Genomic DNA, 144,179 nt, shown 5'->3' on the forward strand with positions numbered 1-144,179 from the left:
GAATGGTGGAGCAGAATGCCAAATTTCTACTCCCGATGTCTTATGATCTTAATATTTTGGGTTATTAACGTTTTGAGTGCCCTTCCTCAGAACTGGTTTAGATATCTTGGCAATTTCTAATGTAACTATTTAAAGCAGAGTGTAATTATTATGAATCCAGCTTATTTCATTTTTATGTATAATTTAAACTGTAAAAGGATATAAACTGAATTCAAGACTTAATTCTTCAAGCGAATATCTAAATTTTTGGATTCTTAAAATATAATAGAAATGCTGTGGGTTTCTAACAGGGCTCTAATAGCAGGGTGATGAAAACTCAAAGTACCATCTGTGTTATACTTCATCTAGGAATTAGTGAGTGAAAGTGAAAACAGAAATAGAAAATATTACATTCTTCAAATTTTTCAGCAAAATGATCAAAGATTTGCTGAGTAAATACATTCGATGTAAACATTGAGTAATGCCTACATGTGTAGAACAATCTCTTGAGATGGGAGATGAGAAGATTTGGCTGTTTACACTTGAACCAAAATCCAGTTTCTTATCAAATATCAAGAGAAGAGTTAATTTATGGGAAGATTATATATGGAGCTGCATGCTACATTCCAAAACTTGAGTGTGTGAGTTATACAATTCACAATGTTTACTCTTAAATGGTGGCTAGCAACAGCTTAGATTTCTAAAATGATTCATTGCTGTCCACAAAAATCCTCAGATAGCAATCCCAGCACTTTCTCCAGGAGCATCTGCTGCTGACTCAGGCAAAATTCTACTTTGTGCTCATGCTACTAGGATCATAACCAGAGAACCACCCATTGTAAGATTCCAAAGTTCATCTAAAGGCCTCTCACCTACAACAACCTTGTGGAATCTCCAACTGTCCTTTCTATCAAAGACTTAGGTTAAAACAAATTAAGATCCTGGTTTAGTCTCCAATTAAGCCGAACTTGCTTTATTATTGCAACCACGTCTTGTCTCACCAGACACTAAACAGACAAGCATTCAACAGGTCTTAGTCATGAAACTAGGCATGTGGACCTTACCTGACAGAACTCAGATAGGAGAGAAACTAAAGTTAGAGGTAAGCTCCAAGGCTGTGAACCATGAGGGAATGCCTTTTCCTGGTGGGCACACAGACAGTGGTATTCAACAGAGGGAGCTGATTGGATGGCCACAAGTAGTGCCAAAGAAGTCCATGAGTTCCTTACACTTGTTGAAAATGAGAATGAATATAGTGGAGGAGTAGGGGAAGGATCTGAAGAAATGTTTACTAGTGGAAAAAGAAAATAGTTTGCAATCCATGTTTGCATCCTGGGATAATGCACAATTTGGTCAGAGGTCACTTCCACCAAAGATCCAAAATCTTGTCCATTCATTCATATCCTACTCAGCTTTTCATCACAGAAATTCTCCTCTTGGCTCCTAAGCTAGATGCATTTGTTCATTGTATTTGTTTTTTGTACACTTATACCCCATCCCTTTTAAAACTTTTAATCACCACTACCTTCCATATATTAAAAAAAATCCCTCTAATCCTCTGCCCTCCCAACTTCTAAAAGCCCTTTCTGCTCTAATGTATACATTGTATTGCTTGGTCTCAACAAAATCCAGAATATAGTAAATAAATTCAATTTTAATCTTTTTGTTTTAGGAATGCTGTGTTCTGGAGGTAATAGGTGGCCTGTTATGTTTTAATAATATGATAAAGTCCAGGAACAGATGCACAATAGGGGATTTTCATATCCAAAATGGATACAAGGTCAATGATGCAGCCACATCAACTTTCTGCCTTGAACCAGTATCAGGAATCTGAACCATTTTGCAATTCAGTCCTCAGTTAAATGCCACCAGTGAGGTTTGGGATTGACATGGGCACTATGCTGTAAGCCTAGCCTGTAGGAGGGTCAAAAATCAGATGATCTTGAGGGTCAGGTCAAGTTAGAGTATAGGAGCCTAGGAAGTAATACTGAGGGGATAGTGATAGGCTAGTATGTAGGACTATGGTGAGCTGGCAGGTTTTGTAGCTTCAAGATAAACGGTCTTGATGCTTCTGGCCCTTTAAAAACAAAAGGGAAAATTTCTTCAGTTATTTTCTGTCAAATCTCCAACAGCCCATAATGAACATTGGTTGGGTCACTCAAAACTCTTTCCACTTGTGTTAACTGCCAGTGCTCATATTCAAGAATTACTGTCAGATAAGATTTTCATATATAAGAAACCTCTCTTCAGGGCAAGGCAGCAAATGATTTGCCAACTTACAAAAATGCCTAAAATTACATCAGACAATTACTAATCAATATGGAGTTTGAGATTCAAATTAGGCTTCACCTGGCAACTCCTTGTCTGTCTGGTAGGAAACGGAGTGCCACAGTTGAAAATAGACCCCGGATCACATAGCCCAATATTTGGATTTTTTTTAATAATAAGGCAGTCTGATCAAAGCAGTTGAAAAGAAGTGAGATTCCTGAATTTCAGAGGGTGGAGTGGAAAAGAGAGGAAAGCTCCTCCGGATTGGAGTTTGGCTAATGTTGTCCCACTTTTCAAAAAAGGAAGGAGAGAGAAAACAGAAAATTATAGACCAGTTAGCCTGATGTCAGTGGTGGGAAAGATGCTGGAGTCAATTATAAAAGATGAAATTACGACCATTTGGATAGCAATAACAGGATAGATCAGAGTCAGCATGGATTTACAAAGGGGAAATCATGCTTGACTAATCTTCTGGAATTTTTTGAGGATGTAACTGTGAAGATGTACAAGAGAAAGCCAGTGGATGTAGTGTACCTGGACTTTCAGAAAGCCTTTGATAAAGTCCCACATACGAGATTAGTGAGCAAACATAGGGCACATGGTACTGAGGGCAAAATACTGACTTGGATTGAGAATTGGCTGACTGACAGGAAGCAAAGAGTAGTGCTAAATGGCTCCTTTTTGGAATGGCAGACGGTGCCCAGTGGGGTACCACAAGGTTCAGTGCAGGGATTGCAACTGTTTACAATATACATTAATGATATAGATGAAAGCATTAAAAGTAATGTTAGCAAATGTGATGATGACATAAAGTTGGGTGGCAGGGTTAAATATGAGGAGGATGATATGAGAACACGGGGTGACTTGGACAGGCTAGGTGAGTGGACGGACGCATGGCAGATGCAGTTTAATGTGGATAAATGTGTGGTTATCCACTTTGGTGGCAAGAACAGGAAGGCAGATTACTATCTAAATGGAGTCAGGTTAGGTAAAGGGGAAGGACAATGAGGTCTAGGTGTTCTTGTACATCAATCAATGAACACAAGCATGCAGGTACAGCAGGCAGTGAAGAACGCTAATGGCATGCTGGCCTTCATAACAAGAGGAATTGAGTATAGGAGCAGAGATCCTTCTGTAGTTGTACAGGACACTGGTGAGACCGCACCTGGAATATTTTGTGCAGTTTTGGTCTCAAAATTTGAGGAAGGACATCCTCTGCCTATTTGGTGAGTGCAGCATAGGTTCATGAGGTCAATTCCTGGAATGGTGGGACTATCATATGTTGAAAGATTGGAGCGACTGGGCTTGTATACACTTGAGTTTAGAAGGATGAGAGGGCATCTGATTGAGACATATAAGATTATTAAAGGATTGGACACTGTGGAGGCAGGAAGCATGTTTCCGCTGATGGGTGAGTCCAGAACCAGAGGACACAGTTTAAAAATAAGGTGTAGGCCATTTAGAACAGAGTTGAGGAGAAACTTCTTCACCCAGAGAGTGGTGAGTGTATGGAATGCTGTGCCCCAGAAGTCTGCGGAGGCCAAGTCTCTGGATACTTTCAAGAAACAGATGGATAGAGTCCTTAAAGATAGTGGAATCAAGGGTTATGGGGATAAGGCAGGAACAGGATACTGAATGTGGATGATCAGCCTTGATCATAATGAATGGTGGCATTGGCTTGAAGGGCCGAATGGCCTACTCCTGCACCTGTTCTCTATTGTCTCTATTGTCTACTGAAAGCTAGTGGAAATGTATGGTTGAGAAAAACAGAGTTGAATCAGCGACATTGCATCTGTGATTATTTTGATGGTAAATTAAGGTATGGGAGAGGAGTGAATATTGCTTCATGAATTGAGAGATTCAGAAATATGAACAAAGTTAAAAATAAACACAACACCAGGTTATAGTCCTAAGGGTTTATTTGGAAGCACTAGAAGGAGCAAATAAACCTGTGGACTATAACCTGGTGGAGTGTGATTTTTAAATTTGTGCAACCCAGTCTAACACTGGCACCTCCAAATTATGACAGAAATATGTAGCATGTTCAAGATTTTATGAGAACAGTGGGAGAATAGGAAAAATTGTAAAAAGGAGAAGAATTAACAACCAATAATAAACCCTTGGAATAATCTTTACTCAAACAAGTGATCAATAGATTTGTTTGAAGTAAAGTAAATTGTACACGCATTCTGCTATTTCATTGTGCATTTAACTGCTGGAGACAAAAAAAAACGAATTTCCATCTACTTTCAGGATGCATTTTGTACATTAAAAGCAATTTAAAGTAATTATACTTCCATATCACTGGTTAGCGCATTGTTTGTTCCTTGCAGTATTTAGAAAACATAACCATTTAGAATTTTCCAAAAAGTACACTTTGTTTTATGAATCAGCATGTGCAGAGTATAGAATTAAATTGCCCTTGCTTGTTTCTGATCTGTTAATTTTCAGGACTAATATATGTGGGTAATGTGATCTTCACACTGAGCATTGCATATTTATCAACTCCAATTGCCAAAGCCATTCAGATTTTCTTCTAATTACTCCTTTTTTAGTCACCCTATAATGCCATGGTCCGAAATGAATTATAATATATTTAAGATTGCCACGTCCACCTGTCTAAAAAGAAACCCTTGGTTTAATTGAACACCTGAGGCTTACCTGTGTCATCCACGACATTCTAATTATGCTGATAAACAGTGTTACAGGAAAAATCTATCTAAAGGGTGTGAGAAATTAGTTTCATGAACAAATTGTGGTTCTTGTGGCTCCTTGTTAGTATATTATGCAATAAATTTGTTGAATTAGCAAAGGTAATGTTGTGTACAGACAGAGAGTGGAGTTCCTCTTTCACAACAACTGCAATACTGATACATACCTGACACTGGAAAATTGGCCAAATATATCCTAAACACAAAAAGTAGGATAAATCAATCCCAACCAATTAGTGCTTATTAATCCACTCGCTGTCATCTGTACAAGTGTCATTGACAATGCTAACAAGCAGCATTTGCTCAGTGACAACCGACTCACCAGCAGGTCTGGGTTCTGCTTGGGCAATGTAGCTCCTCACCTCATTATATCCTTGATCCTACACCGTAACTGCACTTGCTATTAAGGCAGCATTTGAACTAGTAAGGCTTCAAGGAGCCCAAGCAAAACTAACATCAAACAAAAGTCAAACTCTCTGCCAACATAAATAGAGTTGTTTGTTGTCTTTGGAAGCCAATCATATCAAATCCACAACATCACTTTGGGATTTCTTCAGGGTGTGTATTACTAGGCAATCTGTTGAGAGATGACAAACCTCTAGACCAAATGGAACTTGAACCCATCCTTTTGGCTCAGTGGTCAGAATACTATCACTGCTTTACAAGAGCTCACTTCCACAGAAGCATGAACTAGGCCCAACTGTCTTCAACTTCTTCATCAATCACCTTTCCTCCACCATAAGGTTAGAAGTAGGATGTTCACTAATGATTGCACCATGTTCAGTACTACTTGCAACTTCTCAGACACTAAAATAATCAATGTCCAAATGCAGCAAGATAGGGACAATATACAAGTTTCAGCTGACAAGTGGCAAGTAAAATTCACACCACATAAATGCCAGGCAATTACCATCTCCAACAAGAGATAATCTAACAACCATCCTTTGATATTCAATGGCATTACCATCACTGAATCTCCCATTATCAACATCTTAGGGGTTTCTATTAATCAGAATTTTTCTGTCCAGTTATGTAAATATTGCAGCTACAAGATCAGATTAAAAGCTAAGAAGTATGCATTAAAAAACTCATCCCCTGTCTCCCAAATGTCTGTTCGCCATCTACAAGAGATTAAGAGAAGTGTGGTGTAAACTCCACTGAACTGGATGGAGGCAGCTCCAACAACTCTCATGAAACCTGACAGTATCCAGGACAAAACCCATCCACTACCTTCAACATACACTCCCATCTCTGTTGCATTGTGCCAGTGTGATATACCACATACAAATGCACTGCAGTCAGGCTCCTCCAACAACATCTTCCAAACCTGTGACCACTACCATCTGGAACACCACTAAGTGTAAGTTCTTGTCCAAGTTACACACTATCCCAACTTGGATCTATAATTGCTCTTCTATCACTATCACTATCACTGGGTCAAAATCCCAGAATTCTCTCCCTAACCAGACTGATGAAGGAGCAGCGCTCTGAAATCTAGTGCTTCCAATTAAACCTGTTGGACTATAACCTGGTGTTGTGTGATTTTTTTTCACTTTGTACCCCCTAACCACACTGTATGTATCCCTACAAAGCAACAACTGCAGTGATGTGTTCAAGTAGGCAGCTCATCATCTCCTTCTTCAGGACAATAAATGTTGACCCAGCCAGTGGCATCATATGCTTTAAGCCTAATTTGAAGGCTATAAAATATCTGGTATTTATATGTCAGAAAAGGGAATTGGGACATCATCTGTGGGCTGGCATGCATCACCATAATATCAGCAGTTACAGCAGGTTGCCAGTGCTGAAAATAAAGAGAATAACACTGGATAATCATTTCATGTGCATCTCTCAGATTTCTCTCATCAACTATCAACAGAAGTGCACTATCTCAAGCAATGCCATCCCCATCAGAATGATTTCTTGCACATCCACCACTTTAAGTAGATGAAAATAAGCAAATAAAGATTTTTTTTTGGTGGTTGCTTTGTGCAAATTGTTTTTCACATTTCTTAAAACGATGACCACGCTTGAACGCTTCATTAGCAGACAAGTACTTTGGGACTTCTCATGGTTATAATGCAACCTCATTTTTACATGAAATGCGTCATTGTTTTGGTAATTGTTTGCATGTTAGATACAGTTATCAGAAAGTGAAGATCAGGTAGACTATCCCTTGCCATAGTCTGGGAACCCTAATGTGGATTAACTCTGCACCTCCCTTATCCCTATTGTTGCCCAACCCACTATGCCTCCACCATCTGAAAGCACAAATGTCAGCATAGGCCTGTGTTATGCACAGTTGATGTCATTAATGGATAATTCAGATCAGACTGAAATCTAGCTTGACAAATCATGATTTGTTTTGTTTCTATTTTAATGAGAATATCATCTTTCATTCAAATCAAAGCACACAATATTGCAGATTTTATATGAACAATTAAAGAGTAGTATATTAAGTAAATTAAATTAAGATAAAACAAAATAACCAACCTATTGACCTATAACACAAATCTAAGCAGTTTTAAACACATTGAAAACGTATAATCTTGAAACATTCCTTTACAAGTTTAAAAACAATCCCTTGTATAGTACCCAACAGCAGCCCTTGTACACTATTCATGCCAGAAACCAGTTCTCTTTCATGTTGATAAGTTTAAGGTAATTGCGAATTTAATTCCTAGACTGGAAACACTAATAGCTACTTCCTGGACCTATCATATACCTGAGATGAAATTTACTCAGATTCAAGTAACCTATTCAGAGTTTTATCCCAACAGTTCTGGCTTGTGGCTATCACTAATTCCTTACTCTCAGATACTCTAGTTCACTATGTTCTCCCCTTCTTAGAAGCACTTTTCCATGCACGTTTTTCATTGCAAGGTATTCACAGAGTTGAAATGTGTGCTGCCAGAAAAAACACAACAGGTCAAGCAGCATCAGAGGAGCAAGAGAATTGGAAGGGCTTACGTTTGAAATGTTGATCCTCCTGCTCATCGGATGATTGCCTGACCTTCTGGGTGTTTTCAGCATCACACTTTTTGACACTGATCTCTAGCATCTGCAGTCCTCACTTTCTCCAAGGTCTTCACAGAACTGCCCAAAAGTAAAGTTAAACTGAAATAAAACCTCTCCCCCGAACTACAATTGCTTCCATTAAAAAGAACAAAAATTTCTAACAGAAAACTTAAGGCGCATTGTCTATCTTGGCTTGATTATGAAGTTTGCAAAAGTGAGAACTGCAGATGTTGGAGATCAGAGTCAAGATTAGAGTGGTGCTGGAAAAGCACAGCAGGTCAGGCAGCATCCAAATTTCCTCATTTCCCCTCCCCACCTCACTCCAGTTCCAACCTGCCAGCTCAGCACCATCCTCATGACCTGTCCTACCTGCCAATCTTCCTTCCCACCTATCTGCTCCACCCTCCTCTCCTGCTTATCACCTTCATCCCCACCTCCATCCACCTATTGTACTCTTAGCTCCCTTCTCCACAGCCCCACCTACCTCCCATTTATCTCTCCACCCCGGAGGCTCCCTGCCTCATTTTGATGAAGGGCTTTTGCCCAAAACGTCAATTTTCCTGCTCCTCGGATGTTGCCTGACCTGCTGTGCTTTTCCAGCATGACTCTAATCTTGATTATAAAGTTGCCAAGGAAACAAGAACCTATTTAGCTACTTTGGTAGCTCTGATAAGCTGTTTTTAAAGAAATAACCCTGGCTACAGAAATATTTACAAGCTGATGATTAACTTCAGACACACAGGAAGCCTATATGTTCAATATTCAAAACATAACTTTAAAATGAATGGTATTAAATTACTTATCAATCAGACATCATACCAGAATCAAGCGAGGAAAATTTCTGCACTCTGTGCAGTTACATGCTGAGCTACTGTCTTACTTAAAGAAGTCCAAATGAAATGAAAGCAGTATAAAATACCTGTACTGATATCCTCTAATATTTCAAGTTCTTTCTTCTATCTTTAAGAATTTGAGTTTTTCAAAACTTGACAGGAGAAATGAATGAGAGCTGAGAATGCTAATGTGATCAGATTAGAGATTGTGGGAAAATATTGCCATGAGGGTTCTCCTGATCATCGACTGGAACTTCAGCAAAATATCTGTGAAGATTCCAGAGAATTGCATAAATCTCTTTGGACCAGATCTTTGTCAGTTATCAAGGTAGATTGACAAGCAGCACTGAAATTTAACCTCTATGATAGCAGTGGCATTTAAACGCTAGCTTGTCCATTTAAACTTAAGGCTGATAGAATGCAGCAGCTGCTGTTGTATGAAGTGAAAAATGCTCTTACCAGACGAAGATGAAAAACTATGAAAAGGAATACTAAGCAGATCCCCTCTGTGATATTCAAGTCCACAGTACAACACTTTGAAGCACCACATGGCTGGTGATATTTTTGTAGTAATTCACTGCAAAAAAAATTAAATTTTTAACAAATGATCTGGCTTGTGTCTCTTCAAATCTGTTCACTGGTAGAAACTTGTAAAATGACCTAATACAAAAATAATGCACTTGAACACGGAGATCAAATAACTGCCTAATTTGTTTTGGAGGAACATGTTTAAAGCACATGCAATTAATGTATCCTGACTGGCAGAAGGGCAGGGCATTAGTTAGACATCTGGAATGGCTATGAAGTGACCAATAATTGCTTATATGTTATCTTCAATCTTTCAATCATTACTCTGATAATTAATTTTTCAACGATAAATTCTCTTAGGATTTCAGTAACAATTAATCTTCTTGCCAGTATTGAACAATGTCTTCCCCTGCCATACGGCACTGGAGATATTGCAACTATTTTAAAAACCATAAACAGGAATGAAACCCATACAATGAAGGAGGTTTATTGCATGTTACAGAATAATAATTCGACTATGTTTGACAGAATATAATTATGAGCAAATCAGACCCAGGAAAATGTAATTATCCTGCAAGCAAACACAAATGTTTATTGTCAATTTTTTTATGTGTGCAGATTTGTCCCTTTAAAGGGTAGTAGAATGGGTCCTTTTCAAGTCCAGGGCCCAGTTTAATCCTGAGCTGACAGGTTCAAGGTATAAAACTGGTCCTTAGGTTATAAGTAAATATTCTGCATGAGCTTACAGCCACTCTCCTTTCAGAGTGATTGACTTTTGGGACATCTGCATCTTCAGTAGTGACCTCAGGTAAGTCCCAGGATGGCAGTGAGTAATAAATTAACATAGCTTGCTGTTCTCTGAGCTAAAAGCTGCATTACCGGTGTTTCTCATTTTCCATCAGCAAAAGAAAAGAATTATATATTTTCCAACATGTAAATTGATGATACTTTCAGACTTTAGTGTATTCCCATTCTGGTATCCCAAATCCACATGCATGTCAGGAATAGATAAAGGATGTTGGGAGGACAGAGGACGATTCTAAAGGAAGTAGCCATCTAAAAGGATATCTATAGGAGAGCTGCTCAATTAGGAATGGTTGGCCGAGAGCAATTGACCTGAGTCTTAATGTATAAAAGGAGGACCTTGCTACTAAAGCCCGGCCATTCTACTCTCAGTTAAGATGGTGCAGGAAAGGATCCATTCCGGGTCACTGCCTACCAATCAGGTGAGAGTGGCATAAGGGTTAGGACCATCACAGATAGGAGGAAGTCCCACACATTCATGGAAACTACTACAATTGCAGCTGATCTTCAAAGCAGAGGTTTCCAAACTGATGTTAATCTCCAGCTCTGATGTCTGATATCCAATGCTAGGACATTGCCAGAGTTTTCATGGACAGATTCCTGATTCATGCGACACCTCATATGCCAGATTGAAAGTCCAAGTAGCATCAGGGGACTGTCTGCAATCAAGCTCATCAGTAGCCTTTTTGGTTATGCTGCTGCTACTGGTCAAGTAACCAATACCTCTGTCAATCCAATTCCTCCATAAACCCATAGAGGTAGGAACATGTTGTGCAATTGGCCTGATTGAATTTCTTTCTCATTTTCATGCATGTTCCCCCACCACTTTTCAGGACCCCGGAATCTGGGAAAGACCAACAGACACTCTGAAGCTCACTGCTTTCTGTAAATAAAGCCCATTGCCTACCTGTTCCAATGAAAGAATTGGTCACTACATCTAGTTTGTGGCAGACAAGTTGGCAGATATCAATTTGCAGGCTATAGAATGGAGACATTTATCAGTTCAAAACAACATCCTAATTAATTTAAGCAATTAGTTAGTGTCCACAGTGCCAAGCAATATCTCCACCCTTGGCTGGTTTTGATCATTTGGTGACTAATAATGTTGACAAGTTTCATCACAATCACATATTGGGCTGAATCTATTTTTTGGCTAAGAGCCACTTGCAGTGAGTTTTTTGGAAGGTTTTTGTTATGAGACTTAGTGATACTTCTTGAGGTATCTTATCAAATTATCTACCTACCCTACCCCATGGCATTGCTCTCACCAAATTCTAACCCCATCCTACTACACACCGTTTCTAGAACAACTCATCACTCGACAGAAATCCGCTGAAATAGCAGTATCTCTTGCATTGGCACCATCTTTAAAGAACATCCTTGGCAATTCATCATAGCAGCATAATGGAACTACAATCACATTGCTCACAGCAAATAGTCTGCATGGCTAGCACTCCCACACACATACAACCCCAACTCTCACCCTTGTCGCTTCTTAACTACCACACCACACAGTTTATCTGTTTAAGCACCATCTCTAAGTCACTTGTTAGGTGAGTGGTCAGATGCATGGCAGATGCAGTTTAATGTGGATAAAGGTATGATTATCCACTTTGGTGGCAAGAACAGGAAGGTAGATTACTACCTAAATGGAATCAATTTAGGTAAAGGGGCAGTACAAAGAGATCTGGGTGTTCTTGTACACTAGTCAATGAAGGTAAGCATGCAGGTACAGCAGGTAGTGAAGAAGGCTAATAGCTTGCTGGCCTTCATAACAAGAGGGATTGAGTATAGAAGCAAAGAGGTTCTTCTGCAGTTGTACAGGGCCCTGGTGAGACCACATCTGGAGTACTGTGTGCAGTTCTGGTCTCCAAATTTGAGGAAAGACATTCTGACTATTGAGGGAGTGCAGCGTAGGTTCACGAGGTCAATTCCTGGAATGGTAGGGCTACCTCTTGCTGAAAGCAACTGGGCTTGGGGATCTGATTGAGACATATAAGATTATTAAAGGACTGGACACTCTGGAAGCAGGAAACATGTTTCCGCTGATGGGTGAGTGCCAAACAAGAGGACACAGCTTAAAAATACTGGGTAGACCATTTAGGACAGAGATGAGGAGAAACCTCTTCACCCAGAGAGTGGTGGCTGTGTGGAATGCTCTGCCCCAGAGGGCAGTGGAGGCTGAGTCTCTGGATTCATTTAAGAAAGAGTTGGATAGAATTCAAGGATAGTGGAATCAAGGGTTATGGAGATAAGGCAGGAACAGGATACTGATTAAGGATGATCAGCCATGGTCATATTGAATGGTGGTGCAGGCTCGAAGGGCAGAATGGCCTTCTCCTGCACCTATTGCCTATTGTCTATTGTCACTACTACTCTGTCTCCAGTATCTACTGGAGACACACAAGTTACATACAAAGAAGCAATCGGATAATTCCAGCCACAAATTATTATTTACAGCCAGCAGAAGTGAACACAAATGGAAGCCCCACAATGCAAATCATATACTAGCATGATGACCAATGACTATTCTCCAGCTGTTGATGGTCTTCTGCACCAGGTCTCATTGACTGTTAATCAGGTCCTAACTAGCATGCAGTATCCAATGCAGCTGAGCTCTGTCATGCACGACTACAGCTTCCTCCACCCCAGTGTCCTTAACATCCTCAGGAGACTGCTTCCATTCTTGACATTACCTCATTGCCTGGTCCAGTTGTGTAGAACAATGCACCATAATGATGCTACACCCTCTGTCCAGACTATACTGGAGGGTGCCCAGATAGGGTTCAGGTAGAGGAACTGTACATTCAGCAGCTCTATCATCTCTGCTCCTCCATAGCTCAAGTTCAGAATGTGCCCAAAAGGTACTAAAATCTAGACTTGAGGATCATCAGATCAGCCATGATCTCATTGAATGGTGAAGCAGACTCAATGGGCTAAATGGCCTACTTCTGCTCTTTCATGTTATGGTCTTACGGGATTTGTATTAGGTATTCCTGAAGAAGGGCTCATGCCCGAAACGTCGATTCTCCTGCTCCTTGGATGCTGCCTGACCTGCTGCGCTTTTCCAGCAACACATTTTCAGCTTTGAATTAGGTATGCCTGACCTCACAAAGCATTGTCCACTGTTTGTCTACTGACATTGCCACAACAAAACCAGCTGACCCTGAAGTAAAGCATGCAAATATGTTCTTAATTATTTTATGAAGTGATGATTTTCGTTCTTGTTTAGCTGAGACTTTTGTTATTAATTCATGCATGAGGGCATTGCTGCCTAGGCCAAAGTTAAAAATCACACAACACCAGGTTATAGCCCAACAGGTTTAATTGGAAGCGCACCAGCTTTTGGAGCGCCGCTCCTTCATCAGATGGTAGTGGAGGACATCATTGTAAGGTACAGAATTTATTGCAAAAATTTACAGTGTGATGTAACTGAAATTACACATTGAAAAATACCTTGATTGTCTATTGAGTTTTTCATCTGTTCGAAAACCATGATAGTTTCACTTCTTTCATGTGTAAATCACAAAATCTTTTTTTAAAAGTTGCATTCTCAGGTTAGCTGTAACAATGGGCGTTAGCTAGACAATATGTTGAAGGTGTTAGCCCCCTGTGTTCTTTGTCTATGCCATGATGTTTAGATTGATTCTAATCTAAAAAGTGAGGAAACAGAGTTTTACATGAATTCATGCAGTTTTGAGCTCAGAGTTTTACATGAATTCATGCAGTGTTTGAGCAAAGTACAATGTAACTCTGCAAGTACAAATTCACCCCACAAAATATATGTGTGCATGTGGGTCTTTGTCTGTCTGTGTGTGCGTGTCTGGAGTGGGGGGTTGTGAATGTCTGTGAGAGAGTGTATATGTGTGTGCATGAGTGTAGAGTGGTCTAAGTCTCTGAGAGGATGCCTGTGTGGTTGTGGGAGTGTGTGTGTCTGTAAGGGGGTGTGTGAGTGTCTGTGTGCGTGTCTGTGTATATGTGTGTCTGTATGTATGTGTGTGTATAGGAGTGCGTGTGTGTGTCTGTATAGTGCAATGGGGTCACCTGTAATGTGACATGAACCCGAGGTCCCGGTTGAGGCCCTCCCTATGGGTACCGAACTTGGCTATCAGCCTCTGCTCGGCCACTTTTCGCTGTTGCCTGTCCTGAAGTCCGCCTTGGAGGATGGTCACCCGAAGGTCCGAGGTCAAATGTCCTGGACCACTGAAGTGTTCCCCAACTGGGAGGGAACCCTCCTGTCTGTTGATTGTTGTGCGGTGCCCATTCATCCATTGCCGTAGCCTTTGCTCGGTTTCCCCAATGTACCATGCCTCCGGTCATCCTTGCCTGCAACGTAAAAGATAAACAACGTTGGCTGAGTCACATGAGTACCTGTCACGTACAAGGTGGGAGGTGTCCCCACGTGTAATGGTGTATGTCCACACTCTGACACGTCTTGCAGCGCCTACCGTGACAGGGTTGTATGGAGTTGTCCTGAGAGCCGGGCAGCTTGTTATGAACAATGATTTGTTTGAGGTTTGGTGGTTGTTTAAAGGCAAGCAGTGGAAGAGTGGAAAAGGGTTTGGCGAGGTGCTCATCCTCATTGATAATGTGTTGCAGGTCACGAAGAACATGGTGTAGTTTTTCAGCTCCAGGGAAGTACTGAACAATGAAGGGTACCCTGTCGGTTGCAGCACGTGTCTGTCATTACGGTTCCTTGCTGTGGTTTTGTGATTTACACATGAAAGAAGTGAAGCTATCATGGTATTCAAACAGATGAAAGACTCAACAGACGATCAAGGTATTTTTCAATGTCTCATTTCAGTTACGTCATACTGTAAATTTTTGCTATAAATTCCGTGACTTAGAATTGTGTCCTCCACTATCACCTGATGAAGGAGCAATGCTCCGAAAGCTAGTGTGCTTCCAATCAAACCTGTTGGACTATAACCTGGTGTTGTGTGATTTTTAACTTTGTACACCCCAGTCCAACACCAGCATCTCCAAATCATGACTGCCTAGGCCAGTATTTATTGTCCATCCCTAATTGTGCAGAGGGCAGTTTAGACTCAACCACATTGCAATAGGTTTGGAATGACATGTCGGCCAGACTAGGTGAGGATGGCAGTTTCCGTCTGGAAAGAACATTACGGAGCCAGTTGGGTTTTTCCAACAATTAACAATGGATTCATGGTCATCATTAGATTCTCAATTCTAAATTTTTATTGAATTCAAATTCCACATCTTCAATGGCAGGATTCAAACCTCGGTCCCCAGGATAATAACACTAGACAATCACGTCGCACTGAAGGGTAGTGAAACATTCTTTTTTTATGATATAGTATTGGGATCATAGTACAGTGCAATGTGGTCTTCACTCTGTCCAAGACTTTAATTCCTCAATAGGAGTTATGATGAGCAGAGTTCTTCCCAGTTTAAGCCTATTGAGGCAAGTTGTATTCTCTAAACTGATTGTGATGAACTATGCTCAGTTAGCTTTCTTGTCCCTGAATCAGAAGGTTAGTGATTAGTTGTCTACTTTCAAAACCTAAGTACTGCTCTAGACTTAGAATTTTAGCTTAAGTATAAAAGAATGCCGTACTGTTGGCAGAGCTGATTTTCAGATGAGAAATGAAATGGAGGCATCATCTACTTCCTCAGTTAGATTACCAATTTCAAAGAAAAGCAGAGGAGTTAATTGTGGTACCTTGGCCAATAATTATTGCTCAATCAATATAATTAAACAAACTATCTGATCATTACTGCACTGCTGTTCTGAGAACTTCCTGAGTTCAAATTGGCTACCATGTTTCCTAAAGTGAATTGACAAATCAGGTTAATGGAAAGGTTAATAGAGATGCAGTGGTGGACGTTCAAGGGCTTATTTCAAAATGTATAGAGTAGATACATTCCAAAGAGTAAGAACATTTCTAAGGAACAGTCACACCTCCATGGTTAACCAGAAAGGATAGTATCAAACATAAAGGTAGAGAAGATAATTGTACAGGTGCAGGTCAGAAGATTGGACAAAATATTTTTAAAACTTCAGAAAATGCACAAATAATTAATAACAATGTGAAGATCACTAAGAAAGCTAGTCACAATTAATATTTAAATTAAGAAAAGAGTTAACAATGTGAGTGTTTGTCATGAAGAAATTGAGACTAGAGAACCAGAATTTGGAATGTAAGAAGATGAACTAAACAGATATTTTACATTGGTCGTCACTATACAGGATGCGTGTAACATCACAGATGCAGCTATACATCAGGAAATTGAAGGGAGAAGGCTCTCAGGAGCATTGCAATTTCTAGAGAAGTCATACTCAGTAATTTGTTGAAGTAGTGGTCCATCACTTTCAACAATAAAGAGAACCCATCATTCCACAGAAATTACCTTCTAAACTATTGAATGCAATTACAACTGATAGTTTCCACGTTCAAAGATATGATTACATCCTGGTGACTAATTATTTTACTAAATTCCATTTCTTTAAACAAATCAAGGGCACTGCTAGGCAACAGGTGTTGATACATATCTATGATATTCATATTGATGTTTGGTTTTCCTCAACAAATTGCATCTGACAATGCTCAGCAGAACACTAGCACATCTACCAAGGCACGTGCAGTAAATCTCACTTATCATTCAACATATTAACTCCTCTACTCACTATCCTCAATCTAATGGTCTCACAGAATGTTCTGTGCATGTAGTATAGTCCATGATCATTAAATCTGAACTGACCTTTCAAGCTTTTCAGATAGTCAAATTTAAATCTATGTGCCAATCCTTAAGCCAATGGTTTACTCTTATTTTTCAAAGACAGATCCATTGAATTCTTCCCTCACATACTCTTACCATGTGACGACATGGTCACAATGCATTGCTGGAAAGATTAACAATCAATAACTATGCAGACAGTTATCCCAATAAAAGCCAGAATAAAGCATCAGAGATTGAGATCTTCATACAAAACACAGGTATGTGGAAAGATGGTACAATATTATATCAGTCCAGGTCATACAACATGGTCACAAACAATGGTCAAATCCTACTACAGAACAGATGACACATCGAAGTTGTATATAACCTACTAGCTGAAAGTATCATTTTCGGCAATAACCCATGGCACACGCTCATCTTTTTGGCAGACAGCACATCACAGAGTGAAGCTACAAAGTCAAGTTATAATCCTTGTACATCCACCAAAGGATTATTATAACTTAAGAAGTTGAGGACCAAACGTGTATCCTGGAATATATTTGTCAGAACAGATGTCGTATTTTTCAAAGGGGAATATATATTATCAATATAATTATTATAAATATCTAATAATTATTATAAACATAATAAGTAATTTATATATTATGACATACTATACTGTATGTATTAGTATGACTCCTCCACCGCCAGAACTCCACCAAGGACATGCAGGTCTTTGGACTCCTCCACCGCCAGACCACAACAACACGACGGTTGGAGGAAGAGCGCCTCATCTTCCGCCTGGGAACCCTCCAACCACAAGGGATGAACTCGGATTTCACCAGTTTCCTCATTTCCCCTCCCCCCACCTTGTCTCAGTCAAATCCCTCGAACTCAGCACCGCCCTCCTAACCTACAATCTTCTTCCTGACCTCTCCGCCCCCACCCCACTCTAACCTATCACCCTCACCTTAACCTCTTTCCACCTATCACATTTCCAACACCCCTCCCCCAAGTCCCTCCTCCCTACCTTTTATCATAGCCTGCTGAACACACTTTCCTCATTCCTGATGAAGGGCTTATGCCCGAAACGTCGATTCTCCTGTTCCTTGGATGCTGCCTGACCTGCTGTGCTTTACCAGCAACACATTTTCAGCTCTGATCTCCAGCATCTGCAGACCTCACTTTCTCCTGTATGTATTAGTATTCTGTATAACACAATACAGAACTCAGAAAGGCACTACGCCTTTAAGACAGCTAGATGACAAAATGCCATATGCTGCTTTAGGCCAGGAAGTTTCTATATTGTTCTGATTAATCATACAGTTAGTCTGTTAACAAGCAGCCAGACAGTTTGCTAGTCTGTCTCTTTGTCTGTTAGTCAACTGTATATGAGACCTAATAGTAATCAAAGTAAACACATAATCCATTCTGCATATTGAAGTCTAAGATATAATATCATTCTTTGTTAATGAGCTTCCAGGTATCAGTCTCAATAAGACTCTGACTCTGTGATGTATGATATATAAGTTAATATACAGGAATGTCACATCATATTGATATGTCAGTGGTTTGGAATTGGAATTGTGTAGCCAATAACTTACTTCCTGTCTCCTCAAAACCTGTCCACCATCAACAAAGCATCTGTTCAGAATGTGATGAAATACTCTTCACTGCTTGGATGAGTGGAGCTATGACAACACTGAAGAAGCTTGATATCATCCAGGATAAAGCAGCCTGCTTGTCTCTTACCCAATCCACTGCCTTCAAAATTGTACCACTGATGCACAATGGCTTAAATATTTACGATCTATAGACACATGATAGCAACTCAGTAAGACTTTGTTGACAGAATCTTCCAAACCAATGAACTGTACCATCTTGAAGGACAAGAGCAGCAGATGCACTGGAACACCATCACTTGCATGTTGCTCATCAAGTCATATGCCACCCTGCCTTGGAATTATATCATTGTTTCTTCATTGTCATTGTTTCAAAATCCAGAAATTCCCTTAATTTTAATGTGGGTGTTCTAGATCTGATTCAGGGAGGCAGTTCACCATCATTTCTTAAGGGAATTTAGAAGTAGGCAATAAATACTAGTCTAGCCAGTGACATCCATGTCCCATTGCAGAATAATTAAAAAAGAAAAAAGTCTTGAAACATTCAGAAAGCACAAGCACACCAATAAAATCACAATTCAGAGCAAAAATTGAAAACAATTAATTTAGGTATTTTAAGACATATCAAAAGATGATTTCTCTGATTTTGGAAGAAATTCTTTCTATGTGAAAGGGTAAAAGGGTAAAATTCTACAATCTTAAGGTCAACAGTGGAGTGTGGATTGGAGAATGAGAACTCAGTGTTCTGGCCTTCTCACTAAAATGCGTTCCTTTCAAGTGTGACACCCTTGAAGATGTCTTGGATTGGTAAATTTACCCTCAAGCTCTTTGTGCTGCTTGTAAAATCAAAAACACTCTAGTTAAAATAAAAATAATTAATTCCGCATAAGTGAAGTATGCAGTCTTTTATTTAAGGGATGAAAGGTTTTGCTAATGGAAATTGAAATGAAAACTTACATATGCATGTATTTCAGTTCCTGAAATAACTTTTTTTCTTTCCTGTGTGATAATATAACATTTCTAAATTCAGATTTCCATATTTTACTCAAACAATAACTGGCATTTATGTTGTACTTTTGACAGAATGAAACTTTTCGGAATGTTATCCAATCACATAATTAGACAAAGATTGACACCAAACCTAGAAGGAAAAATTAAGACGTGACCAAGTTTGGCCAGAGGTACATTTTTAGGTGTGTGTTATAGCAGGCAAAAGTCATTTTTGGAAATTCAAAATGGAATTTTCAGAGCTTGGAGCATATCTGGCTGAAGACATGGCTGCTCCAGAGGATAAAATTAAAGAAACGTAAGATTTGAAGAGGTTTATAAGGTTAGAAGAAGCTAGAGAGGTAAAAAGTGGCAAAGCCATGGCTAGTTTGAACATGAGGATAGGAGTTTTAACATCATGGAAATCATTATAGAAAACTAAGTACAGTTCTAATGTATGAATTTATCTTGGTGACAGTGAAGAAACATACCAGCAGAGATTGGGTGAACTGCTATAGAAAGGACGTTGTGAAACTTGAAAGGGTTCAGAGAAGATTTACAAGGCTGTTGCCCAGATTGAGAGTTTGAGCTATAGGGAGAGGCTGAAATAGGCTGAGATTGTTTTCCCTGGAGCATCAGAAGCTGAGGGAAGACCTTATAAGGTTTATGAATTCATGAGGGGCATGGATAGGTGAATAGACAGGTTCTTTTCCCTGCAGTGGGGATGCCCAAAACTACAGGGCATAGGTTTAAGGTGCGAGGGGAAAGATTTAAAAGGCACCTAATGGGACAACTATTTCATGTAGAGGGTGGTGTGTATGGAATGAGTTGCCAAAGAAACTGGTGGAGGCTGGTACAATTACAACATTTAAAAGGTGTCCGGAAGGGTTTAGAAGCTTATGAGCCAATTACTAGCAAATGGGACCAAATTAATTTGGGATATCTGGTTGGCATGGATGATTTGGACTGAAGTGTCTGTTTCCGTGCTGAACAACTGTCTGATTCTATGACTCTATGAGTTCATGAACACTAGAAGTTGGGAAACCAGGAGAGAATTGGTATAGTAAAATCTGGAAGAAATAAATGCATGGATAAGGCTTCAGCAGCAGATGGGCTGAGACAGAGTGGAAGTGATAAATTAACACAAAGATGAAGCTGACAGTTTAGCTGACAGTTTTGGTGATGCAGTGGATATGAGATCAGAAACTTGGTCAAGGTCAAATAGGATGCTAAAGTTCCAAACAGGATAATATAACTCATAATATTCATTTCTTTTCCTATTGAAGAAGGTAACACAAGAAAAAAACATGGTAAGGACCTCAGGGTAGAATATATCCCAAGGATGGAACTTCATGGAAGTCTTTGTGGTTTTTACAAATTCACATCTTAAAACTGTGTTTAATGAGTATGATCAGGAAAGAAAATAATAAATGAAGCCTTGGAAAATAGTTGAAGAATATAAACTCCTACACATGTCACTGGAGATCTTCAATATTCAGAGCCTTATTTAACTTGTGTTCGATGTTAGTAACTGCAAATTTAAAACATACATTTCTCTGCTCTATAAATAATAAATCCTGGAATTCAAAGCATATGATCTGATATTACCATATAGCATATTAGATATCAAGTATCAGTTGATCCTTGCTAAGAAAATATGGTACTTCCTTTATTTTCTTTCACCTAATCCTCCAGTCAACACACTGCTGATAAAAGTCCGCAGTGGTAATTATACAGTGTATAATATAGCATTGCTCCAGTGGGCAGCCATACACAAATCACTTCATGGATTAAATTTCATGAAATGTGGGCAGTTATTTCCTTCCTTTACTTAACTATCAACATTCTTAAAGGTACCAGAACTGCTATGATCCCAGAACAAAGAGACTATTTTGTGCTTTGCAGATTATAGGAGAGGACATGTTAAAGATACTAATGAGCACTTCTGGCCTAACATATTCTCTTCCAATTGCAACTACATTGCAGTCCACAGAATAACATAGAAGGCACAATTCAGTGTAGTACTGAGTTATCATCACAGGTGCTGTCTTTAGTAAAAGATGCTAAACTGAGGTCCTTTCTGCCCTCTCAAGTGGATTGAAAATACCCAATGGTACTACTTCAGGAGAAAAGGGTGTTATCCCACAATGTTAAACCTCAAATAATATCTCTAAAACAACAGAATTTCTGGTTATTGCCGAGTTACTGTTGTGGGTTACACTACATAAATTGTTTGCTTGGTTTCTTGCTTTGAAGACTGCTCTTCAGAAGTACTTCCTTGAATCTAAATTGTTTTAGGATGCACTAAGGTTCTGAAATGTATCATATAAAGTCACATTTTTCTGTTTTTCTCTCTGTACAATGTAAAAACAGCTTATGTTTAAGCCAAAACTGCTATGTACCATTGTTTATATATCACATAAGCATTCTTTTTCTTGAATCCTTTATTCCCATCATACTCTCCCTCCCACTATTCCCTTCACCTTCATGTATATGTCAAGACTCCCTTTGAATGCATAAAATATATTTACTTTAATTACATTACTAAAGATGTTGATAATATAGAATTCATAAATCCTTCTATGTTCCTCATTTCATCATTTAATGACTATTCTATATGTCCTTCCTTTTGCCTTAGAGTCATCCACAATTGGAAATATTGTAGGAGCAGGAGATATACTGATTGAACAATCGATTTACAAATGGAAGACTCCAAAAAAGATAGATATTTCTGTTCTGATATTTTTACTTTTAGTTACAATGAACATGCTATCTTGGGAGCTTTTAAATTATGCAATTGGATATCAGTTGGATGTCTTTCTGCAATCTTACAATGCCTAAGCAGCATAACACCCAGTAGTACCCAATAGACCATCAGGCACATCATTAAATACATCATTGATATCTTGAATAAATAATAAATAATACAGAAAAGGCTGGTCATATTCAACAGGTCTGCCATCATCTGCGGAGAGACGGACAGAGAGAATGTTTCAAGACTGTGACCTTTATTAACTTTATTACTTGATCAGTCGCAGGTAAAGGGGTGTTCCCTTCAAAAAATAAGTCACCGTATAGTAACATTCAGCATTCGACACATCATGGCTCAAGGTTTGCATAAGGATTTGTAGCTCAGGTACTGGTTGACAACTAATGAAAGGGCAGCCAGAGAGTTTCCAGAAGCATGGCACCCATCCACGGACTCCATCAACAAACACATAGACTGAGATGCAATATACTGGCCATGATACGAAACAACCGGAACCGGTAACTGGAAGCAGCAGGAATGGAACCAAATAAATTCCAGAAGACCAGAAGACACAGTACAGCAGCCCTTCTTAGGAGGCTCCAAAGCACTGAAGATGTCACCTAAATAGGGGACAAAACTCAGCTCAGCAAACATTCCCACAAGTACAACAACGTGGCTATGGAGCAGGTATTGATTTTAGAGGTGGCACACCAACAGTAGGAGGTACAACTGACAAAGAACTGTTGGGTGAAGGTAAGGCAAACAAAGAGGAGGAAGAACATTTGGAAACCAATGACTTCCAATGACTTGCTTAACACTTTTGACTGAAAACTGGCAAGATGCCCCATTGCATTATTTCCTTCACTCTGCATGAAAGAATAGTTGAACCATTTAGACAATCATTCTATCAGTGACATACTGGCAATGTAGACAAACTGACTGCAGTGAAAAGAGAAAGTGAAATGAAAAAAATGATCAATTAATTCACATATAAAAGACTGGTTGAAATATTTTGATGTCATAAATCTTTAATTAACATAAGCTAGATGCTATGTCACTTGATATTTTTACTCAGGTTTACATATGGGATATTTGGATTTGAATTTCTAATTCTTTTTACTGCTGGCAGAATCATAAGGTTAATTTACATTCATGCATTTTCTTGCAATGACAGCAACATTGGCCTTTCAAATGTTCTATTGTAGTCTAAGAATGTTGAATAGAATCATGAAGTTTGATTCCCAAAACATTTACAAGTATGGAAAAATTGTAATGTAACAATATCATGCAATTTTCACACATCTAGTGCCTCATTTCCTTGAGTAAATTTGAACAATGTGTGATGAAATCTGTTGTTTGTAAGTTGGGAAATGCATTGACTGGAGTTCCAAAGCCTGTATTCATACTGTCCCTAACTGAAGCAGAAAATCCAAAACTAGGTTTCTGTGAGGGGATTATTAATGGGATTTCCTGTTGTGACATCAATCTTCTGATTGCTAAAAAAATTAGTTTTATTTTTTAAAAAACACAGTAGACTATATCATATACCAGGATGTTGTTGAGTGATCAGAGGAAGGTGACTGTGGGAAAGCTGCACCATCAGAATCATCATGACCAGAATGAAGAAAATTCGGTAGAAGTATGCCTTCTTGGTGATAACTGTATCTATGGGGTGGTTAAAGTCTACCAGAGGAAGGTAAGGCTAAGATGGACTTTGGAACTCCATATGCTGCCACATTTGTGCTAAAAGGTTTAACGGAGAAATCCATCAGTTTTGATTTTGTGACATTAGTTATCCCAAAGTCTAATTTACAGTTTCTACCAAATTCAATTTTTTTGCTACTTTATACTTACTTTTCCTTGTCCTTTTTTGTAATGAAATTAGATCCATCGGTTTCTTCTGTTGGGTTATTTAGGAGGTTCAGTTACTTCATGTTAACGGTCTCCACAGAGATTGTAATAAGATATCCTATTTAACAACTAATATGGTAATGTTTTTGTGAATTTTGTCCTCAACATGGTGAACATTACTAAAATAATGAAAGGAAGAGGCACAGAATGGAAATAACTAAACAACATTTGGTAGGTCTGTTGAGGTCAGGTCTGAATGATATTATTCAATTTCGTAAGAAACTGGAATTTACTTTGCATCCATATTAAATATTAAAAGAGATTTTTATTGAAGTTAGTCACCACAAACCACTGGATCTAATTTTACATGGAATCAGAAAAGTAATGCTTAAAATGCTGATCAAAATTCCTGAGTCTTTAGTGATAAAAAACAGAATTTTATTTATCCAACTGCCAGAAAATAATGGTTTGGTAAGGTGTATTTTTCAATCTTTTCTCAATAGAAGTTTAAAGTCAGGATAAGTTCCAGTGGCTGCATGGTATTACAATCTATCGAAGAAGTGGAGGAAGAGCCATCTTTGCCTCATTTACTTGACACCAAGGCTAAATTCCATAGGAACCAGGACTTAAGTTTGGTAAGTGCTTTGCTAAAATAAAGTTTTTATCTTCGTAATTTGAAAACATTTCATTATTTGTGAAGTAGTTTAGGAAGACCTTTGGTAAGTACTTTGGTGTTACATAATGCAGCTGCCTTTCTGTTTTAATAGTTCTTTCCAAAATACTTGTAACCTTTCAAGGAGAGATATTAAAATAAAATAAAATTACAAAGTTTAGCATTAATATCAAATGTAATTGTCTGCAATATACTGGATATAATTGACACTCATCTCCATTGTTTAGATTCCATTGTTGCTGCCTTACTATATATTGCTGATTAAATAAATGGCATCTTAACTTGAACATTTGGAAAAAAATACAGAATGGTTTAACTCAATCTGTCAACATAATTAGCTTAATGAGAACACGTAATTAGTTCAATTAACATTCTTTGCTTACATATGGGAAAACACAAAAGTACTTACTTAATTCTATGATGTTTCCTTGACTAATTAACTTATTTTAATTACTTCTTTATTTCATGATTTTCATTTATATCTCTGCCTTAAATTGAGTTGCTATGCATAGAGTTACACATCACAATACATCATGTTCTTCAAAAAATTATAAACCTTTACAATGCATGCCTTTCAAGTCTGTAAAACTTCTGGGCCATGTTTTTATTAGCATATTCATGTTAGTGTGGGTTTCTATTATCCATGATCAAAACAATACATTTAACTTCCATACAAAAATGTTACAAATGCCAGCCATTCCTTGGCTCGATTGAAAACAGTTTTGAAGTAGAATAGAAATCAATATAGCATTACTCAGAAGAACAGGCATCATCTGTGGAGTGTGAGACAATGTTAATGGTCAGAACTTTGACTTCAGGACTAATTTGCAACAGCAGGGGAGTGGGCAATGGGTTGGGAGTTAATGGAGGTAAAAACGGTGACTGCAGATGCTAGAAACCAGATTTTAGATTAGAGTGGTGCTGGAAAAGCACAGCAATTCAGGCAGCATCCGAAGAGCAGGAAAATTGGGAGTTAATGGAGTTACGTTTATAGTCACCTTTCAATTCAGCCACAAAATTAGCATCCCACTGCTAGACGTTCCAACTAATCAGGGTGACCAGGCATATCATAACCTATATCTATTGGGCAAGTCTCATTTCTTAAAGGAACTCCAATAGGAGACAGAATGGAAACATTTTACAATTGTCAGATGGAGATCGCAATGCACTGATGAAGGATTGATGTGAGGATATCATCCCTTGGTTCTCTAAAGCATGCTTGGAAGTAATGCTGATGGGAGGGAACAGCCAGCCTCTGACAGCAAGCAAGGTCATATCAGATGACTCTGAATTCGCAGAGTAATCACCATTTTTGTTCCTCCACTGCTCTAGTCCTCTCTACTGAGCTATATTTTACAGAGTTAAGCACACTATCACGAAGAGGATTCAGAACACCTTTGCTGAGAGCAAACTGAATACATCCCCAGATATATTCAAGCATCTGAATTGCACCTTCAATGATCCAACAGCTTGTTCAATGTAACTCCAGTTGTCCCTTTCCTGGACATCAGCAGTAAGGCTCCCTAGATATATTGTATGGAAAGTATATTTGCAGAGGTAAGCCTTTGTCTCCACAAAACACTACTGAATTTGTTTGGGAATGCAAAGATCTGAGGAAGACTTGACTGGTACAGAATGAAGGCAGTGATGCGGCTTCCTGGATATGTTACAAAGATAGGCTTTTTGAAAAATTGTTCATGGAATGTGGCCATCACTTTTTAGGTCGGCATTGATTACCAGTACCTAATTAGCATGAAGAAGAGGGTGGTAAGTTGTCTTCTTGAAACACTGCAGTCCTTAGAGTGTATTGCTATTATGAAGGGAGTTCCAGGACCTTCAGACAGGAATTGTGAAGGAATGGTGATACCATCCAAAGTCAGAATGCGTGTGGCTTGGAGGGGAACTCGCAGGTGCTGGTGTTCACCTGAATCTACTGCTGTTGTCCTTCTAGGTGTTGGACCTTACAAATATATAAGGTGCTGTCGAACAAGCCTTAATAAGTTACTGCAGTGCAGCTTGTGGATGGAACACATTGTTGTCACTGTTGTCACAGTAGTGAAGGATATAAATGTTGAAAGTGGTGGTTGGGCCGACAATCAAGCAGTCTGCCTTGTTCTGAATTATGTCAACCTTCTCGATTGTTGTTGGAGCTACATGAGTAGCAAATATTCAATCATATTACTGATTTGTGCCTTGCAAGTGATAGGTAGTCACAGGGGAGACAAGAGGTGAGTTTGCTCAGTGGTAGTGCTTAGGATGTTGAGAATGGGAAATTCAGCAATTACAATATTGCTGTGACAAGCGGAGTCCCGCAGGGTTCAGTGTTGGGGCTGCAGCTGTTCACTTTATATATTAATGATCTGGATGAAGGGACTGGGGGCATTCTGGCAAAGTTCGCCAATGATACAAAGTTAGGCGGACAGACAGGTAGTACTGAGGAGGTGGGGAGGCTGCAGAAAGATTGGGACAGTTTAGGAGAATGGTCCAAGAAATGGCTGATGAAATTCAATGTGAGAAAATGCGAGGTCTTGCACTTTGGGAAAAAAGAATACAGGGACTGACTATTTTCTAAACGGTGAGAAAATTCATAAAGCCAAAGTACAGAGGGATCTGGGAGTTCTAGTCCAGGATTCTCTAAAGGTTGACTTGCAGGTTGAGTCCATGGTAAAGAAAGCAAATATAATATTGTCATTTATCTCAAAAGGTTTGGAATGTAAAAGCAGCGATATGCTACTGAGACTTTATAAAGCTCTGGTTAGGCCCCATTTAGAATACTGTGTCCAGTTTTGGGCCCCACACCTCTGGAAGGACATACTGGCACAGATGCTCCCTGGAATGGTAAGCCTTACATGCGATGAATGGCAGAGGATCCTGGGAATATAATCATTAGAGTTTAGAAGACTGAGGGGAGATATAATAGAAACTTACAAGATAATGCATGGCTTAGAAAGGGTGGACACTGGGAACTTGTTTCTGTCAGGTGAGGATATTAGGATCCGTGGGCACAGCCTTAGAATTAGAGGGGGCCAATTTAAAACGGAAATGAGGAGACATTTCTTCAGTCAGAGAGTGGTGGACCTGTGGAATTTGTTGCCATGGAGCGCAGTGGAGGCCAAGATGTTAAATGTCTTTAAAACAGAGATTGATCAATTCTTAATTTCGCAAGGAATTAAGGGATACGGGGAGAGTGCGGGTAAGTGGGGTTGAAATGCCTATCAGCTGTGATTGAATGGCAGAGTGGATTTAATGGACTGAATAGCCTTACTTCCATTCCAATGTCTTATGGTTTTAATATTATTGAATGTCAAGAGGCAATTTTGATTCTCACTTGTTGGAAATGATTTTTGCCTGGCATTCTGGCCAAAGCTGATGGATGGTAATTCCTTTAAAGTGACAAACACTGTGGCTTGACTTGAGGCATCTTGCTCACCAAACATGTGAAAACTATGACTCCCTCCCATTGAACATCCAATTGGTGCAGCAAATGTGGATGCTTTTGCCTGATTGATTTCATCAGTCACTAAGAGGCCACAAGTGGCAACCTTGGCAAACATAGTTACCATTACCTGGGAGATGCAACTGTATGCAATGGAAGGTGCAATTCTACAAATGCTACCAGCAGCTCACTGGAAGAATCCAGAAACAAAGCAATTCAGGAATCTTATTCACCACTGGTAATGCATGTTTAGTTGGTCCTCTAGGCAACAGGTTTTCATCCAGGAGGATGTAAAGGCCAACAACAATCTATAAAGAAACTGGGAACCTCCTGAGGCCTGTAGATGATCCTTCACCTGTACACCCTGTTTTTTAGGATCAGGAGCAGAGGTAAAGCTACATATGAGCTGGAACTCTGGATCCATCCCCTTTGTCCTGTGGAAAGGTGACTGAGGAGAAAACTGCTGCCATTCCTTAGGTTTCTCCTCAAAGGTGAAGGTAATGCTACATAAACTGTTCCCACATCATTATGCAGGATGACAGCTGGAAAGTGGAAATCAAAGTGAAATGCAAGTCCAATGTAGCATACGTGGCCTCTAAAGTCATTGAAATTGCTTCTAAAGAAATGAAAACACTCTTAGAACAGTTGAGTCAGCAAAAGTCCAGAAAAGCCAGCAAAAGGCTCAAAATCTCTAGGGCAAAGGTGCAGCTGCAGTATTTGAAGGCATTCCAATTTTATAGTTGTGCTAAACTTACTGACATTGCACTGTCTTCCCACCTTGGTCATCCAGCTGAGTTTGAATCAGCCAGGGAAACCTATATGCAGGCAGTTAAAGCTAAAATCCAGGGTTAAATGTTCAGTCAGTTGGCTCTTGCAGTATATAAATTGCAGACCCACCTGCCAGTTGAGGGTGTTCTATTCTCTGTGCAGAAGTCAGCAGATTCTTGCAAAGATTTTTGTTTCCTTTTACCACTATTAACCTGATGGGCTATACCATTCTTCATTACTATCACTCTGCTGGAGAGCAGTTTGATATAGTTCAGTTCGACACGACAAAGCATTAGTTAACATGTCTGTCATCTTAATTAAGGTGCCATGCATGCTGCTTTCGAGTATTTGCATTGCCATGGTCAAGGCATTACAAACTTATTTAAATGTTATCATTTATGTATTGATGCCCCATGGAAGTGAATATTTTGTTACGATGAGAGAAGGCTGGTGAATCAACTCCCCTTTTCTTTACCTGCTTGGTTGCTTGAAACAAGGATGTTTAGTTCTTTCTTCACACATAATTTTCACACTTCCATTAAGACATAAATCCCTAGTTCAAAATGAAGGGGCTAATTACAAGGTTTCCTTGAGTGAAAGAAAGAGGAATTTTATTACATATTAATCCCCAGACAAATAATTAGTTCGCTCACTCGCACGTGTGTGCGTACACACGCACGCATGCAAAATAATGCCACAGAAACCAGTATCCTGTCACCAAGTCACCCTATATTTACACATGGAGAACCCTTGACACTGATCCAGCTCCCTCAGAGCCAGCTTTCACTGAGCAGGTTTATGTGTCAGGTAGGGCTTCGTAATTAGACCAAATTAACAGCCCCAATAAGGAACTCATATTTGATGAGGTCCACCTGGCTAACCTTGTTATAGTCACTACAAGGTTTAAGCAGATGTTTAATGGATGGTTTGCATTCTCTGCATTAGTTCAATTTACCAATATCTTTGAGTTCTTGTTGAATGAACGTCAATTCAATTTGATTTATCACCAGACACTGTCTTTGAAAGACTGAGAAATCGGGGAGAGAGAAAGAGAGAGAAAGAAGTTCCAATTTTGTTCTTTGAAAACTCTTATAGTTCTCTCAGCTCTGCTATAAAAAGACACCTGGATAGGTAAATGAATAGGAAGGGCTTACATGAATTTGGGACAAATGCTGGCAAATGAGATTAGGTCACATTGGGATATCTGGTCAGCATGGACGAGTTGGACTAAAAGCTCTGTTTCCATGCTGTATGATTCTTTAACTCTATGAAAAGTGACTACCTGAAATACAGTTCCTTGTTGTATTCCAATATCCTGAGACTGTGGTGCTGGAAAAGCATAGCAGATCAGGCAGCATCTGAGGAGCAAGAGAATCAATGTTTTGGGCATAAGCACTTCATCAGTTTCTCCTAGTATTTCAATATCTGTTTTCATTGTTTTCTGAACTGAATATTCTGCACACACGTTAATCCTCAATATTTGAGACTTTTAGAAAAGGTTAGGCTGGACAGGAGATATCTGAATGATTGGTTTTAGCTATTTTGATGACATTTAATTTCAGTTCAGACTATGCCTTGCTTATTGATAGTTCCATGAACTTGTTCAATGCGTGGTTAAGTGATCCCTGTGGCCATCTGAAGTCAGTGTTTCTCCTTTCTCCATACCTTTTGATCCATGATAGGTCCCAGGTATTAAAATTAAATTATGGAACCAAACCTTACATAGCCCAGTTTTCCTACACTGTCCTTTGGAATCAGCCCACTAATGTGAGAAATGAACTCCTCTATTGTCCACATTAATGGACAGTATATAAAGCAGCTTTGCCTGTAGCTCACAGATTTTTGAGGGTCCTGCAATTATTCTCATTAGTACAAGATATATCCAGCTGAGCAAAGCTTGGAGAACGTTGTACCCAACAATCACTTCTGTTTATTCTTGTTATGAAGTTGAAGGTGTGTATTGTATCTTTAAGAGAGAGTGAATTGAGAGCTTACAAATACCTGCATAAATGACTAAACGGCAGTCCCAGAGTGTACTGGAAAATTGAAAGTATGTAACATTTGGCTGTGAAATGGATACCCGAGTTTTGGTGGCTGCTTTCAAAACAATTAGAATTTAACCAATCAGCGTATTTATGCCCCAGGATACTAAAATCCAATCAAGATTGAATTTATTGTTTTGCCAACATCGAACGAATGAGACAATCTGATGTTGGGGGATATAAAAATGTGGTCATTTTGAAAACTGGAGAGGGAGCAACTGCAATTGAGACCCAAGAAATTAAGAAAGCCTCTCTATCAAAAGTACCTTTTCATATGAAACATACTCACAGTAAAAAGAAAGAAGATGACCAGGGTATTCAGCAGCCAGAAGAGTGAAGTATCAGAAGACAACAGTGGCTGTGTGGTTTTGAAATTAAGTTGTTGTAATTTTAATAAGTGTCTTATTGGAATGGCATATTGTTATAGAGTTGGAGGCAGGTAATAAGCAGTTAAGAGAAAGGGGGGGTGGGGGGCAGAGCTGTGAATAGCTGTTGTTTAATGTTCACTTTTAGAGTTTAAAAATAAATTGATGTTATTTTCTTTACATAGTGGCATTTGGGAGTTCTCTGACATTCATACTTTAACAGATTACCAGGCGAGGTGAGCTTTTTTGGTGTTTGGTTTAATTAACAGAAGGGTTCACCGCTCTGTTGTAACATTGTTCAGCTGAAAACTGAGAGACAGCAGATAAAGAATTAAGTGCCCACCTGAACCTCCCATCACACAGGGTTCAGTCTATTTAGTAATCAGGAAGAGGCAACAAATTGAATCAGAATCAGGGTGAGTGGTAGTGGTAGGTGGAGAAATGAAGATGTGAGTGAGACAATAATGCATATACTTTTAAGATAGGAGAGTTTAAAGATGAATGCAATGGAGGTAGATTTGGACTGAAGAAGGAGTTGTAGATGAACCTGTAACTATATTCACCTTGATGTGGAGATCAAAGCAGTCCTGCATCAAATCACGGCACCTGCTAAAATTATGTCCTGCTGATCACCTCAGCTAACTCCAGCCAAGCGTGCCATGTTTAATACTTGCATTGCGAGAGTACATTAAACCATACATGCTGAAACATGATGCAGTTTATGCTCATTCTATCACAACAATATTTTTTATTTCACTCCTAACATTATCAAGTTCCCTGCCTAGTTTGGTCTTTAACTACTCCAGCTGGTCTGTGGATCCTGGCCACACCCACTGTCGCATATTGGAGAAGCTGAATTGGAAGCAAAATTTAGGATGAGGAAACACCCTCTTGAAATTGCACATTCTGATGCATCCAAGCTTCTGACTTTTACAACCCCAGCCCAACCTATTTCAAATATGCTTCAGTTATAATCGAATTCAATGTTTTTGCTAAGCATACTGTCACACAAGGCATTTTTTAGAATCTCATTAGTTGTTTAATTATATAACAGAACATTGCGAAGTATGAACATAACAACACTAAATGCAAAGTCTATGTGCAATAAAGTTAAATTTTAAATTTGGACAATAATAATTGTGACACTGAAACTTGATCCAAGGATAATTTACAATATAGGCAATAATGAACCTCATTTAAAAGTCAACTGAATTCACCCCTTAATAATAGGGTTGATTATGTTTGCAATTTATTGTTCTTCAGCATTCACCACTGTTAACAAAAACAGAAACATCAACATCTAGTAAACAAACACTAACGTCACATCTGCTGCTTTCTAGTTGTTGTTAAATTATAGAAAAACAAAAACATCTTTTAAACATCAGTCAAGTCTCATCAATTTTGGGACATCATTTTTTTTACAAAATGTATTGTTACACTATATTGAATATAATTTTTCAATAATTATTTCCTTCCTACTCAATTACACACATGGATCTGAAGATCAATTCATATTTGACAGAGATTAAGGGTGACATCAGGTAATATTTGACCTCAAATTGTAGAAAAATAACAGGCAGCCTGAAACCAGCTGGCCTGTTAATTTTGTCCAATGTTGCAATTAAGCATCAGAACACCCATTAATTCCACTCATTCATTCTACTATACTGATGAACGTAAAGATGTCCTGAGAACATTTTTCTTTTGCCATTTCAAATTGCTTTTGCCAACATTTTTGAATCAGCAGCTGTTGCTTAATTTTTTTTATTAAAGTAGATAAAATATTTATTTGTAGCTGAACAAAAAAAAAGGAATATAAAAAGGATTTTACACACTATGAATTAAACACAATGATATTATTTAATTTTTTTTTAAAGAAGGATGTTAAAACTCAGATAGTGCAGAGGAGAAATCTCCTCCAGAACAACTAGAATGATACCAAGAAGGATGGATTTTAGATGCAAGGAAAGATTGGAGAAATTGGGCTATTCCTTTTGAATCATGGAAGATGAAGGGGTGAACTTATTGAGGTGTTCAAAATTATGAACAATTTTGACAAAGTAATGGAAGATATTCTGTTTCCATCAGTTGGAATGTCAGTAACTCGGGTCTTAATTTCAAGAGTGTCAGCAAGAGAGCCACGGGTGATATGAGGTGAAACATCTTTACTTAGAGTGTTGTTAAGATTTGGAATGCACTGCCTGGGAGTGTGGTGGAGGTGGTTTTCATAGAAGGTTTCAAAAGAGAGCTGGATATAAATTTGAAAGTGATGAAATTAGAGAGCTATGGAGATAAAAGTGAAGTACTAGCTGGATAGCTCTTTCAGCTGCCAGTACAGACACAATGGTTTGAATAGCCGCCTTACATATTATAAAATTCTATGATTATGTAAAAAATAGAGTTCACAAACACTTCTCACGGGAAATGTCATTAATATTAAGAAATCGCCTCAGTAGGAAAATATTGATTATTTTCCAAAATTCATTATGATCATGAATCATAATGTATGTCTCAAAGATATATGATCCAGTCATTCCAAACTCAAACAACCTGTAGCTCATTGCTTCTTAGAGTACCAAAGCTATCCATTCTCAAAATTTCAAAAGTTTTCCTTCCCTTCAAAAATTCAGACAGAGGCACTGACACATCCATGGCACACCATACTGTGCTATTATTAGGTTTTTCTGTTTGAGACTCTCAAGTTCAACATTATAAATTGTTTGCCCTATGAACCAAATTATGCCGTAACCTGTCCAATATTTTGGTAGCCTTATGTTGAGACCTGGCTGTTAGTTTTCATGTGTTGTGCGACCTCCTTAATTTTGGTAGGTAGCTGGATAACAGAAATAAAGAATTGCATTTATAGAGTTCTTTTCAAAGTCTCAAGATGTGCCAAACACTTTACAACTAACGAAGGTACAGTTAGTAAGTTTGCAGATGACACCAAAATTGGGGCATAATAGACAGCGAAGAGGGTTACCTCAGATTTCAACAGGATCTTGACCAGATGGGCCAATAAGCTGAGAAGTGGCAGGTGGAGTTTCATTCAGATAAATGTGAGGTGCTGCATTTTGGGAAAGCAAATCTTAGCAGGACTTATACACTTAATGGTAAGGTCCTAGTGGGTGTTGCTGAACAAAGAGACCTTAGAGTGCAGGTTCATAGCTCCTTGAAAGTGGAGTCGCAGGTAGATAGGATAGTGAAGAAGGCGTTTGGTAGACTTTCTTTTATTGGTCAGGGTATTGAGTACAGGAATTGGGAGGTCATGTTGCGGCTGTACAGGACATTGGTTGGGCCACTGTTGGAATCTTGTGTGCAATTCTGGTCTCCTTCCTATTGGAAAGATGTTGTGAAACTTAAAAGGGTTCAGAAAAGATTGACAAGGATGTTGCCAGAGTTAGAGGATTTGAGCTATAGGGACAGGCTGAACAAGCTGAACAGGCTGAGGCTGTTTTCCCTGGAGCATCAGAGGCTGAGGAGTGACATTATAGAGGTTTATAAAATTATGAGGGGGCATGGATAGGGTAAATAGACAAAGTCTTTTCCCTGGGGTAGGGGAGTCCAGAACTAGAGGGCATAGACTTAGTGTGAGAGAGGATAGATATAAAAGAGACCTAAGGGGCAACTTTTTCACACAGAGGGTGGTACCTGTATGGAATGAGGTGCCAGAGGAAGTGTTGGAGGCTAGTACAATTGCAACATTTAAGAGGCATTGGATGGTATATGAATAGGAAGTGTTTGGAGGGATATGGGCCAGGTGCTGGCAGGTGGGACTAGATTGGGTTGGGATATCTGGTCGGCATGGACAGTTTGGACTGAAGGGTCTGTTTCCATGCTGTACATCTCCAAGACTCTATGACTCTATAACTATTCTGGAAATATTATCAATCACAAAATGTTGCATATTGGCACACACAATGTGATCAGAGGACATCTTTGCCGTTCTAGGGTCTTATTTTCAAACAGCAGGTTTTTAGACTGTACTGTACACTGTAGTGCACTATGGCCTCCTGAAGAATCCCCTCCTTTTGCCTCTTCTCCCTGCAGATGTAGGCCTTTGAACCCTTGACTATTGCTTCTTTTCCAAATACACTTTTAGCCACGATAGTAATCAACCTTCCACATCCATGCTGGAATCTTTGGCCAGAAATGCAAGTCAAAAATACAGCAAAGGCTCCAGAAAGTAAGTTCCCACAATGTTTTACTGCAGCTCCAACAGATGAGAGAGCCAGAAATAGCCAATAAATCACTGGCAGCGAACATTAATAAACCAGTAATGTAATGGGGGACAACTGAAAATCATATTAAATATTGCTGCCAGAGCTGCTCTTCCAATTATTTCCGCCCATGATTCTTGGATGGTTTGGAGGTTTGGCAAATGAAATGCTAAGGAAGTTCAAAACCGTACTATGGTCCAACAGCAGCCACAGGATACTGGGCACCAGTTTCAAGAGAATATAATAGATCGCTAAAACAGGTCCAGCTGAAAATGGCATCAGGCATATTTCTGATACTGAGCTGCTTCCAAAGCCCCAAACTAACTTTCAGGGTCCTAATGTCCAGAATTTCATCACAGATTGTGTCCAATGGTTGAAAGATGCAAAGTATGAACATAAATAAAAGATTAAAAATTGCTGGAGAAACAGTTTTTGCACAGATCTTTGAGCAGCTGGCAAATACAGTCAGAATTACTGATCAAAGCTGAGGCCACATCACACTTAAAAATAGTTTGAGAAATGATTAAAAGAATGGGAAATATTGAGAAATGGAAAATCTGGGCATATGAAATAAGGACTGCTGTTCATATAGAAGGTAAATATTGATAGAAACTAGACCATACAACTTGTTTCTGTGTTAATATTTCTGTCTAATTTTATGCAATATTACAGATCAGATATTGTGAATCTTGAAAATTGTGGCAGGCTCTATTCGAATGTTAACTTTTGTTAACATAATATCAAGATTGGATTGATTCCTGGGGTCAGAACATTAACTTATATGGAGAGAAAGTGCAGAATGGGCCTGTACACTCAGGAAGTTTGAAAAATGAGAAATGATCTTGTTAAAACAGTTAAGGTATGGAGGAGACTTGATAACAACGATGCTAAGAGATAATTTCCTCATATGAAGACTCCAAAACCAGAGGGAGATTTCACAGGAAAGGAATTGGCCATTCAGAACAGAGATGAGGAAAAAGTTCTTCAAAGAGTTTTTGAAAGAAATCTTGTAGCTCTACTCCGAAAAACTTCATGATCAGTCATTGAAAATATTTAAGCCAGGGAGTGCTAAAAGTTTAGACTCTCAACTAATCAAGGGATTGGGGCAGTAAGTGGAGTTGACATTAAAGATTAGCCCATGATCTTATTGAAAGCTGAGCAGGACTGTGAGGTATTTAAGTCTACTCTCTGTCCTCTTACATGTTATTCATATACAAATTGGTTTCCCTTGAAACGTTCTCATTATGCTCTAGCTTCCAGGGAATACAACCTCAGTTTGCTTAATCTCTCATTATTTAAAGTTTAATGGTTCTATCCTGATGACCATCTCAAATAATTCCAGAGTTCTCCATTATCATACATGCTTATGAGATTCCCCAATAACTTTATTCTCAGAGATGTCTCATTTTGAGCTTGAAATATTCCAATTTATAAAGTTAGTTTTCACAGATTTTGGATAATGTGTTGGCAGGTATAGCAAAATCAGGCAGAAGATCACTATTGAACCCTGGAAAGTAACTGAAGAGGTTCTCTGAAATTGAGATGAGAATGGAACAAGCGCAGGATTGCTAGAAGTTAGAGGTACAGCCTTGACTATTGGCTTATGTTTCTCGATGACTCTGTTGTACTCATTTGATATTATACAAACACGATGTTGGAACTCATTAATAGAAAAATAAATGTACATCAAAATATACAAACATTTTGCATGGAAATTACTTATAAACATGACTTTCATTGCTTATGTCATTATGGAGTCAATTTGTAATCTCCTCATTTTTAGGTCGACCTGTCCACAGACAGACCTGAATCAAATTTAGTTCAGTGAGAAGCCCAACACAGTACAAGAAAACAATGCAAAAGTTGTACACTCTTCAGCACGCATCAGTCGTGGGCCTGCAGGTTTTATATCAATAGATGATATTCTGCGAGCATCATGATAGTAGAAGCCATAAAACTACTCATGCAGGAACACAAGTTGAAGAAATCAAGCATGTTAAAATAAAATCAGAATTTGTATAATACGAAATTTTAGTTGAAAAAATTAGAGACAGGAGCTCTTAAAGACCAATGCCTGTCTCAAATTATTCTATAATGGATACACTGACTTTCCATTTGAAGAATATTATTGTGTAAAGGGCTGCAGTATCTGATGGGCAGTGTATTCTGCCTGAAGCTGCACTAGACAACAAATCCTGGATTACTAACGATAATATAAAGCAGACTGTGTTCTTCCTGTATATTACATCTGCGAGTTTTACAAGTTTCAGTCCAAGTTGGACACTGAGTCACAGCACTGCATTGTTAAATGAATTGCCTGGAACCCTGAAGCAGATTTTCACAGGCCACAATGTGGTAAAGTCTGATCCAAGTGACCAGGGTCACATGTTGGGTGAAATTCTACTTCTGGAGATAATGTGATATCCTTGCATGGAGATGGTGGATCCTGACAAGCATGGACCATTGTTTTGAGGGTGGTTGAGCACTGGGAGCTTTATTATTGGATCGCTTGCCAGATTTTTTATGCTGATGTTGGTGTTCGCCCACAAGGTACGCCATTTGTCCTATTTGTTAAAACCTGTAATACTAAAGTCATTTGTAGATATTTAGAAAGGTTGCATGGGATAAAAGATGACAACTTTCCTATGGTCCACCCTGCTATTAAGTAACATCAGCACTTACACAGCTCAACAGTGATCTTGGTACCAGTGAACTGAGTAGCACATTCATTCATGGATTCTCAGTGTTATTCCTTGTTCAAATGACAGAACTAGAAGTAACTTGGTGAATGTGTCCATTTCCAATGAGGCTGCAGAGAAGTAGAATGCTCCTTCTCAACAAGGGGCTTTCCTGGCAGCCTGATTACAATTGTTGAGGTCTGATTGTAATTAAAATCACAATTTTTATTCACTTACGTATTGCACATTTGCCAATAGGGTGAAATTATGCCTATATAATTTGGATGCTAAACAGTAGCAGCTAGAGGCAGCTTGCTCTGTTAGTACAAAGAACAGATCATGTGATGAGTTGAAGAACTTGTCACTTTTTAAAAAGAAGTTAGCCATTCAAATATTATGACTGTTATCATGATTTTAGGGTTAATTTGACCTCTCATTTTTTGTCTGACAGGATTTTCCTTTTTTTAACTCCAGTTCAAATAATAATGCTAACAACTTTCCTTCTGTGCCGAAAATAAATTATTATTACAGATTGAATAAATTATTTCTTTGCGAATTACTGTCTCATATCTATCAATCAGAAGCTACTTAAGGTGGCTTTGATATAAGAATGATAATGTGATATTGTGTTCTTGACCAACTTGTTGTGATTTGATTCCTTTGTAGTGGATGTTAAAAAACTTGATATTTTAAAAAACTTAATAATGATAATGTCAGTTTATATATTGATTGTTTTAAATTTGTTTATAGCAATACACAGAACCTTTTGGCTTTTCTAAAAACAACTCCTGACATCCATGAAAGACCAGTGAAGATTTCATAATGATCTTCCAGTGGCCCAACAACTTTACCAACAATTACTTTGAAACCTGTTGTACAAATAATAACCACTTGGGTTGTGCCCTTCGTGCAAATCACAACTTCAGCATAGCAGAGGTGAAAAAAAATTAAAACTTTCTGACACAAAGATCGTATTTGCATCATCACCAGCTTTAATTTTATTACACGAACTGTTTTATTGGCCGTTTTGAATATTGGAAATATGTGCCTACTTTGCTCTCTTCGGCAATGCCCATAAGGCTCTGTGCATAAACACTGGTTGAAATCTTCGCTATTAGCAGTATGCTTTAATATTTGAGTTTTTTTTTCAACTGTTATTAATGTCTATATTGGAACAGTAGCTTTTCCATTGTACTGATGACAAACTTATGTATGAAATACTGGGCTGAATTTGAACAAAATTCAGCTAACAGCAAATTGTGGTGTATTTCATAGTGGGTTTCTCTGCTTCAGCTCAAGAGAGTGATCGCTTGCAAGACTCCACAGCGTGCCTCATGATATATGCACCGTGCTTCTATGGTGCCTAGTCATATAATCATGTGCTCAACAGGAAGCACTTGCCACTGCTGAGCTATGTACCTGTGCAGCCATTCAGAGGTTCCAAGTGCACCAGCCGGCATGTTGATGAATTGATTTCCGGTTTCGGATCCCATGGCTGTCCATGCAAAAGAAAGAAGAACTACAGAGAATGCAGCTCCCAGGACCATCTGGGATTTCTGACACCAGCAGTCAGCATTGGCATGCCACACAAATGATGCTTTTGCAAAATCATCAATATAGTGTGACATGGAACCTTTGACAAGGTGGGCCATGGAACACCTTAGCAAGAATGTTTGACATAGTTCAACTTATTTTTATGTATGCTGCACAAACAACTTTACACACATACATTAGGGGTTTTTAAGTGGGGCATAACAAGTGAAAACTTGTCCCCAGTCCCCATGACACTGAAGAAAGGCAGCATTGCTTACGAGAGCAGATTGGCAAATAATTACCGTCGATGGTGAGAGGGAATGAATCCCAGGTCCTTCTGCAGCCTGATAAATGTTGGATTGTCTTTATGAATTGCGGCCCACAGATATGACTTTAAAGATCCCCTGTGATTATTTCTTCTTCCAGAGGTGATCATGAATAATCCATAATGACCAATGAAATGGGCAATATGGTTCGTGACCAGGATATGTAACCCACACAGTTGGGTAATAATTGTTGGACTTGCAGATGATGCTCATGCTGATAAATGAATTTAAAATAATGATAAAATTGTTCTAGGCTGATTCCATATGTGATCTATTTGTAGAAATGTTAGTGGTCATCAGGGCATTATTGCAAATAGTTTTCATAAATGATGCTGGCCTTTATTTTACTGTAAGGGATGTTGGCTATGGAATTGGAAAGAAATAGCAAAAGAATAAAAATAATTGTCACTATTCAACAAAACACATCCTCAGAGCTTCATTGCCAAGAAAAAGGAAGATTAAAAGCAGATTATTTTACTCAAAAATAATCCAAGAATTTAAATTAAAAACCTGAATCTTAGAAAGAGGAATTAGAGTACAAAGAATGGAACTGCAAAATAAAAACAACTGGGTGTTTGTGTTTTTGAAGCTGTGGTTATATCTGTTAATACCAGATGACTGAAAGCTATAGAATAGATTATATGATGCCCTTCATTACTTGCTATAAAAAGAAAACATATGCAATATCATCCCACACTTTATAACGTATGTGAACTTTATGAAGAAACACCAAAGCTTGCTGCAAGATAGTCTCTTTAAAGTGTGCGGACAGTGTATGCATTTATATGCTTTTTAAATCTGCACAAAGTTGCTATTATCCTGGTTATGCACATTTTTTACACAAGCAAGCTCTCAGAGGTAACATTAATCACATGTAAATGATAAGTTGACTTTTCTAACTCGTACATTGTCTTCAGAGTGGACCTGTTTCCATAGCATTGAGTGATTTTGTGCAGACGATGTGATGTCATGTAAAAATGCAATACCGTATAAGAGTCACATTGTATTTCATTAACAGTTCTAGTGCGAGGACAAGATCTTCTCATGCCTCCATTTTAACTTGTACTATCTGGTGGAACATTTCTTCTGTAACAGCATATAAATCCCACTTACCCTTAATTCTTTCTGAAGCATTGGCAAAACAAAATAAGGATTTTTCTCCTGGACTTTACCTGTAGGTAATCATTTATGGCAAATCCATCAATAACTGTTGGAAAATTGATACAGACAAAGAGTCATCAACAGCCTTTTGTTTCAGCTAAAAGCAAAAGATGAAGTTGGGAAGTTAACTCATGTCAAAAAATGTTTGTATTCTCAAATAAATTTTCTACCTAGCCTTACTGACAGTGACATTACATGGCTGCCATTCTGAATGCCTTGCTACTGCTTGTGATGAATCGCATTCAAAATAAGAAACACACCTTTACACAGATTGTAGGTTTATCAGTTTACCTCAAATGACTTTGCTTCATTGAATTTTCTCAAAACCTAAATGAGTCATAGGGCCACAGAGATGTACAACATGGAAACAGACCCTTTGGCTATATAACTTATAACTAGCTACAAACATGCAATGAATGGCATCTTGTCAATTAAAAGACACACTTCTGGTTGGACCAGAAGTGTTCTTTCTACCACACTAGACCTAGCAGGTCCTGTCAGTTAGTACACTTAAAGCTGCTGATGGCAGCAACTTCCGTCGTGATCAATAGTTCATGTAGTACAGTGAACTTGCATGCTCATACAATATTGTAGGCAGTGGTGTAGATTAGATTTGACTGCTCATATACATGGTAAGCAGCAGTGCAGATTTTAATTTGCTGCTCATCCAACACATGGTAAGCAGCAGTGTAAGATTCAGTTTAAGGAGTCTGCTCATACAGTACGATCAGCAGCAGAGAAAAGCTAAGATTTAAAAAACACAAGAGAAAATCCCCACAGCAATCCTTAACAAGGAACAATATAATGAATGGTAAAAGTGTTTCAAACTTTTAAGAGACCGCTGCCACAGGAGAATTAGCAATGAGCTGGTAAAAGAGAATTAACAACTCTAAAGTAGTTACAGACAGTCTTGTGAAACTGTGGTCAATGGTCCTGAGTCAGGGTACAGTGGTACGTAAAAAGACAATGAATATTCCTGAGTAAAGCTCAAATCCCTGTTGGGCCAGAGGAAGGTTTCAAATGGTGCAATAATCCAGGCTGGAAAAGTGAGAAGTTAAAAAAATTCCTTATAGCTCCATTTCAGTGTTGCTGCCACAGCGAGCAAGCAACACAAGACACAGCTGCAGAAACAGTAGTAAAGAGCCATGTACTCAATATTAATCTGAGGTTGCAGACCCAGGATATCGCAAAGCCAATAATTAAAGCAAAAGCATTAGGTAGATTAAAAGATTTACCAGATGTGGTCTAACAGGGACGGAGAGTTTGAGAGAATTCATTCAGGTTGTGGAAGTGACAATCCTTCATAACAGCCATGATAATGGTGGAAAACACAAACTTTCACCACAAGAGTAAGAAAAACTGTGATAAAAACAGGAGCCATTTATGAAAATCACAAACACCAGGATTCATACAGTGGTGCCACAGAGGAGAGTAATCCTCTAACTTAGCTGCAAAACGTTTAGTACAGCAGAAAAGAGCAACTATACTGGTATTACTACAAAACAAGTTTTTGTTTATTATCATGCAGCAAAATATATGCTCAGATCAGAGAGACAGGACAGCAGAACAACGCTGCCAGCAAAACATACTGCAGAGATGGACAAAATAGAATAAAAAATTGGAGATCTTGAAGAAAATAATTTCTAAAACAATGAACAAGTAAGGCAATTTGCTGCTTTCCTTGTCATGATGCAGCGATACTCTTGGCAAATCCAGGGCCTGCCTGCAGTACCATCAAAGGTACTCCAGAGTACTTCAATATACTTGCAACAAAGCAAAAGTTCTTAAAAATTGCCTTAGCTATGATATAACTGAAACTATATAAAACGCTATTGCAGGCCCATGTTGCATCTCTGCACTTCTTGTTTGCAGACTGATGCCCAACTTTGGTGCCAAGATATACATGGTGTATACATTGGTTCTCTGGTGAACTTTGTGATGTCATGATATTGCTAATTCACAGCCAGGTTCTGGTACAAAGTATGACCAAATGTGTGCCATTTGGCAATTGGAGTTCTGCCTAGGCAGCAGACTAAGTAGCTTGTGACCCATTGTGACCTAACAAAGCCTCTGGTACTCTGGGTGTTTCGTTACTAAAGCATGTGTTATGCCTGTTACAATGTATTCCATTAGCTTTGGCTTACTAGCAACATAGAAGAAAAAAAGGTCTAAATTGTCAACATGCAACTTTTTGAGGTCCATGGAGAGGAAAAAGTAGTACATTCTAAATGAATCATAATGGTTTTGTGGAAGATGAGAAAAGGACAGAATTCCTTCAAATGACAATATTATTGTAACAGTTTGTATCAGTACAAAACATCATGTACTCAAGTTAACTTTTTCATTGTAATTACCATCTGGAGAAATTATTCTCCCTCAGGTTTCCAGCATATTGCACCACAGAGGGATTAGCTTAGCTCTGTAGTTTTCCACCTGGTAACTTGCTACTTTTGGCTGAGCTGTGAGGTGGATACACCAAGTAGAGACCACACAGAGGGAGGACAAAATTTTAAAAAATCTGTGGTCAAGTTAACCCTTGGGCACTTCCAGAAAACAAGCTGCAGTGCAGCACAGAGAGGGAACTGCTCAAACCTTCTATTCTGCAAAGAAAAACTTATAAAAGGAGATTAAGTCCCTGTAAAATTATTCAGAAATAATCAGATTAAGAAATTTTCAATATTAATTCCTTTATTTGTGTAACTTTATTGAGCATATGGAAATCATTCACATTAATTGAGTCTATGTGCCAGCTATCAACTACTGACTAATAATTATGAATGTGTATTCAATGGTGAATATGACAGCAATATTTTTTTTAAATTTACACCTATAAGTGAAATCAGATTCAGCTAGTTTAAGTATACACTGCCCACTTAACATCTGGATGGACACATTCAGCTAAGTAATCCCTATTCAATTGATGTATCAGAAGCCAAATATTAATTAATATTATTTTTTAACAAAAGGCATGAGTATTGTATTAATGTTTCATATTTAATCTGAGTTTATTCAAAACATGTGCAAAATAATAGTTTTCTTATGCTTACTGTACTGAACAAATATGAAAGCAAAGTTTATATTTCTTCTAAACTTGCTGCAACTTTTCAGTTTTCTTTCAATTTCTTTGTATGGCAGAATTGTCATGTGCTCACTTTAGATCTGTCATCCGTCCATCATATCTTTTTAATCTAGTTGTGGGCCAGTGCAGGTTTCTGCTTCTGTACAGATGTGATTATGTCAGTTGCAATCATGAAATTTTATAGCACAAAAGGAGTGTGAGACAGAATTTGAGAGATATTATCACGCAAGATATTAACTGCCTCAAATAAATTTTAAACCACAAAGATCCCATGAGGATATTTGGGCTGAGAAACTGTGCTTCTTGAAAGAGGCAAGGATGGAGATGTGTGAACTATCACATGAAGGTATAAATGACATGTCTTTCATTTATACCTTCTCAAACGTGAATTTTCTTTTTTGTATTAATTAATACAATTATTTAATAATACAAAGAAAGGTTTGCCTAATGTATTTCATGTGCTATTTCTGATTAAAAAGCATTCTAATCAGATATTGGGCAAGAATGGCAGATCTTCTTTCTAAGTGATGTCAATTTTTCAGGAAATTCATGAAACATTTTTCTTATTCTAAACATATTTAATCATGCTAATTTAAATTCTGCAGCAGTCTTGGTGGGACCTGAACGTTTCCATTTCATTAATCCAAGACTTTGGCTGGCTACCTCAGTCACATAACCACTATGCTAAATGTACCTGATACTGTAAGGTTCAAGATTTCATCTGAAAAGCAGCATTTCCAAAAGAGTAGCCTTCCCTCAGTGCTGTCAGGCACGATTTTTGCAAACAAGCTTTTCAGTTGGACTCTGAGTTAGAGGCAAGAAAGATATCAACACTGTTGCCATCAAGGGCATGAAATAATTAGGGACTCCCACCACACCCAGATGGACAGAATGAAGGGCTTTCTTCCGAGGAAGAGCAAGCAGATTCTACTTGTGAGTGATGTGACAGCCCTCAAGGGATAGTTTCATTAATTAATATAGGGTAAAGATATCTGTAATCATAAAATCCTGTAAGTGAATTATCCTCAGTCACCAACAATATAGGGTACAAATCCTTGCCATAAGCAATTTTGATCATGTCTTTGATCATTACAAATTGATCATCATTATCACTGTGAAACAGAAGTATCTCAGGCAAAGTTTAAAGTATAAACTCTGGGCCATAATTCACAAAGACTATTTAAGGTCTTACGCAAGGGTGCAAGGTTGATTTCCCCTCACCTCGAACTACAAATATCTTCCAATATGCTTTTATATGCTGCTTGTCTTAGATGATATTGAGTGAGGGAGTGTGGGACGACAGGTTTCTGTAACCCTATTTCTCTTATAATCTCCTACACTATTTACAGGACATGACTTGTTCTGCATTTTTCAAAATAAGACCCTTGTAGAGGCATTCCATGGTCTCCTAGTCAAGTTCCTCCATGACCCACTGTATTAAGGACTATGCTAAACTGTCAATTATGTATGATGTGAATGCTGACTGCTCGCATTAATAAGAAGCTGATCTGTTTCTGATGTTCCCCACACAGGCTCATTAGAACCATGACCAATGCATCAAGCTCTAAGAGCTAATATCACTGTAGCTCTGGCACACAGAAGTTCTGAGAACCTGATGATGAACTGATGCACCAGAACTCAGGATCAGCAGCAATCTCCAAACAGCCTCACCATGTGTTGGTCACCTCTGTGGGTACATTCCAGATGCAGAGGAGGTACAGGAGATCCAAAGTCTACAAGCTTTGATGCTATTTCTTTAAGATGAGTGAGGTGTATTACCTCCACAGTGCGCGGGTATTCTAGAACACCTTCACAGAACTGGCCATCCTATCCCATTAGCTGTCAAAGTTACAACTGTGCTAAATTTTTATGTGACTGCCTATTTCCAAATATCTACTGGGGGCTGTGTGGGATCTCATAATCCCCAACCCAAAAGATGTATTAAGGCTGTTACTGATGTAATTTGTACCAGATCGCAATGCTTCATCTCATTTCCGGTGACAACACCAGTGCTGCAATTTAGGCAGTATATTTTGCTGGAGACCCAAGCTATAGACTAGACTCATGTTGTGATGAGTGCACCATTTTCTATCATGCTGACTTCATCCACAGAAATGTGAAGAGACCTCCTAGATCAATTTGGGAGGACCTTGCCATACACTCTAGACATTGTGCGTAACAGAATCTTTTCACACTGTGCTGTGCCCAACAGGAGCAGGCAAACAGTATATAATGATGAATGCTGGGAGAATAGCAGTAATCTTCTGAGAAGGGAGATGAGGAAATTGAAGGGGAGGAGGAATATAATCTCCAGTATGATAGAGTGTACAGTGTCAGGCACAATAGGTCACACAGATGTTAAATGCCACTATGTTTAAGCTTCATAAAGTCATCAATCATTGACTATAAATGTGTTGTTCCTTGAAAGACTGTAGTCCCTTTTATCCTCAGAAGCATACAGCTTGCTTCTGTTTTTTTTTTCTCCTTAATTGTTATTAAATAACAGCAAAAGCAAATGTTTTCAACTGTTCAAAGGCTATCCAACATGAGCAATGACAAGATGTTGTTCTACACTGATGTTAGAGAAATAATAGCACTCAGACATGGTTTCAACACAGTGTGGCACTAAGGGCAGGTTGATTATGTAGCTTGATTTGCGCAGGTGCAGTTACAATGACTGTCAATCAGGCATGTGAAAATGTAAAGTGGCAACACATTTATGAATGTGAGCTTCTATTTGGAAATGAAGAATCACCCATGCTACCATCTAAATCACCCATTTAGAAGCTAAATAAAAACTGAAACAACTGCACATACAAGAAATCAGAAACAAAAACAGAAATTGTTGGTAAAGCTCAGCAGGTCTGACAGCATCTATGGAGAAAAATCAGAGTTAATTGAGAAAAGGTCATTGGATCCAAAACATTAACTCTGATTTCTCTCCACATATACTGCCCGATCTACTGAGCCTTTCCAGCAACTTCTGTTTTTATTGTCCTTAGAAACTGTTCTTCAATGCTTCCTTCCCATTATATCTACTGTAAAGGGCTATTCCTAGCTGGCAGCGCACAGTTGGAGTTTAAGTGTGGCTCTTGCAGTGGAAATCCAAGAAGGTCCTGACAGTGGTGAGTGTTTCCACCACTACTGAGTGCATGAGAGCAGCACCAGTGAGGAATGATGTATCCATACTGAGGTGCGCAGCAGAGAATTGGGTGAGAACTCACAAAGAGAATACCTCCAAGAAACTCCCTGAAGCTGACTCTTAAATGTATTTTAGTAAAATTCAACCCTGGGATTTTGACATTGGATTGCACTATGCACATATTTCCAAGTGAGGCTTGCGAATGACTTCAAGGGGAGCTTGCAGCTGGTAGTGGAGATAGGAGTTAACATTCACTGCAGAATTCCCAGCCTTTGTCCTGCTCTTGAAGCTATTGTATTTATGTGGCTAGTCCAGTTCAGTTTGTGGTCAAGGGTAACACCCAGGATGTTGATGGTCAGGGTGACAGGGAGGCGGGTGTTCAGTGACGGTAATACCATTGAATATCAAGGGGTGATAATTAGATTCCCTCTTATTGGAGATGGTCATTGCCTTGTATGGTATGAACGTTACCTGCCACTTGTCAACCCAAGCATGGATATTGTGCAGGTCCTGCTCCTTTTGGAGATGGGTTATTGCAAATGGTTCTAAACATTGTAAAATCATTGGTGAACATCTCCACTTCTGATATTTCAAAAATGGAAGGTCATTGATAAAGAAACTGAAGATAGTTGGACCTAGGACACTACCCTGAGGAACTCCTGCAGAGAGCTCCTGGAACTGAGATGATGGCTCTCCAACAATCACAATCATCTCTCTTTTTGTGCTGGCCTGACTTTTCCCTGATTCCATTGACTCTAGTTTTGCTGAGGCTCACAATCAGGTCAAATGAGACTTTGGTGTGAAGGGCAGTCACTCTCACCATGTTTCTGGAATTCAGTTCTTCTGTCCTGACAAAGGCTGTAATAAAGTCAGGAGCTGAGCCTGGTAGAACAAAAACTGAGTGCAAGTGAATAGGTTATTACTAAGTAAATGCGAGTTGATGGAAGTGTTGATGACATCTTCCATCAATTACTGGTGATCGAAAGTATCTCAGGAAAATTATGCTGCCATTGGAAGCAGTTCAAAGGAGGTTCACTGGGCTGATCCTGGGTATGGAGTGACAGGCTTATGAGGAGAGTTTGAGTAAATTTGGCCAAAACTCATTGGAACTTAGAAGAATGAGAAGCAACCTCATTGAAACCTACAAGATTCTTAGGTGACATGACAGGATTGATGCAGAAAGTGTCTTGGCCTTTGGGAGACCAGAGGACATAATCTCAAATTCAGGGATATTCCCATTAAGACAGCTGAGGAGGAATTTCTTGTCTGAGAGGGTAATGAATCTATGGAATTCTTGGCTGCAGAAGGTTCTAGTGGTTGAGTCATTAAGTCTATTCAAGGTTAAGATAGACAGATTTTTAATCATTAACGGAACCACATGTTATGGGGTAAAAGCAAGAAAGAGGAATCGAGGATTATTAGATCAGCCATTATTTAATTGAATGGCAGAGCAGACTCAATGGGCTGAAAGGCCTACTTTTACACTTATGTCTTACGGTCTTATAGTAGACAGATGGGTGGTTATTAGTCTGTTGGTATTTGTTCTGCTTTTTTTGCCTATGACATACCTGAACAATTTTCCACATTGTTGGGTAAATGCTAGTGTTGTAGTTGCACTGGCAGAGTTTGGCTCAAGACACGGCAAGTTCTGAAGCCCATACATTCTATTCTATTACCAGAGACACCTGGTGAGGGCTTGGATTAATCATTCCCTTGGCACCTCTGGCTGAAGGATATTGCAAATACTTCAATCCTATCCTTTGTATTGATGTGCTTAACTTCCCTATCATTGTGAAAGGAGATATTTGTGGAGCCACCTCTCTGGTGAGTTATTTAATTGTCTACCACCATTCACCACTGGATGAGGCAAGACGGCAGACCTTAGATCTGATCCATGAATTGTGGAAGGTCTTAGGATCATTTATCACATGCAGCTTGTGATAAATGCAAGTAATGCTGTTTGGTAGCTTCATCAGGTTAACATTCCATTTTTATGTGTGTCGGGTACTCCTTCTGACATGCCCTCGTGCATTCCTGACTCCATGATAATGCTGGAGTGGGCAATATTCTGGACCATGAGGTTGCAGACTATGTTGAGTACAATTCTGCTGCTGTTGATGATGCATAGCACTTCATGGATGTCCAATTTTCAGTTACTAGATCAAAGTTCAAAGTTTATCCCCTCAGGCAGTGATAGTGTCATATGATGGAGATATCCTCAGTGTTAAGATGGGACATCATCTCCACTATTAATGTGCAATGGTCAACTAACACTGGCATGGATATATGTAGTTACGGCTGGGAGACTGGTGGGGATGAGGTCAAATATGTTTTTCCTTCTTGTTGATTCTGCAGACACAGTCCTGGACCTTTAGGACTCAACCAGCTTGATCAGTAGTGGTGCTGTCAAGCTAATCTTGGTCATTGAAGTCCCCCACCCAGCGTTCTTCCTGTGCTCTTACCACCCTCAGTGCTTTCACCAAGTGTTGTACAAAATAAAGGAGAACTGATGTATTAACTAAGGGACAGAAGCAACTGATGGTAATCAGCAGGAGGGCTCCTTTCCTTTCTTATGTTTGTCCTGATTCCATGACAATTCATGGGATCCAGAGTCAATGTTGAGGACTTCTATGGCAAATCCCCCCTGACAAATCATTGAGTTACTCATCTACTTCCTTAAAAAGCCTGTGGGTTACTGGCATACTTTACTGTAATGAGACAACAATGCCATAGTTAATATAATCTACTTGTTTTTCATAAGATTAGTCTCAAGCAAAAACTGTGCAGTAAAGATTAATGCACAATCATTTTTTCATGACTGACAATACTTAGCATACACAGATGCACAGGAAATCTTGATAGTTCAATCACACCCCCATATGTAAACAAATATTAACCTTGTGCCTTGTTTTTAGCTTTTACCTGAGGGGTCTACAGCTACTTGGATGAGACCAGTAGAAAATGGCCGTGTTCCCTAAAGAGCTGAATATTCCAACTCTCTGAAGCTCAGGCTAAGGTCTCGAGAATCATCCTCTGCTGTTTAGTTTTAAAGAAAAAATTGAATTGCATAACAATTACCACCCACTGTTGCTGGAAATGATATAAAACAATGACTGCATGAAATCAAAATGTCAGCTTGGTGAACTTTTGCACATTGAAATATAGACAAGATTACAGTTCTTAGCCAGAACCAAATTGACTGCCAACATGGCCAGTGATATGTTCAGTGGAACACAAAAAAATGACCCTGGGGGTCCAGTTTAGAAATTGATATCTTGGAAAATGTACATGCATTTTTCTCCTGTTGCTAACATTAATGAAAAAAATCGGTATGTGTGCAAAACAGGTTTCCCCATTTTGTATTCATACCAGTTTTTCTCTATTAGTTTCCACAGGAACATATACCACATGGCTGTCTTATTCACAAAGCTCTTGATAATCTGACATGGCATTGTATGCAATTTTACACAGAAGTAAATCACAGATCAGTAAATCGTTCTATCATTAGAGGCCTTAGAATTTCAGAAAAGCCACTTGAATGCTTGACTGGCTGTAAACCTTAAAAACTAATGAAAGTATTTCCAGCTTACCCTCATGAGGCAAGAAGATAGCTCTCCTCAAGGACGTACACTAACTTTTAATGTGTCCCATAGTCCAGTCAATGGCTCAGGAAAAGGTAAGTGTCAATTTTGATATATTTCTATGTAATGTTTTGAGTTGGTTATCAGTCTGGCCAGCCAATAAAGAATCTCATTTTTAAACTGAAATAGATCACTGGTAAATTTCTTACTGAATGTGATATTTCAAGATTTGCACATAAATTTATTCAAATGAATTTTGTTGTCACTCTTCACCGAGGTATCAGGAAGGAGTCAAAACTATCACACCAATTTCTAATTTAATATTGGAATCTTTTAATAAGAAGACTAGCAACTACTAACCCCTTTAACATAGAAAGATGTTAACGCAAACAGGTGTATAATCAGAAAAAGCAAAAGTTAATGCAGAAACAAAACTGGAAAGGATAACAAAAATTTAATCGAGCTGATCCATTTTAAGGAAATGTCAGGAGGAAAGAGGGGTTCGTGGAAAGATGGATTCGCTGGGGGGTGGATTCCTGATTATGAACTTCTGACAGTTAAAGGAATTGTTGGTAACACTGGTGTAAAGGGAGGGGCTGATACACAGCATACTAAATTCAGAGGAACAGAGGGGGAAATTTTAACTGGAAATGTGCCATGGTTAGGTGGGCAGATGATCAGCATGACGTCAGCAGATTGAGCCTCTGCTCATTTTTACTGTCGGCTCTTATAATAACATAACTGGCAGACTGCCACCAAAGCTTGTTCAGAGTGGGCTTCCTGCCCATTTGTAAGATAGAATTTCCGGTGAACCTCCTGAGGCCCAGTTAAAACCTGAATGTGCTTTGTAAAGGAATTTCACATTTGTATAAGTTGGTGTGTTGTCCTGTAGCAAACGCTTTTAAATGAGTTGCATATCTGCCCCAAATTTCTTTGAAACCTAGCTGGATGACCCAGTGAAAAAAAATCAGACAGGGACGCTGTTCTCTCTCCCAGGCTTAGAAAAAAGAATTCAAAGATCTACATAAGTGATGAAGCTTCAGACTGACAAGACCTCGCTTGTATGTACAATATTAAAAGAATGTTTTCTGTTGTGGGTGAGTCCAGAACTAAGGGGCACAATTTTAAAGTTAGGGTTTGCCCTATTAGGACTAAGATTAGAAGAACTTATTTTCCTCAGAAGTTTGTGTAATATTGGAACTCTGCCTTGGAAGAAAGTAGTGGCAGCGTCTTTGAATATTATGAAGGCAAAGATAGATAGATTCATTTCAGCGAGGAAATCAAAGGCTATTGGAAGTAGATGTGGAATTTGAAACACAACAGAGCAGCCATGATCTTACTGAATGGCAGAGCATGCAATACATGTTGCAGCATCACCATGATGTGAGGAACATAGGTCATGCAGCTCAATAATTGGTGAACCACAAAAAAAACCTGTTGACAATCTCCGTCGTGGATAGCATGCTGATCACGCTCAACTAACCAGTCCTTTGAAGCCTCCGAAAAGCAAAACCACCATTAAATGTGGTTCTTCTATTGGAAATAATTTATAAAATAATCTGGATTTTCTAAGAGTTACATTGGAAAACAATTTAAGATCATTTGTAAGGTTCACATTGCAATGCATTCATATGTGCTAGAAGTTGCATTTTTAAATGCACAGGACACTGAGTTATGTGGGAAAAGAATGTGTGTAAACATTTTCATAAAAAAGGGATCACAGAGATAGCCAATCTCTGATGTATCCTGAGGGCAACATCCGACAAATCAGAATCTATGTGCCTGGTCAGAGAATTAAGAATGATAGTTAATTTTTCTTGTTTCATCTCCATACCAGGATGGTCCAATAAATCAGCAGCCCATCCTTATACTCGACAAAGCAGTGTTCCCATTTTCAAGGCCTTTTCATGCATACAAGAGTGCAATGTAAAACAAATTGCTTCAATTTCTTGTTTCCTTTTAATAATGGTTAAAATCTGTACTACTGAGGAATTATTTATATTAACCATTTGCAGTTCATGCAAAAGGACACTCAACTACTCTGCATTTCAGTGCTCTGTAATCTCTCAAACATCCAAGTAATATCCTTCTATTTTATTCTTCCTGCATACATCTCCCCTTATTATACACTATTTGTCATATCTTTTTCCACTCCCTTAGCCTAACGATATCCCTTAGCATAGTCCTTTGCCTCTTTTGCAACTTTCTTTTCTACCTATCTTTGTGACACTAGGAAATTTGACAACATATCTTCAGTTCATTCACTGAGCTATTTTATTTAACTTGTAAACTGATGAGGTCTCAGGGCTGATCCCCTGTGGCACACTATTCATGCTCAGTACACTTCTCTGATAATGGTGATTTTCCTGAGTTCCTCCCTTCCATTTCCTAATTTATCGTTGCTTTTAAGATGTTACTAATATCCTGCATAGTGAACACTGATGCAAAACACCTGTTCAATTCAGCTGTCATTTTCTTATTTTCAGTTATTAATTCTCCAGTTTCACTTTCTATACCAATGCACAGTTTGTTGACTGATTTCTTTTTTGCTTCAATATTTACAGAAATTCTTTCTATCTGTTTTTATACATCTGGCTAGCTTTCTATTGGTAATTTTCGCTTCTTTCATAATTTTTAGTCATTCTTTGGCCTTTTTTGGTATTTCATCCAATTTTCTGACCTGCTACTTGACTTTTGACAGTTACACATTTTTTTTTCTTTCAGTTTGATCCTATCTTTAACATTTCTAGTTAACCATGGAATGTGGCCCATCCAGCACTATAGAAACCATTGAAATGATACAGCACAGAAGTGGGGGGAGGGGAGGTGTGTGTATGTGTGCACAGTGCGATATGGACCATCGTGTCATTGTCGACCCAAAGATGTCCTCTAATCCCATCTTCCTGCACATGGATCATAACCCTGCAGCTTCCATTACTTAAAGTGCAGATTCAGGTACTTTTCAAAACAGTTTAGAGTCTCTGCATCTACTACCAGCAACTTGACACGTATCACCTGCTGAAAAAAGAAGCTTTTCGACATGTGCCCTCTAATCCTTTTACCACTTAGATTCAAGCTGTGTTGTGAACTCTCTGCCAAGGGAAACAAGTTCCTCTTGTCTACTCTATTTCGACCTCTCACAATTTTGTATACTTCAATCATGTCACCCCTCAGCCTTCGCTATTCCAAGGAAAACAACCACAATCACTCCAATCTCTCCATGCAGCTATGATTTTCCAGCCCATTGACATTCTAATCCATCTTCTCACACTCTCTCCAGAGCAATTACATCCTTCCTGTGATGTGGTGAACAGAACTGCACGTAATATTCCAGTTGAGACCTGACCAGTGTCTTGTACAGTTTCATCATTTTATCCCTACTTTTGTATTCTTGACCTCTGCTAACGAAGGACAGCATTCCATATGCCCATATGCCTTCTTTGCAACCTTATTGACCTACATGCTACCTTTAGGGATCTGTGAACTTGTACACCAAGATCTCTTACTTCATCTAGTCCTCAAAGTAAGTTCCCATTTATTGGGAGTTCCCTTTTACTGTTTGATCTCCTTAAATGCATTACCTCACACTTATCAGAATGAAATCCATCTGCCACTTTCCTGCTCACTCCATCAACCCACCTCTGTCATGTTGAGCATTGAGCTTTCCTCTAACCATCCAATTTTTTGTGTCACTTGTGAATTTCCCAATTGTGCCCCCATGTTCAAGTCCAGATCATTAACGTATAATACAAACGGCAGGGATCCAATCACCAAGCCCTGTGGAACATCACTTGAAACAGCTTTCCATTCACAAGTGGAACAATCGACCCTTACCCTTTGTTTCCCGTTACTCAGCGAACTTTGAATCCAATTGGATACAATACTCCGTATCACATGGATTTTTAGTTTTTTGACTAGGCTGTCATGTGGGACCTTGTCAGATGCCTTACTAATTTTCTAACTCATTTGGTGATTAGAAGAATGACAGGATGATTTGCTTAAAACATATAAAATTTTGAGTGGGTTTGACAGAATAGATGCTGGGTGGATGTTTCTTTCATGGTATGATCTAACACAAGGGACACAGTTTCAAAATGAGGATCTACCATTGAAGGCTGACAAGGAGAGGGGTTTCATCTCTCAGAGAGTGATAAATCATTGATATTCTCCACCCCAAAGAGCAGTGGAGGCTGACTTTTCAATACATTCAAAACGGACTTAAGCAGATTTCTGATCTGTGGACACCAGGCAGAAAAATGAAGTTTAGATTACGATCTTACTGATCAGGCTTGAAGGGAAAATGGCCTCCTCCTACTCCTATTTAAGATGGCCATATTACATTCGTATGACCTAACAAGAGCAGGCAAGGACCAAATAGCTGTTTATTGCTCCATATCACTGCATAAGAGCTGCCAACAATCTTTCTTTCTCCTCCCTCAATTGTCTAAATAATTCCCTTCTTGCATCATATTCTTCGTTACCAAAAACCCAAGGACAGATTATAATAAAAATCACTTGTATTAATATAATATATTAAAATATCATAAAGTTCTTTCTTGAAGTGTTATCAATTATTTTCCTTCTCAGCCACACTTTGATCTTGTTTGCTACCCATTCATTCTTATTCCACTACTTGCTCACCTCATAAACCTAAATAAATGCCACCGTTTCAGCCAGTTTAACAACCTGAAGATGCATTGTAAAACCTGTTATTGCTGCAGTTTTAAGTCTGTCCATTCATACTAAATGTGGTAGCACTTCGACAAGTAAAGTTCTTTCTTGTGTCAAGCCCTGAAGAAGCTGAGAGATAGAGGATAATTCTCCTGAGAATGCACCACATCAAAAGTAGTAGTGTAGAAACCAACACCTCAGTTATGTTTGACATTTTTAAAAGGGAATGCTAAAGTGAATATGAGCAGGAAACAATTGCTATTGCAAACAAGTTGGTAGCTTGCTGGATGGAAATGCCATCTACAAATATCTGCTGAGCAGACTTACAAAGAAGTCTTCAGGGACCAACCTTGATCTTATGCTGCGTAGTCTGAAATTTGCTTACTAAATCTCTCCACATTACCATTTTACCTCCTTTCAGACTCATCCTTTTGATAAATCTTTTAGTCACCCATACTAATATCACTGCCCACTGTCACATTGGTGAAGCTCTTTAATTGCAATTTGTTCTTATAACTATAGTACCAGCATTTCACTGAGCTTTCCTCCTGAAATAGTTTCTGTGTCTAGAATCGATACAAACATTAAGCTTGGCTGGCACTACTTGAGTTATCCTTTTTGTTCTTAACAGGTCAATTCTGTGGCACAAAACTTTGCACATACTTCTGCATATTTCCATGGGCAAAGACTTTGCAATGTTTTGATGATTCGCAGTATTGTATTTTGATATGTTTTGAGAAGTAAATCTGAAAACTCAGTGTGAGCAAAATTCAGGACCAATTCTATAGACTGACCATTTGAACACTGAATGAGGACAAGAAAGTAATCACCTCACTTGAGTTTCCTTTACAGAAACTGATAGAACTGTAACAGACATGGGGGAGAAGAATAGGATGCAACGCTTTGAAAAGTAGGTGAATTGTTTTCCAAAAAGATACCATAATTGGTGAGTTGATATTTACTTTTTATTGGCTTTAGTAGCTGGAGTTTAATAGGAAAGGGAAAAGTTGGCACTGCATGTGGAGAGACACAATGTGCTCATATAGATTTGGAAATGAAGCCTTGCACTTCTATGGATGAAATACATTGAAATGAAATGGAAACAAATTGAGAAACTTTGGAAGATTCATTGTTTTATTAAATGCAAATCCATGGAGATAGATTTCCATTTTCATCACTGGTATTTGAGATGGGAACTTGGGACAAAGGAAGTAGTTGGAACCTTGATGATATTTGCTCCTCTGCTGATGGAGGTTGTCCTGACTGATGACCCATTGCCCCACCAGGGAATGATATTGAAAAATCAACTGCACTATTTTGTATTCAAATTATAAAAACACAGCTTCCTCATCTGAATCACATAAAACCAAATATTCACGAAGAGCTGCATTTTGGAAAGGCAAATCAGAACAGGACTTATACACTTAATGGTAAGGTTCTGGGAAGTGTTGCTGAACAAAGAGACTTTGGAGTGCAGGTTCAGAGTTCCTTGGAAGTGAAGTTACAGAAAGATAGGATAGTGAAGAAGGCATTTGGTATGCTTTCTTTTATTCGTCAGAGCATTGAATATAGGAGTCAGGAGGTCATGTTGTGGCTGTATAGGGCATTGGTTAGGCCACTTTTGGAATATTGTGTGCAATTCTGGTCTCCCTCCTATAGGAAGGATGTTGTGAAACTTGAAAGGGTACAGAAAAGATTTACAAGGATGTTGCCAGGGTTGGAGGGTTTTAGCTATAGGGAGAGGCTGAACATGCTGGGGCTGTTTTCCCTGGAGCATTGGAGGCTGAGGGGTGACCTCATCGATGTTTATAAAATCATGAGGGGCATGGATAGGGTAAATAAACAAAGTATTTTCCCTGAATAGGGGAGTTCCAGAACTAGAAGGCTTAGGTTTACGGTGAAAGGGGAAAGATATAAAAGGTACCTAAGGTGCAACTTTTTCACGCAGAAGGTGATGTATGTATGGAATGAGCTGCCAGAGGAAGTGCTGGAGGTTGGTACAATTGCAACATTTAAAAAGGCATCTGGATGGGTATATGAATACAAAGGGTTTAGTCGGATATGGGCCAAGTGCTGGCAAATGAGACTAGATTAGGTTAAGAATCTGGTCAGCAAGGATGAGTTGGACCGAAGGGTCTGTTTCCGTGCTGTATATCTCTATGATTCCATAATTGTGATTACTATTATTTTTCTGTGATTACTTTCATTCACCATGTTTATTTTAATGCAGTGAATAATAGCGTTGATAATAATGTCACAAGAATTATTAGCTTGTTATGTTTAACAATTTAAGAAGTCTAATTATTTACCATTCTAACGGGAACCATGGAACTGTGTCTGAAACCATTATGCATGATACCTTTAATCCTGATAAGATGACTTTAACCTCGAAATTGGATTATGTTGCATTGAGTTTTGAATCAATCTAAGTCTCATTATGACATGCCACCCTCAGTCCATGCTATGAACTCACCCACACTGTATTGTTTGGGGAAAACATGCCCATGCGAAACAGATATTGACTCATTTGCCTTTGTAAATTGGTGGCAAAACACCAGCAATTGTCAGCTGCTTCGGGCGGAGAGCAGCCAAACCAAAATTCTTTTGAGTGACTTTGGGAGAACAACACCTAAAAGGCAAGGAAAATTAAGATTCACTTACCAGAACGTGGAGCCAGAAAATTGCTTTGTTACCAGCATCCTGAACAAATACTCTTTCTTAGTTCAACCAATACAAGGGGATGAATTTTGTCAAGTGTGTCGACATTGGATATTTGCAAGAAAAGTGGGTCATCATCGTGACTGGCTAGCTGGTGCAATATTCCACCAATTTTCCAGGCAGTAATCCATCAGATACTCTTTATTGTTATTCATTGATGGGATGGAGGCATCGCTGGCTCGGCGAGAATTTATTATCCACCCTTAATGGAGAAGGCAAGGGCGACTGTCTTCTTGAACAATACTCAGTTTTGGAGTTTGCCAAAGGCCACTCAGCTCCTGACGTCATCACAACCTTAGTTCAAACACAGACAAAACAGCTGAAATCCAGAGGTGAAGTGAGAGTGACTGCCCTTGACATCAAGGCCACATTTGATCAGTGTGGCATCAAGGAGTCCTGGCTTGTCAGTCAGTTTGTTGAGTATAGGGTGGCACAGTGGCTCAGTGGTCAGCACTGCTGCCTCACAGTGCCAGGGACCTGGGTTTGATTCTACCGTCAGGCAACTGCCTAGATGGTGCTTGCATGTTCTCTTTGTGTCTGCATAGGCTTCCTCCAGATGCTCTGGTTTCCTCCCACAGTCCAGCGATGTGCTGGTTAGGTGGATTGGCCATGGGAAATGCAGGGTTACAGGGATAGGGGAGGGAGATGAATGCATGTGGATGGGATGTGCATCACAGGATTAGTATGGATTTGATGGGCCAAATGGCCTCCTTCCATACTGTAGTGATTTTACGATCCATTAGGGAGGAAGTTACAGGTTTTTGACAGAATGATATTGAACAAATGGTGTATATTTCCAAGTCAGGATGGTGAGTGGTTTGGAGGTTAACTTGCAGATCTTTTTCCTTCGAGATGGTAGCAATTGTGGGTTGTGGAAGGTGCTGTCTCAGGACCTTTGATAAATTTCTGCTGGAAATCTTGTAAATATTGCACTTTAATGCTGAGGAAATGATGGTGGAGGGAGTGGATGCTTGTGAATGTGGTGCCAATCAAGTGGACTGCTTTGTCCTGATTGTTGTCAAGTGACTTAAGTTTTGTTGGAGCTTCCATAATCCAGTCAAGTGGGGAGCATTCAAACACACTGTTGACTTGTAACTTATACATTGTGGACATGGGATGGGGAGTCAGCAAATGACTTACTCACTTCAAGTTTCCTAGTTTCTGACCTGCCCTTGTAGCCATGATATTTGTATGGTTCAGTTCAATTTCTGGTCAATGATAATCTTCAGAATGTTGATAGTGGGGGATTCAGTGATGATGACACCATTGAATATCAAGGCCTAATGGTTAGATTGTCTGTTGTTGGAGATGGTTATCGGATGGCATTTATGTGACTCACAAGTTACTTGTCATTTATCAGTCCAAACCTAGATATTTTGCTGCATTTGAGCATGGACTGCTTCAAAATGAGGACTTACAAATGGTGCAGAACATTGTGTAGTCAGCAGCAAAGATCCCACCTCTGACCTGATAATGGAGGGAAGGCCAATCATTAATGAAACAGTTGAGGATGGTTGGACCTAGGACACTAGCCTGAGCAACTCCTGCAAAAATATCCTGGAGTCGAGATGATTGATCTACCACAAGCTAGGATTCCCAAGAGCACAGAATTTTCCCCCTGATTACAATTAACTCCAGTTTTGCCAGGACTCCTTGATGCCATACTGATCAAACGTGACCTTGATGTCAAAGGCAGTTACTCTCACCTCACCTCTGGATTTCAGCTGTTTTGTCTGTGTTTGAACCAAGACTGTGATGAGGTCAGGAGCTGAGAGGCCCTGGCAGAATCCAAATCTGAGTATTGGTGAGCATGATATTTCTAAGTAACTGCTGCTTGATGATTGAGTGGACTGATTGGCCAGGTTGGATTTGTCCTGCTTTTTGTGTACAAAAATATATCCGGACAATTTTCTACATTGTTGGCTGGATGCTAGCATTGTAGCTGTACTGGAAAAGCATGGCTAGGAGAGGTCTGAAGCAGAACTCATTAATACTATTGCTGGAATGATGCCATGGACCATAGCCTTTGCAGTATCAAGTGTCTCCAAACATTTTGCATTATTAGATGGAGTGAATTGAATTAGCTGAAGACTGGCATTTGTGATTCAGGGGATCTGTGATGGAGCCCAGGATGGATCATCCACTTGGCACATCTGGCTGACTATTATTATGAAGCTCAAAATGTCGACTCCCCTGCTCCTTGGATGCTGCCTGACCACTTTTTGATTATTATTGTGAATGCTTCAGCCTTATCTTTGAAAAGGACAGATGCTAGAACTCTGTGGATAGCTAGGGAAGTGATTTCTGAGGCCCTTGCTGAGATATTTGTATCGTCGATAGTCACAGGTGAGGTGCCGGAAGACTGGAGGTTGGCTAAAGTGGTACCGCTATTTAAGAAAGGTGGTAAGGACAAGTCAGGGAACTATAGACTGGTGAGCTTGATGTCAGTGGTGGGCAAGTTGTTGGAGGGAATTCTGAGGGACAGGATTTACTCATATTTGGCCTGATTAGGGATAGTCAACATGGCTTTATGCATGGGAAATCACGTCTCACAAATTTGATTGAGAATTTTGAAGAAGTAACAAAGAGGATTGATGAGGGCAGAGCAGTGGTCATGATATATATGGACTTCAGTAAGGCATTGGCAAGGTTCGCCATGGTAGACTGGTTAGCAAGGTTAGATCTAATGGATACAGGGAGAACTAGCCATTTGGATACAGAACTGGCTCAAAAGTAAAAGACAAACGATGGTGGTGGAGGGTTGTTTTTCAGACTGGAGGCCTGTGACCAGTGGAGTGCCACAAGGATTGGTGTTGGGTCCACTACTTTTCATCATTTATATAAATGATTTGGATGTAAGTGTAAGAGGTATAGTTAGTAAGTTTGCAATGACACCAAAATTGGAGGTGTAGTGGACAGTGAAGAAGGTTACCTCAGATTACAATGAGATCTTGATCAGATGGGCCAAAGGGGTGAGGAGTGGCAGATGGAGTTTAATTTAGATAAATGTGAGGTGTTGCATTTTGGGAATGCAAATCTTAGCAGGATGTAAAAACTTAATGGTAACGTCCTGGGGAGTGCTGCTGAACAAAGAGACCTTGGAGTGCAGGTTTATCATTCCTTGAAAGTAGGTAGATAGGACAGTGAAGAAGGTGTTTGGTATGCTTTCCTTTTTTGTTCAGAGTACTGAGTACAAGAGTTGGGAGTTCATGTTGTGGCTGTACAGGACATTGGTTAGGCCACTGTTGGAATATTGCATGCAATTCTGGTCTCCTTCCTATCGGAAAGATGTTATGAAACTTGAAAGGGTTCAGAAAAGATTGATAAGGATGTTGCCAGGGTTGGAGGATTTGAGCTATAGGGAGAGGATGAAAAGGCTGGGGCTGTTTCCCTGGAGCGTCGGAGGCTGAGGGGTGACCTTATAGAGGTTTATAAAATCATGAAAGGCATGTTTGGGTAAATAGACAAAGTATTTTCCTTGGAGTGGGGAGTTCAGAACTGGAGGGCATAGTTAAGGGTGAGAGGGGAAAAATATAAAAGAGACATAAGGGGCAACCTTTTCACACAGAGGGTGGTATGTGTATGGAATGAGCTGCCAGAGGAAGTGTCGGAGGCTGGTACAATTGTAAAATTTAAAAGGCATCTGAATGGGTAAATAAATAGGAAGGGTTTGGAGCAATATGGGCAGGGTGCTGATAGGTGGGACGAGATTGGGTTGGGATATCTGCTCAGCATGGACAAGTGGGACCGAAGGGTCTGTTTCCGTGCTGTACATCTCTAGGACTGTACGACTACTTCTCAGAAGCTCCAACTCTGACGATTTCAGTAGCATTAACAGAAACAATGGCCAAAGCTAAAGCAAATTGGAGACTTGTTTCATTCAGCAAGTAAAGAGAGAAAATGTAATGCACTGTGAGTCCCACCGACTTTGGTACAGTAGTTTTATACCTGAATTAATGAATGTGAGTTCGAGACTCAGTGGTCAAGGAAAAGGCAGAATTTATCTTCAAGCATATGCTTCCTTATAACACTGTTAATTACTTATTAAAACTAAATACCACAATACATGCTTTTCAAAAATATACCAAGCTCTAATGCTAGTCAGTCAACGCCATGTGTTTCTACCTTCTTTCTTATCTCTGTCAACATTCCGCTCTTCCCAGTGTGGCGCATTTCTGTGTATATAGGTTGTTCCAGGATCCTAAAGCTCTTACTAAACATTGTTGGAGAGGGAGCCCCCCAGTGAAAGTTGTTGGAGCTATGGAGTAATCTTCTATTCTTATGACTCCCCCTTAGATTGTACTTACCAACAATTTCATGCTCCAGTTCGGAAGTCCTTGTAAGTATACAATCCGCAGTATTTTGTAGCCATACCACCCAAAATAGATGCATTTGTAAGACTGGAAAATTGCAGAAATCTTCCAAAGTCACTAAGTATTGAGAAATTTCCTTCACTCAATCTATCTTTGTATGTAATTGAGAAATGGAAGAATTGTTAAATATTTTGTAGTGAATCTTACTAGTGAATATGGGAAAATACAGACAGCCAATGATTGACAGCAAACTTGTCTGGATTGATAAACCAAGAATTTTATATGGCAGAAGACAGAAAGAAATGGAGAGAGAGAGTGAAATATTGCAGTCAGGTGGCATTTGAAAGCTGATATTTCAACTTTTAAAGGATAATATATAAGAAAATAGCAGTATAATGGGAAAGCTATTTGCACAGCAACTGGACTTGTCCAGTTTTCATGATTCATTCATAGTGTTTCCTTGGTAAATGAGGTCACATCGCAACACAAAAATTGCTAGAACAACAATATCAAAATGCCATGATTTATTCAATGTTCAATTCATATCAAAAGCTCTGGAGCTGCATGACTACCATTGTTTGATTTTAGAACTATTACCTTTAGAAGTATAGAGTGAAAAGTTTCCTCCAGTAGGCCAATCATTGCTCCAAAGCAGTGGAGCCATTCAAGCCAGGAGGCTTTTCGGTAGCAAATCTTAATTTGGTGAATCATAGTTCTCATTCTTTGTTAAATGGGATAAACTAACTGATTGGATTTTCTTGCTCGAACAACGTAGAGAAGGTAAATTGGCTTCAGTTAACTAAAGCTGAAGTGAGACCCTTCAGTCTGTGACTGAGTAGCCAATACATGAATCTGACTGGATACTTTCACTGACTCCATTTGAAGACTTCTTTGTTGAAAGCCATGATTCTTTCCCCTTGAAATATTCATAAGTATCCATAACTCAATGGAGCAGAGATTACATTTATGAAGCTAGAAATTTGTTTGTGTTGCCTGCCCAACGTCCACCCCAATATTGGACTTTGGATCTTAATAACATCAGACTGTGATTGAAGCCCTCTGGCAATTCTAGATAATTCTGAAAAGGGAGAGAAATTGGAAGAGAAAGCATTGACCAATAAGAGCCTGGATGCAAACCACAGAAGGGTCAATCAGGTAAAAAAGGAAGGTTATTGGGAAAAGAATGATCAAGATATCAGAATGGGGGCATATGCTGGCCAACAATACCTCATGGTCCTTACTGGTTCACATGTAGCCAAGTATTCATTCTAAACAGTATCCTTTCAGAGTGGTCTGCGGTAGTCCCCCTCAGGACCAGTGCTTAGGCTGTATATAGATCTGGATTCCAGTGCTTCTGGATCTGATGAACATTCCTCAGAACAAAATTGTGTTTTTGTTTTCAAATTTCCAGCACCCCGACTATTTTAATTCTTTAACTATTACTATTAACTAAATGACTCAGAGTTTCTGGGTTGAATCTGACGGTTTCTCTGACAAAGTGTAAATTATATTGATTTTAGTGCAAGGATCCTTGCCATGAGGCCAAATGAGGTTTCTCGCCATATCTTATCAAACTCATCTCATTAATTGGCATGCGGGCCTTTTCAATGAGAATCATGTCTAATTTCTAGCCCATCTTAACAAGTGCCATTCCTGGATCAATTCACCACTGACGGCACCTCTGGCACCAGGGCCATATTTCAAATATTATTCTGTGCCTGGACAAGCAGGGTCAGTTCAGAACTGATCTGCATGGTTCCTAACAATTTCCACAGACTTGATAGACCAGGACAAATCACTTAATGGGCATGGTCCTGCAGCTCTTGCTGGATGAGGTGGTTCATAGGCAGTACTTACTTTTCACACAAACCAGGAGTAAAGGCCACAACACCAGTCTTCTCGACCATCTGGAGGAATGCCCAGCACTGTAGGATGAAGGACTATATTCCTCTCTACTCCATTATTGGAAGTATCATCTTTTCTTTGATACCTCTAGCTCACTCCTCTTTGTTACTACACCTATCTCCCATCAAGGCTCATGCTCTACCACTCTCACTATTGCATACAACATCTTCCCCACTTATTCTCATCCACCTTAAGCTGCACCAATGACTAACCCGATACGCTCTTTGTGCTGCTTACTCATACATTCGGGAAATCTCCGCGGCTACTCACTTTCTTCATCAGTAACATCTGTCTCGTTCTCAATCCTGAAGCAAAATAGCACACAATAGGGCAGAAAGAATCAAGACAGGTGATGCACTGCCCATCGTTTGGATCCTCATGCCTTATTACAAAATCACAAGATTGTTACACTGCAGAAGAAAGCCATTCTGCCCATAATGCCTGCACTGGCTCTTCAAACAAGCATCGCACTGTCAATCTCCTACTATTTTCCTATACCCTTGCACAGTATTTCTATCTAAATAATCATTAAATACTACATTGGATGCCTCATTTGGAACGCCTCCACCTGTAGAGTCATAGAGTGTCATAGAGTCCTACAGCATGGAGACAGGCCCTTTGGCCCAAACTGGTCCAAGCCAACCAAAATGTCCATCCATGCTAACCCCATTGCCCTGCACTTGACCCATATCCTGCTGAACCTTACCTATCCAAGTAGTGCATTCCATTCCCTCATTACTCGCTGTAGGAGAAGTCAACAGAGGATCTTCATCTGACCGCCCTGAGCAGGGACTGGACCTATAGTGGAGGCTGCCCTTGAGACGCAGTTGCTCAGTGGTTAGCACCGCTGCCTCACAGTGCCAGGGGCCCCTGTTCGATTCCAGCGTCGGGCGACTGTTTGTGTAGAGTTTGCATATTCTCCCTGTGTCTACATGGGTTTCTTCTGGGTGCTCTGGTTTCCTCCCACAATCCAAAGATGTGTAGGTTAGGTAAATTGGCCGTACTAAATTGCCCAAGTGTTCAGGGATGTGTAGGTTAGGCACGTTAGTCAGGGGTAAATGTAGAGTAAAGGGAATGTGTCTGGGTGGGTTACTCTTTGGAGGGTCATTGTGGGCTTGTTGGGCCGAAGGGCCTATTTCCATACTGTAGGGATTCTGTTCTATTCTTGACTAACTTTGCAAGGATTCCCTCCCCCTTGACTGGACTGACAACAATGACAAGCTTCCTGGCTTTGTATTTGCACCAAATGGCATGACAAGATGGTAATATTGTCTGATATCGCTGACTGAAAGGACAATGCACAAAAGGGTATGGGAAGGCAATACAGGGTAAGGATGTTGCATGAATCCAGGTACATTCAGAATGAGTGAGCACTGTGAAAGCAAACAAAGAGTCAGACATGCAGATTGATCTAGTCCATTCTCTGGCTTTGTGTTCCAGAGTGCAAAATGTCCTTGCAACAGCATGATTAAGATAGTTGCTCATGCAGCCCAATATGCAGCATTGAAGTCAAGAATTGTCCTGCTAGTAGATTGAACATGTGCCATGGGGGTTGATAGAGATTGGAACATGTCAGATGGATTAGATTATTGTGGCCTATGCCCATGGTATATATGTTTAAGGTGCTGGTGACCAGCATTCATCATAAAGATCTATTCAAGCAAGTGGTGAACTAAACTTGCAAAAAACTAGCTTCAATTTCCATGTCAGCTTTTCCTGACAGCTAAATCAGGAAACCTTGCAGTCAGTTGTACTGTTAACAAGACGGTTACCAAGCAGACGTTCATGTCAATTGGAAACACACCTCTCACTAGCAAGAATCATACCAAGTCACTTAAGAAATGTGAACAAAATGCAACAGGATGGTCATGATATCAAGATGGAACTTGTCGAATATCTCACTCAATTTTACCACTTCTCTTGCAATATCTCATGTTGCTTAGGGGCTGGTAAGTTTCTGCTCACTGATTTTTTAAAAACTTCTGTTAGATAAAATGAAAATTAAAAATTAATTTTGACAGCACACAGGCTTTTATGTAGCAGAACACAGACTGTACATCCTGCATTCTCTTAATCCATAAATGGCAGCCATATCTCCAATGGTCTCAATACTACATTTGGGAATTCACTTGTTAAATCTCTCAACCCAACACTCTCCTTCTTGCCTTAAGATTCTCCCTGGAACCTGTTTTTTTGCTCAAACATTTAGTCTCAATAATTCCTTTGGCTCTATGGCCAATTTTTGCCTAATTATTCCTGCATAAATCTCCTAGCATGCCTTCCTAGGTTAAAAGTTCGATATAGATGAAAACTGCTGTTGTGAATGTTTAATAGGAGAGAACTGAGTGAGACTGTAACTAATCAGATAATTCACAGTTGTAATGATCTAGCTTCTATTTGATGCCAAGCACATTATAGCATACTTCAAAATAATCAGAACAAAACCATTCTTGTGTTTATACTACATAAAATAAACAGGAAATTCTGGACATACTCAGCACATCAGACATTTCTATGGAAAAGGAAACAAGGTTAATACACTGAATTTAATGTTAGCAATGTGGGTCTTGTCACTGTGTGGCAGGATGGCTGGAGCTCCACATCACCTTCATTGGTGGGCCAATAGTGGGCCTTCCCCAGGTTTTAGGAACCAAGTATGAGAACCAACTATGCTAGGAGGCTTCCAGTCAATCAGAGAGGAGAGGATCAACTCTCCATTGATCATCAGCACCACTCAGAGTAGTGGCAGATATTAGTAACGCACCCTCAAGAGTTTGAATATTAAAGAGGGACAATTGACTGAGGGCAGGAAAGGTGTCATAAGGAGTTACTGACTGTGAGCAGCAGAAGAAACAGTAAGTAGGGTGTAGCTCTCAAGGGATCACCTGTTAGGGACCAGGCCAAGTCCCCTCAAAATATGTTACAAAGGTAGCCTAGACCCTATTTTTTTTATTTTAAAGGAAGGTGTGAAGTGAGCGTGACAGGTGTGTTGTAACTGGTCAAACGACTCGGCTGTAAGCAAAACAGAATTTATTTATTTAAACACGACAATTGAAACACGAACAAAAGAAAGCGGAATTGAGAATATTGGAATAGAATTATTGGAAAACTTAACAGAACCGATACAGTAACTGTTATTAATTAATTGTTCCAAAACAGTAACACACCCCTTGGCAAAAAGGTAAATTCAAACACAGATTCTTACAGGCAGGATGGAACAACATCCAGATAGAGATTTCAGGGAAAGTCAGTGGAATTCTTTACTGAAGCTTGCAACTCCCCTGGACTCATACATCTTGTGACTGCTACAGCTAAAACAAAATAAAAGAACCCGAACTGTGAGAACTGACCACTCCACTTCCATTGTTGACCAAAGGTTATCTCTGCCTTTACGACCTCTCTTCAAAAAACTGAAACGTTAACATTGTTCTTTCTCCACAGATTCTATCCAACCTGCTGAACATTTTCTGCATTTCTGGTTTTATTTTAGATTTTCACCTTCTGCCAGATTATGCTTTTGTGCAATACCTCTGATGATTGATTTCAGTCCTTTCAGCCAAAAATTCTTCACTTGAAATGAATCATCTCTCTTTTTAACAATCCCCATCATTGTAATTTACCAGTGAAATAAATGCAGAAAGTACAGGAGAATCTCAGCAACTCTGACAGCATTTGTAGATAGAGAAGCAACACTAACAGGCTGAATTTTCCCCTTTACAGTTACAAATTTGGTGGCAAATGTTTTGGCTGCCCATGCTGCCATGGCTTGGGCAGAATCTTCCCAAGCAACTTCCCACTTTTCATCCTATTAATTGTGCCACTGAGTTGTCAGATGCCTTTCTTGGGCAATCATACAACTGAAGAGGCCAAAGTGCTTGCCATTGGCAGGACCTGCTGGCTTACATGCTTCTGCTTCCATATTTAAGCCCAGTTGCACCCACATCAGCTGCTGCAAGTCAGGAACTAGAAATAGAAGCATAGGTCAGTGCTGTGTTCCAAGCCAAGGAGGACACCCAGTAGTGTGTAAAGAAGGTCAATGATCTCCTGCACTCTGCAAGGGTAAATGTCATCATCTCATCTCTGCTACCTCACATTCACAGGGTCTGCGCTCACATTAATTAGGTCATTACACACACATTGACCAAGCCACATAAACTATATCACTATGAGACTCTTACCCACCTCATCCTCACAAACTACTAAGATTTCCTGTCATCTGTTCACTAGGGACTCGTCACCACCTCTCTGGCTCTTGTTCCACTACTAACTGCTCTTACACCTATTCCATCATACACAATCTCTCCTTTTGCCTTACTGCAGGAAAATCTGACCTATACTCTGATCAAGAGGTCCAAAACTGACAGGAACATGAGTGTGCACAACAGACTGCTTCCTCCCTGTTGTCAGGAAGAAGAATAGGTTTTGGCTGGAGAATAGCAGGACTGCTTATGTGGCAGAGGAGTAACATATGGGCAGCCAAACCCATATAGTTCATTGTGTTGTGTCCTCTCTCATTATCACCAGCAGCAACTTGATCTGCATGAACAGTTATCCATTTTCTACAACTAATTCCCTCTGCTCTCTTATTCTGGAACTAATAGCACCCAACAAACCTTCATGAAAGGGGGATAGCACCGGAGATCCTCAGTGCCACCTCCAACTTTAAGGAAGAAGTCAGAGAGGATCCACAGGCGATGCACTGGCAAGATATTCACCTACACCCTTATATTGTTTGGTTGAAAGTTTCATAATGTGTTCTTTAATGTCTGATCAAAATGATTAAAGAAGACCTGTGCACTTCAATATATAGCCAATTTATTCACTTAATCTACTTTAAAAATTTTCAAACTCTTGAGCGAGCCAATAGCTTAAACTATTTTATACAAATGCAAACTAATGAGTATATTTGCTTTGTCTTCATGCTGGGGACTGCCAATTTCAATCCAGTCTACCAGCTTATTTACCTTGTTTTATATACTGTATACATTTAAGTGTAACACCCTCAGCCCTGCATTGAATGCCCTCCTTCTCATAGTTGTCCAATTATTTACTGTGCCTGAAGTTAGATTCCAGACATTTTCCATACTCTGTGTTGTATCACTTGTTCTGGAAAATTTAACCTCAGCTGAGCCCTCCCCTTCTTCAACATTATCCATACTTTTCTATGCAACTGAACCGATCTCCTCAAAATTTAATTTTAAGCCCTCTCCACAGCCTTAGTTACGAAATTTGGCAGGACTGTGGTCCCAGCATAATTTAGGTGGACCTATCCCATTGGAGTAGTTCACTCCTTCCCCCATGCTAATGCCAATTTCCCATTAATTTGAACCTGTCTCTCCCACACCAATCCTTTTAATTTTGTTGACACTGTGACAAATTGCCATGGTTTAGGTAGTAATCCAGAGATTATTGCTTTCTTTGGTTCTGCTTTCTAATTTAGCCCCTAGCTGCTCATATTCCCTCAGCAGAACCTCTTTCCTCTTTTTACCCAAATTGGTGGTAGTTACCTGGACCACGACAACCAGATCTTTTCCCTCCCACTCCAAGTACCTTTGCAGCCCAGATGGGATATCCTGACTCCAGGTACCAGGCAGGCAATGTAACCTTTGGGACACTTGATCCTGATCTTTTAATTGTGTTAATAGATAGGAAAAGAAGAACTTGCCTCAAAAATCAGCTTTCTTGTGTAAGAATATGTTTAAAAATTTGATTTAATTTGATGCAAATCTAGTGGAAATAAGCTGACAGTTCTTGGAGCTTATTGCACTTCTTGAGAAGATGCCACAGTTTGCCAAATTGCCTTTTCTTAAGAATTATTATGGCCATGTTTTCTCAAATGAACTTTCATATGGACGGGTAATTTACGGTAAACAAGCAATGACTTTTGAGACTTGTGAAGCCCAAAGGGGACAAAGGAAAATGCACCAGGTAGGCTGTGGTTCAGTAATTATGTGCAGGAGAACTATGTTAATAAAGTCAATTATATCTGATATTTTGGACTAAGTTTAGTTTGATGTGAATGAATTAGAGACTGATCACATACCCTCTGAAACCAAACACTGTAACATAGAACGATAAGATATGAGGATGTTTGCTGTGAAGCCAAAGGTTTATGGGAGGCTAATAACTTTAATTCAAAGGACACTGCCACACTAAAACCATCAATGCTGCCCCATTGGAACTGAATCAGTCCCCTAGTTAACCTCAGATGTATCACAATCCATTGGAGCAGTGCAACGGAAATCAAGCCCCATTATTCCCAGTTATAAAAAAAAGTGCAAAATTTAATTAAACTATCCAGAGTCTACTTTACCTGACTGATGAACTCTGGGTAAAAGAAAACACTCATCAGATTTCTGTACTTAACAAGAAAACAGCTATTTATTGCAAATAGATTATTTTCAACCAATGGCAGAAAGTAAAAAAATTCTTAACTTACAATGCTTAATGACTTAAACATGACCCATTTAAAATTTCCCCTGTCACATACAAATAGATATCCTAAGGTAAGCGAGACATGATTTTAAGGATAGAAAGAAAATCAAGAAAAACAGTTTAATAGCACCCAGGAATCTGAGTTGACCTTTTTTCTCTTTCTTTCGATTCTTTTTAGTTCTTTGCCAAAATGTTAAAGGTTGTTTAAACACTGATGTTTTCTTTCTTTTGCTAATTGAAAAATTGTATTCATTGTCTTTGACATTGATTTTCCATTTTTCCTTTCAACTGGACAATTTGCAGAATAGGCTGAGTGAAAGCCAATTAATTGTTATAGGCACTTTCTGGTCCCTCCACAAAGGACAGAGACAGTAAGAGCACTGCTGTAGGCTAGCGTGGGTTGTATTGTTATCAGAGGTGTTGTTAATAGCCTCTTTGCAAGCTAACTGTTTCTTCTGCTGCACTGATCCCACTCAAGCTTTGGTCACCTGGACAGGAGCCAGTCAAAACATTGTTGTCAAGCACCAATTCTCCTCAGTTCAGAACCCATTGTCTGCTTTTTGTTCTCAGCGTTCCCACCAAAATTGCATGCAACTCACAATGTACTTTAGGAAACATGATTTTTAAAATGACTACCATATCTTTACACAGCCTCTTTGGTTTAAAGCAGTATCTTCCTTTTTCATCCACAATCCAAATATAAAGCAAAATAGAAGATTTTTTCCTCTCAGCTGACTATTTAGGAAATGATTGTGTTCCTAAACTCCTTCAAGCTAAGTTTAAAGCTTTTCGTTAATGAACCTCTTGGAGTTGGAGTCAAATTTTGTCCAGTGTAATTCTCAATTTCTTGGACTTTACACATAGTTATTGATTTTATTTTTGAAGTACAGCTACTTTTTAATGTAAGTTCTCCAGATTTCACCTGTGATTGATGCAGAGAGTCATAGAGTCATACAGCACAGAAACAGACCATTCGGTCCAACTCATCCATGTCAACCGAGTTTGCCAAACTAAACTAGTCTACTTGCCTGCATTTGGCTGATATCCCTTTAAACCTTGCTATGCATGTGCCTATCCAAATATCTTTTAAATGTTGCAACTGTACCTGCATCCACCACTTCCTCTGGCAGTTCATTCCACATACAAACCAAAATCTGTGTGAAAAAGTTGCCCCTCATACACTTCTTAAATCTTTCTCCTCTCAACATAAAAATATGCCCCCCAGTTTTGAATTCCCCCACTCTTGGGAAAAGACCTTTGCTATTCATCTTTATCTATGCCTCTCATGATTTTATAAATGTCTCGAAGGCCACCCCTCTTCCTCCTACGCTGCAGTAAAAAAGTCCCTGCCTATCCTTATAACTCAAACCCTTCAGTCCCAGCGATAACTTGGTAAATCTTTTCTGAACCCTCTCCAACTTAGTAATATCCTTAACATAGCAGGGCAACCAGAATTATACTCACTACCCCAAAAGTAGCCTCACCGATGTCCTGTACAAAGGATGCCCCATCTCCTAAATGCAATGGCCTAAACAATGAAGGCAACTGTGCTAAATGCCTTTTTAAACACCCTGTCTATCTGTGCTGCAACTTTCAAAGAACTATGTACCTAAACCCCTTGGTGTTTCACAATCTCTGATGGCACACTGAACTCCAGCCCATAAAGGATGCCGCCACACAACAATTAGCATAAGAATACTATTATTCTGATATTCACAGTAAATACAAGCTCATATTTATGTGCACAGAATTTTACCTCAGCATATTTTAATTGGATGCCAGAGAGAAAATAGCTCTAAGTATTCTATGCTTTACATTATTTGCCCCCCATTACAAATACATTTCATCAGGACAATTCCTTTGGTAGTCTAAAATTGTGCTTTCTAGCATTTAATATAGTAAGTAACAGTATTCGTATGAGTTTTTTGTCAGCAGTAGTGTCAAACAACTCAAAATTAAACATATATGAATATTTACATGAGAAAGTGAGGTCTGCAGATGCTGGAGATCAGAGCTGAAAATGTGTTGCTGGAAAAGCGCAGCAGGTCAGGCAGCATCCAGGGGACGGGAGAATCGACATTTCGGGCATAAGCCTGAAGCGTGAAGAAGGGCTTATGCCCGAAACGTCGATTCTCCTGTTCCCTGGATGCTGCCTGACCTGCTGCGCTTTTCCAGCAACACATTTTCAGCTATTTACATGTTCATCCAGGAAACATCAGTTTTCATTGGTGCTTCTCCTACTCCATTGCCATATCTCAAATGACGTTTGGCAGGATTCCTGTTTTCACACATATCTGGGAATACGGCCAATCTTCTGCCACCAGGTTGGCAGTGGAGCAGGAGTAACCTCAAAAAAAGGTTCTGAGGGAATTTTGATAGATTTTTTTTACAAAGCAGTACTGGAGTATTAGAAGCAGTTGACCGAAATTTAATTTAAATTGCAAATAACCCATGCCACTAAAATTGAGTAGAATTAACAGCTCAATTTAAGCATCAGCAACCGGTTGATTTATCTCCAATTCCAACAGCAGCAGTCAAAAGGTCCTAAAATCCTATGATTGTCTGGGAGTGGTGTAGAAAATACTTCATAATATCATCCCAGTGGCTTGTTTTATATCTTAAGCCTATCCCCAGGCCAAGGCTTTGCACCAGGTTTTGCCCAGTGGCCTTACAGAGGATACTCAATGTATGATTAGGCAACCAAGTAAGGCAGGAAATCAAAGGACTCCCTCATTAAAATAGTATTGCTAAGCCTGCACTAATTATAGACACAAGTCCAGAGATATATTTTGTCTAAGATCCTAGAATGACTGGGGCAAAAAGCATGCAGAGACCTCCAGAAATTTCTTTGTACTTTTTATCTCTTCACTATATCTGGAGTACACTTTCTTTCTGAAAGATCTTTTCTCTCTGCAGGTGTTGTACTTCATTCTTTCTGCAGTTCTTATTTAATTGTTATCAATGAAGGAAAGCTGCTATTATTGTTAAAGATTTTATTCCATTCAGTCCCTAACTGAAGAAAATCCAACTTCCTTCTTTAATAACATATTTTCAATGACTTCGCTAATCCTTGCTAATACCAGTAAGGAAGAAATCAATGGTATATTGAAACGGGCCTAATTTTGTCACAGAAAAAAGTGGGAAAATCTGTCAATTTCATGCTCCTGTGTGTATGTGGGGCAGGTAGTTACAGCAGAATTGAGCTCTCGTGTGATGCCACCCCTGTCAAATCACTTGTACTGACTATCTAGTTTCACACGTGACAAACAGCCACTTGCATGAAGTGTTCATACATTTGCTTATTTCGGAAGACGAAAAATAGGAGGCAAAAGAGAAAAAGGAAGTCAAATTAAACCTGGTGTTTTCAGCAGCTTAACCCCTGAAGGGGGGCAGTAGCATTTTTGTATTATATCTGAAGATCATACAAGATTAGAATTTTCCGTATTGCTCAGAATGTAAGCAGAAACATGTGTTCTCATTGTGCCTCCCAGTGCTGAGCAATATCTTTGTAGAATATTACTGCAGAAGAAACATGATAAAAAACATTTGTTTTTACAAAAAAGAGGTTTACTAAGTTCTCAGAAGGTTCAATAACTCATTGTTTAACTGCATGCAGATGTTAGGATGAACTCCACAGTTCAGTGCAAATATTAGTTGAAACCAGCTGTTTTCCATTTTCTGTACACAATATATATATGCATTAATACTCCATGTGATGAATCTTACAAGGCGTGGGGATGGTGTGCCCTGGTTGGTTCACTTACCTAGGAACAAAACTTAGTCCTAACTGGACTGATATTCAACTGAGCCTTGATGCAATTGGGATTCGTTCCAGGAGGCCTTGAGGAAGTGAGGGTTGGACTTCCACCTTTCCTGGGAGGACATTTCTCCTTTAGAGCTTCCAGCCAATCAGGTGGACCACAGCTTTGGCAGTGCCAGCAGTGCCAGCCATACCAGACATCAGTTGTGGGTGCTGCTTGGACTGCAAAGAGGCGCACAGAAGTTGAGGATAGATCTTGGATGTCCTAGGCCTTTTTGCATGGGAAGGTATCATGGAGCCTAGGTAGGATGTCATGGGTGTGAGTGAGTGGTTTTGTTAGCTTGGTGAGAAGTGACAAGTGAGATAACATCTCACAGTGGAGGGTAGAGGTTTCCCCAGAGCACACAGCTCTCCAAAGGATGCACTTTCTTTCTCCTATGCATATCTTAACCAGATAGATTATAAATCTGGTCTTGCAATACCTTTCTGCCTGAACATGCTAACCATACAATGGCAGGGACAGCTTAATATTCAGGTCAACCGACAACCTCCATTTTTCATTGATTATTTCTTCAAGTATGGTGGGTGAACTGCCAATATTAGCGCCCAGCAACCTATATGATAGCTGGCTAGGGGGTCAGTGGATGACAGTGAGCTGGCTAGCTATCTATATATATTTTATATAACCCTGACCCAAAGGAAGCCCAGTTGAGACATATGGAATCCAGCCCACCTTTCACATCCTCAGGACACAGCAAAATCTTCCAAAATTGGTGAATTACTTTTGAAGGGCCATTTACGAAAAGCTTATGTCTGTTTTTCTTCACAGAGTTGCTACCTAACCTGCTGTATATTTTCAATTTTTTTGGTTCTACGTTTGAAGGACAGGCACTGGTCTTACAGAAGTTAACATGGCAGCAAATTTGTGCATTGAAGGGTTGTACAGATATTGACTTGTCAAAAGTACAATAAACTATGTTTATTTTTCATCAAATATGTCCCATTCGTTTCTAACTGATATTAATATACAATTCAGTATCTGAAAAACTTGAATCTGCTGCTTAAATACTGTTATGACTTCATCAGTGCCCTTCCTATGCTCCTTTAGATTTGTTTGGTGAGTCTTTCGTTGAGTAGTGTGAATAAATACTTCATGGAAAACAATGGGGTGAATGTTAACCACCCCCAGCACCCCCCCCAACCCTCATACCCAAGGAGTGGATGAAAGGCAAACATTATTGGTTATTCAGCCAATACAGTTCGACTATGCACTCTTCCATGATTTAATTGAGACCTACGTGAATGCTGGTGAGAAATCTAACTGAGCTGAAAATGTGTTGCTGGAAAAGCGCAGCAGGTCAAGCAGCATCCAAGGAGCAGGAGAATCGACGTTTCGGGCATGAGCCCTTCTTCAGGAGAAATCTAAATACCAAACTCAAGACTTTCCTCACTGCAACTTGTGGAAGTTTTATCCTAACGAGATGTTGATTAGTTATTTTTAACTAACTTTTAATTTGGCTTCAAACTTTACTTAAACAGATAGTTTCTGAGGGCTCAGGTAACTAATGGGTCGGAAAAGATGGCAGTTGTGTAACAGTTCAGACGGTATTTAAATCTGACTTTAGAGACAAAAAACAGCAGATGCTGGAATCCAAAACATACAAGCAGGAGGCTAGAAGAACACAGCAAGCCAGGCAGCATCAGGAGATGGAGAAGTCAATGTTTCAAGGATAACCAATCCTGAAAAAGGGTTATACCAAAACACCACCTCCTGATGCTGCCTGGCTTGCTGTCTTCTTCCAGCCTGCTGCTTGACTACTTTATCCCATTAAAATCAATCTCGTTAATTGTGGCTATTGTATTAATATCATCTGGCAAATACCTGGGGTAGATTACTTGTGTGAATACAACCTTTGTGAAGCCTGGAGAATTGAACAAGACCAGGATGGAATGTCGACGTTTCGGGCATAAGCCCTTCTTCCTGAAGAAGAACTTACGCCCGAAACATCGATTCTCCTGCTCCTTTGATGCTGCCTGACCTGCTGCGCTTTTCCAGCAACACATTTTTCAGCTCTGATCTCCTGCATCTGCTGCCTGCAGGATGGAATGTGACTTATATATGATTGACAGCATGTCAAAATGGGAAAACCATCAATACCTATGGCAGAATCAACACATGGTCAGATCAAATTCACACAGGAGAGAACAGCACAGGTTGGAGGACAAAGGGTCTCATTATTCATGTTTGAATAAGGAAATATGATTGAAGGTGGGCCACTCATGACTGGCCAAGCACTTACTTCTAGGAATATTCCAGGAATCACAAAAGTTCCTCAAGTGCGAAATATAACAAACAAATCTTTCAAATCACTTACACTACTGGCACCATGACTCCAAACATCTGTCCTTTTACACTAAGTAGTTCTTCAGCAACTCAACCAGCATTGTACGTCTGCACAATGGGCCCTGCTGACTAATTACATTCACCATGACACAAGTTAAAGAATGAACTGAACCTTAGGCTGCAATAATTATTAGTCTGTGGAAGTGATGCAAATCATCAAGTTTTATTAACATAGCAATGAAAAGAGATTTTAACAGCGTAATATTTATTGAACACCCATGGTGAATTACAATTTCTTAAACTTACCTATGCTATTGCTTTTATATAATGGATTGTGCGTAGTTTCAGGTCAGGTAAGCTGCTTCTTTTGTGTTTATGCAGGGGAAAACATAGCAACAGGAGCTGAAGCAGTATATTAGGAGGAGAGTTGAGAGCATTTAAGCAGTGTTTTCATTTCCACATCTCCATTTTCTATGTTTTTGTTCTGTGCCAGTAAAGTATATTTTATCCTGTTTCAGCTAACAAGATAAGTTGACATCGAAAGTCTGCACAACTGTCATCATGGACTTACCTGAGAGTCTCCCTTCCAGAAATCCAACTCATTCTTCAACTTAATGCATTGAAGTGCAAGTGTCTGTGCTGGTACATAGCTACGCTCTTTGTGATGATACATCTACAAAAAAAAAGTGATTCTCTGAGGAATTACTCTCATTGAGTTCAGAAATACGTATTACCCATTCAAAGACAAGAACACAAAATAGATCTGTGGGTAAGTGATTATGATCCATTTGATAGATTCTGTGCACTTGATAAGGGAAACTATAACACATTGCATCAGAATTGGAGTGAGCATCTGCAGTGGATAGGTCAATGGCAAGATGACAAGTATATTGTGAAGAATAGCTTGATGTTCATGAAAATTGATATGTACGAGAATTGACATGATGGAGCACAAGACTGAGTGTGTGCAGAGGAACGTAATTCAATTAGCAGTTGTACTTTTTTCTTTAGCTGGTTAATTCATTAAATCATTTTCTACATTGTATCCATAAACAAAATACAACACCATTACTGTGAGAAGACCATGTTTCTACTTCTTGCTGCTGGAGAAAATGATGTCTTTCCTACTCCTGACTCTGCCCACCAATGCAGCATGGAATCTGGGAGTGGCCATTGCTCTATTTCCACCATTCATTCTGATCAAATCCAATTTACATTTGGGGATATTCTGTTTAAATACTGCAGAAATCAATTCACGTGGATGTATATCACATCTGTTGTACATCTTGGTGCCATGAAACCCAGAAATCAAAATTAATAATTCAACAATTATTGATTTTGAACAATTCCCACACCACTCCCTGCGAGTCCCCTTCCAAGCCACTAACCAGCCTAATACAGAAACATATCACCATTCCTTCTGTGTCACTGGGACACAATCCTGAAATTCTCTTCCTGATGACATTGTGGGTCAACCTAGCACATGGACTGCTGTGGTCATGGTGGCACTCACCAACACATTCTCAGAAGCAGCTAGGGAGATACAATAAATGCTAGCCCAGTCAGCAAAACCCATATTCTATGAGTGAATAAGAAACAGGCTACGTTCCAGACTTTTTCACATTCAACTTTATCTCCCTTCTCAAAGGGTTGTTTTTGGGTTAATATCAGGACAAAGCTTCTGTGAGAACGTGTAAAATTAAGTGAATAGTTCTTTTGCCATTGCTAATCTTAAGATGAAATTAATATGATTGATACAAAAAAAACTATTTAACTTATTAATCAATACAATTGTTTATGAAGCCAGCTGTTTTATTTGGTGTTCTTGTTTCTACAATCATGACAATGTAATATACAAAAAAACAGCAGCAAGCATCTTAATTGTCAAGTTAATGTGTCCATTAAAGATTATAGCAAATTACAAATTTTTTTGTCTTTTTTTCTACACTGTTCTATTATACTGGTTTGGTTTCCCAGTCTGTATTACCTTTGACACAACGAATGCCTGCAAAGTGAATTATTGATAAAATAATAAACCGGAAAGGCAAACTGTTTGAAGGTTGTTCTGCAAGGTGAGTATTAAACACTCCCAGCAGAGCAGCAAATGATTTCAAAGTACTGATTTTATTATTTCTTTTCATTGTGTAAGCCATGCTGAAGATTAGAGGAGATTTGTCTCCAGTTACTTTTTTCCACAGTGGACACTGTGTAGTACATTTGTGGAATCATTATATCAGACATGGAAATACTAAGCCTCATATTTAAAGTCAAGGAGATTTATTCTGCACAATGTGTTTTACTGAAAATTCAGATGACAATGCAATTTAATTTATATTATTTTGTTTTCTTTTCCCTGAACATGGATCGTTTTTGTCTCATTTTATTTGAAAAACATAAGGTTTAAAATGAGAACTTCAAACTCAATTGCTGGCCCAGCATAATAATAATTAACATGCCCAATTCACCTCCCATGTGGATAAACACTTTGGCTCCATAAATGTGGAAGCCACTGTGACCAACTTTGTGTGTTATTAATTTGGTCTGTAGGGCGGGGCCCCCATGGTTAAAGAGCCAAGACACAAAACAGAATTATGTTCATATTTTTAGCCACTGCCTATTGGAATAGTGAAATAAGGTCTTCCTGTTGATTTTCTGGAGCAGACCACATTTTGCTGACTTGGATACCAAAACAACATAACAACTTTTTTACATATTATTTATATAGGGTCAGCATATTAATAATATATTTCAAGGCTCTTCAGAAGAATGACATGAAGAAAAAATAGACACTGAGCTTGGCCAAAAATAGGTCAAAGGTATGGCTACAACTACAATTTTAGAATACTTTGAACCATTTCTATGAAAATTAATGAATACATCCAATTGAAATATTTACACATTGTGCTACTGTGTGGAGTTTGCACATTCTCCCAGTGTCTGCGTGGGTTTCCTCCGGGTGCTCCAGTTTCCTCCCACAGTCCAAAGATGTGCAGGCCAGGTGAATTGGCCATGCTAAATTGCCCATAGTGTTAGGTGCATTAGTCAGAGGGAAATGGGTTACTCTTCGGAGGGTGGGTGTGGACTGGTTGGACCGAAGGGCCTGTTTCCACACTGTAGGAAATCTAATCTATAAACCAGGAGAATGAGTATGGAAATGGAGATCTATCAGGTTGGTTGTATTTTATTGAGGCAATAGTATAACTTGGAGGAAAGAATGTTACATAGCCTATGAATGTGCAGTACTTTCAAGAAGAATAATCAAAACCTTGAGGTTATCAATATAAGCACCTGTTCAGAACCTGTAAGAAATGAAGGTGATTTGGTCAGATTGCTCAGATTTCCAAGTTCTGCCTTTTACAGGAAAATGGTCTCGCAGGTTATTTCTCTGTGAAAGAGTTTGTGTCCCAGTGCAAAGGTGGCAAAGTTTCTGCCTGCATTCAAAGTTAGCCCAGTTACCTTCTTGGTGAATAGTGTGTGTTTGTAGAAATGCAATCCTGGACTGTCTTTGGAAAGAGCTGGAGACTGTTGTTACTGGCAAAGTTTAGCTGGAGTTCATAAACTATATGTTCCAATTGATGTTGAAACTATATTTGTCATTGCAAGTTACAGTCAGGTAACATATTTGTTCCATGTCTCTGCCCTTCCTTTATTTCTCATATTTATGTCTTTGCGTCTGCTTTGAAAGGACCAATATTTTCTTCAGTGAATCTTCAACTTATGTTTGTAAAAGATCTTACAATCCATTTTCGTATTCCTGGCTAGCCTATTCTCATTTTTCTACTGACTTAATATTAATTTATAGATTGTCCTTTACTGTTGTTTTTAATTCTCCCTATCCTCAGGCTTATGACAACTGCATGCAACATTACAATACTCTTCCCTTAATTTAATGCCATCCTTAATTTTCCTACTATATCATGGATGCATCTTTCTTGCTGAGTTTTTGTTATTGTTGAACTTTTTTTTAGATAATTCATTTAAGTGTTTCCAATTGTAGCTTACCACCGAATCTTTTAGTCTATTTACCCATTGCCCTAACTCTCCTCTGATATCTAAGTGCTATTGGTTTGTTTAAGTTTAAGGCTCTTTTTCAAATAGAGAATGTCACTCTCAAACTTGAATGGCGTTTAATTATGTGATTTTTTTTCCCCTGAGAATCTTTTACTATAAGATTATTAATTGAATATTTCCTTATCATGTATTACTAAATTAAAATTGCATTGTTGTTCGTTGGTTCCACAATATATTTGGAAGTATTTAACCAACTCATCTTCCAAATTACCTTTGGCAATTTAATTTTTTTTTAGATTACTTACAGTGTGGAAACAGGCCCTTTAGCCCAATAAGTCCACACCGACCCACCCATACATTTACCCCTTCACCTAACACTACAGGCAATTTAGCATAGCCAATTCACCTGACCTGCACATCTTTGGACTATGGGAGGAAACCAGAGCACCCAGACAAAACCCACACAGACATGGGGAGAATGTGCAAACTCCACACAGTCAGTTGCCTGAGGTGGGAATTGAACCCAGGTCTCTGGCGCTGTGAGGCAGCAGTGCTAACCACTGTACGACCATGCCACCCACAATTTGGTCAGTTTATATGAAGATTGAAGTCCTCCATGATTATTACTGCAAGCAAGACAATGTTTTCTTGTTTACTGTTCTATCAAATGTTATAATCGCTGTCAAGTGGACTATAAACTACTCACACCAGTGTCTTTCTAACCCTTTCTATTCCCAATCTCCACCTATTCTGATATAACTTCTTCCTGACCCTCTGAATCAAGAATCTTTCTTTCTACTGTCCTTCTACCATCTTGTAATATCTAGGGTTACCCTCCTTTTCTATTATACCTGTCTCTGTGAAACGTTGAGCATTCTGCAAAATGTATTTCTTAGGCTTACCCATTGAACAACCAAATCTCTATGTTGGTGATTATGATAAACCGAATTATCTCTAATGATGCTGCTGGTCCATCTGCTTTGTTGCTTTGTGCATTCAAAGGACAAAGAACAAAGAAAATTTACAGCCCAAGAACAGGTCCTTTGGCCCTCCAAACCTGAGCCGATCCAAATCCAATGTCTAAACCTATTGCCCAATTCTTAAGCATCTGTATCCCTCTGCTCCCCATCTGTCCAGACGCATCTTAAGTTAATCTACCATGCCTGCCTCCAATCCCTCTGCTGGCAATGCGTTCCAGGCACCTACCACCCTCTGTGTAAAGTACTTTCCATGTGTATCCCCCTTAAACTTTTCACCTCCCACTTTGAAAGCGTGGCCTCTCATTATTGGATCCCTCACCCTGGGAAAAAGCTTATCTCTATCCACCCTGTCTATACCCTTCATAATTTTGTTGACCTCAATCAGGTCCCCCTTCAATCTCCTTTTTTTCTAATGAAAACAATCCTAACTTACTCAACCTCTCTTCATAGCTAGCACCTTCCATACCAGGCAACATCCTTGTAAATCTTCTCTGCACCCTCTCCAAAGCGTCCACATCCTTTTGGTAATGTGGTGACCAGAACTGTACACAGTATTCCAAATGCAGCCGAACCAAAGTCTTGTACAATTTTAACATGACCTGCCAGCTCTTATACTCAATACCCCGTCCGATGAAGGCCAGCATACCACATGCCTTCTTGACCATTCTATCCACCTGTGCAGCCACCTTCAGAGTACAATGGACCTGAACTCCCAGATCTCTCTGCTCATCAACCTTTCCCAAGCATCTTCCATTTACAGAATAGTTCACTCTAGAATTAGACTTCCCAAAATGAATCACCTCAAATTTGCCTGGATTAAACTCCATCTGCCACTTCTCTACCCAACTCTCCAGTCTATCTACATTCTCCTGTATTCTTTGACAGTCCCCTATGCTTTTTGCTACTCCACCAATCTTCATGTCATCTGCAAACTTACTGATCAGATCACCAATGCCCTCTTCCAATTCATTTATGTATACCACAAACAACAGTGGCCTCAGCACTGATCCCTGTGGAACAGAACTGGTCACCTTTCTCTATTTCGAGAAACTCACTTCAACCATTACTCTCTGTCAATTAGTTGCTCAATTAGTTCTTTATCCACCTAGCTAGAACACTGTGCACACCATGTGACTTCACCTTCTCCATTAGTTTACCATGGGGAGCCTTAGCAAACATCTTACTCAAGTCCATTTATATGACATCTACAACCCTTCCTTCATCCTCAACTTGGTCACTTCCTCAAAGAACTCTATTACGTTGGTAAGGCACGATCTTCCTCACACAAAACCATGTTGCCTATAAAGATAAGCCCATTGTTTTCCAAATATAAGAAGATTTTATCCCTTGGTACCTTCTTCAGCAACTTTCCCACCACTGACTTCAGGTTCACTGGTCTGTAGTTACCTGGAATATCCCTACTACCCTTCTTGTACAGGGGGACAACATGAGCAACCCTCCAGTCATCCAGCACCTCACCTGTGTTTAAGGATGCTAGAAAGATACAGGGCTCCAGCTATTTCCTCTCTCGCCTCCCTCAGCAACCTGGGATAGATCCCATCTGGTCCAAGGGATTTGTCCACTTTAATATCCTTGAGCCTACCCAACACATCTGCCCTTCTTATGTCAATGTGATCCAGACTAAACAAACTTCCATCTCTAATCTCAACATTCATCACTTCCCGTTCCTCAGTGAACACTGATGCAAAGTAATCATTGAGAATCTCATCCATTTTCTTAGGTTCCACATACAATCTTCCTTCCTTATCCTTTAGCGGACCAACCCTTTCTCTAGTTACCCTCTTGCTTCTTATATAAGAATAAAAGGCCTTGGGATTCTTCTTAATTCTGCTCACTAAAGTTATTTCATGACCCCTTTTAGTTTGCTTGATTCCTCGTTTCAGTCGGTTCTACTCGCCCAATATTCCTCCAGGGCCCAGTTTGTTCTTAGCCGCCTGGACCTTATGTACGCTTCGCTTTTCCTCTTGGCTAGTTGCACAATTTCTCCTGTCATCCATGGTTCATGAATCTTGTCTTTCCTATCCCTTATTTTCAAAGGGACATATCCTGCACTATCTTGAACTTATCTTTAAAAGCCTCCCACATATCAAATGTGGACTTCCCTTCAAATAGCTGTGTTCAATCCACATTTCACAACTCCTGCCTAGTTTTGATATAATTCTGGCCCAGTTTAATACTTGTCCATTAGGACCACTCTCATCTTTGCCTACAAGTATTCTAAAACTTACAGAATTGTGGTCACTGTTCCCAAAGAAATCCCCCACGGCCACTTATGGCACCTGACCTGGCTCATTCCCCAACATCAGGTCCAATATGGCCCCTTCCCTCATCGGACTACTGACATACTGCTCTAGAAAACTTTCTTGGATGCTCCTTACAAATTCTGTCCCATCCAGACCTCTGACACTAAGTGTATTCCAGTCAATGTTGGGAAAATTAAAATCTCCCATCACCACCACCCTGTTGCCTCTACAGCTTTCCATAATCTGTTTACCTATTTGTCCTTCTACCTCATGCTCACTGTTGGGAGGTCTGTAATACAGCCCCACCAATGTACCTGCAGCCTTCTTATTTCTCAGCTCCATCCATAATGCCTCACTACCCCAAGACCTCCATAGTGTCCTCCTTTAGCACAGCCATGCTATCATCCCTGACAAGCAATGCAACTCCTCCCCCCATTTTACTCCCTCCCTATGCTGTCTGAAGCATCTATATTCTGGAACATTTAGTTGTCAATCATGCCCTTCCCTCAGCCAAGCCTCTGTGATCGCAATAATGTCACACTACCAGGCACCAATCCAAGCTTTAAGTTCATCTGCCTTACCCACTATACTCCTTTCATTAAAGTATATGCACTTCAGGCCGCCAGTTCTTTTGGGTTCATCTGCTTTCTGCCTACTCTTTCCCTTGGTCATGCTAACTTCATGATCTTTACAGTCTCTAGTTTCTACCTCACTGTCTACTAGTCTATAAAATTCATATGAAAACCTTAAATTCTATTTAGCTACTATCCTTTGAATGGATCTTATTTGCTGATGCATTATTACTGCTGAATTTACTTTCCTGTCCTGTCCCACTATGCTTGTCTTTCTCCAAATATCTGGACTTCTCTGTTGTTTAAACTTTGTTCTATAGATTACTAAATCACCTGCCAGGTGACCCCTCTACCCTATGCCTCTTCTTCATTTTTAATTTAATGGCAGAAAGAAAAGACTTAGACAATTCATCAGGCAGGTCAAGTCAGGCCAGTTTAAGTCAAGAATTACTGAAACAATTTTCTCTTTCCCGATAGTGCGTGAATGTAAACCTTTCCTTTGCATTCCATTCTTTGCGTCATGTGATGAGTAAAATTCTTGAGGTTTAGACCATAAGACCATAAGACAGAGGAGCGGAAGTAAGGCTATTCAGCCCATCATGTCCATTCCGCCATTCAATCATGGTTGATGGGCATTTCAATTTGGGTTACGCACGCTCTTCCCATAGCCCTTAATTCCTTGCGAGATCAAGAATTTATCAGTCTCTGCCTTGAAGACGTTTAAAGTCCCACCTCCAGTGCACTCCATGGCAATGAATTCCACAGGCCCACCACTCTCTGGTTGAAGATATATGTCCTCATTTCCATTCTAAATTGACCCCTCTAACTCTAAGGCTGTGTGCATGGGACATAGTATCTCAGCCTAACAGAAACAAATTCCCAGCATCCACCAATTCTAAGCCATGCATTATCTTGTAAGTTTCTATTAGATCTCCCCTCAACCTTCTAGACTCTAATGAATACAATCTCAGGATCCTCAGCCGTTCATTGATGCTAGGTTTGATGCTTGCCTCACACCAGGAATATTATGTCTAGTTTTGCCCTTTCATGAAAGAAATTATTTGTCATAAAATGCATGAAATAAAATGTTCACCAGTCTGATTCCTGGGTTTTCAGGGATGTCCTATTAGGACAGACTAAGGAGACTGGGCCTACATTCTCCAGAGTTAAGAGGAATGAAGGGTGATCTGATTGAAGCATACAGAATTCTTATGGGGCTCAACATGGGAGATATAAGAAAGCTGTTTTCCATGACTGGGATAGAAGATGAGAAAGAGCTAAAGCACATAAAAGGTAGGAACAGAAGTAGGACATTCAGCCCATTGAATCCGCTCGGCCATTCAATGAGATCACTGTTGATCTGATAATTCTCAACTCCATTTTCCTGCCTTTGCCCCATAAACCTTGATTCTCTTACTGATAAAAATCTGTTTGACTCAGCCTTGAATACATTTAATGACTCAAACTTGGCAACTCTCTGTGGTGAAGAATTCCACAGATTCAGTACTCGCTGAGAGAAGGAATTTATCCTTATCTCTACCTTAAATGTATGACCTCTTATTCTGAGATATGCTTTCTGGTTCTACTCTCTCTTCCAAGGTGGAAACAACTTTTCCACATTTACCTTGTTAAAACCCTTCAGTATCTTGTATGTTTCAGTAAGGTCATCACTCATTCTTTGAAATTCCAATGTGTACTGCCTCAACCTATTCAACTTCTCCTTATAAGAATCCTAGTATTCACCTTGTGACTGCTTCCAATGCCACTTTATCTTTCCTGAGACAAGCAGCTCAAGACTGTTCACAGGGCTGGAGGCCCAAGAGGGGCAGGGATGACCAGCAAACTGGAGGCCGGAGCGGAGCAGGAATGACCAGCGAGCTGGAAGCTTGGAGCAAAGTGGGAATGCCAGCAAGTCCAGAGTATAGTGGAGATGATTATTGGACTGGGGACCAGTGTGGGCTGTTAGCGACTTGCAAGACTGGTCAGACCATGTGTGGAAGTCCCTTGCATTAATCTATTGCAGGCTCCTAACAGAAAGACTGTAATGTTTATCTTTTTAACTTTAGTTTTGTTTTAACTTATACTATGAATAATTGTAAGATAATGCAATATTCTTTTTCTTCATCACTCTAATTTGTATCTAAGATTTTAACCTAGATACTTTGTACCTAAGATGGTGTCATGTAGGGTGACATTGTAAATTTCCACTGTACTCCTGTACTTGAGTACACATGACAATTAACCTAATTCTGTATTCCAGCTGTGGTCTGATGTGTACTTTGTGTACCTTTAGCATAACGTTCCTTCCTTTATACTCAATTCCTTTTGAAATAAAGCCCAACTTTCCAGTTGCCGTCCTTGTTTGCTGTCAAACTTGGATGCTAGCTTTTTGTGATTCATGGATGAATCTGTTCTGCAGTATTCTACAGTCTTTCTTTAAATAATATTCAGCTCTTCTATTCTTCCTGACAAAGTGTATAAACTGATAATTTGTCACATTATATTCCACCTGCCAAATCTCTACCCACTTGCTTAACCTGTCTACATCCCTCTATAGATTTTGTATCATCCTTACCACTTATCTTTGCACTTACTTTTGTGTTATCTGCAAAATTAGCCATAATCCATTCATTTTTCTCATCCAAATCATTAATGTATATTGTAAATAATTGCGATCACCCCAGCACTGATTCCTGTGGCACACCATGAGTTGCAGGCTGCCTTCCTGAAAATATTCCTGTTACTCCAACTCTTTATCTTCTATTAGTTAGCCAATTCTCTACCCAAACTAAATCACTACCTCCAACTCCATGAACTCTTAACGTATTACATTGTTGATTGTGTGCTATCTTATCAAACACCTTCCGTTTAAGACTGAAATAAGGAGGAATTTCTTCACTCAGCGTATTGTGAACTTTTTGAAGTTTAAATCCAAGAGGCTGTGAATGTTCAGTCATTTAAATAAGTTCAAGACAAAGATTGATGGATTTTGAGTTACGAATGACATTAAGGGATATGAGGATAACGCAGGATTTTGGTATTGAAATAGATGATCAGTCATGATCGAGAATGACAGAGCAAGCTCAAGTGGCTGAATAATCTACTCTTCCACCTACATTCCATATCATAGTCTAAATTCAAAACAGACGTTGCTAAAATTTCTAGACATTAAAGATATCAAGAGATATAGGGTAGTGCAGGGAAATGGTGTTGAAATGGAGTCAGTCTTCATCCATTTGAATGGCAGATCAGGCTTAAAGGACTAAATTACCTATATTGCTCCTATTTCTTATGTTCCAATGCTACTGAGAGGCTCAACTAATGATCCAGTGATTATTGTTGGTCTCTCACCACATTGTAGGTTTTTACATTTAGCAGTGTGGCTCTATGTGATGCAGTAATAATTATGTCAGCTTCCATAACATAAGGAGTAGACAGGGTCATATAGTACTGAAAGATTCAATAGATATTTATTATATCTCCTGTTACAATCACAGGCAATGCAGCCATAGAGTCATAGAGATGTACAGAATGGAAACAGATCCTTCAGTCCAACCTGTCCATGCTGACCAGATATCCCAACCCAATCTAGTCCCACCTGCCAGCACCCGCCCATATCCCTCCAAACCCTTCCTATACATAGACCCTTCCAAATGCCTTTTAAATGTTGCAATTATACCAGCCTCCACCACTTCCTTTGCAGCTCATTCCATACACGTTCCACCCTCTGTGTGAAAAAGTTGCCCCTTAGGTCTCTTTTATATCTTTCCCCTCTCACCCTAAGCCTATGCCCTCTAGTTCTGGACTCTCCCACCCTAGGGAAAAGACTTTGTCTATTTGTCCTATCCATGTCCCTCATAATTTTGTAAACCTCTATAAGGTCACCTCTCAGCTTCCGACACTCCAGGGAAAAAAGCCCCAGCCTGTTCAGCCTCTCCCTATAGCCCAAATCCTCCAACTCTGGCAACATCCTTGTAAATCTTTTCTGAACCCTGACATAATCTTTCCGAAAGGAAGGAGACCAGAATCACACATAATATTCCAACAGTGGCCTAACCAATGTCCTGTACAGCTGCAACACGACCTCCCAACTGCTATACTCAATACTTTGACCAATAAAAGAAAGCATACCAAATGCTTTCTTCACTATCCTATCTACCTGTGATTCCACTTTCAAGGAGCTATGAACCTGAACTCCAAGGTCTCTTTGTTCAGCAACACTCCCTAGGACCTTACCATTAAGTATGTAAGTCCTACTAAGATTTGCTTTCCCAAAAAGCAGCACTCTGGACTAATATGAGAAAATATTTGATTACAAACAGAAGCACACCTCCATTGAGTTGCCATGCTTCAAGTGGTCTCAATTCATACAAAGTCGGAGACATTTATATAATCAGGTCACATGCTATGCTATTGTGATAATATCATGAACATGCAATTTAAAGGTGCATTATGTACTTTCCATGAGACAGAGTGCAACAATTTCAAGCTCTACATTTGATTTGGATGCTCAGTCCTCAAACTGAGAACATTATTTTTATTTCTATGCATTGGTTCCAACGTAGATCTCTACTTGGACTCTCTCAACTCCTACTCCAAATTCATTTTATGAAGCTTTGCATCTGGACAAATCTTCATTTTTCCAATAAAAGCAAAATACTATATATACTAGAAATCTGAAATAAGTCTGTTTCAAAGAAGGTTGGATTTACTGAATTCACAATTAACTCTGTTTCTCTCTCCACAAATGATGCCAGACCTGCTGTTTCTCCAGCACTTTGCTTTTATGTACTTTTCCTCCAGTAGTGTCTAGGAATTCCAGACTTATTGGCAAGCTTTTCTTGTGCTTTTGGAGCTTTTTTTCTTGCTTTGCATAAAACATGAAACAAAGGCTAAAAATGTGCTTGCAAGGGGTGTTCCAGAGAGTGATGGTACAGTTCCATAAAGGTGGACTCAGATCAGAGCTCTTTCAGCTCATTCCCCTCTCCAAGGGCAGTCACGTTTTTTTATAAGAGACTATTGGCTATAAAGGGTGAAATCATTGTGCGATTTTAAAAGGAGATGCTTTTTCCCCTTGTGAGGATCTTATCTCAGTCTCTCAATATCTTTCTCATGCTAGGTACAATGCCTGCCTAAGCTAATTGTGTTTGAGGGTTCGCCTGTTGCCAGAATTGAGAGAGATCAATTTGGCCTTGTGCGATTTGACTTTCTTTCAGTCTAAATTTATATTTGCATCAATGGAATATTTGGAGGTTTCTGACTGCCTTTTCTGGGGGCTTGTGAAGGACAGAACTGAAAAAGGCTGTTATTTTTGAGGTTCTGCTCACAATATCCATCAGTTATATGGTAATAATTTGAAGTCTTAATTCCTTGCTGCAGAGTCAGCTAATGATAACACTGAAATCGATGAGACTGAATGCTCCATGTTTGGTGAGCTGAAGATTTATGTGTTGTTGATGATGGAAAGCTGAATAATTTTGCGCTCGTCTCCCAGAATTATTACAGTGAGCTTTAATCTGACCACCTGAAATAGATCGAAGAAAAAGAAAATACATTCACATGTCAAGAACATACCAGGCAAAGTTCAAAGTAGATATTTTTCCTTCACAGATCTAACATTTTATCTAAATGTTTAAACCCAGATTAATTTTCATAGAATTTGAAGTGTATTAATGTTGACGATGTTCTATGATCTTGGCTCCTCTGGTTCTTAGTGTTATTGTAAAGCAAAGACTCAACTCTGATGTGGAATATTCACTCTTTTTCTTTTTTTGCTATTGCTACCTGATCTGATAAGTATTTTCAGCATTTTCTGCTTCTTTTTCAACATATATTGATTCCTTCAAGATACTGTGGCCCCATGTCTTGGAACATCATCAATTGTCGAGAATGTGGTGCTGGAAAAGCACAGCAGGTCAGGCAGCACCCGAGGAGCAGGAGAATTGACATTTCGGCATAAGCCCTTGATCAGGAATGAGGCTTCTGGGCCAGATGGGGCTGAAAGATAATTGGAAAAGGGGCTGAGGCTAGGGGGGATGGTAGCGGAAAATGTGATAGGTAAAGGTAAGTGGGGGGAGGAGGTGGGGGTGAAAACAAGGACAGAACCCCGACCCCACCCCGGTCCATATCTTCCACCCCACCAACCTCCAGATACACTACATCATCCTCCGCCACATCTGTCCATTACAAACAGACCCCAGCACTAGGGATATATTTCCCTCCCCACCCCATCTGCATTTTGGAGAGACTATTCCCTTGCAACTCCCTTGTCAGATCTATGCCCCCACCAGCCCACACCCCACTCCCAGCAACTTCCCCTGCCAACACAAGAAGTGCGCCCACACTTCCCCCCTCACTTCCATCCAAGGCCCCAAAAGGATCCTTCTACATCAAACAGAAATTTACTTGTGTGTCCACACATACTGTATCCATTGCACTCGCTGTGGTCTCTTTTACATCAGGACACAGGACACCAACTTACAGATCGTTTCAGAGAACATCTCTGGGACACCCACACCAACCAACCCCACCGTCCCATGGCCAAACACTTTAACTCCCCCTCCCACTCCACCAAGGACATGCAGGTCCTGGGCCTCCTCCATCGTCAAACCCTAACCACCCAACGCCTGGTGGAAGAACGCCTCATTTTCCACCTTAGGACCCTGCAACCACGTGGAATCAATGTGGATTTCACCAGTTTCCTCAGTTCCCCTACCCCCACCTTATCCCAGTCCCAAGCCTCCAACTCGGCACCACCCTCTTGACCTGTCCAATTTCCTTCCCACCTATCCACTCCACCCTCCTCTCCCACCTATCACCTTCATCCCCACCTTCATCTACCTATCGTATTCTCAGCTATCTTCCCCCCAGCCCAGCCACCCCCCCGCTCCCCGCCCCAATTTATCTCTTAGCCCCTCTGGCTCACAAGCCTCATTTCTGATGAAGGGCTTATGCCTGAAACATAGACTCTCCTGCTCCTTGGATGCTGCCTGAACTGCTGTGCTTTTGGAGCACCATACTCTTGATTCTGGTCTCCAGCATCTGCAGTCCTCACTTTGTCATCATCAATTGTGTCAATATTCAAAATGATTTCATACTTAATTATATGTCCCTTAAGCCTTATTTCCATTTGATTTGTTGAATTCTAAAATGGCTGTTAAGTCCAATGCACAGATTCTTGCACATGTGGCTCTGGTGGTGGTGGAGGATTAGGAAGGTGGGTCACTCAGAAGTTTGTGAACACCATGTGATTTCTCTACTCCATCTTTACATGTTCTTAGTGCCTTCCTGAATGAGCATTCTCTATGTTGATTGGTTGCAAATTAGGATTTCCAAGATATGTTTGACAACTTCGAGGATGCTATTGAGAATAACCAGGGAGTTTCCTACCTGGACCAAGTTCTAATTAGGGCAATTGCAATGGCAGTCTGATGACAAGCAAAAAAAATGAAATGTTCAGTTCAATATGTTTGAATGATTAGCGCTTTGATGACAGGCAAGTTGGTTTGAGAGAGAACGTTCGGCTGCCTTTCATGTGCCTGGATGTGAAGGATCTATGTCATAGCACCAACTTTCTCTTCTATTTTCTTTGATGTTGTACCTCCACCAAATTACGCAAAGGGCAGCACGGTGGCACAGTGGTTAGCACTGCTGCCTCACAGCACCTGAGACCCGGGTTCAATTCCCGCCTCAGGCAACTGACTGTGTGGAGTTTGCACGTTCTCCCCGTGTCTGCGTGGGTTTCCTCCGGGTGCTCCGGTTTTCTCCCACAGTCCAAAGATGTGCAGGTCAGGTGAATTGGCCAAGCTAAATTGCCTGTAGTGTTAGGTAAGGGGTAAATGTAGGGGCATGGGTGGGTTGCGCTTCGGCGGGTCGGTGTGGACTTGTTGGGCCGAAGGGCCTGTTTCCACGCTGTAATGTAATCTAATAATCTAATCTAAAGGGACAACCTATGAACAGACAGGAAACTATACAATTTACAACACCTTCAATCCAAAAGTAAAACTACTCCAATCTAAGCTGTATAGCTTTGTAAATGACAATTGTTTGGGCATTTACTCAGACACTGATCTCCAGGTTATTGCTGACTCCTTCTTTGAAGGATATCAGAAAATGTTTCTTGCACAAAATACCAGAAAACCTAAGTAATCTTCTAATCAGCACCCAGAGCAAAACATTTCCCTCTGCTGATTATCTTCAACAGCAAGATGCTGGAAAATGTGCATCATTTTCATATCTTCTGAGCATCCTCTTATCAAAAACAAACATGGACAATGAAAGTTAATATTGTCCTCAATGTGCCAGCTCAAACTTCAGCTGACTTAGAACCATGGAGATGTACAGCATGCAAAACAGACCCTTCAGTCCAACCTATCCATGTCGACCAGATATCCCAACCCAAACTAGTCCCATCTGCCAGCGCCTGGCCCATATCACTTGAAAAAAAAAAGAGTATTTGAACTCGAGGGTCTCAAACCTGAGACTATGGTCTTCCAGGCAGCAGTGATCCTTATGTTTCTAAAGCACTGTATTGCAAGGCTGGGATAGAAGGAAGTGGTGTGTATGGAGACAAGACAGATATACTAACTATGTCACAAAGATGTACTGGGCAAACAGAAAACAGGTCAAGTTTTGGGTATCTATTGATAGTTTAATGCAGAGTTTTCCAGGTGAACACTCCAACCAGCCTGTGATTTTTTAGCATGCACTGATGCTAAGCAATTCAATAGACATGATAACAATGAAATCTCTCTTTTTGCACATAGATTCAAAAACATTTAATCATCAATAATGTTAAAGTAATGCATCTTGATACATTGAAACAGGGAAGTAAAATACAAGCAGATTTTACTTTTTATTCAAGATCAATGCAAATGCCAGCTTCCAAAGGTAAATTCACATTTTCTCCAAATTAAAACTCACTCTTAGATAGAAAAATATGTGAACAACTATCCCATAAGGCCAGGTATCCATCTAGGGATTACAATAGTAGTTATTATGGGCTTCAGGTCTCTCCAAACAGGGAAAATAAAAAGGAGCTAGCAGCAAAGCTTAAACGAAAACTAAATTTAAAAACTAAGATGGATCAACAGATTAAATGATAATATATCAGTTCAGATCAGTGAGAATTGAGTAAAGAGTTTTCTGGATCCACATAATAAAATATATATTAATTAGTATTTGTCAAGAACTCTTTAATTATGATAATATGCTCTCTAAGCATTATGGTATTCTAATTTACTGTAGTGAGATGGAGCTGACTGGATGGATGCAGACTAAACAGATGTGATGAGAAGCTCTCATATTTATTCTCTGTCTGAAATAAACCCTACATTCAGAATTCAGAACTATTAATCCAAAGAGGAAATGGTTTCATTCCCTGCTAATATGATACTTGATGGCAATTTGAAGCTAGCTTTAGTACACCACCCAATTTTAAGCACTAGTTTCATTTAGATTTTCAGGATCAGCTCCAAGTTTAGAACGTATTGTGCAATGGGGTGAGCCAAAGGTTATTTCCAATGGTACCTTTCAGAGGTGACCAATAAATTTAAAAAGAAAAGCTGAGTGATGATTCAGAATCACCACAGACACTGCCAAAAGACTGAATGTTTTAAAACAAAAGAGTGACTTAAAACACACAGTTCCCCCTAATTAGTCAAATGGGCTTGACTTCAGGTTAACTGGATACGACCTGACCAACACCAATCTTGTTTCAGCAGGACATCACCTGTTGATAGTCTTACTATGATGATGCTTTAAAACTAAGGATCTTTGAACAGACTTCACACCTTTGGCTGCAACAGCAATTGTTTTCACACCCGATCGTTATGACCCATTCAATTGATCATTGAAGTGAGTGATCAGTCATTAATTGGTCTATGGAGCTGTCTGGGGTACAGTCTATGATTGGTCCACATCTCACTGGATTTAGGCCATATTTGTTCAGCCACAGGATATCTGGCCTTTAACCTATTGTGATTTTTTTTATTTGTTTTGCAAATAACTTACAAATCATCAGGCATCTGCACATATCTAAGTTAAATATCACCACGACAAGCTCCTTCAACAATCGAAATTTCACAATAAATCTCGGACATCCCTTGAAGAAATCTATAATAGTTCATAACATAGCCAAGGAGTGCACCTTCAGTGCCTGTGTTATCCCTACTAAGATGTAGATTAGAGCCAGCACTAATTGGTATGCAGTATTCCAATGATGGGCTGCATTCTGATACAGTTGGGTGAAGAATTGTTTCATTTTCTTGACTCTTCACTTACTAACTCAACCAAAGAAAGGCAAACCACTAATAAATCTATTATCAAATGTACCTGCACCAGGACATGAGAAGTCGTCCATTCCAAAAGGTGAATTTTGATGTTTATACCTCATTTCCAAATTTTACACTAAAAGGTTTGAAACTCAGATTCTAATGCAAATCTTAGTTAACGCCACGTTTTGTGGATAATAGTGTTTCGCAGATAGATCAACTTCCTTTGAAGTGGTCAAAAGTTCTAGGAGAGAGGGTATATATCAACTAAATGTCAGTAAACATTTGTGCAATCAGCCTTCATAATGCCGGTAACAGTCAAAAGATAAACATGATCATAGGTGGCATGGTGGCTCAGTGGTTAGCACTGCTGCTTCGTAGCACCAGGGTCCAAGGCTCCTGCTGATTTCTGCCTCAGGCAACTGTCTGTGTTGAGTTTGCACATTCTCTCCATGTCTGCATGGGTTTCCTCCCACAATCCAAAGATGTGCGGGTCAGAGGGAAATGGGTCTGGGTGGTACTCTTCGGAGGGTCGGTGTGGACTGGTTGAGTCAAAGGGCCTTTTTCCACACTGTAGGGAATCTAATCTAATCTAATCGTTTTGATAGATGTTGTTAATTCACAAAAACTAAATCAAACTTATTTAAGAGGTTGACCATCAGAGCATATCCCTATGATAGTATGATTTCTCATTGTTTTTCCTGTGTCTACAATATTTCCCGTACTTTGACAAAAAGAACAGGTATGCACATAGTCATTTCACAACATTTCCAAAGTAAAGCTAATATGCTAGTTTTTTTCTTTATTTATAGGATATGGGCATCATTGGCTGGGCCAGCATTTATTAGCCATTCATAGTTTCCTTGGAGAGGATGGTGGTGAGCTGCATTTTTAAATCACTGCAATCCTTTTGCTGTAGTCACACACAATGCTGTTAGGGAGGAAATTCCAGGGTTTTGGCCCAGTGACACTGAAGGAAAGGTAATATATTTCCAAGTTAAGAGGGTGAGTGACCTGGAAGGGAACTGGTAGATGGTTGTGCTTCCATACATCTGCTGCCCTTGTCCTTCTAGATGAAAAATGTTATGGGTTTGGAAGGTGTTACCTTAAGTGCCTTTGTGAATTTCTACAGTGAACTTTGTACATAATGCTCTCATTGAGCACTGGTGCTGCAGGTGGTGTCATCAATGCTTTGTCCTGGATGGTGTCAAGCTTCCTCAGTATTGTTGGAGCTGCACTCATCCAGTGGAGAATATTCCATTCTGACTTGTGCTTTATGACTCTCAAGACTGAAGTGGTGAGTCACTTACTGTCAAATTCCTAGCTTCTGACTTACACTTATAGCATTAAAATTTATATGGCTAGTTCAGTTTGTCCACTGATTAATAGTCTGCAAAGGTAGTTCATCACCATGTAAACAGATGGGTGCTGATTAGCTCAGTTGGCTGAACAGCTGGTTTGCAATGCAGTAACACCAATCGTGTGGGTTCAATTTCTGTATTAGCTGAGATCACCATGAATGTCCCAGCTTCTTGGCCTCACCCCTTGACTGAGGCATGGTGACCCTCAGGTTAAACCACCATCTCTCTCTAATGAGAGAGCAGCCATCTGGTAGTACTGGATAAACGATGAAAGTGTGCCAATCAGTGTGTTCTGTCTGACTCTAATATAACACAACCAAAGTAGTCACTCTCTTTTGCCCTTCAAAAAACATGCTTAAAATAGAATTCCTAAAAGAAAATTTTACTGTTACAATATTCTAACATGTTAAAAAGCAGATTATATAAGTGGAAAAGAATAAAAAAAAATTCAAAACTGCTGCTATAAATCAGAAAATCCATTTCCATAAATGAAATAGTTTCTCGGAACATTCAACATCAATTTTCCATGGATTGGTGGATTCAGCAATGACTGAGTGTTATACTGAAATAAATGCCAAGAGATTATGTAGATTTCTAAATTATGTTTTTCTGTAAATTTAGCAAACTCAAAATGAACACACACTTTCAATGTCAGTAACAGAACCTGACTGTGAAATTGCATGGAGCAATAAATGGACAGAAATATCTATGTCACAAGTAGCCACTCAAATTTCCAATTGGGTAAGCCCAATTTGGGACCTTTATTCAAGCAAAACCAACTGAAAACGTTATTCTGATATATTGCCTGTTTCTTGTTGAAAACATGGTCTGATTAATTATAAAATCAAACAATCTGGCCTGTTTTCCCTCAAACAATTCAGACTTGTCTTCAACTGCTAGTCTCAGGAGCTCAAGCACATCTGAAGAATGCTGCTGCTGTTTCCCTTCTGAGTGCCTGTTCACACATTTTATTTTTAGGTGCTGCTGGCCTACCCTATCTTATTCACATGTTGTATATCCCTTCTGGCCAATTGCTAATAGTCATGTGCCTTCCTGCCCATAACTTTGTCTCATGATGGCCGTCTTTAACGCATATCATATTGTAACGAGGGATAAAACTCTTTCCTATTAAACTAAGCATGCCAACTTGGAAATCTGTACCGCATGAGATCCTTGAGAGCACAATTATCTTGGCTATTGTCCTTATTTACATCCACCCCGACAACTAAAAGTTTTATTCCAAGAAGAGGGAAATTACATTCTGTTAAGGGTTCACAATTGTATACCTGCTAATTCCATAACATTCTTAAACTATGATTATTACTAATCAGAAAGTTTATGATCCAAATCCAAAATGTTTACCAAAAAGTAAGTGACATATATAGTATGTAAAAGATATATTGAAATAAACTGGATCCTAGACCTGTCACTAATACAACAGAAGAGAGCAAGCTTATACAAATATGGTCTTTAGGTAACACTTGCCAAAATCAGATGTTTTGGATCCCTCACTTAGTATATCTGGGACAATTTGTTGTGGTACCAATAACTAATAACTTGTGGTTAGAGTGGAGTGTTGCCACAACTCCACCTTTCCATACTGTGTCTAACGACTTAAGACCGCTATGCAATCTTAAGAAGAAGAGGCAGTTGTCTTAACAACAGGATACATTTTATTGCATTGTGGTATTAGTTATATTAACTAGGTAAGTTTAATTATTAAGACAAATATGAACCAAAGATGACACACCTGACCTCTTTCATCTCCCTCAATGATGCTGAGCTGAAGCCTAAAAAGTGATACTGTATATACTCATGTAAAAGTCGATCTCTTGTAAAAGTCAAACCCCTACTTGTGGCCCCAAAAATAACAAATTTTTCATATACCTGGTTTTTCAGGGCTCTATACCTGACCATATATGCAGCCTTAAAGGGCATGATTTGTACATTTTTGATTCAAATACAATACCTACATCATCACATGTTACTCACGAATATGAGTCCTGCACAAGTATATTCGGTACAGGTAGAAGATCCTTTATTGAACATCCAAAAACCGAAAAGTTCCGAAATCCAAAGGTCTTTTTGTGATTTTTTTTCTCATTAACAAGGTTGTTTGGCATGCAAACAGTTAACCCAAGCCGACACCCACTCGATGCATGTCACTCAAATGCTACCCGGGGGGGCGTGCCCAAGCACCAACAGCCTGTTCTTACTTTGAAGTCTGCTCCTCCCGTAAGATTTTAAAAAATATTTTACCTTTAAACTGTCACTTATTCTGAAAACCAAAAATTCTGAATTCCGAAAAACAGCTGGTCCCGAGCATTTCGGATGAAGGATTGTCTACCTGTATTTGCGCAATGTGATTTTCAAATTGTTAAATTGAATGCTAATAATTATATATATATTGAATATATATATTATGAACAACTTACATTCATATATTTGACTTATGTATGCAAATATCTACCTTATGGCAACCCACGTTAAAGTGTCTCTCATCACAGGTCAAATTAGGCACACCTCGACCTTGTCTTCCCGCTCTTGCCTCAGTTGCTTAGAAGTAGATGTCACATACTGTTGTGTTCTGAACTTATTGTAAAACTCCCCCAAACTTTTCTGACAAAATGGCATCACAGAGAAACAAGTACACAGCACAGTTTAAGCTAAAAGTTATTGCAGTTGCAGAGAAGAACAACAATAGCGTAGCTGTAAGGGAGTTCTATGTTTCTAAAAAAAATGTGTTCGAGATTGGAGTAAAAAAGCCACACAGTTAAAGGCTATGACAAAACAGAAGTAGGTCAACCAAGGAAAGCAGAACAAGTGGCCACGACTTGAAGGTTGCTGACTTGGTAATTCAGTGTTGTCAAAATGGAAGTATTGTGACTCAACAATTTATAAGAATGTACGCAAAAAAGGAAGCAAAAAAAAATATGGAATCAGTGATTTCAAAGCCAGTGCTGGATGGTGCAGTAGGTTGATGAAAAGGTATGATTTAGTGCTTAGACAGGAAACCAAGATTGCCCAACGTCTACAATCAAAACTTAATGACAAGTTAATTGAGTTCCATCACTTTGTAATCAGAAGTTGGAAGAAAAACGGGTACAGGCTGTCATGCATCAGCAATATGGATGAAACCCCAATGAACTTTGATATGCCAGGGAACAGAACTATGGACAAGATTGGAGAAAAAACAGTTTTGGTTAAGACTACTGGCCATGAATCGAATTGATTCTCTGTGGTACTTGGTTGTATGGCGGATGGAACAAAGTTCAAGCCGATGATAATTTTTAAGCAGAAAACTCTGCCGAAACAGAATTTTCCAAAAGGTATGTTGTCCTTGTCCATGAAGAAGGGTGGATGGATGAAGGTGATTGCAAGAATTGGATTAGGGAGGTCTGGAATATGTGACCAGGTGGACTTAGAAAGGAAAAAGCTTACTGGTTGGGATATGTTCAGATCACACAGAATGAAAAATGTTATCAGTGAACTTTGAGCTAACGATACTGACATTGCAATGATTCCTGGAGACCTTACAGCTCATGGTACAGCCACTGGAAGTGAGCATCAATAAACCTTTTAAGGACTTAGTACAGAAGAAATGGGACACGTGGATCCAAGAAGGGAAAAAAGCTTCACAAAGGGTGGCAACATGCATGCTCCATTACTTGCAAACGTATGTGAGTGGATTGTTAAGTCCTCGAAGGAGGTGAAAACTGAAATTATTATGAAAGCCGTTAAAAAATGTGGAATTTCTAATACTTTAGATGGTATGGAGGATGACTATTTATGGACAGATGGAAGTCATGACAATTCAATTGATAATTCCCTTGACTCTGTAGTTAAAGATGAAGATGATCCATACGACAATAAGCTTGACGCAGATGACTGGAAAGAATTATTCAAGTGATGAGGACAGTGAAGTTGAAGAATTCTAATGGACTTTTGCATGTAACTTTTGTTTTAAGCAGCTATCTCATAATACTTGTGATATACGGTGAGAAGAGTTTTTTGCTGTGAATACAAGTTTTTTTAATGTAAAGTCTTTACCATATGTTATTAATAGTTTCATGCGGTCTTTATTTAATAAAATACCATCAGACTTTTTTTTTGTTTTTACTGCTCCTCCCCTTTTATTGTGTGTTGTACAAATAGATGGCACTGGTCAGGCTGACCACGTGCTGATACGCCTATGAACTTTTGTACGTATGTGTAGACCGACATGCACTTTACGGTACTGGTAACTGGAATATGGTACAACATAGCAGGCAGAATGGAGACAGTTATTTCATAGATAAATATTCCATAATGGCCATAATTCTTTTTCCTTTTGTTGTTTATTATTTTATATAGAGATCTCACTCTTGCTTGTCCATTTTTGACTCCTACCAAGCATGAATTTCATCCCCTCAAAAACAAAACTTGTATAATAGTCGACCCCCTAATTTCAGCTTTAAAAAACTCTACAAAATCCAACTTTTACGCAAGTATACACAGGAAGTGTGGATTGTGGATTGCATACATGGTTCCTCCTCATGTATGAGGAGAAAGTGAGGTCTGCAGATGCTGGAGATCAGAGCTGGAAATGTGTTGCTGGAAAAGCGCAGCAGGTCAGGCAGCATCCAGGGAACAGGAGAATCGACGTTTCGGGCATAAGCTTCCTGAAGAAGGGCTTATGCCCGAAACGTTGATTCTCCTGTTCCCTGGATGCTGCCTGACCTGCTGCGCTTTTCCAGCAACACATTTCCAGCTCCTCCTCATGTATGCTCTTTGGACTACAGAGCTGCTTGTAGCATATTTTTAATTTTGGGATGTATTCCACCTGGAACATATGATTTCATCTTGGCAGAGTATAATGCCTTTTCTTTGAGCCTTGATATTGAAACAGGATAGTTGTTCTTGTTTCACTCTTGAAATTAATAAGCTGCCCATTGACCAAAATGATTTCTGTTGCACTTGGCCTGTTTAATTTCCGATAGGAATATTTCTTGTATATTTTTCAATGGTAATTATTCCACTGTACTGAAATTTTGCACATGTAGCTACCCATTTTTGCTGCTTTCAAACTATGGCCTGCTTCTGTACATCTTTCTGGTTGGTGATCAGTAGCTATGGTCTGCCTCAGGGAGCAGTGTTGGGACCGCATTTGTCTACAATTTACATAAATGCTTTGGAGTCAAAGTTTGCAGAAGACACTAAAATGAGTGGTAGAGCAAAGTGTGCAGAAGACACTGAAACTCTGCGGAAGGACATACAAGATGGGCAAAGTCTGGCAGATGGAATATAATGTTGGTAAATGTGAGGTCATCCATTTTGGTAAGAATAACAGTAAAATTAATGATTACTTACATGGTGAAAAACTGCAGTATGCATGTGTACATAGGGATCTGGGTGTCCTTGTGCATGAATCACAGAAAATTAGTTTGCAGGTGAGGCAAGTAATTATGAAAGCAAATGGAATATTGTCCTTTATTGCTAGAGGGATAGAATTTAAAAATAGGGAGGTTTTACTGCAGCTGTATAGGGTGCTGGTGAGGCTACACCTGGAGTACTATGTACAGTTTTGGCTCTTTATTTGCGAAAGCATGTATTGGCAGTGGAAGGGGTGCCAAAAAGGTTTGCTAGGTTGATTCCAGAGTTGAGATAGTTGGCTTATGAAGAGAGATTGAGTAGACTAGGACTATACTCATTGGAATTTAGAGAAAAGAGAGGGAATCTGAGGAAAACAAATCCAATTATGAAAGGAATAGGTAAGATAGAAGCAGGGAGGTTGTTTCTACTGGTGAGTGAAACTAGAACTGGGGGCACAGTCTGAAGATAAGGGGGAACAGGTTTAAGACTGAGGTAAGGAGGAGCTTTTTCACCCAAAAGATTGTGAATCTGTGGAATTCCCTGCCCAGTGAAGCAGTTGAAGCTACTTGGTTGAATGTTTTTAAGGCAAAGATAGGTAGCTTTTTGAATAAAAAAGGAATTAAGAGTTATAGTGAGCAGGTGGGGAAGTGGAGCTAAATCCACAAAAAGATCAGCTACAATTGTATTGAATGATGGAGCGGAGTAGACAGGCAATATGGCCTACTCCTGCTTCTACTTCTTATGTTCTTTGGTTCTAGGATTGACCAATAGTTTTACAGATGCATTTTTTTTGACATAGCTGAGCACTGCCTGTAACTGTAAGACAGTTTTATTCGACAGCACTAACATTGTCTCTTAGACTATGATCTCTATAAGATGTGTGCATGTGCAGCAGTTGGAAAACCCCTCGCACATTTCACCAGCTTCTATTGTCTGACTTCCGCTCTGTTAAAACATACCATGCACAGAATTTGGATGACCAGACTACGAGAACAATTATGGGCAACTTTTTGCTTAGTATTTGTTGTTTAGCTACAATGTTATTAGCATGGTACTGTAGTAAAGTTGTCCTTGTCCTCTCGAGATTTGTCTATAAATCTTTTTCTGTTTTCTGCTTCCATCATAATTTAGGTAGCTTCATGGAAGTCAAAATATTCTTGAAATGTAATATATCTGGCAAAGACTTATCAATAACACTGACAATTTTATTTCTTATAAATGCTGATGTCAATGCTTCCTATAATTTTCTATTAACCTGTAGAGGTCATTATTCAACACATCTACAGAAGCACCTGATGCTAAACTCTTTTGTTTTATGAATTCTATTTGTTCTCGAGACTTACCTACACTTTCTTTTATATTTTGGCAATTTATAACATCAATAGTAGCAGGAGCTATTGAATAAAATAGTGCAATTACTTGTCCAGCTTGAGCATTAATATTTAAATTATTATTGCTAGTGTACTGATTGTTAAGCAATTTAAATTATACTTTTAATCAAACTATGCTTGTTTTGCCCTTTTACTCCAGTTCTCCAAAAGGTTTAGACTCAATTCTTTAGTATGTGTCTTCACTGGAATTGGCAGTCTTATGTTTAAATATTCCTAAGTAAGGGTTCATATCCAAAAGCATCCCATATATCCTATCTATAAGTGCTCTCTGATTTAGAGATTTTGCAAAACACTCTGCTCTTTTTTTCAAATTTCGACTATCTGCAATAACTTGTTTTCATTGCAGAACATTTTTGAGTATTGCTCTGGATTTTGGTCTGCCAGAAATATCCCCACCTGAGTTTAGTGATTTCAAACACTTACTTAAACAGCCCTGTCACCTGCTCCTTACGGAAGTTAACTCCTACCGTGGTAGCAGGACCCAGGAGTGTAACAATGAGTTGTTTGCTTACAAGGTTTCCAGGTCTTGTGCACATATGGTCTTTCAATCTCAGCAAAAGGCATACTGAAGTTAACAATGGGAAAGACAACACTTGGTTTAATTCATTAACTGTTTTAGTGCAATTGAGCAAAACATACAGAACATTGAGTATGAAGAAAGACATTTGATTAAAGAATATGCATGCATTAGCTTACTTCAGTGTTTTGTCGTACACTATGTAAAATAACATCACTTGGTACACCCTGTCCTTGTACTCAGCACTCCTTTGTACTGTTGCATGAGTTTTTATTGTATCTCCCTAAATTACAGATCAAAAGGATTTGTAAATACCAAGGTACTAGATAAAAGTGAAATGCTGCAGATGTTGATGATCTGAAATAAAAACAGAAAGTGCTGGAAAAAATCTGCAGGTCTGGCAACATTTATATAGATAAAGTGATTTAACATTTTTGAATCCAATATAACTGTTGTTCAGAGTTGGGTACCAGATGTCTTGCCAAATGATCAGCCATTATTCATGAAAAGCTTGTTCCTTTGTCTCAGAAAGTATCCCATATCACGTTTTAGTTATTGTACAACAGCCAATGAAGTTACAACACATGAGGCTGTAAAGGCTAACGCCACCTAGGCAGCCTTTGCTCAGAGCACAATTACATTTTAAATTGCTTACAGCTACTCTTCACCATTGGGAAATAGCCAATGAATCCTTAAGTGAGACAAGTATGTCTGAGCAAATTACAATGCATCACTGAAAACCGACAGTTACTAGAGTTTCACCTTGAACATCTGCAGAAGCAGCTTTGGGAGCAGGCAACCTAAGTGCAAGCACAGACAGTCCAGATTGTTTCCTAATCATCCCTCTCTTGGCAAAGAGAGTTGCACTCTTAACACATAGCAGCACAGGACACAATTGAGGAGAATCTTGCTGAAGGCACAAAACCAAAAATAGCAAAGAAAGGAGAAAGTTATGTTGAAATCTTAAAATACTGTAGCAAACACAAGGCCAAAAAGGCAGCAAAGGCAGAGAGAAAGGTCAATCTAAAGTGGAATAACTGTGCAAAATATAACAGAAGTTATTGTTGTACCCATGCTGAGTACAAAACCGAGTGAAAGAATGTAATATTTATTCTTGGTGGGCTGGGGCCTGTAGGGGCGGACAAGTGGGATTGAACAAGGAAAAATAATGACTAATAGGGCAGACCAATAGTTAAAATCTACGATTAAACTGAAGTCAAATGTTTTCTGAGGAGTTTGTGCCAAAAACTACATTAAACACATAGCCTGACACAGAGCAGATTTTGTTTTTATATGTTCCAGAATGTGATGAAGATGTAGAGCAGACACAGCCAGCTAAATAGAGGCAGCAAACTGTTGTAACCTTGGTCATTTCGGTTTTTCAGCGCAAACATTACAGCATGAAGACTCTATTCCCTGAAGTATTTTAAAACTAACTGGTGAAAATATTTATTATTTGATTACAAATCAGTAATTCACACTGTCACCTTCTATATGATGCATTTCTTAGAATTTTGTATCAGAACCAGTTTGTTTACAAGTAACAGCATTTGCAACTTCAGCACAGTGACGTCTGATTCAGTTTAAAATTCTACATGCATAAGAAATCAAAATTCTGTATCCCATAAGGCATGTATTCAGCAAGATGTTAAAGGTAATTATTTTGAGCAAAACAGGTGTCACGAGTCTATAATTGCATGCTGAACAAAGTAATCTAATAAAAGGTCTGTAAAAACTTACAGGAGGTCACCTCAGCATCCACACAATATTACTTTTATATTGTTCATTCAACATGCACTTCAAGTCTTTCAAGAATTTTATTCTCTTAGTGTACTTTTAAAATAATCCAACTGTGAAAGGTAATTTTGAGAAGTAGTTTCATATTACATCTGGCTGATTTCATATCGCATTTACAAGGCCATGAATGGAGATGTATAAATGACTGTGATTTGACAAAATGCTTAGCAACCTAAAGAGTGCACACCACTGAATACAATTTTTGTACATTTTATTAAAGCAATATAAAAAGATTACTAAATGCTTCGCTAGAGTTTTTAGTTGCTGATACTTAAGTAATTTTGACATATTTATCATTTTTAAAATGTAATTGTTTGATTATTTTTTGTTAATAAATAATATTTGTAATATCAACATGCAATAAGCTAGTTCCTTCTCTAAAAAAAAACTGAGCACACAGGTTGATTAGAGGTATGGTCATGATATTAGTAACAAGTTCATTGATATTTTCATTGAAATTCCATTGATATTTTAAGAAAAAGCATTAAAGCAGTCAAAGAAGCAACAGAAGATTTTTGTTTGTTTGGATGGGAGTCACAAAGTGTGATGGAAAAAATGAAAGTTTATAATGGAGAAACTGGGATGGTCATACAGGCCTATACAATAATGCTGAATAAGCCTTAAAACATGCTCTATCTTGTGAGTAGAATGCACAGCAGGCAGTTCACAAACATGTCAACAACTGTGAGGACATTGTGCTGTAACAATGTAGTTTAAAGGAGCTTTGTCATGGCTTGAAAGTATTTGTGCAGAATTGTTTCCTGAAGCAGCCACTTCAGAGATGCCATGTTAACTGTCAGAGTAAGTCTATATTGTGGCAGTGGTTACACATCCTGCAATTCACAGTAACCTACTCAAAGGCATATTGGTGTTATATCAGAAATGAAATATCATATGAAGTAAAAAAATTGACATTCATTAGTTCTCAGTCGAAAATTACTGCCTTTTTAAATTTCTAGTTTACATTGTTCACTCTAACAGGTTGTTTATAACTAATGTACAGTGATTCGCAAAATAATTCATTTCACTAAATTTTAAGTTTTAGAATGAAAACGCTTTGCTTATTTTCCATTTTCTTTGCCACACAGATGGTATTTTGCGCTACTTGCATAGCAAAGAGGAAAAGATATTGGGATAAAGAGGGTTGTTTTCCATAATAAAGATGGGGATTTCAATATCAGTCAATCCAGGATATGCACTTGCATGTCCCAATCTATCCCTCAGAAAGAAAATAGTGTAGATGAAAATTGAAATACTCAATACTAATAATAAATGAAATGAAGGTTGAATGTCATAATTTAAATTTAGATAATTCACTTCACTAACCTCCTGCTCATCTATCCTCAAAACAATTACAAGGCAAATGTTCAGCTTTGGTGTTCCATTATGCAGACCATCTAACTTTACATGGAAACAAAATTGGATAGATGGCAACTACTCTGTCACTAGATCAAAATTGAGTATTTCACCCAATGCTTCCGTGGTATTAGATTAATATTTGATATGAAGTATACTGGTTATATGAAGGACCAAAACTTCTACCCTTGTGCATCGTGACTTTTGTTAGTAGAGGGGCAGAATCTACTTCTTCCCAAATTTCATTCTAAGCACAGGAATCCAGGAAATTTTAGTACTGAGAATTAAAGGTAGAGTTTCAGCTTTTGGTTATTAGTGGAGTTGAATTGATAATATTGCTGAATATTACTTCAGTCAAACTTTAGATTTAAAGGGTTCATATTCTCACTGTAGTGTTAGTGTGACACTAAAAGAACCTCCACCATCACTGAGTTTAATTACAACTCTTGATGAGGTTTTGTCCCTCTTTATCTGGCATGTTCTATATTTCAACATATTCTTTTGGGTTTTTATTTTTCCCTTAAATTCTGACTATATCTTCATTCTGTGTCAAAACAACTATTTCCAATGACCAATTACTTTAGTCCAATTACTGAACCATTGTTGAAACTCCCCAGAGATCATCCTGGAATCTTGAAATAAAGCAACTTTCTTTGAAAGAATGCGATAGTAATGAAGAAGGCCTCTGTCCGCTGAGGCTGCTTCAGACTGATATTCATCAGTTCCCAGCACTCTTTGTAGCGGGTCTTTCTGGAAATAATGGGGAGAAGCTTGTGGTGGAAGTAGATTTCCAGGATCAAATAAGGGTCAAGGGATAAGAGTTTAATGGTGAAAGCAAACACCAAAAAAAAGTAAGTAATCAATGTGTCTAAAAAGTGGCAATCTCAGGTGAACTGCAATTAGTCTTATTATGCTTCAGTCCCTGAGGACAGGACTCCAGTGCTCCTTCAGCACATAATGGCACCTTCAGGATGTTTGGCTAGACTAATGTGCACTCCTATCATAAATGGAGCTGTCACTTTGGAGTGCAGAATTAAACCTGGTGCACAAAAAGACTAAGAAGGCACTGTGATGGGAAGATGATCAAAATTACTGCAATATTTGATAATGTATCATTGTGGTATTAATATTTTTTGAACATCAGTTTGAATCTAGCTATGAATTCAAATTCTTCATTTTGAAAATAAAGTTGATGGCATGTCTAAGAGTATAGCTGAAAAAAAAAAGTGATGGTTATCCTTACACATTCACTTTTGATCAAGATCATTAAGAAAGTGTGCCGGACATTTGATTTGATTTGATTTATTATTGTCACATGTGCCGACATGCAGTGAAAAGTATTGTTGTGTCTGCTAACCAGACAAATCATACCTTACGTAAGTACATCAGGGTATTAGAACAGAATGCAGAATATAGTGTTACAGCAACAGAGAAGGTGTAGAGAAAGATCAACTCTAAGATAAGAAAGGTCTATTCATAAGTCTGATAACAGCAGGGAAGAAGCTGTTCCTCCCTGAATCTGTTGGGATGTGTTTTCAAACTTTTGTATTTTCTGCTCAATGGAAGAGGGTGGAAGACATTATAACCAGGGTGGGAGGGATCTTCGGTTATGTTGGTGACTTTCCCGAGGCAGTGGGAAGTCAATGGAAGAAAGGCTGGTTTTTGTGATGGACTGGGCTGCATTCACAACTCTTTGTTATTTATTGTGTTCTTGGGCAGAGCTAGGGCCATACCAAGCTGCAATGCATCCAGCGAGAATGTTTTCTGTGGTGCGGCTATAAAAATTAGTAAGAGTCATTATGGACATGTCGAATTTCCTTAGCCTTCTGAGGAATTAGAGGCATTGCTGTGCATTTTTGACTGTAAAGTTGACTGTGAATGGACCAGGACAGATCATTGGTGATATTTACTCCTCAGAACCTGAAGCTCTCGACCATCTCCACCTCAGCACCATTGATACAGACAGGGGCATGTCCTCATCTCCAATTCTGAAGTTGATGACCAGCTCCATTCGTTTTGCTAACACTGAGGAAGAGATTGTTATCTTTGCAACTGAAGGGGATAGATATATAATAGGTTTTTGCTTGGCAATTTGTGTGAGTGGATGTGCAGTGCTGTGAGAAAATGTACTCTCCTATTAAATAAAATTTCGGGATGTTATCAATGCAACATTTTCACAAGAACACATACTACTTCTCCTAGTTGCTTCACCAGGAGTAAATCCCATGGGAATCAGTTTTTCTTGCCTAAATTCCAACTGCTAAATTTGTAAACTGAAAACTTAAATAAGGTTTTGACAGCATGGATACAAAGAGAATGAAACTACCCCAAAACTGGTATGAATATGGAATTCATTAGTGCAGGTAATGGTTGGAGTAGATAGTATAAAAAGTATTAAAAGGCATTTAATGATTACTATGATGGGTTTAGTATGAGAAAGGAAGAGAGGACGTTCGAGTGGAACATAAGTGCCAAGTGGAACTGGTTAGGCCAAATGACATGCTTCTGTGCCATGTACCTACGTAAACCCACAATTATACAACATAAACCAATGCTTTATAGTTATTGTAACTTGAAATGTTGATAGATACTTTTTTGCTAGCTATATTATTATTTGATTATGATTAAATACACAATTGTAGTATACATGCACAGAGAAGAACAAAACTTTGGCCCTCTACCCTTGGTGCATTCTAATCTATACTTAATTGCTTCCTCCTATTTATCTCCTTTGTCACACGCTACTCAAAAGCCAAAATCACAGACAAGCAAATTACTCTCTGACCTCTGCATTGCTGTTCATGAATTGACAATATCAGGAGCTGTATAACAGCAACCAGCTTATTTGTGTAATGGGCTGTACATATCATCTCATAAGCTGCAAGACTTCACTTTACTGAAGTCAGAGTGCTATATTTTGCTTGTACCTTTGACATTCAGAGAAGAGGTGGACCAATCAAAATAAATTTGAGGCTAGAAAAGTTCAATATTTGAAAGGAAAAAGTCATGGTTACAAATAAACTATTAGGATTACAATAGATTTCAGCTTCAGCTTATAACAGTATTGGTAAACCTGTCAACATCAAAAGCAGTCACTAACTCAAACCCTTTTCACCCCAGAAACTGGGTAGGTTGGCATTAAAATGAAGGCTTTTGGTGAAACTGGAAGTTGATTTGTTTGTGTTATACCTGAAATTAGCTTTCTAAGTGGATGAAGTGATCAGCAAAAGTAGATAGGGCCATTCATACATATTTAAATCTTGTTATAGGATCCCAAGTGTGCTTCAGCTGCAGGAGTCACCAAGTTTCCCAACAGGTTGAAGCAGATCAACAGATCGACTTCAGACAGATGAGGCTTCTCAAACTAAGCGTAAAACCTTCCTTAAGAGGGTAGAAGGAGTATTTATTTTCCAAGCCTGACAAGGAAAGTCAAATCTGCTTTCTCTTGAGTTCACCAAAGCGTCACTCCCATCCCATTCTACCATTATGAGGTCATGCTGAGCATTTCTCATTCTTTTCTTATGTGGTTTGATGCAACATTCTGCTAAACTTTGGTAGGGTTCAGCTCAAAGTATAATTTCCACCTAGTTTAATGGAGGGTTTTTCTACATAAGGTCTCCTGAGTTATCTCATGCTTTCATCCCAAACTCACCTCATTAACCACATACCACACCCCTAATGCACTCCTCTCAATTAATGCTAGCCCACCTCTCCCAGTACTCACAACTGCCAGGATGTCCCAGGATATATTGGCTCCCTTGGCAATGCTGCTGCATTTAAAAGGCCATTGCGCATCAGTTCAGGAATTGCCCATTTGGAAAGGCCTTACATTTTTGCAGGCAATCTCCCCAGACATGGCTGAGAAGGGGAAATTTGTATCTGATAAGAAACTGGAGGTGTATGTGGATGAGTTGGTACAGAAGAAAACATAACACCAGATACTGCCAGCCTAGTCCAAATTTGCAAACAAGGTCAGCAAAATCTCCATGCTACAAAGAAATGCCTAACAATGCAGGAAGGTGAATGACCTTTTCTGCTTTGCCAGGATAAATGCCATCATCTTCTCTCTGCTACCTCACACTCAGTATGACTATGACTGCACCCACTTCTCACAAAGGTTCACGCTCTACCATACTTACAATTGCATGCAATATCTTCACTCAATCATACACACCCATCCAGTTCCCCCTCACCCTGCATACCATCTATGCTGCCTCCTCACTCACTTGGGACACCTCATCACTTTTCTCCCCCAACAGATGTGCCACCAACTTTCATGTCACTCAATCCCTTCCTTTCCCTGATTCCAAGAGAACTAGCCCCTAAATGGTCTGTAAAAACCAAGAAAGGTGGTTGAGTACTGCATATTAATCTCCTCATCCTATACAAGGAGAGGATTGTGCCATTGGTTGGTGAAGACCTCGTATGATCCAGTGAGGATTCCAAAACCTCAATGGCCTGGCAACCAAATATAGGTATTGTTTATTGATATCCAACTCTTTCATTACTGTCACTGTGCATTTAATGTTGGCAGGCCACAACTTCTTCCCTTTGGTCGTGACAAATTCAAATTTTTGTCTCCTGCAGGCACCAATATATATCCACAGTGTTCACCATTAAGAGACCAGCTCCATAACATATGCCTTCATTTACCAACCAGGAAGAGAGACAAATGTCTCAGAGGAAGTATCGGTACAGCTGTTTCCTGCAAACCCCACCAGATCAGATACTGACACCTTGGTGGGTATTTTATTGACATTACAGTAAGGAACATCTTCTGGTAGGCACTTCGTTGCCAAATTTTCACAGCTATATTGATCATTGCATTGAGTGTAGGAGTTGGGAGGTCATGTTGCAATTGTACTGAACACCGGTTGGGCCATTATTGGAATACTGTGTGTACTGGTCTCCCTACTGTAGGAAGGATGTTGTTCAATTGGAAAGGGTTCAGAAAAGATTTACAAGGATGTTCCCAGGGTTGGAGGGTTTGAGCTATCGAGAGAGGCTGAATAGACTGGGACTATTTTCCTTGGGGGCTGAGAGGTGATCTTATAGGGATTTACAAAATCATGAGGGGCATGGATAGGGTAAATAGACAAGGTCTTTTCTCTGGATGAGGGAGTCAAAAATGAGAGAGCAAAAGGTGCTTGACCCCTGTCCAAGTGACCTGTCCTCTCAAGGAGATGGGGCAATGCAAGCACACAGCTGGAGGTGGTACCATAGACAGGACACTCCAATTATTCCATCCGCTATTTCGAGGTCCATGGGCAGCAGCATCTGGGGAAATGGGAAGGAAATGTGTCGACAAAGCATTGATGTGGCAATTGATGTGCGTGGACCCTCAGAATCTGTCTATAATTATGTTAGGAAATGATTGAATTGCCTTCTTTCTGTATTCATGTGCTTTCTCAATCTTTCTGGTCAAATAGTGTGGTCTGACACTTGCCCATATGGAGCTGCTTATGCTCAATGATGTGCAGGTCCATGGCATCATTGTTAAAGTTCTGCAGTATTTTGAAGCCCTTACACAACATTTCCAATTTACCTGTCTCCTTTTATGTTAGCCGCTGACCTCTGACCATCCAAACATCCCTCCTGCCTGCTGCTCCTTTCATCTGATTTTGGCTGCAGCTGTAAGTGAGGCTTGTATATGGAAATGCCATGGATCTGAAACCTAAGCCAGCCAAAATGTATTACACACTGGCTATTCCCTGTTTGCCCACTGCACACTCACGCCACTAAACCGCTCAAGGTTAAAAACCAACTGCATTGTATGTTTTTCTTAATCTTCTACTTTGTATCAAGACTAGCATTGATTTGTTTTCCTTCTTTTTTTCTATCCCCTAAATGAGTTTTTAATGTTAAAGTCACTTACTGATTGGCTATCTTTAACATATAGTTGAAAGATGATACTGTATTTTTAATAACAAAACGTTTCCACTTCTTACTCCAGTTAGGTCTGCATCAAACTGAAAGTGGAAGCTGTCACACTGATCTAGATCTCAACTAACTACTAGATGAAGCTTTGGCTGACTTCACCCCAATATCTTTTTTTCTTTGAGTTAACAATTCTCTGCAATCCTTCTGATAAAATTTTTCAAAATTGCTTGTATTTCAATCTACTTCTTTTGTTCCTTCTTACTCAAGTGAAACCAATCTCTGCAATCTACACCTACAGGCTGTAATTTGGTTTTGTCAGTAATGCTGTTCCTTCTGAAACAAAAAGCCATAGATCAAGGTCCCTGTAGATTTGAGCATAAATTGTCACTTCATTACAGTACTGACATAGTGCTTGCTGGAGGTGTCATCTTATTGAAACATACAAGATTCTTCAGGGACTTGACAGGTTGGATGTTAAATGTTGAAAGGCAAGTTAAATATTGTTTCCCCTTGTGGGAGAATCCTATGACCAGAGGGCCTAATCTCAGAACAAGAGGTCTCCCTTTCAAGACAGAAATGAGAAGGAATCGCTTCTTTTTGAAGGTAGTGAATTTCCGGAATTCTTTACTGCACATGGCTGTGGATGCTAAGTCATTAAATGTATTCAAGGTTGAGATCAATTTTTTAATCAGGAAGGGCATTAAAGGTTATGGGAAAAAGACGGGAAAGTTGAATTGAAGATCATCAGATCAACCATGAACTCATTGAATAGTGGAGTAGACTTGATGGGCTCAATGACCTACTCCTTCTATGTCTTTATACTAGCTTCCTGGCCAGCACTGCTCCTTCAATCAAGTCACATGAGATTACTGAGTTGTTGAAATTTTTGTGGAACCTTATTGCATGAAATTGATTGCTGCAATTTCTTGCATAAAAGTGATGACTGCATTTCAAACATAATATATTGCTTTCATGCACTTAAGGATATTTCAAGATTTCACAGCACCTCACCATAGCTTAAGTTCTTTCATACAAGAAAACTAGATTTATATTGATATTTTTTAGTAATAAAACAAGACAACTAATCATTTGTTTCTCAAAAGGACTGAAAAACCGAGTGTAAAATTTCACCTTTGACACAACCATCTTCAAGCCATAATTGTATAGATATCATTTTGTAAAACTGAGGACTTCAATCCCTAATTTTAACTCTGGGAAAGAATCAAATGTTCAGAGGGTGCTGCAAGTGGCCTATCCCTCCAACTTTATACTTACATGGTCAGTACCTCAAATGCTTTCCTTCCACTAGCTCATTTCTAAACATGAGGTCCACTTCCTTATTGGGTTTTCTACCTACTGGCTAAAAAAGGATACAATTAAGAATTTTGCTCCCTATCGACCTTGCAGACTAAAACTACCCATTTAATATTTGCTACTATTTATTCCTTAATGTTCTTACACTTCTCTGAAGTTTTATTACATACAAAGGGACCTTGGAGTGCAGGTTCATAGCTCCTTGAAAGTGGAGTCGCAGGTAGATAGGATAGTGAAGAAGGCATTTGGTATGCTTTCCTTTATTGGTCAGAGTATTGAGTACAGGAGTTGGGATGTCATGTTGCGGCTGTACAGGACATTGGTCAGGCCACTGTTGGAATATTATGTGCAATTCTGGTCTCCTTCCTATCGGAAAGATGTTGTGAAATTTGAAAGGGTTCGGAAAAGATTTACAAGGCTGTTGCCAGGATTGGAGGATCTGAGCTACAGGGAGAGGCTGAACAAGCTGGGGCTGTTTTCCCTGGAGCTTCGGAGGCTGAGGGGTGACCTTATAGAGGTTTACAAAATTATGAGGGGCATGGATAGGATAAATAGACAAAGTCTTTTCACTGGGGTCGGGGAGTCCAGAGCTAGATGGCATAGGTTTAGGGTAAGAGAGGAAAGATATAAAAGAGACCTAAGAGGCAACTTTTTCACGCAGAGGGTAGTACGTGTATAGAATGAGCTGCCAGAGGATGTGGTGGAGGCTGGTACAATTGCAACATTTAAGAGGCATTTGGATGGGTATATGAATAGGAAGGGTTTGGAGGGATGTGGGCCGGGTGCTGGCAGGTGGGACTGGATTGGGTTGGGATATCTGGTCGGCATGGACGGATTGGACCGAAGGGTCTGTTTCCATGCTGCACATCTCTATGACCAGACCCACTATCTCTCCCAGCTGGGAGTATAGTACACATCCAATGGCATGTTTTCCCCTCATGCGTTTTTACATTGACTCGAATGCAGTGCTATATCTGAGCTGTTCGGCTGCAAGGTTGTACAGCCGTTTGAAGGTCCCACTTGCTGATCAGTATGCCAATGCATTGATTTCATAATGCAGAAATCATTGCTTCAAATGGATTTCAGAGATTCATGCAGCAGAAAGAAAATTAAGGAACTGAAGCTCATATGGCCTCATTTGATGATCCTCATTAAGCATCCATCCTCCCTGTGATAATTGATTCTTGATCAAATATGCAACACTTTCTTCCTCTTTTAGACTGACTCTACCTTGCCTGAATACTGTATAACCTGGAACATTGAGCTGCCCATCCTTCAGCCAAGTCTCAGTCATAGCTATGACATCATACTCCACATGCCTCCCTGTGCCCTTGGGTCTCCAATCGCTTTGCCTTAAAATATATTCCCGCAGCCTTCCTTAACTTACTTCTTTCCTTTTCCTCTGCCTTCCAGACTCATTTACTCACATTTTAATTCCAAATTCCACCTCAGCTTCTGTCCCCTCTGAACTATTTGTCAGAATCCTACCCTCTGTGAATCTAATTGAAATCAGACTGAACAGCATTAGCAAGCATCCACATGATGATGTTGGTCAGATCTAACTTGTAAAAGTCTCAGCTACCTCAGAAACAGTCACAATGTCTCAGAAGCATAAAGCCCTCTATCCTGAACCATCTTTCATGTCATGCATTCATCTCCTCTCTCCTATTCTTATACTCACTACTGCTTGGCACTAGCAGTAATCTGGAGATTACTACCTCCTGCTTTCAACTACTGACCTAACATCCTAAAGTCTGTTTGCTGGACCTCATTTCCCTTTCTTCCTATGTCAGTTATCTTAACATGGACCATGACCTCTAGCTGTTCACCAACGCCCCTATCTGGCTGACCTCCACAGAGAAACGCTCACTTTCTCTGTTTTCCAATGTCCCAAAACATGGTTTGAGAGTGAGATGCACTTGAGGGATTTTCTCACTATCTGCTTGGTTCCATTCTTTTGTCAGGCAGTCACCCATTTTTTTCTCTGCCTACATTTCCTTCAGCTGTGGGGTGACCCATCCTCAAATGTGATATTCATAAAACTCATGAGTGCACCGTAGATTCCTCTGTTCAAACTCCAAAACCCAGAGTCTGAGTTGCTCACAGTTACAATAGGGTAAGGATTAAGAGGTACATCTTTCACACATGCTCATCCTGCCTGACAGGAGCATCTAGGATTTCCCACACAGTGCAGAATGTATAAATCATGTGCTTGACCCCTCTGAACACATCTGAACTAAATAAATTATGGACCCTTGCTTTTATTTTATATTTACTTTTAATTAATTATAGACTAGAAAGTCTTATTCATGTTTATGTCAGGCAAATGGCCAGGATCCTTTAGGTTTATCAAGCAAAAATATTTAGTTTTGAAGTTCACATATATTAATTTGCTATTAAATGTTTTTAAGCTGTACTTGTGGCTTTAATGTAAATCAACATCCAGTTACAAGCAACATTAGGGAGATACTCGACAATTACCTACCTGTTTCCTTGTGACATTGTTCAGTTTTGTTAAAACAGCTCTCTGGCTGCCTGTCAGTGTCTAGGACTTCTCTCTGCTCTCACCCCTCACTATTACCATTCCCAATTCCATTTACACGCATTCAGACAGACAGAAACAGGAAACAAAAACTCATGGGCAGAGGGAAAACTGTTCTCTTTGTTGCCAAGATCTGTTGGGTTATTTATTACGGATTTGCAGACTAGGTGGATTGGCCATGCTAAATTGCTTATGGTATCCAGGGATGTGTGGGTTAGGTGGATTAGCCTTGGGGAATGCAGGGTTACAGGGATGGAGTGTGTCTGGGTGGGATGTTTTTTGGAGAGTCAGTGTGAACTTGATGGGCTGAATGGTCTGCTTCCACACTGTTGGGATTCTATGATGAAATGTTTCTCCTTGAGCTTCCTTTTTTCAAATGTTTCCGTTGGTTTTCTGGAAATACATGATGATTGATTCATTTCCAAAAAAACCTCTGATTTATGTAATTCAAAGTCAGGTCAGGCAGCATCAAAGGAACAGGAGAATCGACGTTTCGGGCATAAGCCCTTCTTCAGGAATCTGGAGTCCATGCGGGGTCAGTCGGTTCCGTAGACAGGTGCTGAGGAAGGAGATGTGGCTGTGGTAACAAGTCTGTTTGAGATCGTGGCTGAAGAGCTTCAGGGCAGAGGAGATGACCTGGGGGGTGCAGTGAGAGAGGGACTCACTGAGATCCTTGTTGAGGGAGGAAGAGAGCTTCTTCAAGGAAGGCATCCTTGCAAGAGGATTCGCAGTAGGTTAAAATCAACTAGGAGAAAGTGAGGACTGCAGGGCTGAAGAAGGGCTTATGCCCAAAACGTCAATTCTCCTGTTCCTTTGATGCTACCTGACCTGCTGCGCTTTTTCAGCAACACATTTTTAAGCTCTGATCTCCAGCATCTGCAGTCCTCACTTTCTCCTAGTAATTCAAAGTCAGACTTGGAACACCTGCTGAAGGAAAGATAAGCTGGTTTTCCTCAGATTTAAAGTGGTTTACTGCAGAGAGTTGAGAGCGAGAGGGAGTTTTTGACTCTCACATTTACTAGATCTTCTTCTGGTTTTCCCAGCTACTCTCTGTCTTGCTCACAGCCCAAACAAACTGGCAACTAATCATCTTGTTATTGGCAGGCAGAGGACCTTGTCAATGATAATCCACTAATCCGCACCAAACAGCTTCACTTGTAAACCATCCCTGGGCTCCATTTATCCGCACATTTGTTATGTAGCTGCGGGTTCCAGCAGGAATCACTAAAGATACCAAGTTTCTTGAAACAATCCTTGTAAATCCTTGGTTTTATATGAGTTATTTCTCATTTCAGTCCACAGTTTTAAAAAGCACAAAAGCAAAAAGTCATGGTCTTTACACCTTTCATTATTTTTTAATAAAAGATTCAAATAATTACTTGCACAATTGTCTAGTATTAATGTAGGCAGATTTTTGGGACAATATACAGTCAAACAAAATGAACCCCATTGACTTCCACACTCAATGATCAAAACATGTCTTCTACATTCTCAGTCTGTTAGTTAGGGATAAAATATGAATAAACGTTTGGTCAAACATCATGTTAGGCACTTTTATGTGTGTATGTTTTCCAAGTTACAAGCTGATTGTAAGCTTGTAAAAATTAGCACTCTACAACCAAAGGAGAATGAAAGGGTCAAGATTAAGGCAACTTTACTAGTCAACAACAAAAAAGTGTTAGTAATTGCTGTACCCCTTCCGATGAAACGTGACCTTCAATTTATACACTTGCATGAACTTGCAATAAAATTTCATTGCCTTTCCTCAAAGCAGGTGCCTGTTAATTTCACAAACTATTTGTCTATAAAAAAAAGATGCCTTCAGAAGAAGTCCTAATGAAAATAACAAGCTTTGTTTTAAAGCATGGGAAGTTGTCTAATGACTGATTGCAAAACCATCCATAACCTTTTAACTCAAGTCATCCCTCTAAGTACACTTACATGGAATGTTGCCTTTGTCTCAACCCATGTCTGTGCTGGAATGCTAATGTCAGGAAAATCCTTTCACATAAAAGAATGTAGGAGAATGAATGGACACACAGGAATAAAGCAGATGTCTTATAGAATTTTGTTAAAAGGAAACTTTTTTTCAGTAAATTGCTTATAATACGCCAGAGTGTATATCAATATGACTGTTAGCACAAGATGTAAAATTAATTAGGATGAGGATTAAACGTTACCCTTTTATTTGATTAGGAGGTACATGTAAAAAAAAGACTTGAAACTTCTGTTCTGAGCATTACAACAAGCATGCCAATCATCATCTTACTTCTCCAGTTCCATTTTTGCTTTTCTTTTTCCGAACAGGTTTGATCTAGCTCCAAGTATTACTGTAATTTCCACAGCCTTTTTCATACTCACTGGGATCTCAGCTTTGTGTGCAGTGCACACCATTTATTTGCACTTCCTTCCTTTCCTAAAGTAAGCTGGTAGAGCTTTGAGGTTAGGATATTGGAAATACCAAGAGCTTTAAAAACCATCCCGCTCTCACAAAAATGCAAACTATCTGTTTACAGTCTATGTTGTGTTTATATTGAGTCTTTGTGTTGGAATTCAAAGTCAGCATACACTTCTTAGTGCACAGATGGAGTGAAGCCGTTCTGTTTGTATCGTAGGCTATGAACAATGCACAATGTGTGTCACATTTCTTCCACTATGAAAGCAGCCTCCAAGAAGCCAGTGTGACCCTTTTCCCTTCAACAAACCTATGTGTAAGAACATTGTTCTCAAATCTGACCGTATTTTTCTGTTGCCTTTCTCACATTACTGGGTAAGATACAGAAGGAAAAAGATTTGTCCTCAAAGAGTTCCTGCTCTCTGCTCTAACTCTTGCCGCCCCGCACCCCCCCTTTCTTTATCATAATCTTCCTTCTTTTCCAATCTCCTCAAAATTATAGCTTAATCCAAATTCAAATAAGGTCCCATACATATTCTGGACTAACTTTTACAAAATACATTAAACTACTAAAAATCAAAGTGCTAACATTATTCTTACAACTACATGAACTGAGAAATTCAAACCACTGTATTTTCCTTTTTTTAATTGATTAGTGAAAATCAACATGGGATGTTAATCTACCCTCAGACCTCAGAGGTTTGGAATTCCTTAACCCCCCCCCCCCCCATTCTCTCCTTCCTCTTCTAATCTTAATTCAGGCATTTAGAATCCAAATTTGTTGCCATTTGGTTACTACCTTTGATTTATCTTTACTTATTAATTTGGTGACTTACATGGCACAACCCTATATCCTCCTGATTCAGTCTGCAGTGGAACATTAAGCAGGTCACTAATACCCTATTTCCTCAGACCAATCATTACAGAGTTTTGGGATTGACAAAACTGCAGGAAGTCAGTCGACGATACTTAAGTAACTGGACCTTAAGGCACTGGAATCTCAGACAGGCGTTTGTGTGAATAGGAATGAAGTTCACTCCAGTAATGTTCATCTAGTCTGTGGGCACACCCGACAGGAACATGACTGCCCTGTGCTAGGTTTTAGGCAGCTGTTCGGACATTTGTCTTTTCTGTAAGGAGTTTTCTTGTTAAGGCTGAATTCCTGAATGTGAATTTCTGGACTTCTTAAAGCAGCGGGGATCTGCCTACCTTCTTATCTTTGCCACCACTATCTACTTCTGATCATTTGTGTTTTCTGCTTCACCAAATGTAACTTGTTAATACAGGATGTGAATTACTACCTATATTCCATTAAGTTGCAGAGTCATAGAGTCATACAGCATGGAAACACACCCTTCTTGTTCATGATGACCAGGTTTCCTAAACTGAACTAGTCTCACTTGCTTGCGTTTAGCCCATATCCTGCTAAACTTTTCCTATCCATGTACCTGTCCAAATGTCTTTTATCTGTTGTAATTGTATTCGCCTCTACCACTTCCTCTGGTAGCTCATTCCATATATGCACCACCCTGTATGTGAAAAAGTTGCCATTCAGGCCCCTTTTAAATCTTTCTCCTCTCAACTTAAACTTATGCCGTTTAGCTTTGGACTCCCCTATCCTGGGGAAAGGACCTTGGCTATTCATTTTACCTATGCCACTCATGATTTCGTAAACTTCCTAGACTATCTAGCCTGTCCTTATAATTCAAGTCCTCTCGTCTCATAATATCCTAATAAGTATTTTTTGTACCATTTCCAGTTTAACAATATCCTTCTTATAGCAGGGCGACCAGAACTATATGCAGAACTCCAAATGTGCCCCACCAATGTCTTGTACAGTTGCAACATGATGTCTCAACTCCTATATTTAATGCTCTGACTGATGAAGGCAATCATACAATACACCTCCTTCCTTACCATGTCTAGTTGGGATGCCACTTTCAAGGAACTATGTACCTAGAGTTAGGTACCTAAGTGTATTTCTTACTTACCTATGTAGCTAGGTTTCCCTGTTTGACAACACTCCCATGGCCCTACCATTATCTGTGTAATTCCTGCACTGATTTGTCTTACCAAAGTGCAGCACCTCATATTTATCTAAATTAAAATCCATCTTCCACTTCTCAGGCCACTGACTCAATTAATAAAGATTCCATTGTATTCTTAGAAAACCTTATTCACTGTCCACCATACTACCAATTTGGTGTCATACTCAAACTTAATAACCATGTCTCCGATATTTTCATCCAAATTGTGAATGTTAATGATCAACAACAATGGACTTGGAACTGATACTTGCATTACAAAGCAGGCCTCCAGTCTGAACAACCCTCTACTACCACCCTCCATCTCTTATCATCAAGTCAATTTTGTATCCAATTGGCTAGCTCTCCCTGGATCCCATGTGATCTAACCTTAATGACCAGTCTACCATGTGAAACCTAGTCAAAGGCCTTGTTAAAGTCCAAGTGGACAATGTCTACTGTTCTGCCTTCATCTATCTTCTGGATCACTTCTTCAAAAAACTCAACAAGTTTGTTAGATATGATTTCCCATGCACAAAGCTGACTATCCCTAATCAGTCCTTTCCTTTCCAAATGCATGTAGATACTATCTCTCAGAATCCCCTCCAACAACTTATCCACCGCAGACATCAGGCTCACTGATTTGTAGTTCCTTAGCTTTTGCTTGTAGCTTTTCTTAAATAACTGTGCAACATTAGCCATCCTCAGTCTTCTGGCATCTTATCTGTGGCTGTTGATGATACAAATATCTTTGCTAAGAGTCTTACAATGTCTTCTCTAGCTACCCACAGTGTCCTAGATACACTTGATCAGGTCTCAGGAATTTATCTACCTTTATATGTTTTAAGACCTCCAGCAACTCTCCTGTAATGAAGACACTATTCAAGACATCACTATTTACTTCTCCAAGTTCCCTTGTTTCCATGTCTTTCTATGCAGTAAACACCGAGTCAAAATATTCATTTAGAATCTTACGCATCTCTTGTAATTCCACAAACAGACAGCCTTGTTGATCTTTAAGGGGCCCTATTCTCTCCCTAGTTACTCTTTTGCCCTGAATAAACTTGTAGAATCTCTTTGTATTCTCCTTAGCCTTATCTGCCAAAGCTATCTCATGTATTCTTTTTGCCTCTTTAGTTTACTCATACTCCACGACACTTCTCAAGGGATGCCAAAGACCTGGATGCTGCTGATATTTTCCATTGAGAGGCTACCCCCCCAATCGTATCCAAAACTGTACACTTGATTGAGAGTGGAATGGACACTGGAGATTCCTGCACTATTTGCCTACCTCTCCTGGCGGACACATCTATCTGACTATACCTGTGGTGTAACCACCTCCCTGAAGTTAATATCACACTCTCTGCCGCCTGTATACTCCTCAGTGCTTCCAACGGCCATTCCAACTAATCCATACAGTCTGAGACACGACCTGCAGACCTAGTCATTAGGGACTGTCGACTGCTTCTATATTTCACACATCTGACAGGAGGAATAAACCACTCCACCGACTGCCACCCCTGCCCCTTTAACAACCAACAGATTCAGGGTAAAAAAATGTCTTCCCTTACCTTGTTACTCCTCGCCCTCCCCATCAAACTCTGATTTTTAGATGAGCCCTTTCTTAAATCTAAATAGCAGCATCTTGAACACAAAGCAGCCCCTTGTAAAAATGACCGGAGCAAGACGCAACAATGCCTCCTTCCCTGCCTAAACTCCCACACTTAGCTCAACTCCCAGTGATTGCACACTCTTGCTGGTCGCACTCTGATTTCTCTTTTCCTGCATGGAATGAATGAGCACAAAACTCTGGAACTTTGAGAGCTCTCCTCCTTTACAGGTCCTTTAGGAACATTGCTGAAAGGACACTGTAAAAATAGAAAATGCACAAGAGTTATCATACCATATATATGTGCAACAGGAATAAGTATTGGCTTCAAAATGCATATTAAAGTTGTCAAGCACAAGCAAATGTGTATTTTTTTTAAGAATATGAAGGAATACAAGTATCAGATGGACCTACCTCTGAATCAAAGCACCGGTCTTGGCAGCTCACTGCTCTTGAAGGGATATTGATATCCAATGCCTCCTGCTTTACCTTGGTGAGAGCCATGAAACTGGTTATCCTCTCCCTTGTGTGATGTATTGCTTTTTGCTGCAGGAAGGGAGGTCATGAATTATTGCGGGGCAACAGAAAATTAAGGAGAATGCATGCTTATGTGGCTTCTGCATATGGTGGAAATACTTGGAAGGAGAAGGAGCAGGATGCATGCAGAATGTTGAAGTGATGAATGTAACTGGAAGGAGGAGTCATGATGTGAATTCCTAGCTGTGCGATTGTTACTGTATGAGAAGAAATTGCTGAGAGTTGCTGCAGTGAAGGCTGCAAACCAGAAGTGTGTGTGTTTGGCATGAGAACAGGAGGTGATATAATATGTCTTTCTGATTAGTGGAAAAGGATGAGATACAGGCGAGGGAATTACTTAGAGTGTTGAGGGAAGAGAGTAAGGGATTGTTTCCAGATGTAAAGCAGAGAGGGATGAAAAAAGAAAGAGTTGGGCAATCTTTTTGTTCTTGACAGATCTTTGAAGTATTTTCTGCATTGAATCCAGGTTGTTAAGGTGATGCTGCTGGAACTCACAAACTCAGCCATCTCTCTCCAGATCTGCAGTATGGAAATCTTGATGATCTTCTTTCAATTCTGGGAAAGAGACATTCTGTCATTGTGCTAACCTTTTTGGCTCATACCTCCATGAAGGGTCAGATAACCTATAATAGTTTTTAATTAATTTAGAAAAAAAATAGCTTTTATCAGCAATATTAGCAATCTGAAGGGAATGAGTGCAAATAACAATTAAGTGGCTCATTCAGACTTTGAATAAACTTATGCTAATCTATTTGAAAGTCCACTCTGCAACTGGCTCACTCTTTATGTCATTTGATGGACTATCTTCATCATTTTCTCAATGTCTTCCGATTGGATATGAGGCAGTTCTTTTACAGTTGACATGATGAAATAAAATGTTCACTATGATATCATTTGTTGGCTTGTAAAAAGCACCCTGCGATTTTGCCAACTTTAGGCTATGTGCAGTGACAAGCCATTCATTAATGCTTATAGAATGTTTCAAACTTAATGATTTTCTCAAAATTATTGAAAGCATTAGCTTTTCAACCTCCAAAGGAAGTCATTTTCGAATTAATGAAATATTCCTAAATACATCCACAATGGGAGTCACTATGTGAGGAACATATCATTGATGCCCACAAAGTTCAAGTACAAAACCTCCATCCACACCTTGCACTTCAATGCAGAAGAAAAATATTACTCATTTTTATAGCCCAGACAACTCTAGCATCAGTTATTGGACACTCATCTGTAAAATCCTCTGTGTCATTCATCGACAAGACATAAATCAGGTTAGTGATGAAATTGTCTATACTTTCCTGGTTGAGTGCAATTCCAATAACACTCAGCACTCAATATCATCCAGAACAAATCGGCTGATTTGATTGTCACTCCATCACCACTCTCACACAGTGCTATCTATAAATTGCATTGAGGTAACTCATCAAGGCTCCTTCAACAGCACCTTCTAAACTTGAGATCTCAGCCACTATAAGGACAATGACAGCAAATGCAAGGGAACACTACCACCTACAAGCTCCTTTCCTGTCATAACCACCCTGACTCAGAGCTACATCATTGTCTGAATCTCAGATTTCCCTTCCTCGCAGAATTTCAGCAGTGGTCCAAGAAGACAGCTTACCAGCATCTTCTCCAGGGAAATTCAGAAGGGCAATCAATGCTAGTGTTACCAGAATCATGCATGTTCTGTGAACAAGTGAAAAATAATTTGAAACAGTTCTTAAGTCAGATGTATAAAGCTCGAAAGAAGTTGATCAGTTTACCTAAAATATGTCTTAATAGTCCATCTGGTCAACCACTGGAACATATTCCCCATAATTTACTGTCAGTTCATTTTAGTGGGTGTAAAATAGCTGGCATATATTCTTGCACAGAAGAGTACCCTGCTTGATCTGTTTTTTTTTTTTGGAATTCATGCGGCTATCATTAACAAAACTGATATTTATTGTCCATTGTTAATTGCATTGTTGCAGTGAGTTTATACCACAATGTGATTTGCTCGGGTGGTTCAGAGTGGTGGCCATTGCATTGGGGCCAGACTAGAGTCACAGACAACCCACTGAAGACAGTTTACTTTGTTCCCTAAAACTCATTTTAGTGAACCGTCTGGATTCTTTAGAGGTTACATTCTTGGTCACTTTTACAGATTTTTTTATATTGCCATGATTTTAAAAGTCAAAATTAAATTACCAGAAAGGGATTGAACTTACATTTTTCAAGTTCTAAGTTCAGACTTTTTATCAGTACAATTACTATAACAATTTTATAACCTTTAAATTAGCCCTTATTTCTCATGCTTTTACAACATTTTTTTTCAAAACAACCATGGCATTTGTAACTTCTTAGCCTGGAAATTACAGTTGGCAACATTAATGGACAAGTCTAATTTATTGGCATGACATACTTCTGTATGTATAAAAGGTCCCACGATATCAAAATAGATGGTACAAAATTGTATTACGAACTATTAAACACTTATATACTTACATCAGCAATAATTATTTCTAGGTTATCTTGCTTCTCAGCCTATCTTTTACAGCTGCAGGGTCAATGGTATGACTATCCTGGCCTTTTCATTGTTCCTAGTATTCCAGTCAATCAAACCAAATCTGAAACTCAATTTAAGGAGAGGATAGCAGTACCATCTTGGCTATATCAGCTTGCTCCCTCACCTACCTATTAAAAGTAAGATCTATATAACAAAATCTTATGAAAGTGTGCAACCATAAAATCGTGGCACTGCTCTGTTGCTATGAAGCCTATTTACAAAAATTTGTACTTCTGTTCTCATGGAAGTAGAAATGTGAAGCAAGCGATCGCTAATGGCATTCAGTAGTATTGTCAGCTGCATCATCCAATCAAATTAAACAGATATCAGAAAAAAAGATTGTCCGTAATTCCATATGTTGTCCAAACAGAAGATATTTGTTGTGAATATATAGGCTGATTGCCACATGCAAAGATCACACTAATAATACTTTTCTTACTCTTTCAATTGTCAGGACAGTAATCACATGTTCAATTCTTCTTTCTTCTTCTGTCCATTTAAAATGTTCTTTCAAACACCTCTCTATGAACACGATCTTTCGGCCACCTGTCTGACGCTATTGTATGGATTGGTGTCACGTTGTGTTTGATAATGCACCTGTTGAGTACTTTGGGATGTTTCACTACATTAAAGGGATATATAGTGTGCCAATTGTTGCTGCTGCAGGAATGCAAAAGTTTTTCTTTGTTTTTAGTTCCAAATGAGATGGCTTTGATGGTTTCACATACATGCATTCTCTATACTTTTAACTTTCTGAGTTCTTGATAAGGCCAGAATCATAAATAGGTGGCTTGACATGAGGTCTTCTAGTCTTGCTTAGTTAGAATCCATTGTCTTGCCTGCATTATTTGTTCAAAGTAAAGTAGCTTCGTTACCCACTTCATGGGGAAATCAACCATTTTCCTATTTGTTTCGGTAAACACATTTGATCTTTATTTTCTCTGTATTGACAGTTAAGCATTTGGAGAAGCAGCTTTTTGTTTGTCCTGGTTGTCAGTGTTGACACTGAGGAATGTGGAATTCATACCTCAGAATGTTCTTTTATTGTTTGTACCTTTTATGTTTACTCTTCAGGAATTTAGGATGTGCTCAACCCCAACATTTTGACCATGTCTGAATAGCTATTCATCAGACAGTCAGTCAGGAGTGTGGTTTGTGGGAATCTATTAATTATTAATAATACAGCACATACAAAATTCTTAGATCAGAGGCTTGTGAATTGGCATAAGGTAAAACATTTGTCCACTTCTATAAAGTTTAAAAATCAATTCATAAATTTTCTTGGGTGTCTAGTTCTTTTCGAAGAGCTGTGTTTCAGCATGGAAGTGAATCGTACATTTTGTCCTGAACCTGCCTCATCTTCCATTCCCATCGTTATTCTTTGTCCCTGGAAGGTATTGAAACTTACTTGATGGTTTCACAAGGGGCATCATGAATCTCAGTATTTTTTCTGCATAAGCAAGGCAAACTGTGAACATTGATAAGTTCCTTCACTTTTAGGCCCTTTCAGATAATCTCTTTCTATTCACTCATGGGAAGTGGATGTCATTGGCTGGCCAACATTTCTTGCTATCCATAGTTGCCCTTGAGAAGGTGGTGGTGAGCTACCTTTTTGAATCACTGCTGTAGTGATCCACAATGCTCTTAGGGAGGAAATTCTGGGATTTTGACCCAGAGATAATGAATGAACAATGATGTATTTCTAAATCAGGACAGTGAGTGGCTTTGAGGAAAACTCACCATGGGTGGTGTTCCCATGTATCTGTTGCCCTTATTCTTCTATATGAAGTGGACATGGATTTGGAAGGTGCCGTTTAACTATCTTTGGCAGTGCACCTTGTAGATAGTACACACTGCTGCTACTGGGCATTGGTCGTGGAGGGAGTGGTTGTGGTGCCAATCAAATGGGTTACTTTATTCTCAATGGTGTCAAATTTCGTGTGTGTTGGTGGAGCTGCTCTCATCTGGGCAAGTGGGGAGTATTCCATCGCAGTCCTGATGTGTGCTTTGTAAACTTTGGACAGATTTTGGAGAATTAAGCGGTGAGTTACTTGCTTCAACATTCCTAGTCACTGACCTGCTCTGGTAGCCACTTTGTTTATAATAGCAAGTCCAGGTGAGTTTATGGCCAATGCTAACCCCCACGATGTTTATAGTGGAGATTCAGTAGTGGTAACAACATTGAATGTCAAGGAGCGGTGGTTAGATTGTCTCTTATAGGAGATGGTTGTTGCCTGGAATTGTGTGACATGACTATTATTTGCTACATTGCAGTCCAAACCTGGATATTATCCAGGTGTTATTGCAGTTGAACATGGATTACTTGAATGTCTGAAGAGTTGCAATTGTGCTAAACGTTGTGCAATCATCAATGAACATCCCCACTTCTGACCTTCTGATGGAGGGAAGGTCATTGATGAAGCAGCTGAAGATGGTTGGCTCTAGGTTACTACCTTGAGGAACTCCTACAGAAATGTCCAGGAGCTGAAATGACTGACCAGCAACAAGAACCACAACCACCTTCCAATGCCCCAGGTATGACTCCAATCAGTGGAGAGTTTGCCCCCGATTTCCATTGATTCATTTCCATGCTCAAATTGTTAGAGCTCCTTGATGCCACACTTTGTCAACGTTAATGTTAAAGGCTGTCATTCTTGACTTCCCTCTGATAGTCAGCTCTTTTTTCCATGTTTGAACCAAGGGAGTAATAAGGTCAGGAGCTGAGTAGTCCTGGTAGAACCTAAACTGGGTGATACTGAGCAGGTTTTTGCTGAGCAGATGCTGCTTGATAGCAATGTTGATGACACCTTCCATCACTTTACTGGTCATTGAGAGTAGACTGATGGGGTGGTGATTGGCTGGATTGGATTTTTCCTGCTTTTTGTGTACAGGACATACCTGAGCGATTTTCCATATTGTTCGGTGTAATAGCTGTACTGGAACAGTGGTGCGGCAAGTTCAGTAGCACAGGTTTTTAGTGTTATTGTTGGGAAGTTGTCAAAGACATCGCCTTTACAGCATCCAATGTCTCCATCTATTTCTCGATGTCATGTGGAGAGAGTTGAACTGAAGGAAAACTGTCAACTGTGATGCTGGGAGCCACTGGAGGAGGCCAAGATGAATCATCCACTTGGCATTTCTTGCTAAAGATCGTCGCAAATGCTTCAGCCATATCTTTTGCACTGGTGTGCTGGGCTCTTCCATTATTGAGGAAATTTGTGCAACCTTCTCCTCCACTGAATTGTTTTATGTCCACCACTATTCATGACCGCATGCTACAGGACTGCAAAGTTTAGACCCGATCTGTTGGTTGAGGCATTGCTTAGCTTTGGCTATCTCTTGCTGTTTATGCTGTTTGGTACAACTATTATGGCCCTATTTGGTAGCTTTACCAGGTTGACACCTCATTTTCAGGTATGCCCACTGTTTCTGGCATGGTCTCCTGCATTTGCCGTTGTACCAGGCTTGATCCCCTGGCTTAATGGTAATGGTTAAGTTGGGAAAATGCTGGGCCATGGTGTTACAGATTGTGCTGGAGTAAAATTCTGCTCCTTTTGCTGATCTACTGCACCTCATGAATGCTCAGTCTTGATTTGCTAGATCTGTTCAAAGTTTAGCATGGTGATAGTGGCACAAAACATGGTGGAGGGTATTCTCAATGTGAAGGCAGGATTTCTTCTTTGCAAGGACTGCGATGTGGTCACTTTTACCAATACTGTCATGGGCAGATACATCTGCAGCTGGCAGATTGGTAAGGATAATGTAAAGTATTTTCTTCCTTCTTGTCGGTTCCCTCACCACCTGCCACAGACCCAGTCTAGCAGCTATGTCCTTTAAGACTCAACCAACTCAATCAGCATACTGCTGCCAAGTGGTGGATATTAATATCCACCATCCAGAGTACATTCTGCACCCTTGCCACACTCAACGTTTCCACCAAGTGTTGTTCAACATGGAGGAGTACTGATTCATCAGCCGAGAGAGGATGGTACGTCATAGTTAGCAGGAGGTTTCCTTGCCCATATTTGACCTGAAGCTATGAGTTTTCATTGGGTCCGAAGTCAATGTTTCGGACACCAAGGGAAACTTCCTCTTAACTGCATATAACGGTGCTGACACATCTGCTAGATCTGTCCTGCCAGTGGGACAGAACATATCCAGGAATGGTGATTGTAGTGTATGGAACATTGTCTGTAAGGTATGATTCCATGAGTATAACTTTGTCAGAGTATTGCTTGACTAGCTTGTGAGACAGCTCTCCTAATTTTGGTCCCTAAATGTTAGTAAGGGGGCTTTGCACAGTTGATGGGCTGTTTTTGCCATTGTCTTTTTGATTGCCTCGGTCAATGCCGGATGATCTGTCTGATTTCATCTCTTTGTTGAGATTTCATAGTGATTGAAAAAAAGAGTGACTTACTGGGCCCTTTCAGAATGCATGTGTGAGTTAACCATATTGCTGTGGCTCTTGAGTTATATGTAAGGCAGACCAGGAAGTACGGCACCTTTTGGTAGAGATTAGTGGAATTGAATCCTCAACAAATTCTTTTCTTCTGACTAAAATGTGCTGAGGACAAATGTAGTGACTTCAATGTTGCCCAGCTCGTGCTGTGTAATCAGAAAACAACACAAACATGAGGCCAATTTTTATTCATCTAGTTTCTGAAGAATACAACTACTATTTTGCTCACATAAACACCTTGACCTTAGCCATACAAATGAAGTTATAGGTATCGGAAGGGCAGGTGATTCCTCACAGGGAAGGAGGAAGTATAACCAAAACTGGCTATTTTAATCACGTCCTCTGATAGAATTTGAATAAGTGAGTAGTTAATGCCCGTTTGTTGACTCACCTACTGATGCCTTGCTCTTCTGAGGGAGCTGCAGAGTCACCTGCTTGGAGTTTGCAATACTTTCAAATATGCAGGTGGAGATTTGGTGATGTTATCGGGCCCAAGCTGCAGTGGCTTTACCATCAGCTGTAAGAAGTAAAGAGAAGATCAGCGATAAGAGGAAACCCAAACAGTAAGGCCTTCTTTTGAAAATTTTATTGCTTCCCTCTGGGTGCCACTCCACAGTGCAAACTTAGGTCCCTCTATGTTGATTTCCAAATGTGAAAGCTTCCAGAAAGCCCAAATACCTGTGACAGTCCCTTCACTCACGGCTGCTGCACCAAATTCTGCTTCTTTATTTGTGAACCCACTACTGCCATTACTGATAACAGCTGCATTAGTGGTGCCGATGAGATGCAAAGTAGTCTGTGTCTCACACTATTGAGGTCAGGGGGATTTGCTGCTCATTCTTCTGCCCAATTCCAGATCCTGGTTTAAAATCAGTTCTCATGTTTGTGTTGTTTTCTGATTACACAGCAGCAGCTGCACAAATAACAGTCTGCGCATTCAGCTGAGAATAGAGCATAGCAACAGCAACAAAAACTATTTTCAATATATAAAATGAATGCAGCTTACATTTAGTTGTGTAGATCCGAGTGCACAGCTAGCATCTTCTTCAGGAATTAGTGTGAATGGTCTCATCAGCCCTTATTCACCCATGCAGATGCAATTTTGCATTTGGGGAGGCGAGATGGCTGTGCAGACAGATTATACCAACAAAGCGCAACTCATCTACAACAAAATAAAATGAGTAGGCTTTTTCTCATAATATTTCAATTACATAGCCAGGTTTCAGTAAAATAATTCACAATACAGTAATTTAGTGCAGTTCACACTCATTATCAAGGCATATTTTTTGAATTACATTTCTTTCTCTAAACATGGTAACCGTTAGTGTTACCACTGTAAAGAATTAATTTTAATTAAGGAATTAATTTCCTGAAGGATTAATTCTAAAGCTTAGGCCAACTATTTAAATAATAAGTGGCATAGCGACAGATGACCCTTATTTGAACTGAAACAATTCCTCCCACTTTTTAATGAGCCATGCTTCAGAACTAACCAACCCCTTAGGCATCTGTTCATTTTGCCAAGGTCATTAAGGGCTTCTAAAGAGGTCACGCATTTCTGTCCTTCCAGTCCATTATATGTCACGTTCATTTGGCAATTCTGCTCAAGACAGGTGCTTTAACAGACTAAACAAAGCTATGTCACTGACATTTTATTTGGTACCTCTAAACTTCTCTTCTTTGCACATGGAATTTTCTCAAGTTTTGTTGCACTGCTGGCCTGACACTTGCTGACACTCTGAGATACTGAAGAGTTTTTGTTCTTTGACACAAAAGCCTGGGGACCATGATGACTGTAACACAGCTTGTAGAAGCTATTTTTTTTCCACTGTTCTCCAATCCGTTTCCTGATGATTTTAGGACAAGTAAAACTGCAGAGGGCATTTTGAGATTACTCAGATGCAACAAATCAAGTGCAAAATTATTTTCTTGCAGAATCAGCTCATGTTCATTTACATTCTTAATGGTACCATGCAGAAAATTGATATACTCATATCCAAAAGTAAAAAAATGTCAATTTCCATATTCAATGCTCCATCAATGTTTCAATTAATCGAGGAGAGGACTCATGAAAATAACTAGAGCAAAACACAAGCCTGGATTTGTTTTAATAAAATTATTTTATAATAGTCTCACTGCATGTTTCTCAATAATTCAACAAATCAGGGGGTCAACTTACTGGTATTTTGATGCAATTTTGAATTGACATCTTAAAGATAAGTGCCAAAAATTGGACTGGAGTTTGAGTCAAGAACTGATATTTACCTGTAATATTTCTATGGAATGATTAGAGACTTAATTGTTGTAAATGACATTTTGATGGGACAAATTCTTGGTTTGAATGCAGACAGAAAACCAGTGCTGGCAAATTATCCACCTGTTATTCACCTCATCCAATTTCCTTTCCTTTGAAGTCTGTGAATAAGAAAACCAAGTGGGGTGTACAACAGCTGGCTGATCTGCTATGATAAGTTGTCTGTAACTGGAAATTAGTGAATGTCATTTTAAAGCCTTAAATGTCTTTAGACATTTTATCATAGTGCAGCAGGAACTAAGGCAAGAATGGAACTCTTTTCACATCTGTTTACTCTCCTTGTAATGTAGAATTCTATTGCTGTGTTGTTAGGTTCACTTCATTTTACTCTTTCAAGTATCATTTTCCTTTTTTGTTTGTCTTTGTTCCATGTATGTTATAGCCATTTCTGTTTGGATTGAAATGCAATCATGTACAAATGTCCTTCCTGGTCCTTCCTAGGCATGTGACCTCTACCATGAGGCACAGTCACACTACAGGCAGCCATCTTACTGAGACAACAATTCTGACCAGATGCTGTTGTGCTCATTTTGAAACTACTCAAAAATGAAAAGACTTTCTTAAATTGGAAAGGGACAATAGCTTTATTAACAAAAACAAATAGAATTGCTTCTAAGCCTCCTATGTGCTGAACTATTCCTTTTGTTTTGTCAGATTTAGGGCCTCTGTGTAAATAGTTATCCAAGTGATAGCAACCTCCTGATCTGCTTTTCTTTTATCCTTCCTGTGGGGAAAGTGCTTAACATTAATGTGGTGCAATACAGCTGACAGACCAGTTCTGATTGGAAATTTGCAAAGGATTGCTTCAATGAAGCAGTGCCTCTCAAAGTTGAAGAATCAAGAATCTTTCCACTTTGTTTGTTAAACTTAATGAAGCAAACAAAATCAAAGAATAGCAATAACCACAGCTCCCCGAAAGATAGAGCAATGTTTAAATGTATCTAATCTTTTAACAAAATGTAACTATTTCATTCATAATGCTTCTTGACAAAAATAAATTTGGAATTTTTGTAGTTGTATTTTCCCATTAAATGAAGATGGTTTAATTATGACAAAATTTTTTTTTATAAGTTAAAAATTAGTGAATGAACATACGTTATAATACAGCTGCGTGTGCTCTGGTCCATGGGCTGAATCAAGCTCATTGCCAGATATGATCTGGCCAGCTTGCCCTCGGCAAGATGCAGGAGCAAGCATCTGCTACGAATGCCTGTTAAATCTCAAAGTGGAAACTGTGACATTGCTCAGTGATCTTAAAAGCTTGGAAACCAAGTGCATAGAAGCAGCACAAAATCACACTGAAGGAAACCATCCTGAAAGCAGAGAAGCAGCAATGGAACCCCTTGGAGGAGAGCAACCTGAATGCACAGGAGCCAGCAGCAGAGGAACACCAGCGGCACAGGAACACCAGCAGAGCTCTATTTCAGAAGGCCTCCTGCAGAATGACCACAAAAGATGGCTACCACAAATGAAAGAAAAAAAGTGGATTTGTAGTTTTGTGTTTTTAATGAGTAATGGACAAATAACTCTTTGTTTTTTGGTTGAACTGAAATGCAAACCCATGTGCCTGATTGGTGGGAAATCATTTTCTTTCCTGAGAAAAGCTGAGGTGAAATGAATTGCAGCACAAAACACATTCAATAGTGAATATCAAGGATAGGTGTATGTGGATAACATTACAGCGCTGCCCCTTCATCAAGTGAAGGCTTCACCTGATAAGGAGCAGCGCTTCGAAAGCTTGTGATTTCAAATAAACCTGTTGGACTGTAACCTGGTTTTGTGGGACTTCTGACAAATATCACAAGACAAAGAAAGGAGGTGGATGGTGTTGCCTCAAGCTTGTTATATAGTGACTGGACTTATTGCAAAGAATCCTTGTGCCTGTTCGATAGGGACAATTTGTGGAGGAGTGCATCATTTTGGTTGCAATTTTACTGACTCCAGAGAAAATTACACTGGGCAGAATCTTATCGGGGTCTAAGTGACTTGGAACATGGTGAAATGTGTAGCAGAATCGGGTGATAGTTGTAGCAAGATCCATCTTGACTTCATCTTTTCTGCTTTTCACCAGCAGCACAATGAGATTCTTACTAGGCAGTGGCAAAATACCAACTGATGGGGGAGGTGAGAGCCTAGTGGTATTATCGCTGGACTGTTGATCCAAAGACCCAGGTCATTTTCTGGGGACCTGGGTTCGAATCCTGCTACAGCAGATGGTGGAATTTGATTCAACGAAAATCTGGAATTAAGAGTCTAATGATGACCATGAATCCATTGTCCATTGTTGGAAAAACCCACTTAGTTCACCAATGTCCTTCAGGAAAGGAAACTGTCATCTTTACCCGGTCTGGCGTACAGTTGACTCCAGACCAACAACAATGTGGTTGACTCTTAACTGCCCTCTGGGCACTTAGGGATGGGCTATAAATTCTGGCCTAGCCAGTGATGTCTGCATCCCATGAATGAATTTTAAGAAAGGTGACAGTCATTATTGACTATTAAAAGTCTTGTTATTGCCATAACATGCCTCATTAATATTCATACCCACATCTTACTAAACAAGCTAGATGTCAGGAAAAGTCAATGTTAAAGACGACAGCATGATCGTGACAGATTAGGCTCACTGTTTGCTCCAAAGTCTCCATGTTGGACACCGAGCAACAATATCCTAGGATGTGATCCATGGGCACTAGCCATTCCTACTCCATGAATGACGTCCCGAATCAGCCAACCCATCACATCCATCCTGGTAGCTCAAAAAGAACAGGCTTGCATTGAAAAGCACTGAAACACTTTATGCACTAGGGACAGTCACCCAGCTCACTGACTGGACCAGGCTGCATCTCAAGAATGTTGGCTCACCCTTTGAGGACTTGCTCACTTAGTATCTACCTGTATACTCCAAAGTACTAATTAGCACAGTCACACAAGCATTGCTGTAACTAGTCCTCAGTCTACAGAGCACATATCTTGCTGTATGTGAGTGTGCTACATCAATCACATATCAGGGATACCACCTGCAGCATGTGCAGCAATCTCACTGCAATTGTAGCCACAAGTGGGTATGTATCCAACTCTTTGGGGAGCAATCCTCACTTAAGTCCATGGCTGTGAGCATGCCCAGAGTGGGTGGACTAACTAACTCAACCTGTGATAGAGGAGGATATATCACACACGTTTCAGAGCAATATTAAAAGGGAACAACATTAGTCACAGGCCCATGATAGGTACAGCACATTGGTGCATATTCCCTGGCCATCCTGGCTCTGCTGCTTTCTGTATGTTGATCCTCCCTGGCACAGCCACTGCTGGTCACTGTCTTCTACACCTATCCAGACAGAGGAAGATAAACATTAATGATGTTGAGTTTGGAGGGACTTGTTTTCACCAGTATCCAATGTGATGTCTTTGCATTACTCCCTCTGTTTTCAGGTGGTGCTGTTGGCTCTCAGCACAGACCTCCATCCATTGAGTACTGTGCATGGTCATGAACCATTGTCCAATGGTGTGAAAATGTGTTTAACGCATCCACAAAGAGGCACGCAAATCATGCCATGGATATCGTCAAAAAAACTGCTATTCACAAAAAAGTCTTCTTCACACCGGCCACCAAAGTGCCCTCAATAGAATTCCTTCCTTCTCTCCCTCACACTACATCTCAGATGATGTATAGGCACCACATCTACATTCCTGGCTCCATAGTTGAGGTGGACTGCGGAGCCCATTTTCCTTGGAGGTTGGATGGGGCAACCTTAGACACACTTGAGTTTAAACAGGACAGAAATGCTGAGGGGCAAGTTGACCCTTTTCGGCTTTGACAACCAGGGACAGGGGGGCAGGCAGAATGGAGGTGGAAGACCCAGCTAGTTCTTCAGTGTCCTGCGTGGAAACTGCTGAGCAGCCTACATGTGGTAACACCTCCAGCTGGGTGTCTCCTCGCACCACCCTTCTCCTTGTGAGGACAGGGCACCTGAAGTGGGGTCAAGGTTCCCTGCACCACGAGAAATCTCAAAACACGCAACAAAACTAAAATCAGGCAAAATTTATTTTGGAAAGTCAGCTCATTATTTCAGAGTGTCAGTTTCTCTTGCAGAACTTGTCAGATCAGATGAATGACTTAGCTCAGGACATTAAAAATCTATGCATGGTTCTGCAGCTAATTTCCAGTTCTGTTCTCTGGCTATCGATGAGACAACAGACCTGACAAAAACAGGCCAACTGATGATCAGGTAATTACAGCAGAGTTTGAAGTTAGAGAGGATTTGTTTTCTTTTGTAGTAATGCACAGCACCAACAAAGGGGAAGGTATTTTTGACTGAGCTACACTGATAGTGCAGAGGCTTTAGTTATCATTTAGTTAATGGTAAGCTGTCTTACCACTAAGATGGTGCTCCAGCCATGCTTGGATCTCCGAAGGGATTACCTAACTGTAGTCAAGAAAGAAATAGGCCAGCTCAACCTTGATCAGAGTGAACTGATTGTATGACTCTTGCTACATTCATCAAGAGAATCTGTGCACACAGTCCATGTAACTGTGCGACATAACATCAAAAGTGGAATCATGTTTATTTAAAATGAAGCTCTAAACTGTTGCCAACTTAAGGAATTACCAAGAGACCTTGAATCAGCATACAGTAATTTACTCTACTATTGTGAAGTGAGGTAGGGTGTATAGATTAGATTAGATTAGATTACGTTACAGTGTGGAAACAGGCCCTTCGGCCCAACAAGTCCACACCGACCCGCCGAAGCGCAACCCACCCATACCCCTACATTTACCCCTTACCTAACACTAGGGGCAATTTAGCCTGGCCAATTCACCTAACCTGCACATATTTGGAATGTGGGAGGAAACCGGAGCACCCAGAGGACACCCACGCAGACACGGGGAGAATGTGCAAACTCCACACAATCAGTCACTTGAGGCGGGAATTGAACCCGGGTCTCTGGCGCTGTGAGGCAGCAGTGCTAACTACTGTGCCACCGTGCCGCCCACCATACGTATGCTTATGTATGTTTCCTGGAAAGAAGACTGAAGCGAAAATTTTGATGGAGACCAAGGGAAAACCTGTTGCTGAGCTGAGCAAGCACAAGAGGCCATGTGACTTGGCATTCATGGTCGACATTATGCAGTATTTGCCTGAGCTCAATGTCAAATTGCAATGGTGTAACCAGGTTCTTATTTCCCTTCTGTGAAATGTGAAATTATTTCAAGCCAAGTTACAAGTGTGAAAAACGCAGGTAGAAAAGGGCAAAAACGTGCATTTTCCTACCCTTCAGGGACAAAAACCTGCAACAATAGAGGAGTGTGCAAATTTGCTTTAGAGATTTTGTGCATGATTTCATTCCCGAAAGATGACACGACTTAAAAATGAAAGAAAAGGAACAAAAAACCTTTGCTACACGATTCAATGTTGAGGCTGTCAATGTACCTGAAAACTTTCAACTTGAAGTCGTAGAACTGCAAAGAACAGTGAACAGTAACCTGCCTCTCCTGGAATTCCACCAGGTCCATGTGTCACTGACTGCAAACGTCAGAAAATATGCACTGAAAATTGGATTCCTGTTCGGAATCACATACTGCAAACTATTCCTTTCAAACTGTTTGCATCCCAGATCAAACCGATGATAATTTGCAACAATTTCAAGTAGCAACATTTTCATTGCCTTCTGACAGAAGGCTCATTGAGGCTAAACAACCTCAGCCTCTGCATTAAAACGGCCAGTGACAGAATAATTTCAGTTTTCTGCCTAAACATTACATTTTTTTTTGTGCACAGTGCTTGATTGATTTTGTTCATGTGTCAACGGCCCCTACAAGGCAAAAGATTCTCCACTCTTACTGTATCATGAATATATGCATTTAAGACAACTTTAAGATGTGATAAGTAGAGGGAGAAAAAACAATTTCCTTTGGTAGGGCGACTCAGAGCAAAGGGATATTACTATAAAAATTGTAGCCATATTGGGGTAACGTCAGGAAGCAATTCTCCATACAAAGCAGAATAGAAATCACCCCTTAAAAGCAATTGAGACCAGGTCAATTGAAACCTTCAAAACTGAGAGAGATTGATTTTAGTAAGACAAAATGAAAGTATTCAGGTACATGAAAAGAAGGAAGATAAATTGAGTTGAGATACCAATCTGCCATGGTCTAAATGAACAGAAAAGCAAGTTTAAGCAGCTGAATGGCCAATGCCTCTGCCTATGTGCCATAATATCACACTTATATTTTGCTGATGTTTTGAGAAGCTAAAGGTGTGTAATTGTAACTTGTCATGGGGCTTGTCACCAGTATTTTTGAAGATACGTTTTTTAAAATATCTAATTAATTGGGCCTACGGCAAGCTAAATTGAGACAAAGGAAACAGCTTAAAATACAAAACCACTTTAAGTTGGATGTGAGATAACAAAAGAATCACCATTGTTTGCAGGGCGATGCAAATGGGACTCTACAATCCAGACAACCATGGAAACCTAATACAGTCTCTGAAAGATACTAACAAGTGCAAAATAGTGGACATGGCCCATCAAAAAAACAATTTCATGGAAATACACACTGGAATTAATATTTCAAGAGAGGTTCTTGAGAGCTTCCGGAAACTACTGAAAATGAAGTTGTTATCATTACCTCTCTCTCTTAAAGAAACTGACCTCCTTCCTTGGAAACTACCACAAATAATAAAAATTAGGCAGCCGGGAGCTTTCAAAGTAACTGAAGCATTTACTACTGCTGACTGGTCCCTATAAAGCAACAAATCCACCTCAGCATCAGGTTTAAACTTTACACCTCAAAGATAATCAAAGAACTCTAACCTGCATATTCGTTCATCTTTCTTTTATATTGGACCCAATCCACGTTTAATATTGTAAGTGGCTACTCAAAGGCTGTTTATTGACGCTGTGTCTTTATTATTTCCTTGGGGTTAGCAAGAAATAAAATTGCTCTTTCACTTAAGAAAACCTTGTGTTTGGCTCCTTATTGTGTACAATAAAGAATAATTAACCGGTACAGATATTGCCTTGTATTAATCAAGGAAGTCGAACAGAGGACAGTCAGTTTCCTACTCTCACTTGCTCATACATTCCAGGGTCACAATAGATTGTAATATTGCCATATACAACTGACACTAATCACACTGTTACATTTATTAGTACCAGTTATTAGTCATCTTCATAATTTCAGTGATTTAATATTAATTTCTAACTAAATTAAGATTAATCCACTTGTATTTTTATATTTATGAAACCAAGTTCTCCTTTCTTTGCCTGCCTGTAGTGACACCTTGGCTCTCAGCATTTATCTGTTGGGATACAGCTGCTGAAATGAAACCGCAGCAAAATGCTTAATTACAGAAGAGTGAACAATTTGAAAGGCAAGTAATATTTTGAGCTATCACGTGATCTGAAGTCATATGATCAGACAACAATGTTCAGATGTCATGTGATTGAACCTTGAGAATGCCTTGAATCCCAACTGGAAATCAGACAATGACTATAATTATATGAAATCTTTAACATAATAAAACATTGAAAGCAAGCAAAATTAGTCCCATGGTCATATCAGGGAATATGAGGGCAGGTGGACAAACTCTCGCCCAAAGGTGGACTTATTAAAACATCAAAAATAAGAAAGACATTCAAGAGAGTTTAGGGAGTGAACTTTACATCTCAGAATCTAAGCAACTGAATGCACCTTTATTAATAGTAAAACAATTAAAATCAAAGATACTCAAGCAGTCAGAATTCAATGAATGCTGGCATCTTGGGGGTTTTTGAGCAAAGATTACTGAGACAGGAGGTTTAGAAAAAGATTTTAATTGATATGTTGTTTGGTGAAGAGCCAATGTAAATCTACAAACACAGAAGTGATGCATGAATGGGACTAAGTGCAAATAAGGCAAAGTTTTAAATGACCTCAATGTTACAGAATTTACAAAGTTTACAACTGAATGGAAACATCTGCAGGGACAAACAATTGCTTGATCCAACAAATCAGTAAAATTTATAATTTGCATTGTTTAATCAATCTCACACGGCAAAGTCCTTAAAACTAGTCATTTTTGATATGACTATTCCTCCATGGTGCTATAGGAGAAAGAATTATGGCCATCGGCTAAAGTACAACTTACCAAAATCCACTTTGCAGATTTCTCCCAGCAAATATAGAGACACTCCTTCAGCTAACTTGCAAATATTAAAATCCTCCCATTTACCTCTGGGGCTGGGTTTTGAAAGTCACCGTGAGAGATCCAAAAGCAAACAGTGTCAACTTTGCAGAGCATTTTTTTTCAGCAATAACATGATGATAAGTTAATATTGTAATATATGATTAGAACAAAAGAAATTGGATGTAAGATGAGCAGGAATATTTTAACACAATGAATCCACTGCAACATAGTAGAACCCTTTGGAAAGTTGTAAACTGAGGAAAAGATAAATTGTGTTTTTGGTGGAAGATGGTGAAAGACTATGTTATGTCACAACAAAACATATATTTTAAATTCACACCACATGATTATATTTATGATAGTGTAATAACATGTACGACTTTGTACGGTATTAGTCACCTTAATGAAAGAAGGCTGTCAATGCATCGAAGGCAGTTCAGATAAGATTTACCAGAATAATATCTGGAATAGTGCTTCTCCTGTTCGGAGAAAACAAGGAGTGCAGATGCTGGAAATCAAAGTCGAACAGTGTGGTGCTGATAAAGCACAGCCGCTCAGACAGAGTCGGAGGAGCAGGAAAGTCGACGTTTTTAGGAAAAGCTAATGAAGAGCTTTTCCAGCACCTAACTCTTCGATGCTTATTCTGGAAGGAAAGATTGAACTGGTTCAGCTGACATCCACTAGAATTTAAAAGAATAAGAGGCATCTTGATTGAAACACTTGAAATCCTAAGGAGTCTTGCCAGTGTCAATGTGGAGAGCATTTTCCTCTTGCAGGAATAAGGATCACTGATTAAAAATCAGAGATCTCCCATTTAAAACAGAGATTACCTGTGATTTTATTTCTCTCTGTGTGTCCAGTGAGTGTTTAAAACTCCTTTCCGGAAAAAGTGCTGGAAGCAGGATCCTTGAAACTTTTAAGGAAGTGGCAGAGAGATTTTCATTAAGCAAGAGATTGAAAGGTTATTGAGATAAGTAGGAATGTGAATTCGAGAATTTGTGAATGTGAATCGAAACAGCCATGATGTTATCAAAAGTACAGCAAACTTGTGGGCTGAATAGTCTACTCCAGAGACGACTTCATATATTTGATGAGTTATTAGCCAAGTTTTTGGATAACTAATGTTAAATCTTTGGATTTAGTATGGAAAATTTTGAAACAGGGGAACTAATATCTGACAGATGCAATGAATATACTTCAAATGTCTCTGAATTGTTCAATATCTGGTTCAAGCTGCTTTAAAGCCAACTGATAGAACAGGACCATCTCAAGTATCAAAAATACTTAAGTCCGATAGCCACAAAACATTAGTGTATTACAGACACTTCTCTAAAGTTTTCACTATAGATTGACTGGGTCAAGTAAGGTCTGTCATAGTGGAGTAAAGTCAGAAAGACAGACTTGCATTTATATACTGCCTCAGAATGCCCCATTGCACTTGCAGCCAACAAAATAGTTTGGATGAGTAGTTACCTCTGTGATAGCTCAAGCATCAATGTGATCATGATCAGAGAGTGCCATGGTGATGCTGTTGAGGGTATAGTATTGGTCAGGGTATGTAGGAAACTCCTGTGTTCTTCTTCAAGATGGGGTCAAGGAGTATTTTACTTTCAATTAGAGTGTATCTTGAATTGTACAGGAATGAATCGCGTAGGTCTTGAAGCAACAATATTCTGATACAGAAGGAAGAGATCTCGTTACAAGTTCAAAATGTTATTGTTGTTACTAATAAATCCATAACTGTTGCCTAATTCCACAAATGGTGTGAATAAATAAAAGCGGGTGGAGAACCTCAGCAGATCTGGCAGCATCAGTGCAGAAAGAAAGAGTTAATATTTTAATTCAAATTTGTACTGTAGGTGATAGGTTTTGTACTGTAGAAAAAAAATGGAGCAAGTGGAACAGATGGGAAAGGTGCCCAAGAGCAAAAGGCGTAGGAAATGCCAATAACTGAAAAGAAAAGACAAACCTGAAGAATAGGTGTTAGTGGCAGCTGCTAATAGTATTGTGTGGGAGCCTGAACAGTCTAAAACATCAAGCAGCAAGGTGAAACCATGGAAGATGCAGTTTCTGGATAACTCATCACCTCTCACGGTGGCTCAGTGGTTAGCACTGCTGCCTCACAGCGCCAGGGTCCTGGGTTCGATTCCTGCTTGTCTGTGTGGAGTTTGCACATTCTCCCCGTGTCTGCGTGGGTTTCCTCCGGGTGCTCTGGTTTCCTCCCACAATCCAAACATGTGCAGGTCAGGTGAATTGGCAATGCTAAATTGCCGAAAGTGTTAGGTGTGTTAGTCAGAGGTAAATATAGGGTAGGGGAATGGGTTTGGGTGGGTTCCTCTTCGGAGGGGCGGTGTGGACTTGTTGGGCTGAAGGGCCTGTTTCCACACTGTAGAGAATCTAATCATTCCTGGAATACGTGTGTTGAATCACAAGTTTCTAACATTGATCTTCATGTAACTGAAAGGACTGCTTCTCAACCCACGTTTTGGGCTCAACCCAAGGATGAGGACATCCCATGAGGTGATGAGATCCAGAGCACTTGATTTGCTTTCATTTCTTTTTTTTTCTCTCTGCTGCTGCTCTGCCTCATTCTTAAAGACATTGCGACGCAATGCTTTACGGACAAATTGTTGCCATTCTAAATGGCTGGCAGCAAACTTATCTCAGTTGTTACTGCCAAAGTGCCACTCCAAGGAGTGCCTTTGGAGCGTTTTCTTTGTGCTATCTTGGAGTTTTGGCCGTTGGAGAGTTGACAAAACAGGAATTGCCGGGAAAGATGCCTGGGGAATTTCAGACACTGTGTCCAGTCCACTTAAGTGATTTGGCAGCAGTATTGCCGAAATGCTGTGGCACTGCTTTCAAGGAGAGGCTTGCATTTGTTTGATGATCCTTCAGGGGATACAGCAGGGGCACTGCTGGTGAAATCGTTTGAGCATTGTTAAATATTGCTGGTATACAGTACAGGTCTCACTTCATTACAGGAGTGGGAAGCTGATTGGAGTTGGACTTGATGTCTGCCAAGTTATGCAAAGTCCTGAGCATACACCAGAGTGTCTCTTTCAACTTTTATAGATTGGAATATTTGGCTGACTAGGTATAGGTTAATGTAGGGGTTTTCAAGGACATTCAAGGACAGGCCAAATTAGCTCGTTATAACCAGTCCTGGGCTGAAGATCCCCAATTCGTTATGATGCTGAATGGGATGCCCCCATATTGTTATACTCCTGGGTGAGGGAGGGAAGAAGTTGTTCTTTATTCAATCACTCCACCCCACCTCAGCTCAGCTGGTCCCAACAGGGTGAACTTAACACGAGGGACACCTTTCTCAGT

The 144,179-nt window shown here is 39.5% G+C and overlaps 1 long non-coding RNA gene across 1 annotated transcript; it reads left to right on the forward strand.

Annotated features, from left to right (window-relative positions):
- Positions 1 to 50,894: 50,894 nt before the first annotated feature.
- Positions 50,895 to 111,676, forward strand: LOC148148314 (uncharacterized). Its single transcript, XR_015759030.1, has 4 exons — positions 50,895 to 51,130; positions 56,559 to 56,652; positions 77,700 to 77,950; positions 111,641 to 111,676. It is a non-coding gene; the product is annotated as an uncharacterized LOC148148314 (long non-coding RNA).
- The last annotated feature ends 32,503 nt before the right edge of the window (positions 111,677 to 144,179 follow it).

This window comes from Chiloscyllium plagiosum, unplaced genomic scaffold (assembly GCF_037043375.1).
Source record: "Chiloscyllium plagiosum isolate Xiang-an unplaced genomic scaffold, Cpla_swu_hap1 HiC_scaffold_13, whole genome shotgun sequence".
Lineage (NCBI taxonomy): Eukaryota > Metazoa > Chordata > Chondrichthyes > Orectolobiformes > Hemiscylliidae > Chiloscyllium > Chiloscyllium plagiosum.